Here is a 114,277-nt window from a genome sequence, read left to right as displayed (position 1 = left end):
TTGTTATGTTTTTTCCTAAAATTATCTTTGTCAATTTTATTTTTTAAATATTAAGCTGATTAAGAATTGCAATTACAAGTAAATACAACTTTTTCCTCACAAAACACTATGGATTGATACAGTTTTTCCTCACATGGTTTTTTTCCAGTTTCTTTTGTGTTTTCTTTTTTTGTGATATTTTTTTCCAAAATTATCTTCGTCGATTTTATTTTTTTTAATATTGAGTTGGTTAAAATTTAACTTTGTAATAAAGCTTAATCATGTGGGGAAAACATTGTAGCTTTGCTCATAAAACATTGTGGATTACTACAGTCTCTCCACATGGTTTTTTTTGTTATAATTTTTTTCAAATTATCTTTTTCAATTTTATTTTTTTAATATTGAGTTGTTTATAAATTACAATTACAAGTCATTACAAATAAGGTTAAATCATGTAGGGAAGCACTGTAACTTTCATCACAAAACACTATGAATTGCTACAGTGTTTCCAACATGATTTTTTTTCCTTTTTTTGGTGTTTTTTTTGTTTTTTTTTTTCTAAAATTGTCTATGTCGTTTTTTTTTTAATATTGAGCTGATTAAGAATTTAGCTTTGTAATTTATTTTTTTTTAAAACACTGTGAATTGTTGCAGTGTTTTCCCATGTGATTTTTTTATGATTTTTTCCAAAATTATCTTTGTCGATTTTTTTTTAATATTGAGTTGGTTAAGAATTATAACTACAATAAAGCTAAATCATACGAGGAAAGCGTTGTAGTTTTTCTCACAAAACACTGTGGATTGCTACAATGGTTTTTATTTTATTTATTGGGAAAAGCGCTATAGTTTTCCTCACAAAACATTGTCAATTGCTGCAACGTTTTTTCTCATGGGTTTTTTTCCTTCCAAAATTATTTTTATTGGTTTTTTTTTAATATTAAGTTAGTAGAGAATTTAGCTTTGTAATTTTTTTTTCTTTTTATTAACTAAAAAGCTAAATCATATGGCAAAAATATTGTATATTTCTTCACAAAACACTATAGACTGCTACAAATTATTTTGTTCAGTCTCTAAGTTTTTGATCACCAACACAACTTTTTTTTTTTGTCATGAAATATTTGTTGCATCATACCTTTAATTTATATTATTTATCTAGCGCTGGTTCACAATTATAACACTATCAAGTGCATTTATTTTATAAGCTTGCGACAACGCGCGGACATATCATCTTGTATTATATTATATAGCATCATAAAAATAAATGGATCCAGCGTAAACTCTTCATTGTAAAAAAAAATAAAGTAGGCATGGCACGTGGGGAATGCCTCTTTCTTCATTGGCCAAGCATGCAAGACCACCTAGGCACATTGGCACACGTTCATGGCTTGTTTTGTTCTTTATTTTTTTCATTTTGAATTTTTTTCTAAATTGTTATTCCAGTCCATCAAAATAGATCGGTGGAGAATTATTTTGAGAATTATTTTATTAAATATCATTGAATTTTAAATATTTTTTTTACTAGAATTATAGTTTTTTTAATTATATAATAAATTCTTTTTTTTTTACAACTCTTCATAATATTTTTATTTTTTTAATCACTAGTTTTTTCCGGATATTGTTTGATTAAACAATGCTTGGCTTTTTTAAAAATTTTATTCAAGAAGCCCTCGATTGTTAGCAAACATCTACTTGCTCTATTGAAACCCGTTGAGATGAAAAATATGAACCACGTAACACACAATTTTGAGTGCGATGCTTAACCTTTCGATTAAAAAAAAAACAATTTAATTTTTTTCTTAAAAAAACAAAGTGAGAGCCACATGGCTCTCTCGCTAAAAGTCCAAGATCATATATAGACCCGAGGGGGGGGGGGATAGAAATTATTTACATCGATTTTTGATCTAGGGTAAATTTACAAAATTATCTACATCGATTTTTTTTTAATTTTGTAAAAAAAAATATGGTTTTTTTTAATGATTTGACTGATAAAATATTTATGTATTCCGTTGCAGAAAGAATAGAACCTCTATAATACATGGTAACCAGTCACTCTTCTCTCTAATCACTACCATAGTTGTCTTAAAGCTACACACAAAAATGGCTCAACAGCTGTGTAGTCTTTTTCCTACTGTTTTTTTTTTTAAAAAAAAAAAACGACAAAACATGTTCCATAATTAGTCGAGGGAGTGTTTGGAAACACGGGTCAACCCACGTTCCGTGTTTCCAAAAAAATTATTATTTTTTATTATGTTTTAGATCATTTTAATACGTTGATCTAAAATATAATTTTTAAAAAATAAAAAAATATTATTTTAATATATTTTAACATAAAAAACATTTTAAAAAACAACAATAACTAAATTTCTAAAGAAAACCTTGCTTTTAGCATGTAACGGTGTAACTCTATAATTTTTGCACTGCAAGCCCACCTTAAAGAGATACGAGGAGTTTTGCCCATATTTCCCTGTGCTGCAATTTTATGGACCTCTTCGTAGCTGACTGGACTTTCTTGTTTTTATTTTGGGTGGTTATTGGTACATGGTAAAGTAAACTCAGTAAGAAAGGTTTGATTCCCTTGACTCGCCATTTGCTCTTTTATATTTTTTTGTTGAAGTAAAATCTACTTTTTGCGTGTATTTTCTTCGTTTTCCTTCGAGTAAATTCTTGTCGCTCGGTTTCTATTTAATTCTTCTTCCGAGTCTCTAGCAAAAAACTTGTAGGAAAAAAAAACACAAACTCTGAATAATAATTGGTATGGCAAAAACAATCTATCACTTATCTTTTATGGGATACAATAGCTCAATTTTCTATCGCTTGGCGCTCTACTACATTTCTTTATAAATGAGAGAGCCAAAGCCCCGCCATTAAAATATCCTTCTTGATCTTGTAAAGTTTCCAGACAATGAATACTTTAATTGTAGTTTTTATTGTAATTTTTTCCTCTGTTTGACAACTTTAATTTTGTTAACTATTTGCAAGTGATTATATTCATATGATCCACGAGTTAATTAATTTTTATATTGATATAATGTAAGTTAACATAATTAATTATCCTTCTTATCTCTCATTTTATTTAAAATCACCTTTAATATTAAAATATAACAGCACATCTATCATATTTGCTGATAAACCAGATACTTGGCTGAATAAAATTAAAGATCAGAATCTCAATTATACGAACTCGAAAATATGCTATCCCTTTTTAATTTATATCAAGACTTTGTGCATATTTACACAGTATTCAGATTATTCTTGCATGTAATTTAGCTTCTTCTTTTTTTACCTGTAGGGCCTCGATCTAGCCTCCATGCATCCAATTCGTGTTTATCAAGAAATCAACAGAAATAGAGCACAAATTCGTTGAAAACTCCACAAAGCAAAGATGTCTTAAATTGCTTATGTTATAATATTCTATCATTTTTTTTTTAATTATATCGTATTGGAACTGATTTACATCTATTTTAACTAATTTTTTAAAATTTTAAATAAATAACCAGATAAACTTTTAGTAATCTTAAAATTTATAATACTTAAACTAATAATTTCAAAAAAAAAACTTAAAATCTAAACTATATTGTGTATAGAGTATAACTTTATCGAAAGCTTAAAAAAAAAAAAAGCTCTCTCAATTCACATCTCGAGGCATCTCTTTTCATGTGCATGCGATTTGTTAATCTCTGCTCATATATGAATCGAGCATTCCTGACCTTCTTCGTTAGGCATGTGAATTATCTTTTCTCGTTGACCATTCAATTAAAATTTGCATTCCTATCCAACAAGAAATTATATATTAAGGAGAATGAATAAAAAAAATACTTTTAAATGAACAGACATGACCATTCAACTCCCTGCTATCAGTCTGAAAACATGGGGGCCATAGTTTGACACCACAGATGATGGCCAATGACCGTGCCTAGTTGCATCCAGAACCACTTCACTCTGGATGAGGTCACTCGCACAGTATAAAAGCTCCGAAATTTACCTTAAAGAGACAAATATGGTGAATGTAGAGGTGGAGGGGCACAGTTCTTGGGCCTTTCTCGAAAAAACCGGGAGAAAGCAGGATGCTCTCTAGCTTCACGTATTCCGATGCTTATTTGCCTCGTCAGGAAAAAAAAAAAAAACGAGATTTGATGGCATTTCTGTTATTTTTCTAAATATACGGGATGGTCGCTTCGAGACTCGAAGCCCAAGGTTCGTGGATGAAGATCGACACAGGGATTCGAGAGGTTGCTTCTTTTTTGTAGTGTTTTAAAATAAAAAACAGGGTGGATCAATGTGGAGAATTTTCGCCGCAAGGGCCTTTCGTTGTGTTTACGTGAAAGATACTTGTACGGGCACTCTATGGAATCGTAGCCTTTTCATCTAGACATACAGGTTGGCAGTGTAATTTATGGACCTGCTGAGTTATTGTAGGAAACACCCATTTTGTCCTCGATCATAGCGTTGAGGCATAGCCCCGTTGAGTTTTGCTTTAGCCTTCTTCGGTGAACTATTTCTTCGTATCGCATGGATTTATCACGATTTTGGTGAACTATTTCCACTGTGTGTGTGGATATGATAGTGCTTGACAGCTCACTAAGGATTCCTACAGGATTTTTCTCACTGGAAGAGTGTAAAACCCTGTTCGCATGCAGTGAGTTTCCCGTGATTTCCCTGTTCACATCATTTTCGGTGATTTTGAACTTTTTTTTAAGGAGTGATTTTTCGACTGGAAATTAATTATCTAATTAAAAACTTAGCTGAATTGGAATTTCAAGTCATCAAATAAAGGCCCGTGAATCCACGAAGCTACACCTGAAATCCACGGTGAGTGATTGACAGGTCATGCTGCAGGACAAAAACTTTTACTCACAACCCTCGAACATGCAATATTATTAAGTAATCTGACGGTTTGAATCATTTATAGATAATTACCTAGCTGTGCACCCGCCATACGAAGAAGACACGTAAGGATTTTAATGCAATGGTGGAAGGGTATTTTTTTCTTCTTTTTTTTTTGTCACTGGAAATGTCGGGCGTGTTATCAGAAGAGCACAAGCTTCTTCCACGCACTATCACGCGCATTGTACATTTTTGTTGCTTTTTATTTTTAAATTATATTTTATATTTATATAAATACTGGATTATCTTTTAGTTAATTTGATTATAATAATAAAATTGGTATGATAAAATAAATAAATAAAACCTTAGATGCTAATTTTAAATTTTTTGCTTTGAATGATATTTGGTCATTTTAATGTGCATCTCAAACATAAAAAGACTTGTTTATTTTTGATCAATTTAATAATAAATAATGGATTTTGTATAAATACCTCTTAATTCCCCCTAAAAGTCAATTAAGTTCAATTATTTTTTTACATGAAGGATAAGAATAATAATGATTTTTGAGCTTGGATGGATAATATTTTACAAAAGGGAATTAATTTATTTTAATGGCCTAACATTAACATCGATGACAACATTCATTTTGAACTTCTAAGAAACCTTGAATTTTTTTTTCAAGTTAATTTTGGTGTTTTTTATTATTTTGATATAAAAAATAATTGTTTTAAAAAAAAATATTAATTTAATATATATTTTAAGCAAAATATACTTCAAAGATAAACAACTAAAAAAAATAAATTCAAAACACAATATCAGACAGTACAAAACAGTACACTAGACTGCCGAATGCCTTTCCTGCTACAATCAAATCATGCCTCGTTGTTTCTCTCTTAATCTGTAAACAGTTAAAATATACTGTTTTGAACATGTCGCTTGTCAGCTCATGGACGCGGCCAGAAACCTCTTGATAATACGTACGCAAACAAAATATGCATAGCTGAGAGAGAAAACAATCTGCACCTTGAACGAGAGATAGCCTGCAACGAGGAGCGTCCAAAAAGGATGTACACACTACACAGGACCCGCTGACATATTCTTGGCTAAATTGTTGTTATTCTTTCTGGGACAAAAAAATGCTATTAATCCGACATTTAAGCTCGTGTATTTGAGTTTGAATCGTGATTTAACTCGAAAAAGTTCCCTCAAGGCATTGGCTCCACCTCCTAATATATTTAATTAATGGTTGTTGTCTGTGAACCTGTAATCTTAAGTTAGTTTTTGTGTTTACAGTGAAACAAACATAATAAAGTATTTGGTAAGAAATCAAATTGTGTTTTATGTTGCGGAGCCCGTTAAAAAATTAAGTTTGAACATAATTTTTATATTTTTTTTTAACTGATGGTGTGTTTGAGATTGTGGTAATGGTGGCGGTTCAAAGTGTTTTTCGCTTAGAAATACATCAAGATGATGTCTTTTTATTTTTTAAAAATCGTTTTTGACATTAGCGCATCAAAATGATATGAAAATATATAAAAAATTATTTTATGCAAAAAAAATTTTGAATTTTGAGGGAACGCGACGGTTCCCAAACACTCTTAGTTTCGTAAAAATTCCTACCTTGTTTGTTTTTGCGTTTCAAAAGCGCTTTTGAAAAAATTTAAATTTTTTATTTTTTATTTGCTTCAAATTAATATTTTTTGTGTTTTCAGATCATTTTAATGTATTAATATCAAGAATATTTTTTAAAAATAAAAAATATTATTTTAATGCAATTTCAAGTAAAAAACACCTTAAAAAACAACCGCAACCACACTCCTAAATATTTTATACATGTATTTTTGCTACACATAAACTTCAACCATAATTTTTACCAAACACATATCTAAATTCAACTAACCATAATTAACCATACTTTTTTAAAATTTATTTTTTTCAAACTATAACCACAAAAACTATCTAAAAAAACAAAAATACTCATAATGTTTAAAGACCACCAAGAAATATATAATCAGTAAAGGACTATATTGCCGGCCCAATTTGATTGAGCATGGAAGATTTGCGTAGCCTCACCCCCGCAATGAACCCACCATGAGACAGTTTGTATTCCGTGACTTTTCTTGAACCGGAGAAGAAAAATATATGTTCGTTTTAAGAGGCTGAAAAGAATTGTAGGAATTAGTAACCCAAATTTAAACCTGGATTATATCACTAATTGGACCGTTCAAATTAATCGATCCATTTAAATCCGATTTACTTTACTCGATTCATTTGAAAGACAAAAAAAAAAAAAAAAAACCCTTTTCATAGGAACGTTGTCGTTTAATTAAACTCAAACTCCAAAGACACTTTTTACCGTCAAGTCGTCCTCTACTAACTACTTGTCTCGTTCGTCCTCCGGAGTAATTGCTTTAGTTAGCAACTTAGCATCTCTTTTCAAGGAAGTTTTACTTTTCTTCTTGTTGGAATTTGCTCTCCTACACAAAAGAAGCAAAACTCCATAGCTAAGGACCTCGGGCAACTGACAGAGAGGACAACATGCTTGACTTTAAGGTACAAAAGGCGATTTCTCTATTTAATTTAAATTTCTTGATAGCTCCATTTTCTTGACGGTCCTGCTCCGTTAGAAGCAAATCATGTTTATATTTTATATAAAGGATTTTTGTCTATTTAATTTAAATTTCTCGATAGCTCCATTTTCTTGACGATACTGCTCCGTTAGAAGCAAATCATGTTTATATAAAGGATATTTGAGAGTTAAGTGGTCAATTTTTTTAATTTTTTTATTTAAAAATATATTAGGATAATATTTATATTTTTTAAAAATATTTTTGATATTAATATAAAAATATTAAAAAATAAATTTAAAATAAAAAAACAAATGTATGTAAAACATCATTTGGACTCGCTTCCAAACCGTGTCTTAATTTTAACAATAACTGCCAAACTTTTCTTGACGATTCTGCTCCATTAGAAGCAAAATATGTTTATTTAAGGGGTATTTGAGATTGAGATGAGTGTTGTTTTTTAAAGTGTTGTTTTTAGAAATATATTAAAATAATATTTTTTAAAATTTATTTTTAATATTAACTCATCAAAATAAATAATAATATATTTTTATAAACCACAATTGAATTGCTTTTCCAAACCGAGGCTTAATTTTAAATAATGACTTCCATTTTATTTTTTTTCGCTTCCAAAAATATATGTCCATGTTTATTCTTGATCAGCTAGAACAGTTCTCTTTTCCAGCGTCTCCCACTAGTTTTATTTTGTAATTTATAAGAGCCGACAAGAGAGTCTAATCTCTCCCCCTGGATATTCACTAGCTGTTGTCTTGACCGCTAATGATTCATTGCCGAGCAGGTATTCGCGGCAGTGTGAATTGAAAAATACTGGAACCAAGGAGAGATTGAACATTTTTCAATTGTGTTCGATCCAACGTAATTCAGTGGGTTGACTCGAAGACTCGAGGGTTGAGTCGATAACCCGGCGACCCTAAACCTTCGCCAAGTGTGGTTGGTGGGCCGGGCATCGCAATTATGGTGAAAAGGCTGAATAACGGGTGGAAGATTAAATTAAATATTTATGATAGTTGAAAAGTCAAACACACGCCACAGAAAATCAGAAATCTCGTATTTTCGGTTTTATACTTTTATTTCTAAATTGATCCACGCTCCTTCACACATTCGCGTATTTTTCTCTTTTCAGTCTGCTTCTTAATTTTAAAATTCATAAAATCGCATCTCTTTTCTTCTTCTTCTTTTTTAAATGATATTCCAACTTTAAGAACTAAACAGTACATGGATTAAGGGTAATAATATATCAACCATCTTTGTTAAGTAATAAGAGTTTGGGATTAAGGGGTTTGTTTTCCCTGTGATCTCAAGTTCGAGCCATGTGATCGCTAATATGATGGTCACTTGAGACTTACATGGTCGTTAACTTCAGGATTCATGAGATTAGTTGAGGTGCACGTAAACTGATCTGAACATCCACGTTAATAAAAAAAAATATATATATATATATATCTAAAATGAAAGGGAAATAAAAAACGAGATCGATCGAATTCAATTTCTGAATATTGGTTGAATTTGATGTTTGAAACACCATCAATAATACAAAATCTTAAAATTATAGCTACTGAGAGCTTGACCCCACGTTGCTAATTCGTGACCTCTTATCTAAGCTACTGGTTATGCGGGAAATAAAATCATTACACGGTGACCGAAAACCAAACCATCGCATAAGAACCAATCCAAGTCTCACGGGACGTGGGCCATCACGATCCCTGAGGTGGGGCCCACGGGAGTTTAGTCAGCCAAATCTTTCTTTCCCTTAGTTTGGAACTTGCAGAAAGCTTCACATATTTTTCCATGACAACGACAACGACGATGGAAGTATATATCAGCGTGGGACCACATTAATTAGCTCTCACGCTCGAGGATTTACGAATAAAAATATCTCATTTAATTCTTCAATGAAAACTTATTTCATCGGCAACCCCACGTTAACTGTTCCACATGATAGCGAGGGTTTATTGAGTATCTTATTTGTTTTTGTATTTTAAAAATATATTTTTAAAAAAATTAAATTTTGTATTATTAATATATTGATTTTAAAAATAAAATTTTAAGAATATTATTTAAATATATATTAAAAAAACAGTTTAAAAAAACAATCATTACCCCGTTAACAAGCAAGCTCAAATCGGCCAATGAACAAATATTCCTCTCGCCAATAATATCAAGTGGATATGAATTTTGGCCGACCTCCGGTTCAAACCCGCTTCACCATATCCTGTATTTTCTAGCTTTCGATCTTTATTCTCTGATGATGAAATAGTTTTTTCATGTACATCGATCAATTCCACTTATCGAGGCGACCTCTCTGGTACCTTCTTCTAAAAATATTGCCGATAATGCTAGAATTGTTGACTTTTCTCTTTTCAATTTTTACCCTTTTTTCACCAATAATATTAAAGACCAAAACTTAATTTCCAATAAACTTGAGGACATGAATGAAAAAAAAAGTCATATGTTTTGTATCCATATAAATTATATATATCACGGTAAATCACCATTTGTTTTCCGTATTAGTTTTTTCATATTAGGGTATTAGTAACGTTGAGTGGAGATATTTTAGGCCACGTATAACATAACATATATTCGTGAGAAAAAAGGGGAAAGCAGTGTTGTCTTAAGAAAAGCAGCTAAACTCACTTTTGCACGAAGCTGCTTTTGCTCAATCAACACACCATAGGCTTCCTTTAGGGCCGTGTTTGTACTATAATAGAGTTTAATAAATTTTAAATTTTATTTGTTTTAATTTTTTTTATATATTTTTATATCATTTTGATGTACTGATATATATCTAATGTATTTTTAAGTGAAAATTAATTAATTATTTTTTGTTTTAAATTAATTTTTTAATATTTTTTTATTATCTTGATATACTGATATAAAAATATATTATTTTAATATATTAAAAAAACAATTTAAAAAATAATATATAAATATTAGTCGTAACCAAATTATTGGATGACAATGTGGTCCTGTTTGAAATGGTATCCCACCAAAATGTTGAACTCTGTCCGCATCCATGTATATCATCCTTCTATTTCTGTCCAATCAGAAGCCCGTTCCAAGTTTTTATACACAATACAAATATACTGTAAATAATATTGCAGTAGGGGAGTGTTATGGCGTAATAAGTCAAATACCAGTGGTGGAAAAGCAAGAATTTCTTCCGATTTACATTCAAAATTTCATAATTATTAAACTACACAGACAGCCTGTGTAATTAATATACATGAATGGTTTCGCTGGTGGTCGCTAGCTTACTCAGTTGGAAAATTTATTTAAAACTTTTTGCAGCGGCTTGAGTTCAATTATTTTCATGCCTGGGATCGATGAATTACACAATGATTAAAGGAAGAGAAAGGGTGAGAGAGAATTACACCAATGGTTAAAAAAAAAAAACTTTATTCTAACTAATATATATTTTCACAATATGACTGCCTATTTGTTCGATTAATTACTAGCTAGGTTCAGCCTGAAATCATAAGATTTCTAGGGGTTTGATAATAGATTTCCTCGTTCCAAAGATAATTAATGTTTTTTGGCGTTGAATGAAATATTTTAGGCCGTAATTATTTCGAAGAATATAAGGGTTTGTTAAGTTACAAAGAATAATTTTCCATACTTCTCTTTTGTTTTTTTGTTTGGAATGAAGAAAATGTGTTTTTTTTTTTTACGTAGTTGAGTCTGTGCCCTAAGTTTTTTTTTAATTTCTTTTAAATATAATTGTATCGCATGAATGTATTTTTTTAATTGATAAAAAACATACTAGGCAGCAAATCAAGCGGCAATTCTATATGTGTTTAGAGATGTTGTAGTTATTGTTTTTTAAAGTGTTTTTTATTCTAATATATTTTAAAATAATATATTTTTTATTTTTTAAAATTATTTTTGATATTAATATATTAAAATATATAAAAAACATTAAAAAAATAAAAAAATAACTTTTTAAAAACACTTTCAAAACATAATTCAAATCACGATAGGTATGATTTTCCTCGTAGATGCATCTTTATACAAAAAGCAACATAAATACAAACGTTATCGTAACTTTCTTGCCGCTCTCTCTCTCTCTCTCTCTTATCGCGATAACTCTGGCTGCTGCTGAAAAGCAAATTTGAACATAATTACAGCCGAGTTATATTCCCTTTCCCTTATCTGCATGAAAAATACAAAAAATAAAATAAAATAGATTCCATTAAAATCTTATTATCGTTTATTAAATGATCGGTGAAGGGACTGGATTCGCATAAACCATAGACGACAGTACTTTTCAGCATAAATTTTCTTGCCTTGTCATGCATTGATTGCATCCCCTGAATCCTTATCAATCACCTGGACTCTGGATGCTTTTTTTTGGCAGGGATCTCTCGCTGCTTGCTATGTGTTCCTTCAACAACGTTTGTCAAGGTGTCCGTGTACATGGATTTTGCCTCCCTTATTGTTTATGCGATCTGGGTTATGTATTGATGATATCTTCCCTTTAATCTCTGAAGAAAGAGCTAAAGAATGCTTTTGCCTGGAACCTCCTCGAGAAAAATCTGAAAGTTAAACAGTTGGGATGTTCTTTTGAGAAGCCCATCCTTCTTATTCAAATCCTGTGGATTTTTAATTCGACGTGGATTCAAATCCATCCTTCAATCTTTTATAACAGATGGGATTTCAATTTTTTTTTTACTGATGAAAAAAATTATTTATTTTAGTGTTTTTAAATTATCTTGATGAATTGATATTAAAAATAATTTTAAAATAAAAAAAATCGACTAAAAACACGCCAGACGTGAACGTGCAATGTAATGGTGCATTTGCAACCATTCAATATTGCCAGTGTACACGTGGAAGAATCTGGATTCCATATATTCTTTTCCAAAATGGAAAAGGAAATAAAGGATTGGCCCATAGCCCAGATTTTTACTGTGACAGCATATTAAACACGATCCCTTGAATTCTCATCAAAAGGTAGACAGAAGAGTAGGTTTTAATAGGAATACTGAAGACAAAGAAAGACTGTCATCTGCAAAATCTAACATGACAGATGTGTCCCACTCCATTGCCTGCACATAACTTGCATCCAGGCTTTAGACCTAAGGCGTCGATCCTCCTCCTTAAATCGTGTATAAAGATCAAGTCCCAGGCCTAAAATAGGTGCTCATGCATGTGTACGTGGCATATGCATCATACGATATGATCTAGTGGTATACTTCTGCACCCGTGCTCCCCGTATCAGAGTGGTTTTCTTTCAAAAAAAAAAAAAAAAAAGAATGTACATGCTCTTCTAATAAATTTCTCGATATAAAATTTTTGTGAATCACATATCAAAATATTTATAGACATGTTTAAGTGATTAAATTAATATTTGATTAATAAATAACTAAAATTAAAATATTTAATCTCGCAACATAAATAATATATTTAGTTGTGTTTAACAACTATATTTTTTATAATATTAATTTTATTTAGTCTTTTTAGTCTAAAATAGTGAGATTGCATTCTTTTAGTCTTTAGTTAAATTAGAAAAATATATATATAATTGATAATAAAGGATGTAATTGTATTTTTTTAAAAAATTAAGGGCAAGAAAAGCATTGAAAAAAAAACAAATAATAACTATAATGTTGTGGATTAACACGTTAAATCTGCAATTCACCAATGTATTTGTTTTGTTATTTTTTTTTAAACCAACAAAAAAACCAAAAAAAAAACTCTACACAAGGGCCTTTTCCATTATAGCGCGCGTTCCTAGGCATGTCTTTTTCTTTTTTAAAAGGAAAGATCACATGCTGTATGTTTTATTTGTTTTTTTTTTTCATGTCATCCGCTTTTCATTGGTTGCTAGAAAACCAGAGGTTTGTTTTTTTTTATTAAAAACTTATTTTCAACTTATTTTTTTTATTTATAATGCCTCGTTAATCCTATTTATGACTACAAAAAAATTCAAAAAATAGCTCAAAAAAATAAAATTAACTTAAACCATAATTATTTTTTGCGGTTAAATCTACCTCCTCGAGCAAGGAGAAAGAAAAAAAAACTGGATGAAACTCTCCATATGAAATGGAATCCATTAATACAAAAATCAACTATTTTTTATAGTCGAAATCATTGATAACGATAGATTTGTTTCTTTACATTGTAATCCGGTGAGCCCCTCTCTTTACTTAAAAAAAATTTTAAAAATAAAGAAAATAAAGTTGGAATTTTTTTTAAATAAAAAAAATAAAGTTTGATACTACAATTGAATTTTAGAATACTAAAGGGACCTATTACTTGTAACTAGAAAAAATAGGAGATTGAAATGAACTTTTCAAATTAAAATGTGATTTATTTTACCTGTTCTTTGTGCTTTAATCATCTATTTTTTAATTCAATCCTCTTTTTAAATAAATACACAAATGAGTGCTAATTTTAACTTAACCATGCAAAAAACAATTTCTATAAGCAAATTGATTTTTTTTTTTTTAAAGTGTTTTGCAGGAAAATAATAATAAAAAGCTACAGTGGTTTCCCATTTATAATATATGCGCTGAACACGCAGTTAAAAGCAAGAATCAGCGTTTTCTTGTCAAGTATGGTTTACATCGCAATCTCTAACAGGTCATTACTATTTGTTTGGATATTTTTCTTTTTCGCATTTTGAATAAGATAATAATTTTGAATAATTTATACAGCTTTTTTAAAAAGAAATTTTGAACGAGGACTCTGAATCCGAGCACTTAAACTCCCTGAGCATTAATTTAGTGTCCTAACCATTTTAAAATTGAATCGTTTTAGGTCTCTGGGCAGACCTTAGACTGAATTAAAGCTGAGTATATGATAATTTAATCACCCTCTTCAATTTCTACAGAAACTAAAAAACAAAAATATAATATAATAATCAACCACTCCTTCCATTGAAAAACAAAAGAACCAACCCTCTAATCCTATATTCATGTGTTCAACACAACTTTTGATGACAAAAATCTGGGTGCCGTGTACAAAGACAAAAAATTAGCTTTCTCTCTCTCTCTCTCTCTCTCTCTCTCTCTCTCTCCTTTCTTTCACTTTCTTTCTGTGTTTTTTTCTTTTAGGGTTTTCCCTTGCATTATTTTTTATGGGATATTTGGCATTGAGTTTTAATTTTTTAATAATAAAATATTATTTTAATATATTTCAAAAAACAAACAATTAAAAAAACAAAATACACTCTTCTCTTCTACTCCCAGAACCCGCCCTGAGCTCCGTGGTTGTAACTTGTAGGAAAATCATTACAGTGCTCGGTAACTTTTCTCGGCAGTAATAAAAGTGTATTTTTTTTTTAATCCAGTAAACATTCTAATTGACTTGAGCGCCCGCTGGATGCAATCTTTGATGCCGTTGCAAAAGACGCCACGTGCTATGGTGTCCACTGCTTTTTAATTTATTTATTTTCGGGTTTAACGAGGTACAGTAATCTCATAAATTTGTTATGGCCTTTCTTTTTCTCTACCTGTCTTTGGGATATTGAAGCAGAAAGGATCAGCCAATAAGAAAGAAGCAGCAGAGCATCAAAAATTCAATCTTGTAAATATACCCCACAAGGAAGGGTACTTATTATCTGACCCAAAATCTCAAGAAACCCAATCCTGCTCACAGTATCAACGGGACCCACTCTATTTTTTTCTTGCCTGCTGTATCAGCCAATTAAACGATGCTTTATATGGAAATAAGTGCAGATATTAGCCAATTGATTACTCTTAGTCTTTAATTAAGCAGTAAACAAAGTTTAAGCTTATAGAGATAGAGTATGGTGTGATATAGGGAGGGACACACAAGGTTGTTTTTGTCAAGTTGGTTGTGCTCGTTGGTAAGGAAAGCCAATGCACGCTTTTGTCTATATATATATATATATATTTTTTTTTTTTGTTTATTACCTGTCTAATGTGATAATATTTTGTAATATCTGTCCCGAAAGCAAAGCAAGGAAGGTGGAGAGAATCTAGAAATGCTCTTCATTTCTCTTAATTGCTTTCCTTAAAAACCCATAAAATTACTGAAAAAACAAAACAAGAAGTACTTCTTACTGGTGGTATATTATTATTATAAATGGAAAATAATAGAAATTTTTTGTGAGAGAGAGAAAAGGGTAGAGAAAAAGCAGAGAATAAAAAGAGACCGGATGTTGACAAATTTCATGTCACTGTTCTTAGAAGGTCGTTTGTTTGTGTAAAGATTTCTTATCTGGGATCTCTCTCTCTCTCCCCCTCCCTCTCTCTATACCTTTCTCTCTATAGCATAAATAAAAATACAATCTCTCTCTCACTAAAAATAAAAACTCAATTCTATTCTTTTTTGTTTTAGTTGTTGAGAGAGAGAGTGGCCCAGTAGATCGAAATCTTCCATCTTTTTTCAGTTCGGAGAAGATCTAAGCTTCTTTAATGGAGTTGCAATAATACCCACTTTCTTATTTGTCGTGTTATTGTGACTTTTTATTTCTTTTTTATTTTTAAGCTTATTCTTTTGGGTATGTGTTTTGATAGTGTCAGTCTCCTGGACTCTTTGAATTTTGTCTATGATGTCGAGTTAACCGTTGAATGATTGAATCCATGGGGGGTTTTTGAGCAGATGAAAAAATAGGATGTGGGTCTGAGGTAATATTTTTTTTTTTCATTTTTTTCAGTATAATTTGATTTATGGGTTTTTCTTCTTCAGTGATTTGGTTAACTGGGTTGTAATTCATTTCATGATTTAGTTTATAAGTAGTTTTGATTTTGATAAGTTGTTCGGATTATGACTTCCGTAATTTGTTTTTCCATTTGCTTTATTGTGTTTGTGTTTGTATGTTTATCTGAATTTTGGGTTTAATTATTTATTTTGAGTTTCTAGTGTTTCTGGATTGCTTTGATGGGCTAGTTTAGAATTTTGTATGATGGATTCTGTTGCTGTTATTTGCTAATATGCAATGTTAGTTTAGGTTGTATTAGTGAGGGATCTGGTGTATTACTTTTGGTCATTTTTACTGTATACCTAGGCCATCTCTATTGATCCTTGAATCGAAATGAATCAGACCCTAGAATTTGCCTAACTGTTATCCTCTTCCTGGGGATTTAAGCATGTGAGCAATTTAATCAGTCATGGGGCAACCATTGCATATTCATTGATATAGTACAATTTCAGTTAAATATTGTTGTTTTGTAGCTTGTTAGAAATCTTTCCTTTATTTTTTTCCTTATCTAAGCAGTCTCTTAATTTATTTTTATTTTCCTTTTATATGATAGTTTGGAATTGGGGGAAGATATTAATTTTCTAGAGATTGTAAGCCGTAAAAGTTTTATTCTGTCAAATACTATTTAGAAATTCATCTGTAGTTTCTACTGCATCTTAGTAAATGTGGTCACCCATTTTCTTATGTTAAATATGTTAATGGTCATTTGAGACAAATATTCCTCCGTTTAGGAAATAACTTTCTTGATGGCTGTAGTATGCAGACTTTTTGAACTCATCGCCCTTCCTTAACTGCAGTTTTTGATGCCTAATAACTGGCATAGCTTACTGCTTTTTGAAAAGAACCTTGGTTTTCTTTCTTATTGCTGATCAGAACAAGATTTAACTTGATTAAGCAGTGTGGTTATTGATCTATGCCTTTCTGTCTAGATATGTTGATGTCACAGTATTTATATTAATGGTGCAATGACAATGGATGTGAAATGCTTGTATTTGTGAATGAGCCAAGCATGTAACTGCATGTTGCGTATATGAATCTTTTAATTTTTGGATTGGTTGTGACATTACTGTTGAATTTGTGAAACCTTGTCATTATTCACGATGATTGTCGAAGGTTGACCCTTTGTCAATGAAAAACATTTGTTTTGCTACCATGAAAAATTTGTAGAGAAAACCTGTGATCTTTCTAGTTAAAGTTCTTATATCTGCTGCTAAACTAAATAATAGTTCTGCTTGATGGTTATGTATCTCACATTGGCTACATATCTTTGACTGATTGCCAGGAATGGGAACAAAAGTGCAGTGTGAAAGTTACTTCCCAGGATATTTCCCAATGAGGGATCTTAATGAGGATTCTAACAGTTGTAGCTGGCCTCTCTTTTATGGAGATAAAACCTTTACAAATGGGCAGTATTACAATGATTACTTGCCAAGGGTCGTTGCAGATGCCTATCCAGCGAATGATAAGGATGTAGTAAAGCGGACAATGCTTAAGCATGAGGCCATATTTAGGAAACAGGTGTGTCTCATTTTAAGTCAGAGTGATGTGTACAGTATCTATTTATTTGCTACAAACCTAAAAGTTTCTTTCTTTCTTCTGTTATCCAGCTCGAAGATCTTCACCGTCTATACAGAATACAAAGGGACCTAATGGATGAAATTAAAAGGAAAGAACTACTTAAAAACCGGATACCTGTTGAGACATCATTTTCATCAAGCCCCTTAGCTTCTCAGGTTACATCTGAAGATGCTCAGAAATGGCATATCCTTAGTTTCCCAATGGCAAATTCAATATGTGCTAGACCATCTGTGTTGGGTGTTGAAGACATTCATTCTCCTTTGAGCTCTATGAAAGGAAGCAGTGCACAAGCGAGTCCCTTGCCATCCCAAAATGGTGGTGCTTCAAAAGATGTGGAGATTCTGGAGTCCAGGCCATCAAAGTTGAGAAGAAGAATGTTTGATCTTCAGCTTCCAGCTGATGAGTACATAGACACAGAAGAAGAGGAAAAATTAAGGGATGAAAATGTATCTGGAATTTCAAGTTATCTGCCCAGCAGGAATCATAAAATTGCACCTCAGAATGAAATAATTCTTTTTCTTGGCAATGGTGGGAAGAATAATTCACAAGTAGATGCATCAAGATCTGAATCATGTTTAAGGAGCCCAATTAATGTGGGTGACCTGAACAAGCCTGTTGAGGTTGAAGAGGCAAATGCTTCTGCACATGTTGATCCTCTAGGCTGCGCCTCCTCCCAAGCAGGGAGCCAAGGGCATGAACTGGCTTCCAAGCCAAAACAAGAGCTTCTAGGTTTCCCCAAGGAAATTTCAGCAAATTTCCATTACAGGGGTGACAATGAGACTCTCAATATCCCACATATGCAAAATAATGCCAATGGAAAATGCTGGTTTCCTTGTGCACTCGACTCAGGTGAGGTTTCCTCATAAAATTACAATTTAGTTCTTTGGTTTCATTCAAAATTTTCACCACACCAACTTTTATTATTGTAATTAGTTTTTATTTGTTTATGGTGGAGCTAGTGAATCTCATGCACAGATATTTAGTAAGTTTTTGCTGTTGTTTTGCATGTAAAGTTGGCTTAACTTGTACCAAATAAAAAGGCGGCATGATGATAGAGAACTTAGATTTAGTTCTAGTGACTGAAGGATTTTTTTCTTAGTGTGGAATGTATAATTGAATAAGCACACAGCAGCAAAGAAAGCATGTCATATTGTCATGAATTAATTTACCATGTGAAAAATGGTTTTACTCATTGGCAAGTTGATTTGGCGCACTTAAGCTCGCTGGGGTTTATTTTCTTTTAAAATTTAGCATTTTTGGCAAGTTCTTGCAGTTGTTCCCTTTGGTTCTTTTGATTTCAATGCCACTGTCTCCTATTGCAGGACATAGCAAAAACAACTTGAAGTCTGTTTCTCCAGATCTTCAACCAGAAAAACCTACCTCTTCACAGCCAATACAAGTTCTGTTCAGTAAAACTCGTGAACCTCCAACCTTCTTTCTAGCTGATCAAGGCAAGATTGATCAGTTGAGACAGAGAACAGCTTGCGGTTTAGAACTCTCTGAAAGAAATCATGAGATTGCCAATAGTAACTATTCAGAGTCAGTTATTGCTTCTCATAGACCGAGTCCATATCCAATTGGTCCTCCCTCTGATGTGGGCAAGCCTTGGTGTCAGTCTGTTTCCTCTTGGGAAATGCCTGCTGTTAGCTTAAGCCAGAAATCAATGTCAGTTCAAATGCACCCATATTTGAATTCATCAGCAACTTTGAGTAGGAGCTCGCAGTCGTCAACTCAGAGCCATGGGTATTTTGGAGACCAACGGAATTATAACAGCAATTCTACATCTAACCCAAGCTTTGCGAGTGAAATGCCCAACCGAAATGGATTCTACCATGGGTCCTCATCAGGGTCCAAGGAACCATCAGTTCGTCTTGCTTCGGGAAACTATGACTATTGGAACTGTGCAAGTACTAATAATGGAGCATCTGAGCACTTCATCAATCACAGTTCAGCAAAGTTCAATAAGAGTCCAAATTGTATGGACTTGAAGTCTGCTAGAGATGTGAACTTGAATGCATTGGACAGCTCATCTAACAAGGTGGGCATTGAGGTCATAGTTTTAGATAGAAAGCATGAGGATCATCTTGCAGCATTGCCTTGGCTTAAAGCTAAGCCTGCTTGTAAGTATGAGGGCACTGTGGGGATGGATTTGAATGCAGGGGAATCAACTTTCTTACAATCTTCACTGAATCAGTTATCAGATAAAAGTGAAATCGGAAAGGGTCCTAATCAAATAGCAGCTTCGAACATGAAATCGACTAAATGTTCTAATGTCGTTGAGACCAGTTGTATCCAGGGTAGTGACTCAAGTTGCAGAAAAATTCTTGGCTTTCCAATTTTTGAAAAGCCTCGTATTCCTAAGACTGAGTTTTCTTCCTTCCCCTCTTCTTCCTTGGCCCTTCCTCAGTTATCGGAAGAAGTGGAAGATAGCAAGAAAAATATGGTGCTTGATATAAACTTACCTTGTGATCCAGCTGTACCTGACTTGGCTCAACAGACTGCAGAAGAAGTTGCCGTTGTTGCAAAAGAAGCAGATACAAAAGTTGCCAATTTCAGATTTCATATTGATTTGAACTCTTGTATCAGTGATGATGAAACTTCTATGCTGTCTTCTGTTCCAGGCTCCAGTGCAAAGGTGGTTGCAGGAATAGATTTGGAAGCCCCTGCAGTTCCCGAGAGTGAGGAGAATACCTTTTCCAGAGAAGAAAAGGCACATGAACTGCCTTTACAGTCAACAGAGCACAAAGCTGAAAGCTTGACGGATGAACTTATCAGAATAGCAGCCGATGCGATAGTGGCCATTTCATCATCAGGTTACCAGAATCATTTGGATGATGCCACTTGCAACCCACCTGAAGTTTCTATGACAGATCCTCTTCATTGGTTTGTGGAGATAGTTTCATCTTGTGGAGAGGATCTAGAGAGCAAATTTGATGCAGTTTTGAGAGCCAAAGATGGTGAAGATAATATGGAGACATCATGGGAATTTATTGATTACTTTGAGTCGATGACTTTGAGATTGATGGAGACCAAGGAAGAAGATTACATGCCCAAGCCTTTGGTTCCAGAAAACCTGAAACTGGAAGATACAGGAACCACCACTGTACCAACACGAAGCCGAAGGGGGCAGGGAAGAAGAGGAAGGCAGCGGAGGGACTTCCAGAGGGACATTCTTCCTGGCCTTGGTTCACTATCAAGACACGAGGTAACAGAAGATCTTCAAACATTTGGAGGGATGATGAGAGCAACTGGTCATCCATGGCATTCAGGATTAACAAGAAGGAACTCCACTAGAAATGGTTGTGCAAGGGGGAGACGACGCACACAGGTTAGCCCCATGCCTCTGGTGGCAGCAAGCCCACCTTGCACTCCACTAGTTCAGCAGCTTCATAATATTGAAGTGGGACTGGAGGATAGAAACCTAACAGGGTGGGGGAAGACAACCAGACGCCCCCGCCGGCAGAGATGCCCTGCAGGTAATCCTCCATCTCACCCTTTAACCTAATTATGGGAAGAGACTTCCATTTGTCAATTCAGAGTTTATAGAGGGAAGCAGGAAGTTTGTTTCTATGGCGCCGGTGATTGAGTTGTGATCCACTGGGGGTTCCTTGTACATTTAGCCCATAATCTGGGTCCCCTTGTTCTGCCTTTGGGTGGTAACCAACTTTGTATTATTCATAAATAATGTTGCATGATTTCTTCCAGGATATATACCAAGCATTGCTTCAGTTGTGTATGCGCATTGACTTATTGGACAGTACTTGGATTCTAGAAGTGAATAATCATCAGGATCCTGTTTAGGTTGTTAGGCTTTTAGCTGCTTCAAATTGGCCTTGGTTCAAGGGGCATCCTTCCCACATAAAACATATTGGCCATTGACTTTTGCTTTTGTAGATGCCAAGGACAGGTTTAAGTTTTGCGGTTCCTAGGATGAGATAAATCAAATTAATGAAAAATAGTAGTATATAATCGAGTTAGCATTAGAAAGCTTTTATGGAATTGGATGCAAAAAAAAAAGAAAAGAAAAAGGGCACCGATTAAACATGAGCGAACGTAGCCATGAAATGATAAATTGCCTCGGGAATGTTCATATTCTTGGAAATACCTCGAAATAGTTGCTTCCATGTAATTGGAGGGGAAGGGTATCCTTTTAAGAGAGGTTTTCATGCATAAAGGGATACAATTTCTCAAAAACTATGCTTCCATGAAGCACCGTGCTATTATTGGTTAAGCAGCTAGCAGCACACTCTACAACAATACAAATTGCAACAACCCGTTCAGAATGAATCGAGAACGCCGAGAGACACTTTCAGGCCAATATTGGCTACTGAATTGAGTGGCCTGGATTTATTAATGGCGGTGGGGTGCATGTCTAAGGCCGTGCACGAATAGGAAGCAAAAGGGCAAAAGCATCCTTAGATCTTGGGTTGTTGGCTTGTCCGTTAAGAATTTCTCTCAGCTCGATCGGCTGATATTCTGATCCAAAGAAAAAACAGTAGAAGTGAAAAACTAGGTATTTTCTCTTAACAAACTCTTGCAAGACCCTTCATCATCAAATCATGGTGACCATTTCAGTTCTTATTTATTTGCTTTTCAACTTTATTGAGATGAATAACGATGCTGCTTCTCTTCTTCAATCACAAGTAATCCCAATATCTGTCGTTTTCTTTTTTTGGGTTTTGATAGGGGAGAAAATCTACTTCATCGTACAAACCAAGTCTATAAAAATTATATCAAGCTTTTACAAATGAGAAAAAAAAATTAAAAAAAATGAAAAGATCCTTTGGGAGGAGTATTGGACATAGCATTTTGACTTCATGAATTCCAGGGATTCTTCTTTTTTTTTGTTTACCTAGGTCAGATCCACTTGAAACTATTGAAAACATTTTCATTATTAATTTAAGTACTCAGTTTTATGTTCTTGTGAGAGATATATTTATAATAAATCTTATATTAAAAAAAGCAACTCCTGACATATCTAATAATTTATTAAAAAAACAAGTTTCCGGGTTACTAAATAATTGCCCACCACCCCTGTAGCGCCCGGTAAGAGGAAGAGATAGAGAGAAAACAGACGCGCAAGGGATACGCGCGTGGGGGACATAGTGGGAGGGAGAAAGAGGAGATCGAAGCAGCAGCAGGTTGTTTGTTGATAATATGATGTCGGTGTTGTCCGAAAGGAATGATAATCTGTTTACGGGGAAAAAAATCTTTGTGGTGTGGTCATAGTCAAAGTTACTTAAATTTATGAGATTAGATACTCTCTTCACCAATCATATTCTACCAAAGGTCCAAAACTCCCTCTCACCTCTTCTATCTACCTTTTATTTATTTATATGCAAATAATAATATAATGCTATATTATTCGCCATACGACTAATCTTACCAATCGCCATGCAAAAAAGCAACACCTTTTTAAATATTGCCTTGCTACTCCAACTCATCTGTCCTTTCCCTTTCCCTTTCTCTTTATATATATATATATATATATATTCACTTTGTTTTATTTGACGAGAGAGAGACTCTCTGCGAGTCGCTTATTGCATTCATGCCCCTTGTGCTTTTGTTTTTCTATTCTTTGCTCCCCCTTTCTTCCTCTTATTTATTCATGGAGTTCCATGCAATGAAATTCTCTTCACTCGTGTCCTTTTTTATTGAAATTAAGATTCTATTTCCGGCCCTTTATCATCGTCCCCCTTTCCTTTCACTAGTACAGGCACAAGAACATCTGGACAATTTAAATATGATCCATGTTGATCTTGGTCTTTTGAGCATCTACTACCAATTTCATTTTTTGACCATATATTTCCCCATTTTCATCTCAAAATTCACAATAATTTCGTTGTTTTTATATATATATAAAAATGTTGGGGTCTTCCTGGGAGCATGAGTGTAGATGGCGTGGGTTTTCTAAGGGCTACAGACGTCACCCGATGTAGCACAACGAAACTCCTAGCCGAGCAAGCAGTGTCATGCACAGCTACGTGGAACCTCGCTGTCCTGAAGTTTTTTAGCAGCAACAACTTCTTCAGACAAGGACTTTGCATCGCCTTCAATGGTAGTTCTGGAAAAGTGATCATTTTTCAAGGCAAATTGAATTGCTTCCCTCGTTTTTAGAGCTTCATACTTAAGAGGATCGAGACCATTATTGCTCAAGCCAGCCCAGCTGTCATGTCAGTGTTAGCACGTATTTCTACCTGCTTAAAAACGGATCCAAACATCTTCACCGGGGAATAAAATGATCCATCAAATAATTATAAAATATACTAAAACTACCACGTAGAACAATGTAGAAATCTACGATTATTTTTTTTTTTTCGTACTTTCATCCTCAATTTTTGACGTAAGTGATTAACAAGTTAGAATGGTTTGATTCTAATAGTCAACACTTCCATTTTTTTTACTTCATGGTTCACTCTTTTTTTGTTTTTTGGTAGGCTTTATGTGGACCACAATTTCTTTTTATTTTTTCAACATTCGGTAAAGAGTTCAAAATATTTTCACATAATTTTAAGTTCATTAAATGATACCTTGACCCATTTTTTTTCTTATTCTTTTCTTTTAATTTTTAATAGTGCTGGAGAATATTATGTTATCATACAATTTAATAATAAGAGAGTTTATAATTATATGTGCATGTATTTTTTTTTATGTTTTTTATTATTTTTTTTCAATTTCATCTTTAAAGTTCGGGTTTTTATTAATTTTTTTTAACTTTATCCTTCAATATTTGATTAATTTTTTAATTAGTGTTCATGATTTGTTTCAGTTTGTTTGGTAATAAGGTTATCCCAATCTCGAATAAAATCTCAGCATTTTGTTAGCGCTCCATTTTATAAGCATTTATTTTTATTATCATATAATTAGATAAAAAATATTTTAAAAAATAAAGTTATTAAATCGAGTTGAGCCTATGACTTGAGTTGTGGGTTAATCTGAATTAGCCCTGGACGATTTAATATACTACCATCTCAATATTTTTTTAAAAATGCTATCTTATTTTTTTTAAAAAAAACCAAAATAAGTTTTAATTGGTTATTCAGTGACATTTTTACTTGTGTCTTTAGATTTTTTTATTATTTTTTTTAATTTTTTTTAGATTTATCAAGTTGATTGTATCATTTCAAAATAATTCTTATATATTTTATTTTATTTTGAACGGAGCGCATAAAGTAACCTGGTTTAACCTAATTCTGTTTGTAAATTTATGAAGCTCAAAACCGTTTAGACTTAATAAATTGCCAGCTCAATAACTAACCCAACCTCATGGTGGCTACTCTTATCGAACACGAGTTTTGCCTAACTACGGTTCGGGCTTATCCAATGCAACATCTAATCCATGATTTAGGCAGTCCTCTGCATAAAACAAAACAAGACTTCCAATCGGGTCAAAACCTCAAATGGTGCAGCCACAATGGCTCAATATTTCACATTGTTATTGATCGGTCCCTTTCAGTTAGCTGGCGAAGCCCACAAACCGCAAGACAACCCAAACCTAATGCCCGTGTTCAGTTCTTACTATACTAACCAGGGACTAGGTCAGCTTCAGCCAGGCCCAATCCAAACTCATAGCAGTAATCGTTAGCCCAGTTTCATTCACTGATTTGACTGACAATACAAGGCAAAAGAAATGAACAAAAATGGCGGGGAACAACCACCTCAACTTATATTATATTATATTTATGTATACACAAAAATGGTAAAACTAATCTCTCAATTACACAAAAACATCTGCAAAAAACCTTTCTACTTTGGATGGATAAATCACAGCTGTGCAACCCATCAACTGCCTTTAGACTACCCACCTCAGGCTCATGTACACCACCAAAATATGCCTTTGCCCCCAATACTCCACAACTTTTTCTACAGTCTCTGCGACAACATCAATACTCTCATGGAAATGCACGCTTACCTCGTTGTTCAGGGCCTCACTCGTGATCTTTCATGCAGCACCAAATTGGTTAGCTTGTATGGTTCTTTTGGCCGTCTTGATCTTGCACGCTTGGTGTTTGATACAATACCTCACCCGGACTTTCTTTCGTGGAAAGTGATCATCAGATGGTATTTTTTGAACAGTGAGTTTCGAGATATTGTTGGGTTTTATAATCGTATGCGAGTGTGCTTAAAAGAGTGTGATAATGTTGTTTTCTCCCATGTTTTAAAGGCATGTAGCGAATCGCGAAATTTTGATGAAGGGAGGAAAGTGCACTGTCAAATTGTCAAGTTTGGGAATCCTGATAGTTTTGTGTTCACTGGTCTTGTGGATATGTATGCCAAGTGTGGGGAAATTGAGTGTTCTCGTTCTGTGTTTGATGAAAATCTTGATAGGAATGTGTTTTCTTGGAGCTCCATGATTGCTGGCTATGTACAGAATAATCTTGCTCAAGATGGGTTAGTTTTGTTTAATAGAATGAGAGAGGAGTTGATCGAGGCTAATCAAATTACACTAGGGATCTTAGTTCATGCATGTAAAAAGCTCGGAGCTTTGCATCAAGGGAAGTGGCTTCATGGATACTTGATTAAATGTGGTATTGAACTTGGTTCTTACTTGGTGACAGCTCTTCTAGACTTGTATGCAAAGTGTGGAGTCGTTAGAGATGCTAGGTCTGTGTTTGATGAGCTGCATGGTATTGATATTGTCTCGTGGACTGCTATGATCGTTGGGTACACCCAGAATGGCTGTCCTGAGGAGGCTTTGAAGTTGTTTTTGCAGAAGGAACAGGTTGCTGTCTTGCCTAATGACGTTACCATCGCAAGTGTGTTTTCATCATGTTCACAGCTGCTGAACTTGAATCTAGGAAGATCAATTCATGGTCTGAGCATTAAGCTCGGGTCACGGGATTCTATTGTCACGAACTCTTTGGTGGATTTTTATGCTAAATGCCAAATGAATAGAGATGCTCGTTATGTATTTGAGACAATTTCAGATAGAGATGTGGTTGCCTGGAATTCCATTATTTCTGCGTTTTCTCAGAATGGTTCTGCATATGAAGCCCTTGAATTGTTTCACCAAATGAGAATGGGATCCGTCTTGCCTGATGCAGTCACCTTAGTGAGTGTCTTGTCAGCTTGTGCTTCCCTTAATGCTCTCCAAGTCGGTTCTTCTTTTCATGCTTACGCGGTAAAGAGAGGTCTTTTATCCTCTAATGTCTATGTTGGCACTGCGCTTTTGACCTTTTATGCCAAATGTGGGGATGCTGAATCTGCTCGTGTTATTTTTGATGGTATGGACCAGAAGAGCACTGTCACATGGAGTGCAATGATTAGTGGCTATGGAATTCAGGGTAATGGTCGTGGATCCCTTTCAATTTTTGGTGATATGTTGAAGGCAGAATTGAAACCCAATGAAGAGATCTTCACGTCCATTTTATCTGCCTGTAGCCATACAGGGATGATTGGGGAAGGGTGGAGGCTTTTCACTATGATATGTCAGGACTACAACCTAGTGCCTTCAACGAAGCATTATACATGTATGGTTGACCTATTAGCTCGTGCTGGAAGGCTTAAGGAGGCCTTGGACTTCATTCAGAAAATGCCAGTTAAACCAGATGTTAGCTTGTTTGGTGCATTTCTCCACGGTTGCGGACTCCATTCAAGGTTTGATCTTGGAGAGTTGGCAATCAAGAGGATGCTAGAGCTCCATCCTGGTGAAGCTTGTTACTATGTGCTAATGTGCAATCTGTATGCTTCGGATGCAAGCTGGAGCAAGGTTAAGCAGGTAAGAGAGTTGATGAAACAGAGAGGGTTGATGAAAACTCCAGGTTGTAGCCTGATGGAGATGGATGTTGATCATGACTTCTCCTTTTCTAGAGCTGCTTCTCTTGCATAGTTCATGCATCGATGCCATGATGTACTTGGAATTGCACAGGAAAAAATAGAGCTTTGTCATCTTAAAGATGATTGAAGTTGGTCATCGGGGAAGTGCTTGACGATGAGATCTATGTTGATGGTTTCTTGTATCTTGAGCAATGAGCTGGAACTGCATGATGGATGTCACAGAAAAGCTTTCTGTGGTCTAGTCGTTTTATTGATGTGATGTTTTACTTCTTCCAGTTCTTCAAACAAGGCCATCGAGAATCTTGTTCGGTTATCTTTTCTGTAAGATACACGAGAGGAAACAAATAGACAACAACCAAACCGAGGGGCCAAGTCTCCTTGGATGTGCCTAACATATTTGGTAAGAGCTTCGCAATTTAAATTACACAGATTTTCTTTTGATGAACGTAATCAAAATTTTATAAACACAGTTTTACTATATAGCTGGTTTTCTTGGTCAATCATTGGTTGCTGTCGTTATTTCTTACCTTGATCCACAATATTAAGATCATCTTTTACAGCATGACCCACATTTGACTAGTACAATTTATTTATTTCTTGTGGGAGGTCACCATGGAAGTGAGGTGATTAGTTATTGAGTGTGATTTACTAAGCCCATTTAATTCCTGCAAGAGCAATTTATTACTGTGATCATATTTTTTAACTTAATTTATTTCTTGCACAATTTCACAATTTGTTTCGATTATATTTCAACGCATTGCCAGAAAGGCAATAAAATTCTGCAAGTGAGAAACAAATAAAGGTGGTGACTAAGAGTCTGAACTAAACGCTTATAAAATTGATTCTGTTTTCATTTTATTTATCTTTTGCAATTCAGAAGTCTTATAGAGAGAAGTAAATTGCAAAACGCACGTGCAGAGATTTTTCAAGAGTACATTTTTACATTTTCATAATCTCACTAGTGTTGTCATCATAGAAGATACTCTTTCGGGGTGACTTTCATCTCAAGGAAAATAAAATTTACTGCAGGTATAGGGAGATCAAATTCAAACCATTCCTTACGATGTATTAAGATACTCGTGGAGAATGGAGATTATATTATCATGATTGCCATCTTCTGCATTTGGATGAAAGACCGTCTACCAGATTACATGGTGACTTGAGACCACTTTCTAGTTAAACCTGCTCGTGGGGAACAAAAGATTCCATGGTTAGTTCTTATGGATTGTTTCTGATTACTCTCTGGGACTTTTTTTTTTCCTCAATGGCATCGATGATCAATACCACCTACTTCAGGTTGTCACTCTGTGATCTAGATAGAAACTTCTGGAAACTAAAGTAACAGTAATTCCAATGTGTAAATGCATCGTATTTCAGGACATTTGTTGTTAAATTTCACCATTTGAAATAAAATTTCCTCTGGAGAATACACTGATATATCATTCATAAGTTAATTTCTCTGTCATATCCTGACTTGTGCTCCAGGGTGAATCTAAAAATTATATATATTTCCAATGATGTCGATATCTGGATTCTCCAGTTAAGTTAAATTGCATTGTATCCAGGAACCTTCTTCAGGTCTAAACGCTCCATAATTCCTCTGGTTTTCTCACGGCAGCCCAGTTTCCAATTTCTGCGTGGATATTAGATAACAAGGTGTAATGCCCACCCCGGTGTTTCGTGCTCTCATCTTCAAGAGATCCTTTTCAATTCTTGGGATCGGGTCCATCCTCTGGTGAATTCGACACCCATTAAGCAAATTACCCAAACACTAGAATCTGCAGGGAATGGCATTGAGCTGATTATTCTCTAGGCTCCACTGATATCACCAGGGTGACTCAAAAGGTCAACTGTACAGGCAAAGTGTTCCGAGTCGGGTTCAATGCCAAAATCCTTCATTAAGTCACAATAGAACTTTCCTTGCTCCACAGATCCTGAATGACAACATGCTGATAGGATATTCATGAAGGTAATATGATTTGGTTTTATTCCCAATTCTACCATTTGATTGAAGATGGTGATTGCAGCATCAGTACAACCATGCATTTCATGTCCAGAAATCATGGTGCTCCATGACACAACGCTCTTTTCTGACATGCTACGAAAAACTCCTTAGGCAGTTTGAAGATCTCCACTCTTTGCGTACGTATCAGTTAGAGCAGTTTCAATATAAAGATCCTTTTCTACACCATACATAATGAGTTTGTGGTGAAGCCATTTTCCCTTTTCGAGATGCACCGTGTCCTCGCAAAGCTTGAATTGCACTTAAAGAAGACCATATCAGTCATCTCAAGACAATCTAAGTACTTTTGATCAACCAGATGAATTGCCTCTAGTGAATTCCCGCTCTGAGCGAACCGGAAATCATAGAGTCCCATGCATATTAGAGCATTCTTGACAATCATAGAGTAGCTTGAATTGCACTACTCTCTTATTTGATATCAGTAAATATCAGGCATGCTAAATCCGAAGAACCACATCTCGAGTACATGCATATTAGAGCATTCCTGACAATCATGGAGTAGCTTGGATTGCACTACTCTTATATTTGATATCAGTAAATATCAGGCATGCTAAATCCGAAGAACCACATCTCGAGTACATGCATATTAGAGCATTCCTGACAATCATAGAGTAGCTTGGATTGCACTACTCTTTTATTTGATATCAGTAAATATCAGGCATGCTAAATCCGAAGAACCACATCTCGAGTACATGCATATTAGAGCATTCTTGACAAACTCGCCCAAAAAGCACTGTTTGATGGCATAACCATGTATCTGATGCCCAAGCTGTAATAAACCCACATTTCCACAAGCTGACACTGCACTTGACAGGCTAAAAGTGTCCAGTATTAGTCCTTGCCTCTGCATCTGCACAAATAATACCAATGCCTCCTCAAACAACTCTTGCCAAGCAAGAGAGAGTTACATGGCATGCATTTCTCTCTCTAATTATGTGAGGAACTTTTTTGCAATACCCTAGTTTACCACATCCAGCATGTAATTCAATCAACACTGGCACTAGACAATTTTCTTGGAATGACATTTCTCTCTTTAGTGCATACTTATGAACGGCTTTCCCTACCCTAAGCCAACTCAATCCAGCACAAGAATTGGAACACCCATTATGGCAACCCCATTCGGCTCCACTTTCAACTCTAGCATCTTCACAAAAATCTCAAATGCTTCCTTAAACCAACCGCTTCGATTATAACAGTAAATCATGGATGCCCATGAGATAAAAGTTCTGATGGCCATATTTACAAAAATCCTCTCAGCACTTACCAAATCATCACATGAACTATACGTTTCAACCAGGGAGATGCACAACGCCTTTCAAGTGTCAGTTCTCCTGCCTTATCAACATAGCTAGAAATAATCCAATTCCATGAAACCGAGTCTCTTACCGGAATATTATCAAACACCTTCCTTGCATTAGTTATGCAACCTAATTCTCCATATAAACCAAGAAGTGAAGTCTCAATGATAGGATCATTATCAAGCCCATATTTAATTATCCTCCCATGAACTTTTGCACCAATAGCCATATCCCCAAAACCAGCTCAAGCTCTCAAAACTGATGGAAATACGAAGTTAGTAATTTGGGCTTCATTGTATAGCATCTTGTAATAGAGTGAAATGGCTTCTAAAGAGCTTGAGACCAAACATGGCATTTTCTAAGGACACCCGCATTAAAGAATCAGGGTTTTGGTAGGTTTCAAAGACAAGTGTTGAGGATTCAATGGAACCCATTTGAGCATAGCACTCAATTAGTTTGGTGGAGGCTTGTGTGGCGTTGAAGAGATTAGTGACTAAAAGGTGGGCATGGAACTGGATTAATTGTCTTAAAGTTTTGCAGGACCTGAACAAGGGCCTGTAGCGTGTCATTCTGCTTCTCTGCTTCTTTGTTAACAAGCAAAAAACGTCCATTAAATCATTGGAAAAAGAGAGCAGAAAAAAGATTGGTTGAGCGAAAAGTAAAATGAGAAACCACGATATTGCACTAATAACTTCGATTCGGGCCATTCAGGGATATCCAAATCCAACCTCCCCAGCTTATGCAAGTTCCGGAAACAGGAAATGCCTGTTCCACCTCGGAGGGAAGCGTCTGAGATTTCATGAATGAAACTATTTTTGTTCAGGAGTTAAGCAGCAGCAAAAGCCAAAGAGTTCAGGCAGACGAAAACTTGATCATAATAAATATTTTGGGAGTTAATCTAGCTTGGTCCCTGAAGCTTATTAAAACTAACTAATTACTCTAAATAATTAAATAATCCCTTGCCAGCATAGCATTTGTTTTTTTATTGAAAAAATGCCTTGTTTTCCAATCAAAATTTCCCAACTTGGTTTTTTCTTCTTTTCTTCGATTTTCCAAAAAAGAAAAATAATTGAATGTGTTATCAAACGTTATGGAGGGATTAAAAGGATGTTTAGAAATGTAATAATAATTGTTTTTTAAAGTGTTTTTTTATTTAGAAATATATTAAAATAATATATTTTTTATTTTTTAACAATTATTTTTTATATTAGCATATTAAAATAATTTAAAAATATATATATAAAAAAAAATATTAATTAAAAACATAGTTTCTGAAACTGTGAGATTAGTTAATTAGTTTATTTAAACTACAAGGACTACGTTATAATTGAATTATTTTGGTTCTGAACAAAGCGAAACATAAATACAACATTGATTGATGTTTCAATGTCTACAGAGAATTGGAACCTCAACGAACAGGAATCGTGCAATGATTTCCAAAGATAGTTGGAAAGTAATTATATTGTGATTTACATGAATAATAGCCATGTACATAGTTTTTATGCCACGTTGCTAACACATATGATCTAAATCAAATCACAACTGAAATTTCCAGAAAAACAAGAGGAAGAAAGCGCCTTCAAATCATACAGAGCTGGGATAATTCTACAAGCTTTTCAGCTCCAAATCTTTAAGATCTCACGCGGACCAGAAGGCAGCCCTCTCTTGCTTAAGCATCAGCACCACCACCGCTATCGTCATCTGGTGGATCCATTGGCACTTCATGCCGAGGCCTATTGTACTTTTCACGCAGCTGTTTGATTGGGATAAAATCCCCTGCTGCATCCATCCCATAGAATAGAAATGATGTATAGGGATGATCAAACCTTCCCTGCACATTGATCATATGCCTAAATACAGTCGAGCCAAAAAAAGCTAGGGGCATGCTTCATTTTTTCAGAAAAAAAAAAAACTCAACTTACCATATCTGGTTTCTCAGGAGCAACCAAATTTTCCTCGGGAACTGCAGAAAGGAACACCAATCTCATGTTCATGAAGGCATCGACATGAGTATTAAGAATGACCACATAACATCAAGCAAACAATCTGTGATAATGCACAAAAAGGAAAGCAAACAAAATGCAGATTACCATATGCCACCAGTAGATTGGGATCCTCATGTACATCAACCAAAACCTGAAAAGCATGTAAGAACTTGATCGTGAATGCTCTGCATTATAACATGGCGGCTAGTGTACCAAAATAGATGCACCGATAAGATGAACACTAATCAACACCAACTCCTTTTCTTATGACATTCATCTCAAATTGGACAAGAAGACAAATCATTGTATTATAACAGAGTATGGCTGCGACCCCAAGAAACCTATTGTTCAAGATCTATACTGCACAATTATTTTTCAACCAAAGTTAAAAAAAATAAAAAATTCTTATTCAATAAAATCAACTAAATGTGTCTACTTATCATGTTATGATCTCCAAAGATAGCAGCACCGAAGCATTTGAAATGAATTTGGTCCATGGAAACTCCATTACATAGGCCAACCAAGCCTCTAGGCTCTAACCTCAACTCTTTTAGCTCAAAAGAGAAGAGATTCCATGGTATGAAGGAGGCTGGGGGGAAACCATGCTCCTTGAAACTTCACTCCAAAAACGAAGTGTTGGATTATCCTCTTCCACATTTTAAAAAAGAAGGGCGAGGGGTACAAAGTTAAGCTTAATTAAACCTGATAAAATGGCTGACTAGAACCACGAGCTAACTTTTCAACCTGTGCTGTTTCCATCCATGAACTTGACTCACAGCATATTGGATCCATTCCACAAACCACAGCTTGATAGCCTAAGTTCATAATATACCTTTCAGTAGCAATAAGATAATTTAGATAGGCAAATAAGTGCAAAATGTAAAAGCAACCAGTAGAGTTAGGATTCTTCCATGAGGAAATTCTGCTGGCACATAGCAAAGGAGAACACATCTATGGAAATTATAGTTATTTGACCAATATGGAAATTAGGAACTACTAAATATTAGAGAAAGAAAAGCCAGCAAGCAGCTTTGGAAGTTTGTTACAGGGCCAAGATCCAGACTCTCACGAGTCATGGAAACATAAACATCAGTGAAGTATGAATTGTTAACACATTGCAACAGGATAAACAACTCCTAATTTTTAGTACTTGCACTTTAATTCTTCTTATCTACATTTGTTGAGAGACTCTATAAGGCTGTAGAATTCATGGGCTTTTTACAGAGTCCAGAATCATAACATTCGGTTCTTCAGATATGCTCTCATGGCATGAATACATATCAATGGATTCTTTTTCTACATATTTAATTCAACGGCACCTCATACAGGAACTGAAAACAAATGAAAGATTGAAATGGGCATGCAGAAGCCGTGCTTACATACCAAAAGTTTTGTGCTTCACTTTCTGCCCTAAACGAAATGCATACTGTGCATTTTCATATACCAGAGCTTTTGCAGATGCAGCCAAAGATTCTGCTTCCAGTTCTGAAATTTGATCTCGTAATTCAGCTGCCACTGCATAATTCTCGTTCTCAATTGCATTCTGGAGGTCTGCACTGCAAGTAAAGAAGCAGAAACAGTTTACAGCACATTCTAGTTGAGCCAGTAAAATGCAACATAAGAAATCCAAAAAAAAAAAAGGGAAAGAAAAGAAAAGCCTGAAGGAAAATGTTAATCATTAGATATATTACACCTTTTCTAATATTATCTAATATAATTTTTTGGATTTGAGCCCAAGCAGAATAACATGGAAAAATTGTTGGACTCACCGCAGTCGTATGATACTTATAGCCTTATCTTGAGCTTCACTCTTTGAAGATGATCCTCTCTTCGCTTCCTGCTGCCTAATGACCTCACCTTCAACCTTTCAAGAAGCGAACTCATTCAGCATGCTGCAAATTCATTTGATAACTCTATTTACCAGCTAGCTTATTCTCCATGGACACTGATATTTATTGGTGTTAGGAAAAAGCATGCACAATTTCAGTGTAAGAAAATATAATCCAAAAGTCCCAGCAATGACTGAATAATATAAGATAAAATAAAAGTTGTATAAAACAAGAAGATTTTCTGCGAAAATTAACTAAGAACACAATTGAAAATCAATTATAATAGGCCTGGAGATGGAATGTAACCTCTGTAAGCTTGTTTCTAAGTTGTTGTGCAATGTCATACTGCTCCACATTCAAAGCATACTGCAAATTTCACAACATCCATCCAAAAAAAGCTTGTGAGCATTAAAAAACACCCAGAAACCAGGGGATAGAACAAAATGCTCCACTCTTTTATGAAAAATAAAAAATCTAAACAAAAAGACTGCCAGCAAACCTGAACTCGAGTGCCCAAATCTAACTGGAAAAAGAAAATCAGTATATCTTCATTCGCACTCTCACTACGTTCAGAGCTTGCGTCCAGCTCCTGCTCACCCCCTTTGTTGAACAGCCATCCTGCTTCAACCCTTAAATTTCTTCGTTTTAATGTGTTAGGGTTACCCATAAAGTGTAAACCTTGAAGGCAGTGACGCAAAGGGCATTGGCTATCAAACCCAGAAACGGCATGAGTTTTCCTCAGTAGGTTGGAATGCCTCCTCCACTGCGGTATGATCAATCCATAAACTCCACCGTTTACTGAAGCTGCTAGACAAGTTAACGACGCACCTTGCACCATTTTTTTGGCCAGGTAAAGAAATCCCTTATAGAGCGTAAACTAACCGTCCTCTATTTGCATCTGCGGTTCATTGAACAAAAATAATAACGGTTCTGGTTGGAGGAAAAAACTCACCGGAAAGACGCAGGGGAAGAAAATGGGCCAGTTTCCGCAAAGACCTGACCTCTCAAAAAATTCAGCAAGTGAAGATAGTGTGTGCTCCTCTGCGTCGAGGTATGCAGACGCGTGTAACGCTTGTGGTGGGGGCTTAATGTGTATATAATTAAATATCAGGATTATATTTCATATCTCATGCTTATATATATATATATATATATATATAATTTCACGGTTTTATATTACTTTGAAAACAATTTAGGTAACACGAATGGTGAAGATTTGTAAATATGTAGAATGGATGGTACAGTGGTACTCTTTTTTTTTTTCTTTTTTTTTTGTAAGCGAAAAACAAAATAATAGCACATAAATGAGCTAGCCAGAAATGAGAAATTTTTTAACACACTTCCACAAATTTGGCCTCTTCTCACTTCTTGATATTTCTAAACGTGTTTCCATAGTTTTACTGGGAAACGATTCAAAAAGTTGACGCCATTTTACCAACTCGATAAAGGGCCATTCTTGGGTTTTGAAGATGATGCTTTGATGAAAAAAAAAACAAATTTAGGACTTTTGACTTCTTTACTCTATTTTATACTCTCATTTCATCAAAATAATAACAGCAATAATTCAGATCATTTCTAATATAATTCAATTTTTCACAAGTTATTTATGAAGAATAGCTTTGAATTCTGGCTTCAAATCAAGTTATTCTTCAAAAACCATGCCAAGCATGCTCTACTTTACCTCTGAAAATACAACCACCTTACATTTTATTGATAATCTTCCAAAGATAAGACAGCGCACGAACTATCTTTTATTTCCATCTTCAAAAACAATCATTGCTCAACAAATAAAATAAACAAATGAGATGCTATTATACAAGTTTCAACACCAGTTGCAACCCCAACTTTTTTTTCTTAAAAAAAAAACCCATACAATTTGTACATAGATAAGCATCAAATGCACCTTCAAAGGAGCACGATGGGAAGAGAATTGAAGAACCACATCCTGAATTGCAAAATCACGTGATGAAACTGTATCTCTAACACCTACGGTCGATGATACACATATTTTGTTCTAGGATCCACAATAAGACCCTTTCCTCCATTCACTTCTAAATCATGCCTGCATCCACCACATCATGTTAGTCAGGTTATTATAAGAAACTTCCCTTGTCCATTCCATCCTTGCCACTGTAGACCAAGATGAGGATATACAATTCGGGGATCACAAATAGATGGCAAGGTATTTGAGCACAATTTAAGGAAACCCACTAAAGTTATGCTTGCAATTTCTTTGCATTTTGGGGGCAGTAGGTAAGCATCTACAGCACCAAAATGCTAAAAGCTAAAACATAAATAACCAGGTGAATAGACAAATTTCATTCCGATATATTTACCATAACTCCGATTGACGATCAAAGATAGATGAATAGAACTGTAAAAGAAGCAGAAAACTCAACTGGAAAACAAAGTCAGGGATGGTCAACTGCTCACGAGGAACATATCTGAACAGCTGCAGAAGCCGATCCACGTATACCACTTTCTTCCAGGTCTAGAGGTCAAGTTCAAGCAGTAAACTTACAAAATAGATTCAAATTTTACTAGAGAAAAACTCAAATAAAAATACATACCACATTATCAACAAATACTTGCAGAGCGAAAATTGTGGTCTTCAGGTGAAAATTCGGGTGAAGAACATATATTGCCTACACATTGGATGAGGAGCTCAAATGTACGAACATAAATATATACATTTAAGAAGTTAGATTACGTGTGCATTGCATACATGCAGATTTCGCTGGTGTTTCCGACCAAGTATTTGCTGTAATCTTCGCATCCATCCCATGTTTGGTTGACTGTTGGTCAAAGTGGCAATTAAAATGAGGAAAGCTGATAAGTTTCAGGAAAATGAACTTCGCATAAAAATCATAGAAACTCAAATAAAGAACTTGAAAATCCTGATCTTTCCAAATCCCAAGCACATCTACGTGAGTAAAGGGCTGGTGACAAACAGTTACCATCATCCCCCAGGGGGGGGGGTGTAATGCTAAAGAATTCAGAACAAATGAGGGAAAAAAAAATTCAGAATTGAGTAGAAATATCACTGCCAGAAGTTTCAATACTCACAATTGCAAAGAGGCTGCAGAGTGAAAATACACAATCGTATAAGGCTTCTGTATCAAGGGCTCAAATTCCTGAAATTTAACGACCAAGATAACATTAGTTCTAAACCAACAACCAGATAAATGAAACTTATTAAAGGATCAGAACAAGGATATCTGGAGAGGATGATCCAGGATCAAGAAGCTAATAAATGAGAATAATAAGCTAGATAAACAAATTACCTTAATCACATGAAGCACAAATCGCTCTAGATCAAGACATCGTAGCAAAAAATGCGCTCCCACAACAACCATCACAGGATGGCCCTCGCTATCTACCCCACCACGGTAACTAAAGTAGCAAGAAAATATCAAACTAAGTTTTAGGCAATCCAAGATTACTAAGCATTAATGAAAGTGACAAATACTGTACAATGAAGGAAACACAATTCGCACAAAAGGTTACATGGCCAGGTGGACAAATTCATGGTGAGAAGATCTGCAACAATATAATTAATAGACACAACCAATGAACGCCACACCAATTGTGTTGGTTCAACTGGAATAAAATTATGCAATGGAGAATCAGACTTTTAAACAAATGACCTTCAGAGAAAAGAATTACAATCTAAAGCACATGCAAATAAAGATATATAAATGCTTACACAATTTTCATTTCTGCAATTTCAGAAAGATTAAGAGAATTTGCTTTAGCTAGGTATCTTGAATGAAGAGAATATTCTTCAGCAGCAGACAATGGAGGGCCTCCAAGATCGCCGAATCCAAGCATTTTGGCACAATTCCATCCACTCTGTGCTTGTGCACTCTTTTCCCATTGCTCCTTACGTCTCTGATCTGGATCCTTAATCAAGGACATGAAGGCAGGATCCAAATACGAATCCAAGTACGATGAATTCCTGTAAAATGGAGCAACATTGATCAAATGAGCGTGTCTGTGAGTGACATTTTCAAAGAACCACCACTTGAGATTACTCTTCATGAATGAGTATATTCTTTTTGAGAGGATCCTGAGAATTAGCCATTATTCTTTCATTCCCAATTAAACACAAATATTCAAAATTTACAAATAATAAGAAATAAAGTGTAGTGATCTAAACTGAAAAGCGACCATCTTAAACAAGAAAAAGAAGACAACACAGACAAGAATGTTTAATTTTGTATTGCAATTAAGTCAACTAACCTTCGTACCAAGCCAACATCACTGACAGGAAGGTCAGCAGGGGGTTGGGGAGGTCTCGGAATATTTTTCTTGGGCAAAGGCTTTATTCTGATTTTGCGTTCATCTATTATCGTCTCACCATTCTCGTCCCCAACATCAGCAGGAAGTTTTGAGATGGCCACCTCTTCTTCATGTTTATCTCGAGGAAAGTACAGTGGAAGTAATCTACAATGGAAAATGGAAAAGGGAATAATGACCACATCTGATGGAATCCTTACAAAATAGTGGATGGAATGGAAAAAAAATAACTGATGTGAAATGTCACGATTGAGGCATGGTCATTTTGTTTAAAGAAATGACAGAATGTCCATCTTGCACTAGCTAGTTTCGGCTAAGGCTCATTCAGTTGGATTGGACGCTTTTTGCATCTCTAAGGCAACAGAATGGAACTACAATATACAAGTACCTTTTATATATTTCAGTATCAGTTGATGTGGTAGTACAAAAAACAACAGCTGTAATCTTATCTTTCTGCTTCTCAAGAAAACGCCGGACAGTCCCTGAACAAAACCAAACACAATCAATTAGATGACAGCAAATCACATAAGAAACATTTAGCTATCCAAACACAGACATCATCAGAAATAAAAATTCCTCACTTATAGCCACATGAGCAGCTGGTTCACGTGGATAGTTTTTAGACTCTGTATATATGCACCCCATAGCGATGCTGCATTGTATTTCAAGTAAAAATTAGCTCCATGTTTTTGAAAATCAAAGGAGCACAATAAATGAACAAAATACCAGAAAATAATGGAGGAACAACCTTTGAAGCCCATTCTCAATGAGAAGCTCAAGGCAAGAGCGATAGCAGTGACTCAAAGCGTTCTCTGCAGCAGTATGATATTTCACTGCATACTTAGGACCAACAGTATGGATAATTCTCCTAGCATAATATTAAGTAAAACATTAGCCCGAGAAAAAAAAAAGAATTAAAGCTACCAGAAAGAAAACCTGATGTAATGCAACAAATAATTTGAGACAAATTGCACCTAGCAAACAAAACATCGAGGACAAAAAAGGGAAAGTAAATTAAGGAAAATATAAGTTGATGTGCAAGGAGTGAAATATGTAAGGTATGGAAGACATGAGTCATCGAGCATGGCTTTTGAAGGATGAACACAAGATTAGACAGACAAGAATCAAGTCATCAAGCATGGATTTTTTGTGATATAATGCAAAAACAAATTAATGCTTCATTATCAACAAGTAGAACATGCCAGCATCCATACCTAACTGGAAGGTCATATCCATTAGTAACTTTTGCCATCCCTGTCCGACATCCACCCTGACACGCAAATGCATATCAAGTTAGTCCCACACTCGTATTTTCTTATCTCCATAAAAATCACCTAACAATCAAACAAGCTAACTTTAGCAACTACAAAAGCTTTGAACATGTCTAAATTCGTCTCAGAATATGAATAACAGATTTTGTGCAGCGAAATTCGCATCACTTTTATCAACTATCTCCGCATGATAAAACAGTACATATATATATGGTACATGAATCGTTAAAAATCCCCGTAAATAATGCTAAAAAATGAAATATAACCTCCATATCAAAGGAAAATATTCAAATATTAGCAGCCAGCAAACAATCGATAGCATACCAGTGTCATGCATTCTTCTGCAAGACCAGGTCCAGCTGCTGCATGCAGACCAGGACTGCTGTGTGCCTCATCCAGATTCTATAAACCATCAATTAGAATCATATTAGAGATAATATAAGTGAGTTGCTGGTTCCTTTTATTGGTGTTCATATCCGTGAAAAAACTTAATGCAATTAAGAAAAAAAAGATTTGAAATGCTACAGCAATGCAATTTACTAAGGATCTTCACACTAGAGCACACGAATTAGCGATGGATGCACTGAGATGAGATGATGAGTTGGCTTGGTGCTCACCTTGAGTTGAGAGACAACCAACTATTCTTGACATCGTCAGCAGAAGATATAGCTCATATATCAAGTGTGTCCACAGAGGACAAGGATAAAACAATCATGGTACTTTAATGTCTCATATTATATCAGGTTCAATAAAAGCTTTAAAGATTTTCCATGGTCCAAAATGGGAAAGTTCACATTCCTTAAAGTCTGAATATGAGCCCAACAACCCAAGCACAGAACAAAAACTTTCAGATTGCAGGTTCTAAGATTCAGATTTTATTGTAGAATACGTGGAAACCATTGGTTTATAGTCTCATGTTATATTAGGGTTCACCGAAAACCAAACTCCACTACCATATAGCTATCCAGACCAGTTGCAAAAGTAGCAAAAGGTTTCTTCAAATGTTTCACTTTCTAACTACAGATGTCAAATCTAGATAACCATAGATCACTTTGGCACAAAAGGTAAAAAGGCAACAATCATCTGTTCCAAAGATAGCACTGCTCAAGCAGTTCAACCAAAAAAAGGGGAGTACGCAACACTCACCTCATTTGTAGAATTCACAACAGCATCCACCTCAAGATTCCAAGGGTGTCCCCTCCATAAATATATCTTCGAGTTGATCTCATGATCAACTGGAAACCTAGATACCATCCCATAACTACTACTTTCCCCCTCAGGATGAGCCGTTAAAGGATCAGGGAAATATGAATTTGTAAATGAAGGGTCTTCGTTATCATAACTGAACGAAGATCTACTCTCTGCATCACTCCATCGTGGAACTTGATCCAAAGTCACAACTGAATCCCCGTTATCAGTAGGCGACCCACCTCGGGTTGTTACAGCTGTAGGCACACGCTGGTACATTTTCTGTAGCAACCAATTAAAATTTCAGCTCCTGAAGTTGTTGGGATGATTAACCCAACAACCACCCACTTGAAATTTTTTAACACAAAATCACACTAATCAAATAATTTTCCTGAAACAGAAAAACACCATATCAAACTCAAAATCCAAATCATCACATGTACAGATAAATGAAAATAAGATCACAATTCCTATCAAAACTAGCAAAATACCACATTTTTCTTTACATTTTAACTCCTTAAAATTCCTTATAAAATTTGCATTAAAAATTGAATAAGAAAATCGCATAACGTAACCTAGTGACCCAATTCCACAATTCATGGTAATATTACTCATAGGTAACAAAACAGCAGAAAATCCCCAACCTCTATCCATCCAATTCAACTACTTGGCTTAATTAAGACAATTAATAGCAACAGACAGCATTGAAGCTGAAAGAAAAAACAAAGACATTCAATGTCACCTCCAAGTCAAGTTTTGTGCTTTGAAAACCTAATTTTTAAATTTCGCGACAGAAATTAATCGACTCGTGAAAGAAAATATGAAAGGAAATGAATCCGAGAGAAGATATATTCACGTACCTTTTAGGGTAGGGATTGGAAAAGGTTTTTAATATTTTATTTATTGGGTTAATTAATCATCTGGTGTGGTATGGTGTGGTGTTGTTTTGTTTTATGATTAATGATTGCTGGTTCTATCAGCTCTGCAGACGGCAAGCTCATCTGACCATTTGTCTTTTTGTGGGGAGCTTCACGTCAAATTTCAAATGTATCAAAATCACCCCTTCATCTTTCTCTCGATGACATTTAAGGGTTTCTATAAGTGTATTAGTAATTGTAATTTAAAGTAATTTTTTTAAAAATATATATTAAAATAATATTATTTTTATTTTATAAAAATCATTTTTAATATTAGTTTATCAAAACAATTAAAAAATAAATTAATTGATTAAAACTTTAAAAAAACACGGTTCGAATACTATTATTTATTATTAACTACATACTGTACTTGGTTTTGCCAATAAAATTTGGCTAAAATGATATAAGAGATAATTGAAAAGTTATGGCCAATAAGATATATAATCTTTCTTTTTAATAGTGAGAATATTGATGGGCCACATCCAAACTAATAAATTTATAAAAAATATGTGGTTTTGGATTTGAAGTACATGTATATATTTTGGTGGAAAGTATTTTTTTTATTTAAAAATATATAAAAAAAATTTAACTTCAGTATGTCAAAATTATTAATTTAATATTTTTTAAAATAAAATTCACTTTTAAAGCACATTAAAAAACAAAAACATCAAACTTTCAAACACTTTAAACATTATAAATAATAAGAAAAGGATTTATTCACCATATCTTGTATTTTCTTTTTCTTTATATAAGAGTTGAAAATGGGAAAATGCCTTTTTATTTAGAAATGAAAAAACATGACCAGAACATTCATTGGTACAGGTGTTTTCAAAGTTAGGAAGGGTTTTACTGTGTCCATTACGGAAAGAGATAGTTCCTGTCTTTTCTTTTCTTTTTTTATTTTTTTTTATAAAAGATAACTTCTGTCTTTAGTAATTTGTAATAAAAATTGGGAAATTTTCCAAAAGCTTTTACAAATGGACGTTTTTCCCCGAAGAAAGTAGCAATCCAACGTCAGATCAGAAGGGCGAAAAGAACACTGCATGCGTGCTCTTTCAAAATTATTTCATCGAATACACTGGAAATATTACATAAAAAGTCACTGTTTTTTGGGAGTAATCCAAAACCTGCTATATTACATCTAACCATACATGCTTGGAAAAATAACTAGAACAAGACAAGACTCAAGAAAGCATTCACTAGAATTGATGGCTTCATCTATTTCATTCCTGCCTTCTGCTTTAGCATAGCGATGAAGTTTTCTCTATCCTCTGGTGACATGCCTTCTGCTGAACAATCTCCAACGCCCCATTCTGCCCCACGTATGCAATATTTGTCTTGAATTTCTTGCCGGTTTCTGAACATTACATAACATAATAACATGTAAAATCAGTAGCCCGTGATAAATTCATGTTTAATGTAGAGTATTGATATATGCATATTGATCTGCTAAAATGCGATGGCCTAACAGGTTTTAAACCTACTGCCGCTTTGCTTCCCGACTCATTTGTCATAAATATTCACTTCTAAATACCAATACTAGTAGTGTGAATGGAGCAGTTCCTCTTTTTCTTTTTTTCATCATCTTCTTTCCACTGAAGTAGAATGAAGATTGCGGAGAAGGGCCTTTCTTTACACGTGAAAGTCCAATACCCAGAGGTCCTGTAAAAGCATTAGCCTCGCTAGTAAAAGGGCATGGCATGAAACATGTAGCTCTCAAGCTCATGCAGAGCTCATCCACTTTTAGCCCCATTAGAAATTTTGAAGCACGGCATATCAATATGCATGAAACCAAATTTAAAACTAGTTTTGAATTACTTTTCTTTGTTCAGCTTGGATCGCTCAAGTAGCTCCTTGAGAATGGGAGATGATTTGAATTTCTCATCAGCTTCTGCGTACTTCTTCTGGTTTTCTTCTGCAAAAGAATGACAGTTCATTAAAAAACTTAAAAATGGTTGCCAAGTCAAAGCATTAAAAATTTGGAAGTTGAAATATAATTATTACAAGAGAACAAACCATTGAAACGGTTAAGAAAGTCAATTTGAGGTAACTGGGGACCAGGAATTGATTCTAATCCAGAAAATCCCGACATAATTCCAGCTTTAGCTGCAAAACCCAGAAGCACAGATGATCAAACATGCTCTTGCTTGGCAGTTATTCTTCACAAAGTCCCATAATAAATGCCAAAAAGTTTCAAAATCCTTCAACAAACTAATGCACTGATGGAGATGTGATGCAATGACAATTGCAATCATAAGAAACAAGAGGGGCAAATCGCTATAAATATGGGGCCAAATTATAAGTATTCCAAAATTTAATGGGGTCAATTGCCCACCTTCTCCACGCTGTAGCTTTGCTCCTGGGTCGATTAATATATATTCTCTCTAACCAAATAGTTTGTGTTCAACTCTTGGCATTGGGATTCCCCACCTTCATATATATTTTATTTAGCACAACTTTGCAAACAAACTTAACCTTCGTTAAGAGACATAAATCAATGAAATGTCTAATCCTTGGCATACTCTAATCAATTTAATCACCATATACAAAACCTTTGGTGAAAACTGTCGGAAAGAAGAAAGAAAAGGGGGAAAGAGGATCCCAGAATAGAAGAGTAAAAGCATACAAAGAACCGCCAAAAAACCATCAAAATCTATGATGGACTCCATAAAGTAACCTCCTCTTTTCTAACCAACAAAATTGCATTTCATTTTGAGGAATTTGTTAGTTCCCCGGCAGGCCTAGGCAACTTCCTTAAAATGATTTCTTGAAATATACATGACTAGCAAAAGCAAGCAGGGTTTCCATGTAATTTGTTCAAGCCCAATTCTTTCAACAATCAATCAAATGTTGCATGTCATCGTGAAGAAAAATTTGCAAGCATATACAAGGGTCAGAATACTGCTAGCTAGAGAAAACATAAAACACCGGGAACAGAATAGAATAGATTTAAAAAATTACCTGGAGTTGCTGAGAGAAGCAAAGCAACTGAAACAACCAAAGGAAGAGACTTGTGAGTCACTTGGCAAGATGGTAAAGAAGCAAACCAGGATAAATTCTTCGGCGTTTCATTGAACCCGAGTCTTGTTTCTATTCTCTTTCGATGGTTGATCTTGGGGTTCTCACAGACGATGAATTTGGTAGATGAAATCTGAAAGAGAGGTTGGGAGAGGGTCTTCATTCTCTCCTCACTTGAGCTTTGAGGGATAGATAAGGCTTTATAACTTGTTAGAGGAGAGGGAGCGGAAGGAAACAAACGGTCGATATTAACCAAACTGAAATTCAATAAGAAAGCTTTCGTGTCAGGGACTCGTTGATTCAACGTGTGGGGCAAAACCGCGACACGAGGGATCCAGTTTAGTGTGTGTGAACGGTAATTCATTCTCTTTTACCCAATTAGAATGTGACATATCAGATGATGATGTGGTAGGTCTTCGCGTCAAATTCAAGTTTTCCCTTCGTGATTTTCTACGAGCTAGTTCATTTCACGAAATTGTTTCGCTGGGATTACGATTTACGAAGGCGTGCGCGCTTTTTTTGAATTATTTTTTTTTTAAATTGTTGATATTTAAAATAAATTTTAAAAAATAAAAAAATATATTATTTTAATATATTTTCAAAAAATAAAAACTTCAATAAACAATTTCTATCACTCCCAGACAAGCCCTTAAGCATACACAAAAACGCTGCCTGAATAGTTTATACGCTAAGCAATCTCCTCCAACGGTTTCATTGTAGCTTTGCTAATTTGCCCTGCCTAGAATTTTAAGTATATTGGATCTCTAAGTACTAATTTCAATTATTATTTTTTTTGTTGGCAACATTCACAGAAACAAAGAAAGAAGCAGTAAAAAACTTGTAACAAGCCAAAAAGGCAAACTAGCCAAGCTGGGTGACAAAATGCGATTACCACAGAGCAACTCTCATCTGTTGAAAACATAGCCAGAAAAACTACAGAACGAAAAAGGTCTGAATGATGGCGCTTGGTAATTTAAGCTGCTGTAAGACTATCAATTATTTTTCTGTGTTTCTATTTAGCTGCAAGTGGAGTCATCCGCAAAACACTTTTCTTCAAGATGCATAACCCAGCCACTTAGAAAAATCAACAAACTTCCATCCTAGAGTATCCAAACTCATCCTTCAAGCATAGCCTTAGCAGCATCAATCAGAATTGGCCTAAAGTCTTCCGAAGCTCGACCCAGCACGGTGTATCCTTCCTTGTCTTCCACATCCACATCTGCTCCATGTCGAATTAGAAGGAGAGCCACCTACAAACCAACCAAACACAGATTTTAATAGGCTTTCAAATAATAACAAAAAATTACAAGACAATTTAAGACTGTCTAGTTCAGTCAACTCTCATCAATTGATTGCTCATGAGTCCATATTAGGCAACAAGAAACTTGGCCAAGTCAAGTTTGCAAATAGTCAACATAAGCACAAAGCATACGGTAAGATAACCTGCCACTAAGATGACAACAAGAAGATAGTTGAAACGTAGAAATCCACAGGAATCAGGCATCGCAGATGTATAATCGGGTAAGATAATCAATGCCTGATTTAGATTCAAGTTTATTGAACCATGCATAATCTATTTCACGGGTAAATGAAGTCTATTGATATCACCTACAAAATATTGTCATGGTTTGCTGGACTGGCTCAAGGAGACATTAGAAACCAAAGTAACTGACAGTATCACATTAATGGATTCACTGGCCAAACCAATCTCAACTTTCATTTAATTTGCTCCATTATGAAGGACAAGGTTGCCCGCAGACCTTTTTCGGTGAAAAGAAAATGATTAAATAAAAAGACAGAAAAAAAATTCTGATCTTTAGGCAGGAAAATCTAGTAAACATAGAGAACAGACAATAAAATGGAAAGGATCAATAAAAAAATTAAAACGGTTTAACAAAAAGTTCCATCTCCCTAACCTGTATTTTATGTGATATTTCATCCAGCTTACAATCTACCACCAAACCTTACAAGATACAAATTAATACAATAATGAAGGTATAGACATAGCAGGGGCCCGGAATGCTTAATAGCACTGGTTGAGATTAGGGATAGAGGGAGCCAAACAAGATATGTACAAATCACATGGCAGGTGAAGAACGAAATAAGTTTTATAGGTAGTAACCAGATCGTTAAGGAAAGTTCATCATACAATGTAAGCATCTCTTTCTCAAGTAATTCTGATCAAACTTACCTCTTTGTTATTGCAAATAATTGCACTCATGAGAGGAGTTTGATCAGCTTTATCAACAGCATCAACCTCTGCTCCTTCCTCGATTAAGAGTTCACACAACTCTGAGTTCCCTGTACTTGCTGCTCGATGCAACGGAGTACAACCAACCTAAAATGCATCATGCACAGCACATGAGTTACAAGAGAGTCCGTTGCTTTTGAACCGACCCATCAGCACATAACGTGCACATGTACTGCTAGTAATATTATAATATAAGTTTAAAGAATAGATGCATGAAGTTACAAGCCTTGTCTTTGATATTGATCTTTGCACCATGCGAGATCAAAAGTTGAGCAATCTTCAACCATCCCTTGCTAGCAGCATAGTGAAGAGCAGCGCGCCCGCCATCATTTTTCAAATTAACATCAGCTCCTAAAAGGTAACATTCCCATTGTTATTGAAATGCGAAAAACTATTTCAGAGACACGGAAACAGTTCCTGCTCAATACATTGACAACTTGATACTACCTTTGCTTAACAGAATTTCAACAATCTCAACATTTCCGATGCTAGCAGCAGAATGAAGTGGGGCCCAACCTTCCTCATCTTTACCATTTACCACTGCGCTACTTGATTGATCAATATCTGATAGTATTTTCACCACCTAATTCCAACACCACCGCAATAACCCCAAAAATAAAACTCAAATTCACTGCCAACTAAATCGCAAACTATCAACCAAAAAAAAAATATTTTACCTCAGGGTGTCCAGAAGAGGCGGCGACATGGAGGACAGAGCGCCCGTCGTCGTTTTGGAGAGAGAGGGCTTTGGAGAGGCGTTCTGGTGGAAGCGATTTGAATGTCGAAGAATCGCCTGTCTCTGCTGCCTTGAAAAGGTCTTTGTCTTTGATTTGGCTTGGAGGATCGATGTCCATGTCCATGTCCATTAATTTTATTTTTTTTATGGGGGATTGGAGCTTTTTTATGGGGATTTTAAGGGTTTTTGGGTCGTCTTCTTTTGGGGTGTGGTGCTTAAACTGTAAACAGACGTAGGAGAGATTATAGATGTGCAATGAGCGACGCGTCAGTGGACCGAAAGAGAAGGCCTGTCCAAATTCGTGATTGGATAATCGTACATATTTTTACTCTGTTTGTTTACAGGAAAATTATTTTTTTTAAAAAAATAAATCCTAGAAAATATAAATTCCTGAAAAATAAATTATTTTTTAATATTTAATAATATTATGAAAAATAAATTAAAAAACACTTTTTTTTAGTTATATTATGAAAAATAAACTTGAAAATAATTTATTAATGAATCAATTTTTTTACCAGCTTTCTGGATGGTTACCAAACATGAAAAAAAAAGAAAAATGAATTTCAGGAATTTGATTTTCTTGAAACAAACAAGGCATAAATGGATAAAGGAAAAAACACAGCAAAAAAAAATGAATAAATTACTGATTTATTATCTCCATTTTTATTTCAATTCTAAGGACAAACCAATAAAGATGCAACTTGAAACCTGTACCTTACTTTCTTTTTTTCTTTCTCGTCCTTGTAAAACCATTACTGAAACAGTTAAAAGGTATGAGGTTGGTTTAATTGTTTAAATTAACAGTTAAGAAGATGAATATGTTATATGAATCATTTAGAGCATCTATAATAATGCCATTTAGAAGAGGTAAATTGGTTATATGATTTTTTGAATAATATAAATATAATTTTTTATTTATTTATATGCGCTTCAGTTGTAAGAGACCAGAGCTAAATATATTTTAATATACTTAAATACATAACTTGGTTAAGTTGACATGTTTAAAAACAATATAGATTATTATTAATCAATTCAATATTAATAGATGAAATTAAAAAAAAAATTGAGTTAATCCGGGTGAACTCGCCAAACTCATGACATGAATTATAAAATTAAAATAATCTCATAAAAAACAAATACAAAAACATAGATTTAAAAAAAAAATAATAAAAAAAACTGTCAAAGAACCATCTCAACCCAAAAGCTTAAACTGTTAGGTGAGATTCCAGGATATGATTTATATTATTCTCTAACACACCCCCTCAAGTGAAAGCCCTTTGGGTTTGAAACTTGCACAGACCTACTTTACCTTGTGTTTAATTTTTATCAAATAAATAGGGATGATGAGATTCGAACTCGTAATCGCTTGGTCATCAAGGCTCTGATACCATGTCAAAAAACCATTTCAACCCAAAAGCTTAAGCTGTTAGGTAAGGCTCCAAGATATGATTTATATTATTCTCTAACAAAAACAGTAATGAATATTATTTTAGTATTTTTACTGTATATGTAGGGATGACTTTTTTGTAAGAGAAATGAAAAAATAGTATTTTATTTAGGATTTATGTGAGCAAAAATATTTTTCTTCTTGTCTATGTATTTTTAAAGTAAAAATATAAAAGAAATAAAGGCCTAAGTATATAGGCTTCTATCAGGCCCATTTTCGTGAGATTTTTTTAACAAGTTAATGGTTTTTTTATTAGTTATTTGAGTTTTTTTTTAATATAAAAATTTATTTTATTTTATTTTTTAATATTTGATTAATGATAAATAGTTTTTTTATTTTTTATCATATTAATATAAAAGTTTTTTTGCTCATTTTTTTTATTTTTTGATTTTTTTTTAATTTTATCATTTAATACGAGGTTTTTTTTATTTTTCTTAGTTTGTTTTTATTATTTTTTTTAATTCTATCATTTCATATAGTTTTTATTTAATTTTATTATTTAGTATTATGTTGATTTTTTTAAAAAAACCTATCCAGTGAATAATGTCATTTCTATATAATTTAATTTAAAATCCAGGCTAAACAAATAATCATATTAGAATATTTTAAGTTTGAACAATTATACTAATTTTGATAAAAAAAAAATTACAATAATCTAAATATTATTTTTCATGTAATTTTTTTTTTCCGAGCGGCTGTCGATAAACTATAACCGAGCTCCAATTGGTTCTATTTCCTTGTTTCATAAGCCCTTAATAATAACAAGAAAAACTCTTCCCCTCTAGTTCACGACACCAACGACCCGTTAGTCTCGATGAAGGTAAAGGTAGCTCAAATTATTTGAGCTACCTTTTCCAGAACATAAAAGGTAGCTCAAATAAAAAGAGACTTATATTGCATTTTCAGTTTTTTTCTTGGATCAATAGTGACAATATTTTCCTACCATAAATTAAAAAAGTAGCCATTTTAAACATGAAACAAAATTCAAAAACTCGAACTACTAAAGGCAACATTATTTTGCAATAATTATTTATTTATTTATTACCATAAGTGTTCGGGTCAGCTTGCGCGCACCTTAACTAATCTCACGGGCCCTGAAATTAACGACTATGTAAACTTCCAGTAGCCATCATATTAACAACAACAGGGCTCAAACCTAAGATCACATGAGAAACAAACTCCTTAATTCCAAACTCTTACACTGGATTACCTGCTAGATGATTAAAGATAATAAGATTCTTAATTGAAAATTTAATTAACATGTCAACCTTATATTTTAAGTTATTATATGAAATCTCAATAATAATCTTATATTATTCAATTTTTACATACCAATATAACTCTCTTGCTAGTGGAGTTATAGGCACATTCAAACTTGTATAATATGCTAAGAATACACTCACTTGCTGATCAAAATAAACATTAAAAAATAAGTGCAGCTTTAACTGCCGACGTGTAGCTGATCTTTGGTTGACTGTAAAATGCGGCATGCATTGGAGACAGATCTAGATTACTTTTTATCCAGTAAAAGAAAATAGGTCATTAGAGTTTTAACAGCAGTGTCCGAACATTTGTTGGATCATCCACACCCCTCCGTTATCAAGCTTGCTAGCTGCTTTGCAACTTTTATCTGCGGTGAGGATGCAACACGAGACAGTATATCATGATTATCTCAACTTCATTTCTCCTGAACAGACGAACAAGCATGTTAGATGTTGACATATAATTCATAGATTATGAAGAACAAGGGATAAATATGCAGAATTAATGAATGATTCAGAAAAGCAGATGAAGTCATCTCCACAGGGTGCCCCAAAGGGGTGACCTGAGAACACAGAGTGCTTTGTCCATCTTGTAGCTTACAGCTAGAAAACCAACCCCCTGTGTTCTCTGGAGCCACTCCTCTGGGGTGTACCGGCTGTCGTATGAAACTGAGACTCGATAAATCAATATTATTGAAGACTGGTAATGAACTAAACCGATCATGAAGGTTCAATAGCAGTGGCCATCTTATTGGGCTGAAGATCTCGAGTCAATATTTAATCATGTGGTCATTCTAACGACATCACAGGATGTTGTCATCCTTGCAATATTCAGGGGGTGTATGCGTAGTTACTGTTGTAAATAATAAAGAATATTTCAAAAGGTTTGGAAAAATATATTTACTTCCCGTGAATATATATATATATATATATATATATATATATATATATATATTCATTCTATCCCCCGTTAAAAAATTAAAATTTTCATCTAGAGTTTATATATTAAGCCTTTTATCTCATATTAAAAAAAATAAAATTTTTATATAATATTTATATAATAAACTTTAATATAAGATAATAAACAACAAGAAAATGATAGTTGTCTCACACGAATAAGGTTGGGCCGAGAAAAAAAAAAATTCTGATTGCTTCCAACGAGACAATGCTTGTACTTTTTGAACATTTTGTCTCTAACAATAATTTATCTTTACCCCTTAAACTGAAACCATTATTTTTTTAAATATTTAGAATTAATTTTATATTAGATATAAAATTCTAACAACTTTTTTATTTTAAAACTTTTTTAATAGCTCCAGCTTTTTAATTCTCTAATAATTTTTTTATTTTATGAATTGTTGTAACAATTTTTTAGTTTTCTAATTTATTTAATGTGTTAGCAAAGTTGCTGGTATTTTTTTTTGATCTTGATTTAATTATTTCTGTTATTTTTATTTTTTAAAAAAACCTATTGAATCTTAAAAAGTAGCATGTGTTGAGAAAATATTTTTAAATATAATATTTATACACGGTCTCGGGTTTTATTTTGTTTTTGTTATTTATCGTATTTTAGTTACAAAAGTTCTATCTCTGAAAGTTGGATTCAAAAGGCATCTTCAATTTAATGAAAAATATTGATAAAGTGACAAGCTCGAATAAGAGACCCTGAACCAAATTATAACATTGAAAAAACTAAACTACACTAAACTGAAAGAGAAACAAAGAGACCAGGAAAACACCTGGGATTTTGGAGGTTATTTTGGGTTTCTAACTTTTTCCATTTATAAACCCGTTCAAAATAAAATACTTTACAATTAGATCCCTAATGTTTCACACACTTGTCAATTAGATACTTTCACTAATATACGTCAATATCTCTCACCTAATGTGCATACTCTATGCATTAAAACAGGATCATGGCGAAGAAGACTTGATGGGAAATTTAACAAACTTGGATAGAAGAACCTTATTGAGAAATCTATAAAAAGTTTGGTACTCATTTGAGAATTAAGTAATACAATAGGGGCTAAAAATTATTAGGGGCCCCTGATCTCCCGAGACGGAGACACTTCACTCACCATCACAGATTCACATTATCACTTGCAATATACGCCACAAACGTGTTGCCGACACAATATCGACTTGGCTCTCGCTGTTGCTCGAGGAACCAAGAAGTAAACACGCCCCCAACGCTGAAAGGGTACATAGGATGCCAAGAAACTCGCTCACTGATTAGATTAGATTGGCCCTACATCCTTTACCACCACAATCAATGTCATTATATCTGAACTACCCATTGTCCCTCCGCAGTATCATCACACTAATAAATAAATCCAATCCCTGCTACTCTACAGTCTATCCAGTTATCCAAACAAGAAAATTATCTGCAATCCTCTCTTGATTCTCGCTGCTGTTTCCTAGCTAATTGCGACAATATCCATGGATTTACTTCCCAAGGACAAACGAACTGGGCATGACCGTCAACCCACTACGTCTGAGCTTCTCTCAAGTGCCAAGCTAGTGGCTGGGGCAGCTCAATCCTCGTTCGGCAGCGAAGGAGACAAAATAGACAGGGCCAAAGTTGCTGGTGCTGCAGAAGATCTTCTTGAAGCTGCCTCTAAGTACGGAAAGCTGGATCAAGAGAAAGGCATGGGCCAGCTATTAGAAAAGGCTGAGACTTATCTCCACCAGTACCATTCTAATACCCTGCCCACCGCCACCCCGGGCACTACTGGTTCCGGCGACACAGCCCCTGTTGACAAAAAGGAATCGTCAGCCCCGCCTTCAACTCGTGTTGACGATGACCAGTCTGGAAGTGGGCTCGGGGGAGCTTTCAAGATGGCTCAAGGATTCTTCAAGTAGACTATATATCTTGGAATTAAGTCTGTGCGAATAAATTAATGTGCTTAGTCCTACGCCGCTTTTAAATTTCAATCCTAATCCTCTATGTGTGTTATATGTACTGATGTGTTTGATGTACTTGTGGAGCTTGATTGTGTATTACTTCTTGTATGCTGTCACTCTTTAATTTAATATTCTAGTTTTATATATCTGGTTTTTGTTCGGAAATTTTCATTTCTTCATCACAGCTAATTTCTCGGCGAACTTGACGCTGTTTGGTAATAAACCTCACCAGCACCCACGTATATCAGTGTTTGGTAACAGAAAAAAAGTAATTTTTCTTGATATGAGTGCTGCCGTGCCACATGTTTGGAGAAGCAGTATTTTACTGTTTCTCGATGTGATTTTTTAATGAATAGTGGAGCCAGACTCTACTGCTGCATTGTTTAAGTTTTTCTTAAAAAAATCAGTACAGTTAATTGATTTCACTCGAACTGTTTACATGAACGTGAATAATAATTTTTTTTTATTTTTAAAAAAATTAGTTTAAAGTGAATTAAATTTATTTGTACTGTAATCTCAATTTTATACCTGATAATATTTTAACGAATTTTATTGCACGCTCAAAAAATCATCAAAACTATAGTTCTTGTCGAATGAATTTTGTACGTAATGAAATTGTAATTTTTTTTAAAAAAATTGAGTTTTACTCGAAAAACTATTATTTAATATTATTTAATAACACTACATAAATTAGAAGGATATCGCATGATGACGTAGCATTTGTGGAATTTGATCGCAATTCCAATTATGTTCTTGCCGGGTCCCACCCAGTTAAAAAAAATTCAGTTTTTGTTTTTATTTTAATTGTGTTTTATTCAAAAAATTAGAAGGATATCGCTTGATGACGTAACAAAAAATTCAGTTTTTGTTGTTGCGTGTTTAAAAAACCATGAAAAATATAGTCATTGTTGGATAGATTTCGTATGTGATGACATTGCATGTAGTTTAATGGAATAATAAACAAATTTTGATATCAATATTATTTATTTCATGATGTAATAATAGTAGTTAAATCTACAATATTTAAATTAAAAATATTTTTAAATTATTTTATAACCTCAATTTAAAAAACATTTTTTTAACAAAACATATTAAACTATTTTTTATTCAACCTCAATTTCAACCACAGTTTTAACTAAACATATATTTTTCCAAATCAACCTTAATTAAAAATATTTTTTATAAAATATTTTTTTTAAAATCATAACAACAGCCAAGATATATCACATTTAGAGATGAAAACGCATGATAGGGTCCCTGATGGGTGTTGACTGGGTCAGAGTCAGCTATTTGTTGTGATCGACTCCTTAGTCCTCTCTCCTCTCCGATCCAAAAATAAAATAAATTTACTGCGCAATGAATCACGAGTCAGTCCCTGACCTTCAGTCTTTATAAAAAATTGACTCAATTTAGTCGTCACAACTAACCCATCATCTCTGCTGTTAAGATCCTGTATGAGGCGTTAAGAACCCACTTTATATCGTGGTGTCAAAAACAAATGTATCCATCATTATTGTGTTAAACAACAAACGACTACAAACGGCTTTCTGCTGCTCTCCACAATCAATCGTTTCTGCTTTCTCCTCCTTTTGATATTGTTTGTTTTCTTCTCTCTTCGTATCAATAACTCGTAACTAAAAAGATTCATGGAGCTTATTCACCTTTTTCTATGAAGAATCTAAAGCTATTAAGAGTGAATTGAGTTTTTGAACTTCAAAGGAGTGCATTTAGGGGGCAAATGGAAGGTTCTAGAAATTAATTAATAAAATTCTTAGTTTATAGTTGATATTAGTTTAATATATTCGTGTGTGTTACGGATCGAATTAAAACTTTTTAAAAATGTTTAGACCATATATAATTATTTGACATTGTAATGAAACATGACCCAAAAAGAAATTTTTTTATTTTTTATTTAACCCGAGTTTAAAATTAAATTGTGTTGAAATTTATCTGTTATTATCCCATTAACTTGTCATGTCTGAAAATAACTTGATTAACTGGAAAAAAAAATATGAGGATGAAATCATAACTTGCAAACTTTCAAACTAGAAGAAAAATGCATGATATATTTTGAATTTACGATAAATTTTGAAATTTTGATGGGCTTTACCTTTTCATTTCCTCTCAATAGAAATTCAATTGTTTGTTATTGGTACTGGGTTTATTTATAGGACTTATTTTGGATTGAATTAGTTGGTTTTATAATATGTGAATCATTCATTTTTTATTATTTGAATCAGTTGCGCGCCTTGGTTTTGATGTAATGGCTGGACTAGTTGGTTGCTAATTGTAATGAATAATGATGCCTAAATTATTATTTTTTTACTAAAAAACAGTAATAAAGCCTAAATTATTTTTTCTATCTTTTAAAAAATTTAATCTAAATAATGCATTACAAAATGGAGAAAGCATGTTACCATGGTGAGATTTTATTTAGATAGATTAATCAATGGCTTACACGAGAGAAGTTAAACCCAATAAGAATTATAAACGGTGATCACATTCTCCGGATAAAAGATCATCGATGCATTTATTCAAAATAATCCTTTCTTATATTCTAGATGACAGGAAGCGGAGCGCCAGTCAACAGACGTAATTTCTAAATCAGATGGCCTAACCTCCGAAACTTTTGGGTAGGAAACGACGCAGTTTGATTTTGTTACTTTTTTTTTTTTCCATTTTCTTATAACGTTAGCCGAGGACAAGGAGCAGCGGCAACGGAAAGCCAACAAGTGAAGGGGGAAGAGAGAGGGGGGGAGATAATTTTCTTCCTCTCTGGATCTCTTGCGCACTCGTAATTCCTCCAAATTGCAATTGCTAAAAGGTAATTTCGCTTATATCCCCCCATATTTTTGCAATTCATCACAATTAAATGACGCAGTACCCAATTTCTATTGAAAATTTCCAGATTTTTGTCAATTTTATTAAATCCTTGCATTTATACTCATTGTCATTTTGAAGTTTTTTAATGAATGCTTAATATTGCAGTTGTGTGCGTAAATCTATGTCAGGGATTTTGTTTTTTCATGCTGATAATTTCTCTTTACATGATCTTATGGAAATTATAAGTAATTTGATCAATGTAAACTAATTGGATATAAGCTCTTATTTAGATTGGAATGATTTCAAATAATTTAAATGTTTTTTCCCTCTCGTATTCAAATCGGACTTGGTTACTTAAACTGCAGGCAAAGTAATAACAAGCAAGGTAGGTGAATTCTGCAGAAATTATATATGCTGTGAGTTTGAAGAATCTTTTGTAAAGATAGAAGCTTTGTGTCATTTTTGCCTTGAATTTGGTCAAGAGTTTAACTTTTATTTGTTCATCTTAATGAAAGCACGTGGACAAATGCATTCCTGATCTTATATCTTGCTAAAACGTTTTTTTTTTTTTCATTTTCAGATTTCATTTTTGGAACGAAACGGTGTTGATTAATGTCTGAAGAGAAAAATTTTAACATTCTGGATTATGACTCTGTTTTTCTCACAGGATAAATGGCTTGATCTCAGCAGTTTTAGCGGTTACTGCCATTTATTTATTTTTGGTCCAGGATGATGTGGAAGTTTGCGTCGAATGCCCTCACTTCCATTGGACTGAAGAAAAGCTCAAGAGAGGCAAATCGAGCTAATTTAGAGTTTTCAGATGATGAGGTGTGTTCGAATGTTAGTGGGGAAGAAGGACTTGAATGCCCGATATGCTGGGAATCTTTCAACATTGTTGAGAATGTACCTTATGTCTTATGGTGTGGTCATTCCCTCTGTGAAAACTGTGTCTTGGGGCTTCAGTGTGCTGTGTTGGGATTCTCTATGCAAAAAATAAGGATTCCATTCTTTGTTTCCTGCCCCTGGTGTCAGTTGTTGTCATTCCGACTAGTCTATCAGGGGAGTCTGAAGTTCCCTCGCAAGAATTTCTTTCTCCTCTGGATGGTTCAAAAATTGAACGGTGACAGGGTGAAGTTTAGTTCCTCCCTGTGCACTAATGACAATCAACCAATTTGGTCCCCGAAAGGAAAAATAATTTTTGGACATCAATTTAGCAACAGTAGCCTCAGTAGGGCTCCATATAATCAGGGACAGAGTCAGTTGGGCTTTAATGGAGATGGTGGTAGCAGAAGTGGAGAGAGGAATCACTCTTCTCTTCACAAATCTCTGGATTATTTTCTTGACTTCACAACGAAGTTTCCGCTGGTCATCATATTTCTACTAATTGTTCTTTTTGTGGTACCTATCAGTGCTGTCATTGTACTTCTTTACTTGTTAGTGACAGTTCTTTTTGCACTACCATCTTTCCTGGTATTGTACTTTGCATACCCCACTTTGGCTAGGCTGGTGAAAGAGATAGCCTCTTGAGATGTTTTGTTGGCTTCTCATTTCAGACAATCTAAGAAATTTTGCAGCCCTGACATTTCTCAGTATTCACTTCACTGGCATTTCGATAGTAGTTCAATTTATCAGCTTGTCTGTTTCTAAAATTTCACTTCATTTCCTTTTATTTTAAACTGACGACTCCATTTCCTGATTATTTGACCATTGGATGTTCAGGAACTTTTACATTTTTAGAGAGTTTATGTGATAGAGTGAAGATTTCAAAGAGGCCACAGTGACTGGACTTGTTTGCCTGACTGGGTTTTAAATATCCGAGTTGCAGTTGATGTTCAAATCCTGTTGTTTGCCCCGAGTGGTGTTGTATGTCTTGATCCAGCTCTACTTCTTTCACAGATCTCTTTCACTGTCTGGCTGGTTGTCGAAAACATTAGAATTTCCATAAATGCTTGGCAGAAGCCTGATTATGGCTGGCTTAATCAAAAAGTTGTTAAGATGTCGTAGTTGTTCCTTATTCACTCCGAGAGTGGTTCATTTGTTCTTAGAACGATTATTGAGGGAATTTAGGATATAATTTTGATCTTTTAATGGTCCAAATATACTGGAGTGGATTTGGGAAAAATGCACTATTTTGGCATTTGTATTTCTAAATTGCATTTTTTTGCCTTCTACTTGGACTCGCATGAAATCTTGATTTGCATCCTGAGAACGTTTTGATTTTTCTCATCACACTGTTCCATTTTTGCCTACCTTTCGCATGTCTGTCAAGTACAATGGTGGCATGCTGGCCAATAAAAATTTTTGGCTGGTTGTGACCACTTCTTAGTTATGTCTGTTATTCGTTAACCCATAGTGCAGGGAAATTCTTTGTAGAGATGCTTTCAGAATTTGAGGCATGAATTAGGTGCCACTATAATATCTGCTTCCTTCCCTTTATAAACCGAGGGCAGCCAATAAATTAGAGGGGATATTGCTCACTAAACCCTCCCGTATTCCCTGGTTCTTTGCTGTTGTTGCTTCAGTTTGTGAAGAAGAACCGAAGAAGGGTTCTTCCCCCCACCCATTGGTATACTGAATCTCTAACAATTACAATGTTGTGTCCTGTAATCTTTATGAAAGTTACAAATGACTTGCTTTAAGTGTTTCCTTTTTTGCTGGTTTATTATTTTCAGCAGTCTTCTTCAATTAATAAAAGAAAAAATGGATAAAGAAAGCGTTGTGTATCAGTTGGTAGCTGCAAACTACTTGTCAGTTCAACCAAGGTTTTGTTGTAAACTAATTGGAGTTGGCTACAGTATTACTTCTATCCACCCTGTCTGTTTGGAATTAGATTTCTTTGCTACAATAACACTTATTAATTTTTTGATCTGACTCAGCATTAAATTACTGTCCTCCTTCATCTATCTGGTTCTCGGTAGTTTGTTTTATCTCCCTAAAAATTAAACAAGAAAGCCATGTCAAAGTTTCAATTTTCGGTGCAATTTTTTTACACTTGAAATTCTGTAATTGGGTTGTATTTCTTGCTCATGTTCCTTGATCATTCTCGCTTGCGGGGACAAGGAGTAGAAAAAGGTAAGAAAAGAGAGGAAGGAGGATGGTCTAGATAATTGGTTGGCTTATCAGTTCATGAGTTCTGTTTTGCTTCAAGTATGTATGAAATTTCAGGGAAGTATATACTCGGTAGAAGTTGATCGAGGATTATGCTTCCCCTGCAGCTTTAATATTACTGCTTCCTGCTTTCTCCATGAAAAATAAGCATCATAAAAGAAAGAACAGTGCTCTATTGATCACTATAATACCAGCAGTATTAGTCTGCACATATCCTTGTGAATTTGTTCGTATACATTTTGTAGCAACAGAAGATTGGTGCTCTTTTCTGGAACAGGTAACTTTTTATAACTGGTGGATTTAAAAGCAGAAACATGTCCGAGGAAGCTTTCCTGTTTTTCTGATTGTATTTGCCTTTTCTTTTGCCTTGAACTCTTCATTTCTTTGCCTTTCTGCTGCCTTTGCTTTTGCTCCTCCTGCAATCTGATCAATATCAACAATATCATCATGAAATTGTTTCAAGGCTCTTGACCGTATTCGCTCCAGGTCACTCTGCAGATCCAATAAATACTTATCAGCTCCTGAGAAAAAGTTGAGTTGGATTACAAAAATGTAAATGAAGCAAACCTCTGTTTTTCGAAGTCTTTTTCTGGCCTTTTCTTTCTTCTTGTTCTCCCAGGAAAGTATTGTGGCATTCATCTGCTCGTACCTGACAATTCTTTGTATTAGTGGAAGAACAATATCACATTGTGTTTGCTTGTAAATGAAAAATCAAAGCAAATCCTTGCAAATCTTGGATGATGTTATTTCCATGTACTTGGCATGTGTAATTTTTGTAGGGACGACTGTTTTGGTTTTGCTTGTAATTGATTTTATGGTTTAGTAAAGCACTCTCCATATGAATTGAATACCTCTTTTGGATCTTAGACAATTCAGCTCTCTCCCAAGCATCTGCATCTGTCCCGTCTTCTATTGCAGGTCTTGTCGGTGGGATTGCAGGCTTGCTTGTGGGAGGCAGTTCAGGCTTTGGCACTGTAATTTTTGGTTTTATAGGAAGCACGTCAGTCATAGGCTCCGCACTTTCATTGGACGTTGGGGTTTTCTTCATTGATGGAGCAGGCTTGTCAGTAGGTGTTAAGGTCCTTTTAACCCATGGGGCAGCAGCGCTAGTTGTTTTTTCTTTGGTAGCTGTTTCTGGCACCTCCGTATCTTGGCTTTTCGAACCTTTACCTGATTAGACCTAGTTAATTAATGCTTGTTCAATAAAGTACAATTGGGAGACTAGTTTATTCAAATTGTTTTACCTGAAAATTGTTTAGATATCCTACCAGATTCTGAGATTAAACCTGCCAATCCTTCCCTTTTTCTGTCAGCCTGGGTCATTGAAGTCTCAGGTCCCTTGCTGATCTTTTTCTGTTCCGGGATGCTCGATGCGTTCAACGATGTTATGGCATTAGCCGCCGCTGCCACAGCAACTGCCTGCTCTGTTCTATTGGAATCATAATCTTGATTCGTTTGTCCAGAAAATTGTCTCCGGAACCAGTTCTGAGGTCTCTTGTTTTCTGCAAAATCCATCAATGAGATTCATTAGTCTTCTCATCTATATATTTTACTACCTTCAACTGTCAACTCATGGATTTTTTCTTCCGTTGGTAATTATCTGCAGTACGGACATTTGAGTAACTCTATTTTTCATGAGCATGTAAAATACAAAAAACACATCAAGCTTTTTAGTTCGGTAATGGAAGTTTAAAGGAAATTCATAAAAATCTTACGAGTATTGTCTTTGAAGGATGGAGTCTTAAGGGATGGAATTCTTCTTTGTCTGGCGCTTCGAGGCTCTTCTGGTTTTTCCTGTCCAGAAAATCTCACCCTGACAGAAATGGTCAGTCATGATGCGGTCCTTGAGAGAATTTAATGTTAATGAGAGTCGTGCGTTTACCTGACTTGCTTTAGCATATTCTCCATTGCTCGAGGAAATTGCTGTTCTGAAATCTCAAGTTCCTGGACATTGTGCAGGATTCATCTTTTCTGCGTTTATTTGAAGGTGAAGCTTTTAGGAAAGGAGGCAATTTGTTATAGTTAGGCGTGGCGTAGGCTGTGACTATGTTGTAGGAGTCAAGTAAAGTTTGGATATATGCTTTGCCTGGTTTGGATTTGTCAAGGAAAGAATAGTCTTGATGCTTAACTTTTCATTAAACATGTTACATAATAATAAAAATCTCCATTACATTCTAACAACCTTTCTGCAGGTTTCTTTCTGCTGAAGAAGTGGATAAGAATCTTGATGGGAAACTTCAAATTAGGGATTGAAAAAAGGTGTCTTTTTGCTCTCCATAAATTTCTTTTGGCACAAAAAGGAACATTTTGGAAGAACAATCATACAACCCCCGAAGTCAACTTATGAGTTCTGAATCTAGTGTAAGAGAAACTGGTGATTCTTGATTTAATCCTCAAGGCAGCTTCAAGAACTTTTTTACCACGTATTACAAAGTTAAATTGTGAACTTTGAGTTCTCTGAACAGAATCAAGTCTTCCTTCACCTAAAAGGTGCAGCACCTTGAGACGTAGCCTGCACAACTTGGGTTCGGCTTTCACAATCATCTGACCCCTTGAGGCAGTGCATAATTAACAAAACACTAAAGATGCCACTAATTTTACACCCATCAAACATTATTTATTAGAATAGTTTTTTTTTTTTTCAATTTAACTCTTAAGAATTCAATCTTTTTATTTCTATTTAGTTTTTTTTATTTTATTTTTTAATATTAAATTGTTTTGAAAATTATGCTATGTAATTATTTTCAATTTTTTTTTGTTGGGTCGGTCTTATGGATTTAGTTATTTTTCTTAATTTCAACCCTCAACATTAGATCTGTTAAAAATATGAGCTCCATAATTTTTTTCAACTTGCTTTCTATAAATTTATCTCAATTTTATGATCTAAAACAAGAGTTTAACAAGTTAACTTAGATTAACTAAGGTCAATTTTTTTAACCGTCTTTTCTAATTGATTTTCTTTTTCGATTTTATTTTTCAATATTAAATTGAATAGAAATCAAACTCGTAATGTTTTTTATTTGTTTCTATGAGATTACCTACCTATGAGAGTAGTTTGACCCAAAATTATTTTTATTTTATTTTTTGTTATAGAATTAGGTAAACCTAGTTAAGCTTGGTTAATTAGCATGACTTTTGTATTTTGAGTTATAATTAAAAAATTCCTCATAAATAATTTACGATAAAAATAAATTAAAATGACTTGAAGTTAACAATATGCTTAGTAAAAATTACTCAAAATTACTTTTAAAAAATATACAATGTAAGTGAGAATCCATAAGTTAAAAATTAAAAATTTTAATTTTTGACTAAATTAATATTTTAACTCACTTTAATAACAACCCTTTTGTCACGACCCGAATCCCGGATCCATGACCGGCACATAGGCAAGGTTCCCCTCTAAGGTTCCATACCTATGCGAACCCAAACTTACATATAAGCTCATCCTTTAAATAACTCAATCAGAGTTCAACGCAGTACTAATAACAAAATAAACTTCATAATATAATTTAATTGTCTTAATACAAAAGTTCATAGTTTTGGAGCACTAACCAGACATAAAAGGAAGGTACAAATTACAACCAAAAAGCAGGTTCGAAAGGTTCAACAAAAATAACCCGTTAACAAGTTATAAGCCTGAAAAGATAAATAATGAGAAGGTGAGTTCAACAACTCAGTGAGTAGATAACATTTAATACACACACACGAGGTAATACAACAATGAGAAATATATATATACAAGTATGGCTGGGTTCTTATAGGAAGGTTTCTCAAATATGCCATAACAAGAATATCATCAGGTAAAGCTCGTCAGAAAATCAAAATGCAATGAGCTCTCCGTATTGTGGGATGATCAGTCCACACAGGTTGGTGACTCCCCCGACCAACTAGGGTTCAGATACGATGTGCACAAAGACTAACACTACCCTGTTAGCATGGGTATTCTGATTGACATACCATAAGTTCATAATCATAATCAAACAGACATATTCATATCTCAAGGCTCAACTCATGACATCAATCAAATGAGGAACTCTCAATTCAGAAGTCAATTCAAAATATATACTGGTTCATATCAAGAATTCAGATTCAACAATTGATCATGCTTTATCATAACAAGGATAATAATCAACATATATATTATCAAGAAGCATGATCCAATTCATATTAACAAATCAAATATTTATAATATTTCTCATGCATATGGAAAATTATCCACTCACCTGACTCGAAAGCAAACAGAAGTCAAAAACAGACACCGAAGAAAATCCTACTGACATCCCGCCGGTAGAATATCAGGATTATCTGAATACAAAGGAGACATATTCAAGAACGACTCAAAAGAACATTTAACCTATATAATACACTTAACTAAGGGTGTATTCCGTAACCCCATATTCAAGAACGACTCGAAAGAACATTTAACCTGTATAATACACTTAACTAAGGGTGTATTCCGTAACCCTATACGTTTTTGAACTAACTAGTCAATTTTCTCAAAAACACAAAATTTAATGGTTTTCCCGAAATCTAATCCATAATAAAACAAATAATAAAATTGGTAATAATTCACTAAATAACCCTCAATTATTCATCAAACCAATCTGCAAAAGCTAATATTACAGCTAGGGACTAATCTGGAATTTATCATATTTTTAAGGGTCAAATTGTAATTTTTGTCATATTGAAGGACCAAACTAAAAATATCATAAATACATGACTATACTGAAATTCTGATCATAATTAATTCTCAATTCTGTCCAGAATATCTCATTATGCTCCAGGGACCATTTTGGAATTTTACCAAATTTTTAGGGTCAAATTGTAATTTTGTCAAATTGAAGGACCAAATTGAAAGTGTTGTAAATTCATAACTATACTGTAATTCTGCCCATAATTCATCTTTTATTCTGTCCAGAATCTCGGAATATGCTCCAGGGACCAATCTGTAATTTTCCAAAATGTGGGGACTAAACTGTAATTTTCACAAATTGAGGGACCAAATTGAATTTTCGTCATCTTCTACCTCAAACCCAGAATTTTCACATATTACCTACTGTTCTTTCCAGATTTCTAACTCAAAATTCACCATTTACACAAATCATAACTCAAAATCATCATCTTTACCTAAAATCTCTCAAAATGAACTAAACAATCCATTACCCACAACAATCAACCCTATAACATTCAAATTAATTCATCAATAAACCCAAAACACAAATTTTTAAAACCCTAACATTCATCAAAACCGAAATTTAAAGTTCAAGAAAACATATTATACACATTTATACATAATCTTACCTTAAAACTTATTTTCTCCAACTCCTTTCTATTTCCCTTATCTTTCCCTCTTTTCTCTTCTTCTTCTTCCCCTTTTCTTCTCTTCTCCAGTAAGTATTTTCACTCTTAATTTAAGATCTCTCTCCTTTTTTTTTTATACTTATTATGTTTATTCAATTACCACACTACCCCTCATTCATTTATACCCACTCTTTAAATCTCCAAGGGCTTTTGCCTTTTCCTATCCCTTTAATTCAAAAAATTACATCTTTGACTTAAATTTAAATTAAAAAATTATTTTTAACTAAAAATATTCATGATTTTTCTTTGAATCAAAAAATAATTTAAATCAACTCGTACATAAATTAAATGATTTGAAATGTAGGGTGTAAGTTAAGTGGGCACACATAACTATTTTTTTTATTTTAAAAATGGATTATAAACAAGAAATAAATAATGAGTACAACGTTACCCAACCTATTTAGATGCAACCTAACCCACCTATTTGCCATCTCTAGTGGCACATACTAATTAGATAATTTTTAACTTTTCTGTATTTGAGAATGCTATAACGATTTCAAAAAAAAGATAGCAGCTCGCAATGGTGACTCAGTTAGACTTGCAAGGAAATTTAGGAGATTTTGGGATTTAACAACGCTATAACTGAAATTACAGTAAGCATCAATTTCTTCCTTGGCGGTCAGCCAGCCAGGGCTCAAATGCGGAAGCGAAGGTTGATATCAAATTCAGGCAAAACTTTCCTTTCTAAATCTGTTTTTTTATTTCTAATAAACTTGCAAGTTCTAACAAATTGGTATGAAAAGAAAAGGAAAAGGAAAACATAAACTATTGAAATCATCTTAACTGAAGAGAAAAAACACGAGAAAAGTAAACTTCTATGCGCATGCAGGAGCTTTGAAGTCTCTAATAGTAACATAAACTATTGAATCAGGGGCGACTCTGATCGGGGAAGAAGAATCAACAATCATTGGACTCAGTGAAGGAATGTCTTGAGAACTTGTAAGCTGCAAAGGAGTTCCATTCAGCAGTACCACATCACTCTGGATGTTGCCATCTTTTGGGGTCAAATGATACTCTTCTCTTTGATTTGAACCATTAACAGTCATTCTGTAATTATGTGGGTACTTGTTTTCGTCATTGGTGACAGAAACATCAATGGAAGTGGAGTTTGACATGTTAATGATAAGCATTGTGATGCCAGGCTGCAAATTAGTAGAACTATAATTAATGCCTCATGGTGAAAAGGAGAATTGCAATGACACAGATTTTGTAGCTTTACATTTACCTTCTGCTTTGAACAATGAGTGTATGTTCTCAAATATGGGGAGCCAAAATGATTGGTAGCGAGCACAGTCTTTCCCATTAAGCGATGCCACAGAAGTGCACTAATACAAGGTAATAAAATAAATACACCAGTAATTAAGTAAATAAAATAAGAAGGAATTCATACAGAATGAAGACTATTCTTGTCAAGAAGAGAGTAACACGCACCCATAATAGTCTGGATTTGGGATGAAGGATGTAGTGTTAAGCAGACCATAGTTTCCTCCAATGAGGGTCTGTCTGCAGTAGACCTTATGATTGAAGGTTGCTGTCATGCCTAGTTGATCCAGGTACCTGTTCCATAACAATCACGTAAATTACGAGTAAAATCCATGCAATTCTCAGGAGGTAAGATAAAAATAAGTGGAGTCTCCTTGCCAAAATCCATTAACAAAAGTATGCGAGACATCCTTGCCACCACTGTTATAAGCACCACCAGATTCCCCAACCCATGGTCCTGCCCACGGACCAAATTCCTTGACAACATTTTCAAGGTCTTTGAATGTTTCTGCTATTTCATCCAGGAAATATGGATCCTGAATCTTGTTGATCAGGGTTTTATCGACACCTGCGTACTTGGTTGTTAGTTAACCATATCGGTACTAGACGCATTAACTCGGTTTTGTTAATATATAAAGATAAAAAAAAAAAAAAAGGAATGGGGGAGGAAGGAGAAAGAGAGTGAACTAATAATACATGCCTGCACCAAGATTGTATATATGGTGGGTTACTCCATCGACAGCATGTGGTCCTGAGACCTCAAGGAAGGTTTTAAACCATTCAGTGTCGTAAAAACCAGCAGGGCCCAACACCCTAGGCTGTGTCTCGCGATCTGGGTACAGCTCCTTCACTATTTCTTTAAGTTGAATAATATCTTTAGCATACTGGTCAGCCTCCAGTCTTGCAGATACCCCAGATGCACACAACTCATTTCCTGACAGATAATCAGGACATGGAATTAGTTGCGTAATAAGACACGGTAGAAAACACAAGAAGTTATGCTACTGCATTCAAGCAAAGCATGGTCTTAATTACCTAATTCATAGGAATCAATCTTGTATCCCTTTGATGCAGTATATTTCATGAAATCTCGGGCATTTTTTGAGTTCCATTCACCAACCCAAAGTGTAGAATTGTCAGATTTCCTCTTCCCAATAAGGGCATTTAAGCCAAATGTGATTTTAGCACTGCCAGAAAACACAAAAATCGTGGGAGTTTTAGCTGCGGCAATTTATTAAATCATATTTCGGGGAGAGTAACTTGGTGTGAAATGCATGCGGTACACGTACTTTGTTTGCTTAAACAAGTCATTGAGCTGATCCCATCTATCCATGGGCAGAGAACCTTTGCTGAATCCAAATAAACCATCATCTTGTTTCTTGAAATGAGGGAATTTTTTAATGAAGTCACCGACTTGATAAACCAACTGATCTTGCAATGAGCCTCCAAGTCTGATTCTCAGAGGATCAAATGCTGAAATCGTAATGAACAATCAGGACCTTTGAAGCTAAGAGAGTTGGTCAATGCAAAGGAGTAGAAGGGCGAAGACACCAAGAACAGGATTTCTGCAATTTCTAGATGCTTGTAGGAGCGGATATATATATTTTTTGGATGTAGGATAATAAGCCAATGATTACAACCATGATTTCTAACCTGCAATTTCTAAATTCTTGCAGGAGAAGGATCACATATTGTTTTAAAGCTAAACAGAAGTAGTCACCAGATCATCTTGAAAAGGCAAAACGCTGACATGGATTAGTACATTATGCAGAAGCATTCCTCTTAATGTGGCCAATCAGGACCTCTGACACTTGAAATATTAAAGAAAACATGTTGATTAAAGGCCAAAGACAACATTTGAACATTGCAATTCCGAAAGACATAGAAGCAGGATATATATATCAATATATTCTGCAAACCCAGCATTGAGACCTGATAACTCCAAACATGATTTCCAAACAGCAATTATACATCTATAATCACGAATCCTTTTAAACCTGATAGAAGTTAAAAGAAAAACGAATTTGTAATTACCAAATCATCCAGAGTTTAATTTGGCTACGTTTTATTGAGTGCCATGCAAAAAATATAAAAATGTCTACCAACTTCTGGAAATAAATATCAGCAATCCACTTCAACTTTTCTTTTTTTAAAAAAAAATTATTCAATGCTATTGTAAATATGACAGCAAGAGTAACAGTTTTGTCTTGGAAATAAATCATCCACACCGAAAAGCATTAAACATATACATGAGAATACTTCAATAGTTTTGTCCAATCAAAACTTACCCTTGATAGCATTAGCCAGAATCTTGTTGTTCAAATCCTGCAAATATGGCAAAGCCCCTAAAGTCTTAGCATCCCGATCAATAAGAGTATTCGGCGGCAAAGAAATTTACAAAAAAAAGAAGAAGAAGAAGACAAACCAGATTGAGGAGGCCAGCCTTCCCCCATGGGCACTGATTGTAATCGCACTTTTCACTAGGCCACCAATCTAAAGTTGCACATATAAAATTATCATCGGTTTTCGCTATGGAAGTTACCCCTTGAACAAAAACCTTCACATCATCTGCTGCACATAAAGAAGAGAAGCACAGCGATGCAAGAATCCAAGACACAGCAAGTCTTAGGCCAGCCATTCTGGTAGAGCTTTGATTCGAGATAACAATGATAGAGGAGACATCTTTATAGATAGATATAGTAATTGATTTTGTGACAGATTGAATTCTGTTAGGATGTTGATAATAACAAATCTGTACTGTTATAATTGTCCACGACTTCTTGATTCACCATAACTCTGTTTTCTACTAACTTATCTCAACTGATCTAGCCTAAGCTGGAGCCCCCACCCCCAAAAAAAACATATTTTCCATTTATAAAAAAAAGGTTCCTACTTTATAGCATGCGAAAAAAGAAAGATAAGAGAGAGGATAATCTCTTGTTTGCATAATTTTCTTGTATTTCATTTTACAAGGATGTAAGATTCTCATTGTTATATAATCAAAATTCTATTCCCATTCAATTCATAATTCCAGAGCAAACCAATTTATTCACGCGGTAGGTGGGTAGCTTTTAAAATCTGTTTTTATTTGGTTCTTTTATAATTAAAATAAAGATTTTCACGAACGCCTGTGATTTAATTATATTTTTTTTATTGAACGAATTATTTTTTTCTTATTCGTGCTTTTTTTTCCAAAATATTTTCTTATTGGTAGCATGTTTTTTAAACTAAAAGTGAAGGCAGTAAAAATATTTGTTTTTGTAAGAATCTCAATAATTTAAAATAAGTGGGAAAACATATATCCCTTCAATCTAAGCTATTTTTTTCCCCCAATAAGAACATGTTTTTTTAGAAGCAATGCTTTTTAAATAAAAAATTTATGATCTCAAAAGCAAGTTTCAATAAATTAAAAAAACATTGCAAACAATAACTAGATATTGTGTACGCAATTAAAAGGGGAAAATAAAAGTTAATCTAAGAAAATTTTGTAAAAAAATTATAATAAAAAAATGTAAAATTTATTTTTATTGAAAATTTATGCTCACAAATATTTAAAAAAAATAGCATATTAGGTTCATATAATAATGAACTAAATGATTGTTAATATTATAAAAAAAAATATTATAATCTTATTTAAAAAAAAACAAAGACAAGATTGAATGATCTTGAATGGAATAATAGTTTAAATATTATAAAAAAAAATTATGTGAATGGGAGAATGAAAAAAAAAACGTTTTCTTTAAATGTATTGTATAATTATTATTAAAAGGTTTTTTCTTTAATTTAGGTTACCGAGCGAGAGAAGCCCAATCCAAGAATCGCTCCCTTTGGAGATGGAGGAGGCTGGGTTTGGGTCCAACGACTAATATTCTATCTGCTTGTAGTTAACAATTCAGGCATAGCATCTGAAGGTTTGAGGCCCGAATAGGCGGATTGCCTGTGCATACAATATGGAGCAGAAGAATGGGCAGTCTCCTTGCAGGGGCGAAGAAAATAATCAGAGAATGCCTAGTCCAAACAGTTCTTCTGAAGAAGCCGTAGAGAGCATTTACTAGGCGCTTGCCCGAGTCAAGGCCCAAAGGCTGATGCTGCCGCTGAGAGACTGGTGCAGTTAGAACTTCGCAGAGTGGTTAACTTCTATACTTTGAATCCTCACATTTGTACGCGGCATCAGGGAAACATGGCTAGTTGATGAGAAATAGAGGGGTAGACAAGGCGCCAGGTTGCAGTTCAATCAAGATCTATGGCATGGTTCATGAGTGCATTGCATGACGAGAGAACCACGCGAATACATGGAAGAAGTTGGATCGGCTTTGGAGAAGATTAACAGGCAGTTGAATTATTTGTAGTTGACGAGGCGTAACTTTCAGCGTCATCTTCTTTAAGGCTGTTAAGCTCTTGATTGCACTGATACTATCGTGAACTGGTCAGATGTGTTCAAGGGCCTGAGGTTCATACCGATCAAGCATTTCACAAAACTAACTTGCAAGATCATTGTGAAACTCATCATGTTACATTCAGTGAGCCACTAGCTTTACAACCCAATATAGATTATGTTTTTCCCGATCTAGATGGCATTGATTTCAAGGTTGATGCGTGCATGCCAGATAGAGATCTCGTCTTAGGATTTTGTATTTAAATGCAGTCGTTTGGTTGATTTGACAGCGTCTTGACAGCATTCAGATCGAGGGTGTGACGGCAGCGCTCAGTATATAGCACGGAAGAAAACGGAGAACATGATAATAGATTAATAGTTCAAGAAAAATGACAGCATTAATTTCCTCGGAATCTTGTGGCACATCCAGATACTGATAGACCAAGCTTCTCTTGCAGCTTGTAATTGCGGATAGTTTTTAAATAATTTTTCATGTTAAAATATATGCTAATAATATTTTTTTTACTTTTTAAAAATTATTTTTGACATCAGCATATCAAAACAATCCAAAACATACAAACCATATTAAATTTTAATAAATTTTTTTTTTTAATTTTTTGGAAACGCAGCCGGGTTGCCAAACGTTCCCTTAATCCACACTAGTTACATGGGGAGATTTGACCCATTTTGGGCTCTACTTTAACTTTTCTTGTATACCTTATAAACACTGAGATCATTAATGGGAAAGTTCGAACTAGAGAGCAACTAAATTTTCCCATTTCATTACAGAAACATAAATAAAGCCTTGTGAAGTCAAAAATATTATAGTATTCAAAAATAAAGAAAGGTTGATGCTTACACTAAACTACAAACTCGGTATCAGACACTTCAAGGACTTTGTGAACACCTATTGGGTTTACACCTGGCTTGAATGCATTTCCTTCGATATACCTGCAGAAAACATTCAATTAGCTGTAGATCACCAAGATGCACCATAAGGAATTATCACATTCCCAAGCCCAAGGGGAAGAAAGGAACTCACAATTCTTTCAAATATGGATGCTTATAGAAGGCGTCAGGAATTCTCCCATTAAAATTGTTGTGATCTAAGTACCTGGACCATGATGAAGACAGTGTACAGATAATTCGCTAACAATTGTATCCAATAATTTCACCAGTTCAAAGGAAAGAGGAAGGGTAGAGGAGGGGAATAGGAGTGGTAAAGGGAAGAGTTAACATTTCACCAAATGCCAGCAGAGCAGTGCATTCAGTGTAATGATGTTGAAACAGCACAGAAATTCTTGGAGAGCAGATAAGCTTATGTGGCCACACAATCATCTAAAGAACGCATATGAATGCCAAAAAGGGAGCGGCAAAATGTTTAAAGTCTCCTCAGATGAAGAAAATTGGCAGGAATTCTCAAATTTTAGGGAACAGTTCTGTGTGATAAAGATATCTCAACATCAATACCATCTGTGAGTGTGTCAAAACACTTGTGTAAAGGTGGCCAATATTAAATTGTTTGCAAGAGAATGATTGAATAATTTATGGCAACATAAAATATAAGAGAAACCTATATCCAGATAATGCGCATTCTTAGGCATTTTTTTCTTCATGAAAATGCTTCTAGAAGTCGCATGAGGGATCATGAAAATGCTAGTCTAAGTTGACATATTTTTGCAATTCAATCCACCATGGTGTGCATTGCTTTTGACAAGAACCTGATTATAACTTTGACCCAATGAAAGGCATTATCAACACTGGAAAAATGTAGCAGCCATAAATTTTTGAAGAAGAATCTTACAAGTAAGTCAATCTAGGCATATGAGCAAGCCCAACAGGTATTATTCCAGTCATTCTATTGTGTGATAGGTGCCTGAAACCAATAAAGCAGCCAATTACAATCATGGTAAAGCAATGGAATCTAGCTGCCTAAAGAAAGAAAGAACAAAAATGAAGAGAACTTACAAGATCTCCAAGCTGGTCAGGTTTGAAAGTTGTGCAGGGACTCCTCCAGTAAGATAATTATCATTTAAATAACTACATTTCAAGGTCAGAAATAGAATTACTCACAAAAGCTTCGCTGTAAAATATCAGTGGAATAAGTGTGAATTTATGGAATCACATAAACTTACAGGTTGCGAAGAGCAGGGAAGCAACCATCAAGACGTATTAGTTCCCTTATAGTACCCACCAAATGATTGTTGCCAACATCACTAAACATGAATTATTACAATTAGATTGCCGAAACTATAGTCCTAACAGTTAAAATACGACAAAGACGTGCTGAGAAGAGGATGGACTCATACAGGTGCCGAAGATTTTTCAGTGTCCCCAGCTCTGCAGGAATTCGCCCAGAAAAGCGATTCTCATGTAGATAAAGATACCGAAGCTCAGGAAGAATTGCAAGCTCCTTGGGGATTTCTCCTTTGAAAGCATTGAAACTCAGATAACTGTAAAAAAGATTAATGGAATGAATTCCAGGAAGAAAAAAAAAAAAAAGAATCCTTGACAACATCAAATTATACATTGTAGAAAATAAGATCACTCACAGATGAGTTAAACTCTTCAGTTCACCAATTTCGGGAGGAATAACATCTTGTAGTTTATTCCACCTCAAATTACTGACACAGCAACAACAGAACACCAGCATAATGGATCACAATTTGCAACAACTAAACCAAATTACTTCAAAGCTTAAGGATTCAGCACAAAGTAGACTAAAAATAAGAAAAAGCAATGAGCTGTTACAGTATCTTAAGACGCTTCAATCGGCCAATTTGTGGAGGAATGGGCCCTGTGAGCTTGTTATTGTGAAGATCCCTGTTATGTATAAAAAATACCCCATATAGAAAAATAAAAAAAAAATTCCAATACATAAACTCTATCAAATCAAGAACCCGCCAGTCTTCATTTAAAATAGCAAAATTTTACTTTTAGTCCATAAATTTAAAACAGCAGCAGCAATAAATCAACAAAATTCAAAAACACTAAAACCCAAATCTTACAGTCTAGTAAGATCCAGCAAATTCGTTACAGCAGTAGGAAATGGCCCCACAATAGATACCGCGTATACTTCCCTGCAACCAATAAAAGACGACATATTTTCAATCTTTCTCAAAACCCTATTAACATATTTGCAAAAAAAAATATGCCAAAAAAAAAACTATCAGAAATTACAATTCGGTGACGACTCTATAATCTCCTACAGTAGAGCATGTGACACCAGACCACGGCGGATGGTCACCGTCACCACAAGGATCGTCGCCGACCCAAGCGTATACCACTCTCCAGCCTAGAGATGCCTTTATTTCATTCAATGCCTTCACTACAAAAGCAAAAATACACTAAAAACCATCAATTCAAAGAGTTATTTGGTCTGTAGATCGAATCTAAAAGAGAGATCTGAAGATATACCGTCGCGTTTAAGGGTTTTGGCAAGAGCAAGATGGAAAAGAAGAGGGAAAATGAGAATGAGAGGGAGGGAGAGTGATGGACGCGCCATTTTTAGGAAGCGGAGATCCGGGATTCTGGAAATCCAAGTATGATGAAGATAACTGTCAAAATGATGTGAGAAGAAATGGAAGTGAAAGATCTGAATTTCTTTGTTTTTATACTTACTGTAGTAATAATAGTAATATATTATTACTTGTTATTGCATAATTATCGCTCAGAGTTCAGACTCGGTGTGCTTGGTTCTTCACTCAGCTTCGGCAAACGCGGAATGGGAGGCCCGTCTCGTCGGTGCTTTTTTTTTTTTATTATTATTATTATTAATTATTTTATTTATTTAGGTTAAAACGTAAAGGTATATATACTCCGTGAAGTTTGACCTGATAATATTTAAGCCCTTCTTTTCAATTTTTGGGTTTACACCTCCTAAACTCTTAATTAGCTCGTGATTCACTGTATCTATTAATATGGGTTTCAATCTAGTTCAATATATATATATATATATATATATATATATATATATATATATAGGTGTTCAAACCAGCTTGTCCGCACCTCGACTAATATCACGGACCTTGAAGTTAACGATCATGTAGGCCTCCAATAACCCTGAGATTTGTGAGACTGAACTAGTGAACTCTAGGAAACGAACCTAGAGCCTGATCGGTTGAACTACATTCCTTAGGGTTCTAGAAATACATTCTTATAATCATGTGAGGTGTATTTTTACACAATGGAGTTAAGTTTTCTTAAGTTTTCTAGTTCAAATCTTCCTAATGAGTGAATATATTTGTATAACCCTGATAAATTTATCTTAATAAATCTTGTAATTGATAATTTTTATACATGATTTCACAAAGAGAGAAAAATTGAGAAGGCTCCGAATCAAATAAAAGTAAGGATCGAGAGTGTAATGCAAAAATTTAGAAAATAAGGGGTCTAGTTCAAAGAGGGTTAAAGTCTGTGATGGCTTTAGTGGTTGTAATATGAAAAAAAAAGTTTCAAAATTGCACCTGTGAAGAGAAATTGAATTAAAAAAGTAGTGTGGTGATATATATGATTAAATAAAAATCATTTAAAAGATATCAGTAACAGACTCAAAAAGACATTTATGAAAAAAGAGCTTGTTTATTTATATATAGTCAATATAGCAGATTCTTTCAAGACCATGTATGTTTTTTTAGTAAGGATAGAACACGGTATTAAATAAAAATAAAAAATATTAAAATAAATGCTTATTGATTGTTACCATATAAGTAATATAATATAATTTCACTGTAAATAAATTTCTTTAAAACAACAATTTCGACATTAAATTCAATAGTTAGGACTTAGGAGTGTGTTTTATTTTTTGAACTCATAGATAAATTAGTCAATACAAGTCTACTGGATTCATGGCATATTGATAATTGCATGAAGGATGTCACGCACTCTCTCCTAGAAACATTAAGGGAGCATGCACGGGGGTCCAAAATTCATTGGGCCACAGCAGTGCTTTTGAAAACCAAACGGTTTCTGGGCTGCGGCTGGGAAAAAACAGCCACAGGCGGTGTCCAAGACGACGGCGTATCCTCGTCTTGTGGTTGTTGTTCGGGAATGTTTTATTTCCGGTGTTCATATTTATTTGTGTCATTGAAAACACTAAAAATAAAACTCAGCCATTCAGTTGTTTGTTTCTTTTTTTCTTTCATAAAGTAAAGATTGTGGATAGGTTGTGAAATATAAATGGTAAGTAACAAAAAAAACTTCAAAAAAATCACGAGTTACCCAATGATCATAATTTTAATATGAGATTCAATGATGAGTCTCATGATGTTCTTGATTTTTTTTTAATTAATATTTAACGTGTAAAACTTTTTAAAAACTAGACAATTGGTTTTCAAAAGTGGTAAAATGATATTGGTTTTACTTTTAAAATTCGAAATAAATCATTTTTTCTGTTTTTATTTAAAAATAAAAGATAAAAATGGCAAGTGACATGTTATGGAACTCAAGATCCATTAATAAAATTCCACGAAGGTATTTTCTAGTGCTATATATGAGTTTTAGTAAAGTATTTATATGAGTATTTGTTCAACAATCGAATATTTAATAGATAAAGGTATTTTTTTTCTATGATAAGGATATTTTCTAGTCTCCGATACTTTTTTTTTTTTATGATATTGAAGCTAACTTTTACATCAATTTGATATATTTTAAAAAGTTTAATAGATTTTTTAAATACTAATTTCAAAATTTAAATTTAAAAAATCAATAAAGTTTAACCAGAACTGTCCACCTATCAACTAAATATTAATGAAACATTAAATATTAGTCAAGTGAAACATTAATTAATTTAACCAAAACTGTCCACGTATCAACTAAATATCAGTCAGTATCACTTAATTGCAAGCTGACATTATTATGTTTATTTAAAGAAAAAATTGTCTATGGAAAGTGTATTTGATTTTCAAGGTTTTTGGGTCGCCCATTAAAGACTCGGAACTTCTATTTGAATTCAGAAATTTTACTGGCACCGTTGTCTATTTACTGCTTCTTTTTTGTCCAACAAATGCCAACTCATGTAGGGTATTTGATATTGCGTTTTTTATCATGTTGGGATGTGTTTTAAAAATTTATTTATTTTGAAAAAAATATTTGTTTAGTACTTTTTTATATAATTTTAATATATATATATATAACTGGCCGAGGAGCATTGCCCAATTAGAGTGCTATCTAGATCTGGATAGCTATAGCTCATCGGTGATTTGCGTAGTCATCCAAAAACAGGTGAAAACTGACCATGAATACATCAATGACAAATCTGGGAGAGGGAGGGAGGGAGGGAGGGAGGGAGGGAGAGGAAAGGCAACAGCGTAAACAAAATGAACACAGCAAAACTTGACATTTTATCAAAATATGATCTTAGATTAATCAACTTACTTAACTATGCACCATCGATATTAATTAGGATGATGGTCGTAGACCTACAATGCTCTAGGAGAAGACAAATTTTCTCTTGGCCTCTATATATTTCTTGATTGACATTTTCTTGTACAGCTGCAAATTAATGCAGATCATGGGTTTCTTTTGAAGTCCACCAGCTCCACCAAAATTCATCCACAGCTAAAACGTACGGTCATGACAAGTAGACCATTTCCATGCTTGTATAAGATGCTTAATCCCGGTCCCAAAAATCGTTTGCCCTCTCTCACGTTACACATTACAAGCTAGTCATCATCTCATAAAACACAACCTAGCTAATTAATAATAAAAGACAAGCGTGAAAATAGCAGTAAATTCATGATATATATTAATTGTCTCCTCGGACCTTGCTATGTAACAGACCCGAAAGCCGGCAAAGATATATAGCTGATCCTTTTCTGCATGCATAGTAGCTAGTCACTGTATATCCATTAACATATCAACTCTCCTTCCAAGAATTCCATCGATCGATCGGATGCTCGAGAAATAATTAAGGCAGGCATGAGAAGGGGCATAACGTAGAGACCAAGAAAGACCGGAAGAAATGCAATGAAAAGATCATTTATAATTCAAGGAAGAGGAAGATATTGGCCAAATATAGGAAGAAGTTGGCCATATATATTTAGTAGCAAGTGCTAATAATGAAGAGAAAGGGATGGTATTGACAGTTCTGGTTAAAATATATAGTTACGGCGATGAAAATCAAGAACTCTGATCAATTATGAAGAGGGTTAGGCCCAGAAGGTACTAGCCTCTTCTCTACACCGTATATTGGATCAATCTCGCTAGGTGGTGGTGGTGGTGGCGGCGGCCCGAGATGTAGCCCCCCTTTCATTCTTTGAAACTGATTGCACCAATAACTTGAAGTACTTTTACGAGGGAAAGAACTAGGAGAATAGCGTTGAATCTTGAAGCTGTCGCGGTGGTTTCTTGAAGAGGTATCAAGTGAAGCATAGTTAGGGATTCTAGTGGCTGTTGATATGACAAAGAAGAGGAGTAGCGTCAAGATTAGAAGGCGGTACTGACTAGAAAAGGAAATTGTTGAAGAAAGAGGGTTCTTCATGGTTGGAAGGGAGATAGAGATCGAGGTCAAAAGGAGATGGCGAATGTTGAAGAGATGGCTTGGAGAGAAATGAGAAAGGGAAGGAGGGTGGGGATAGAAGAGAAGGGGTTTTAATGCCAAGCATGAGACACATGAACAAATATAATTTCGCCGAAGAACAAAGGGGGCCACTTTTGTCGACGGCATTACCTTTCTCATCAAATTGGTCACGAATATATGTATGTGAAAATATTGTAGGGTATAGAGCCCAGAAATTCACTTAATTGATTGTAGGGATGATCAAAGACAGGGGGGAGGGGGATGTAAATGGAATAAGAGTTCGAATATATTTTAAATTGATGTCAAATATATTAAATTCATTTGAATAATTGGGTGTTAACTATTTTTTTTCTTTATTTCTTTTTAAGTGAATTTGACTAATCTAATTTGATGATTAATTATTTAATAAACAAATACTAAAAGACATGGTGAAAAAATTGTTTACCATGCCACTCAACACGGAAACACAAATCATTGTAATTGCCACCCTTTTTTTTCCATTCATGTTTTTTTTTAAATTACGCCATTTTAAGATCAATTTGATGGCCAATTTAAACAAATTTATTGAAGAATTCAAAAATGAAGGATTAAGATGAAAAAAATAGAGAAAAGGGTGGCAATTTAAAATTAGGGTGAAAAGTTCACTTTCATCCTTTTTCTTTTTAAATGATAACTTTTCAATTCCTCAATATTTCAAGAATTTAATTATATCCAAAACTTTATTTATTTTTATTTTCTTTAGCTCTTGGTTTGAGAGCAAAAACATTTTAGTTGATATTAATTTTGACCATAAAAATATTGATTTTAGTGTTAATTTGTTTCACCAAAATATTCTTTGTTATTTTTACTGTCTGAAATACTAGATTTGAGCTTTATATTTTTTTGAGTAAAAATTAAATTAAAAATCAAAATTTTTTAACACGAGTATAAACTCATGGCATAAGTTTTCAGCAACTCTCTAATGACTTTGAAACTTGATTTACAAACAACACATTATTTACCCTTTGATAAAAAAATATAAAATCAAAGAGGCAACACAAGTTTGCGTGCGCACTCGGACTTTTTTATTCTTTATTTTATTTTTCTACATTTTACACTTTAATCCATTACTAAAAGATAATTTGGTATTTTTTTTATTGGATATCATTGAATTTTTTTTCCCCATGAAATAATAGCATTTTTATATATATTAACAAATGCTCTCTTTAAACAGCCCTTTGTGTTGTTTGATTAAATACCATTTAATCTTTTTTTTTCTTTTTTCATGAAATTTTATTGTATTATTTATTATAACATTAACCAACATTCTATTTTTGCTGAGATCCGCAATAATTTTAGTTCAATTCTTGATACCCAAACAAATACACTGTTAATAACTACACTTTATATATATATACGCCAACTAGCTAATAATATAGTTATCATGCCTGACAAGTTAACTCGGGATCTAAACAATCCATGCAGTTGGCCTAGAAAGACTTTCGCGATCCATTAAGTCAATCCAAGACCAAGGTGGTCCGCCTCAGCCCGACAAAAAACTGTTTTAATTATTTTTTATATAAATAAAAAAACAAAAAGCTAAACAACGAATACCTAGCCTCGCATTTTTAACTAACCAAAAAATTAATCTACAAACACCCAGCCTCGCATATTTTTTTAGAGTTTGAACAATTTTTTTGTGAGTGAGCTAAGATAATAGTTTAAGATCCAGAAACAAATTATCATTGAAGGCAAAAGGTCCAGAAAGCATAGTTTTGTTGTTTTACATGCAAAAACAAAATATTTAAATGATTTATTTTACTCGACCCAACCTTATACATGTAAGCTTACCACCATTTCAATTTAGTTACTAGTTATATCAAAACTTATTATATAAATAATAAAAAAAAGTTTTATTTTTTTAATGTGGGATTAAAAATACAATAGTATATATATATATATATATATATATATATATATATATTCACAAGAAGAAAATTGTGTTTTTTTAACATGTAATAAGAAATCTTTTTGATTTAAATACTTAAACTTAAAAGAAGAAGATAATATATTTTCAATATAGAATAAAAAACTTTTTGAAATAATCTCTTAAACTTTATTATTTACAATATATAACTTATGAATTATTTTTTAATTTTTATTAAAATCTTAAATATTTGTTTTAAAATTTTATTGAATTGACTCAAGATTTGTTTTCTAACCATATAAAATATGGGATCGGGTTTAATAAATATGGCTAATAGTACTCTATTTTGCTGCAGGATCGCTTTGAGACCTCTCATTGCATTATGTTGAAATTGTAGCTTGAAATATAATACACAAGTTTTTTTCATGATGAACGAATTAAATTGGGGTGAATTGCAATATTAAAAAAAAATCGGGGGAAAGTTAAAACTCCTGTTGACCGATAATCCAATACAGGATTTCACAGTATCATATATTATGATTTTTCTTAACTCTGGCAGCATTTTTGTCTGTGTTTCCCTTTTCAAGTATCGACAAATTACTCGACGGAAGCTACACCTCTCTCCACCTTAATTTGTTTTTAAAAATAACTCATGTTTATTTTTGAATTTTAAAAACGCTCATAAATTTTTTTTTATTTTTTTTTATTTTTTAATTATTTTGATATGTTATATAAAAAAAAAAATTTTAATATATTTTTTTTAAAAAAACTTTAAATTTTTTTTTGCTCCGATATAAAACAGGCTGTTAGTTGCGAGGGCCGGGGACAAGGTGTGTGTAAATCTAAGAACCACGTATGTCCTCAACCGTTTGATTTGATAATCATTCAATTTCCGTGATTATATATATATATGGAGAGAGAGAGAGAGGGAGAGAGAGAGAGAGGGGTCACATGGATCCGGAACTCAAACTTTATGCACATTAACTGGGAGTGCCATTAGAGAAGAAGAGGTGGAGACCGTAGCTGAGAGTACAAATTCTTTGCAGTCTAATTCCAATCTCTTCACGGACGGGCATTGCAGATAATGCCATGGTCTTCGGATCTACAGAACAACAAGGACATTGTAATTTATATATGACGGTTGATGAGATCACGAGGAATGTGGCCTTATTGCCTGCCATCTTGAGAGGGCTAGCTCTTGGATGCTTGCTTCTGTTTTTTATTTCAAGATCCTGCCATGGCCTTCTGAGGTTCTTACGTTTCTAAAAGATCCAGATACCATCCATTCTCTTTATTCCTTCGATGTGCGAAGCGTGCTCACTGTCGTCTTGATATTGATAGAACTCCAAAAGTCTGTTAGGCCCCCCAGTACTCTTAGCTTCTTTCCTTTTCTCTTTCTAGACTTTTGAGAGTTTGTCTTTTTATATCTTTATTTTTAAATATTATTAATGACTTTATATATATATATATATCTGTAAATATGACTTATTTGATCTATTTTTTTATTTAAATTTAAATTTTTTAAATTATAAAAATATATTAAAAATAAATTCTTTATATATATATATTTTTAAATAAAAATATTGACGGGAAACAAAATAATATATTTAAAATTATAATAACAGTGGCGGTTAAAAATGTTTTTAATTTAAAAATATATTAAAATTATTTTTTTTTATTTTTTAAAAGTTATTTTTAATAGAATCATATCTAAATAATTTAAAAATATAGTTTTTTTTATTTTAAATAATTTTTTTTAAATTTAAAAAATCATAATTTAAACCGAATTTCCAAATTCATGCACTTAAAAACGGGAACTCGATTATTACTATTTTTGTTTAACAAAACATATAAAATAAGATAGTTGCCTTCCATCTAATCTCCAAAATAAAGAAAAAAAGCGAACCCCCTCCCTCCACTTTTCCAGATCTCAACAACATTAATCAAAGTCACCTTCTTGCTTCTGCCTTGCCTTCATTATTACGAACAAAAGATGAAGCTCCCTATCCTCCTCCTCCTCCTCCTCCTCTCCCTCATCACTCAAACTTCCCTCTCCAAAGTCACCATCTCCGTGACTCCAACAACCCTCCAGAAATCCGGTGACACAGTAACCATTTCCTGGTCCAACGTTGATTCACCTTCCAAACTCGACTGGCTCGGGCTCTATTCACCTCCTGACTCACCTCACGACCACTTCATTGGCTACAAGTTCCTTTCTTCCTCTCCTTCATGGCAATCCGGGTCGGGTTCCATTTCCTTGCCCATCACCAACCTCCGCTCCAATTACTCTTTCCGGATCTTCCACTGGACCGAATCCGAAATCAACCCCAAACGCCATGACCATGATCACAACCCCCTCCCTGGGACGGCCCATTTTCTGGCGGAGTCGGATGTTGTCGGGTTCGAGTCGGGTCATGGGCCAGAGCAGATCCATTTGGCATATACGGATGATGAGGACGAGATGAGGGTGATGTTTGTGGTGGGTGATGGAGAGGAGAGGAGTGTGAAGTGGGGAGAGAGGGACGGGGAGTGGAGTCACGTGAGTGGGGCACGTGTGGTGAGGTACGAAAGGGAGGATATGTGTGATGCTCCGGCAAATGGGAGTATTGGGTGGAGAGATCCGGGTTGGATCCATGATGGGGTAATGAAGGATTTGAAGAAAGGTGTTAGGTATTATTATCAGGTAATCTAATTTTTAATTGATGTTTAATCTCTTTTTTTCTTTATAATTTATAATTCAGGCATGAGAAATATCCTTTTTTTTTTTTGTTTTTTCTCATTTCCATTATTTTAGTCCATAATTTAGCTTGGAAGAGTTCAATTTTGTTTTGCTGCACGGTTTAGTGGTTGCTTTTCTGGAGCTGCCTTGGTTTTGCAGCATGTTAGAATTTCTTTTTCTATTTTCAAAATCACATACATCCATGCCTTTAGGGATGAAAGCTAGATGGAAAAAGGCAAAGTTTTCTGCTGCATGTGCCAGGCTCATGCTTTTCACGAGATTGATAATTGAGTGAAAGATTGATTATTGGAATTTGGTTGCTTTTCTAATGTGCATTTTCCTCTTCTTCCGCTTGCTATTTAATTGTAGATTGCATTCTACTACGAATATCATTCTTTAAACTACATGTTATTGGCTTGACAAGTTGTTTCAATCGCACTTCATTTTCCTTGTTTTGCGCCGACTGCCAAACAACATAACGTTTTGAGAAACATTCTGACATCAGTTATCAAATCTGGAGTCAATCATAGTTTACATGGTCATCCACAGTGTAAAATTCTGCTTTCGCTGGCTCTTTTCATATGACCAGCTGCACTTTGATCTGTATTCACCTGATTTCTCTTTGTCATGTACATGAGTGGATAAATCGGGTAGTATTATCTGCTTCTTACCCAGATGACACACTTCTAACTTCACTGCAGCAACAACTGTAGTTGATGAATTTCAATTAGCTAGCTTGCCCACCATCTGAGTTGGAAAATCTTGATAACAGGTTGGAAGCGACTCTAAGGGTTGGAGCACAACTAGGAGCTTTGTCTCTCGGAATGGAGACTCGGATGAAACAATAGCCTTCCTGTTTGGGGACATGGGAACTTCAACACCATATGCTACCTTTATCCGTACACAAGATGAAAGCATATCAACCATGAAGTGGATCCTCCGAGACATAGAAGCTATTGGTGACAAGCATGCTTTTGTTTCTCATATAGGAGATATCAGCTATGCAAGAGGGTACTCATGGTTGTGGGACCATTTTTTTACCCAAGTGGAACCTGTTGCTTCCAAAGTGCCATACCATGTGTGCATTGGTAATCATGAGTACGATTGGCCCTTACAGCCCTGGAAACCAGATTGGGCCAATGCAGTTTACGGAACTGATGGTGGTGGTGAATGTGGGGTTCCTTACAGCCTTAAATTTAACATGCCAGGGAACTCTTCAGACTCAACTGGGACCCGTGCTCCTGCAACCCGAAACCTTTACTACTCTTTTGACACAGGGGCTGTACATTTTGTGTACATATCAACTGAGACCAATTTTGTTGCTGGGAGCAGCCAATATAACTTTATAAAGCAAGATCTGGAATCAGTTGACCGGAGCAAGACTCCTTTTGTGGTAGTCCAAGGGCACAGACCAATGTATACTACTAGCAATGAAAACAGGGATGCCCCAATGAGGAACAAAATGCTTGAGCACTTGGAACCTTTGTTTACGAAATACAATGTTACCCTTGCACTGTGGGGTCATGTGCATAGATACGAAAGGTTTTGTCCAGTGAATAACTTCATCTGCGGAAGCACTTGGAAGGGATTTCCAGTCCATGCTGTGATTGGCATGGCAGGACAAGACTGGCAGCCCATCTGGGAGCCAAGATCAGACCACCCAAATGATCCAATTTTTCCACAGCCAGCCAGGTCTATGTTCCGTGGGGGGGAGTTCGGGTACACCAAATTGGTTGCCACAAAGGAGAAGCTAACACTTACTTATGTAGGTAACCATGATGGAAAGATGCACGATATGGTTGAGTTTTTGGCATCTGGAGAAGTTCTCAGTGGTGATGACAGCATTAGTGTGGATGCTGGAGCCAGGATTGGGGTGGTTGATTCTACGTTCTCATGGTATGTCAAGGGGGCAAGTGTTCTTGTCCTTGGGGCTTTTGTGGGCTATATTCTTGGCTACGCATCCCATTCCAGGAAGCAAAATGGTAACAAGGCCAGCTGGACTCCTGTGAAAAGTGAGGATATATGAAAGATTACGAGGAAATTATGATGCTGGGCTATACTTGCAGGACATGGTTCCTCGTATTTTTGGAGCTTGTGTGCAATGGGTCGTTAAAGTTTCTGGTGCGCTAAAATGAAGCCCTCTCTAATTGTTTTCTGAGAAGATGAAGCCTCCTACTACTTTTGTCTAATAAGGTTTGCAAAAAAAACTACCTCATCGTACTTGTATACTGTAAATACTAAATACTAAATCTTTGTTCTGTATTTTGTGAGAATAAAAGCATTAAAAAGGATTGTATGATAGCATACGCTTTTGTAGCAACATGTTTTGATGGAGCAAAAACTAATCTGTTTGTAAAGTCGATTGCGTTGTGTTTATAAATTGCATTCCCTTTTAGGTTAGGTAACACAATGGGCTCTACCGGCCGTGCTTTCTAACACGTATTCTGAATTTCACAGCTAATCGCTACAGAGCTGACATAATTTCATGGGAAGTTTTGCTGTTCTATTTTCGGGTCAGAAGAAGATCAGTAACCCCATTTCTCCTACCTATGAGTTTGTGAAGTAGATCATATGGATAAATTATATGCCGAAGAAACAAAGAATAGAACTTTTTATTAACAATATCTTGAAAGAGACGCTCTCTTTAAATACAACTGGGATTTCAAGATGTCAAATGAATGCCGTTGCAACAGCTAAAACAGCAGTTATGCTGAAGGTGATACAGGCTGCCCAGTGTTTCACTTCCCAAGCAAATGACGTGTACGTTGATTAGCTCCTTTCACTCGAGAGTTCAGCTCATCCACATCATCACCAAGGTGATCAAGGGCCTTATTTTGCCTGCGTTAGTGACATTGGTTAGATCAACTAGTAGCTTTGCTCACATAAAATTTTGCTTTTCAAGGTTGATAATGAGAAATATTCTTGGAAGAGAAGCAAAAAATGTTGATAATGAACTTTTAATGCCCCAAAACATTTTACTTTTTCAATTACGAGTGACATCAAACTGACCTGTCAAGTTCACTTCCCATATCAACTGCCGTGCCTTTTAAATCACCCAAGATGTTGCTTAAATCTGAAAGCGCATCATCTTGCTTTGCCTTCTCTACCTGGTATCAGCACACCCATATATGCATAAATCTCAACATTACACCACACTTTTATTCTCCCAAGTTCTAATCACCAGTGAAGTACACTAACCTCAACTTCCTGCAGGGCATTTGTTGGTTCAGGAGGAGGTGTTGTAATAGCTGAACGTCCTTTAGGAGCTAATCCCAGCTATTCTCTTTCTCCTTTGCTGTATTGGTTTACTTTGGATGGTTTATCTGTAGCCAGTAAAGCAGATCATAGAAGAACATAAGCTTATGTTCAAGGCAACGATTTTTATAAAATGAAACAAACCAGTGATGATGGAAACCTGCTGTGATCAAAGGTTCTGTTATGTCCCGGGTCTTCTTTGGCTTCCAAGGCTTAGAGAAGATGCCCCCGAGATTGTTTAAGAGCTTCTCTCCCTGACAATAGCAGTATAAAATCATTAGAAGTTATCCCTGACAGTAATAATATGTCTGTGGAAGGAATCCCAGTAACAAGACCCAAAGGAATCAAAGGGAAAAAAAGGTATTTTTAAAACAATCAGATATGCTCTTCGAGGGTAATCAGTATGCTCTTCGAGGGTAATCAGTATGCTCTTCGAGGGTAATCCATTATAAGGTAATGTGTATGTTTTGAACGTTCAAGCAAAATAAAAAGTTCCCTTCTTTAGCAACTACATTTTTTTTTCCCTGTTGAGGGTTCTCTTGCCAGGCAGACAGTTGAAATAAAATGACATTATCCTTATAGAATTTTAATACTAAGCCTTAGGTACGCAGCATAGCATCATGGTTTGCTTTCTTTCTAAATAAATTCTCACATCTCAGAGAGAAAACAGAGACTTCAACCAAGTTATTGAATCGAACTGATGCCAACATAAATTTTCTCTCATAATAGCATGGACCAAACGCCAAGCATATCTGGTTAGGGGCATAGAAAAAGTGTTGCATTCCAAGACTGTGTTTTTCCTTTCAAGCATATGCTCAATAATTGCATGGAGATTTGTTTGGAAAAATCCTTGGTGGTGTTATCAAATTCAACCGAAACAGATTTATCTTCGTAGAGGCATATAGGAAAAGGCCCTGTTGATGACTTAAACATACAAATTGCTCAACCTAACATGATGCACTACGGATTGCTATTGCAGCGAGTCAGAGAACATGGAAATTTGTTGAGTGCTGATCCCTAGGCTGATGGATTTATTTATATTCAAAGAGCAAAATCAGCCAAAATGAACCAAGCCTGAACTCTGAAGATAATAAAGACTAGAATTTCAGTATTATCATCATCTTCTCACCATTCTTTTTAATAGAACAAAAATCGGTTTTCCGCCTCGAGCAATGCGTACGGAAAATGATTTCATAACAACACATTGAGCTTACCTTACTGAGATCCTTATCCATATCAACAGCCATGTTATGGGTCCTGGTGATTTGTTCACCCTGAGCATGCAGCATATCTACTATCTAGAGTCCTTGTAGCATCTTGTTTGATGTCCTCAGCAATCCTGAGGCAGTTATTAACACTGTTTGTTGTCTCCTCAGCCTTGTAGGCAGCGTATTTCTCCAGTTCTTGAACGCTTTGGTTTTCTAGCCCTCCCGAGTCACGGAAATCATTCTTGTATCTGTCTTTATCATCGAAAGCATTATCGAGAACATTAAGCATGGACTCGGAAGAAGCTCGTTTTCCGAGATGAAGTGTTTGCTTGGCATTGGATTCATCATCTGAATCAAAAGGGTTAGAGGTAGAAGAGGCTGGAGGGTTCACTGAACTTTGCTTGGTAGCTTTATTATTCGCAGGTGATTTCCCAAATCCAAACATTTTGAGTATGAGCAAAGACTGAACACATCAATTGAAGACTTGCTTGGTTGGGAGTGCAAAACCAGGAAAAGAGAACAATAGAGTCTGCGTGAAACTTCAATTCTGGCACCTAAACATAAACAATGCCAATCAGCTGCAATGACAACTAAGATTTTTCTTCCTTTCCATTTTCTTTCCTTAACGAAATAAATGCTTCATGATGCTAACAGGTGATTTTCCAACCATTTTTATTAAATCTCAAGACGAACACAAACATTAGAAAAATCCAGAAATTAATTACTAACACAACTCCAATTGACACAAGTAGATGAGAAAAACGAGAGAGAACCAGAAACTGTAAGCTGCATTTCGGAAGACATTAAAGTTAAACAAACATGAACGGATCCCAACTGCTCCTTCTGGTTATCTCGGGTCTTGAACAACAGCAAAAAGAGAAGCCAAATTAATGAAACGCACAACGGAATTTGGCCCAGAAGAGTGAAAATTACCGTTCCAACGAATACAAAATAGTAAATTCCTGGTCTTTCCATCTTATCCAGACAATTGAGTCATATTTTCAATAAGAAGATATCACGAAGAAAAGCATAAGAATCAAACAACGAAGGAAAAAGAAATAAAAAAATCTTGTTTTAAAGAAATGCAAGATAAATGGAAATTCAAAACAAAATCACTAGAACTAAAAAAGGGAAAGCAATAAAAGAATGGGTACCTGAGACCCGAATGAAAGAATGAGAGGAGATATTATAATTCTTGGGCGATTGCCAAGAAAGGTTTCACGCAGAAGACCAGTGCCAGAGGATGAGAATCAGAGGGAGGTTTGTTTATTAAACTCCTTCTGATACAAGTAATACAAGGAAGGGAGATAATTTTTTAGCAATATTCTCTGTCTATCTGTCTGTGTTTGAAAAAATCAAGCAGATGGGAGGCGCCGCGAAAAACAAGAAAGGCTCTTCTTTCTCCCTCTCTTATCTGAAATCTCGTCCCCATGGAAATGGAAGAAGAGTACTTATGTTATATAAGTTCCCCTTACGAATTTTCAGACCGTTGCGATTCCTTTGTCCTCTTTCCCTTCTCTATAATTTAATAAAATAATTGACGTTTTCAGTTTTTAAGGAAAGATTATTTAGCTTATTAGTTTGGATGGGTCAAGTTCCATGTTCGCTGCTTCTAGTCAGGCCCAATTATTTTCAAATTTTGTTTCCTACAGGATCAAGCCTAACTGGTTGTTGACTCAAAAAGGGAATATGGGCTCAATTCTTGGTGCTCAACAAGATGGGACCTCAATTGTTTTTGTGTTTTTGCGGCTGTTTTTAAAATTTTTATTTTTAAAAATTAATATTTTTAATATTTTTTTTATCATTATGATATTAAAAATAATTTTTAAAAATAAAAAATATATTATTTTAAAACAATTTCAAATAAAAAATTTAAAAAACGACCGCGAAGTCAAACACACTTATTAATATTAATCTTGCAATGAAGACTGAAGACACTACAAACACTAATTGATGTAGGACAGCTTAATGAATAAATTCCAGGCCAACTGGAATCCTACTTCTACAGGGAAACATAACACAGGAGCAAGCAGCGTGTTCTCCCCTGCTGCTCTTTTCCTTATTTCACATGGATTCCCCCTATTGAAGATTCCCTGCAAACTAATATTATTTGCTTAGAAATCAGAACCTTGAATTACGTCTTTAAAGTAGGACTTCAACTGTTTTGCTATTCAAATATATAAGTACTTTTATTAATAGGATTATGATTTGCAGCTTATAAATACAAGCTGCCCTTCTCGTTGGAGGACACTTTTGATTTCATTGAATAAAAATTGTCATTCAGACACATTAATCTTTTACTCATGGATTCGAGTGTTTTATTTCCTTGTTCGTGGACTCGAACAAAACACAGAAAAGGGACGGTGATCCTTTTTCATTAATAGACTTCCGCTACGTCAGTTGGTATCAGAGCAGGTTTAACTTGTTCAGATGGCAAACACCCGAAACGAAAACGAAGCCCTTGATAATGGCAAACATGAAGAAGGCATGATCACACAAGCTGAATTCAGGATTTTCCAGCAAGAAACCCAGCAAGCATTACAAGCAATTCAAACGACTCTTGCTAGGTTGACAACAGGGAACAACCTACAACAAGGTGAGGCAGGTCGCGAGAATTACAGAGAAAGAACGCGTGAACGCCATCCGATTCCACATAGGCAGTTAGCCTACGAGGATGAACTAAGTGATGATGAGGAATATGTCGAACATATGTTTCGACACAATCGACAGGGACTGCGCAATATGGAAGAGCGAGAACCACAAACATTCCGTATGAAAATGGATTTGCCCAGTTTTAATGGACAGCTGCAAATTGAGGGGTTTCTCGATTGGCTGGCAGTAGTGGAGAGGTTCTTCGATTACATGGAAATCCCTGAAGACAAAAAGGTAAAGTTAGTTGCTTATCGACTAATGGGAGGAGCCTGAGCCTCTGCCTGGTGGGAGCAGCTGCAACTCACGTGGATGCGACAAAGAAAAGGAATGGTACAAACATGGGCAAAAATGAGGTGACTTCTGCGAGCCAGGTACTTACCACCTGATTATGAACAAATACTGTTTCAACAATACCAAGATTGTAGAGAAGGCAACAGAACAGTGCAAGCCTATATTGAAGAATTCCACAGATTATCCTCACGTAATAACCTGTTAGAAACAGATGCACAACAAGTCAGTAGGTTTGTTGGTGGGCTGCGTTTGACCATACAAGATCGTGTTTCCATGCAGACCATTTATTCCTTAAATGAAGCCATTAATCTGGCTACAAAAGCAGAGGCACAACTAGAAAGGTCAAGGGCAAACATTGCGACGAGGAATTCTTTTGATCCCACCCGTGCTGCAGCAGACAAAGGGAAATCACCCATGAATCAACCCCCACCATCCAGTACCATTAAAGGGCCAAGTAGTAGCGGGGCACCAACAAAGACTACAGGGATAGTGCCTCCAGAGGCACCAAGGAATCCTTATGCTCGACCAAATTCAGACAAATGCTACAGATGCGGGCAACCAGGGCATCGGTCAAATCAGTGTCCAAGGCGCAACACAGTAAATCTAATTGAACTAGGGGAAGAAACGTACCTGGCAGCAGAGGAAGAAGAGGATGAAACAACTTACACCTATGACGAGAATGAAATTATCAGAGGGGATGATGGAGAACTACCGTCACGTTCTCTTGTAGTACGCAGACTTTTACTTGCACCAAAACAAACAGATCAGTCACAACGCCACAATATATTTCACACCAGATGTACTGTCAACCAAAAGGTATGTGATGTTATTATTGATAGTGGCAATAGTGAGAACATAGTGTCAAAAAACATGGTGGCCAAGCTAGGATTGAAAACAGAGAAACATCCATCACCGTATAAAATCGGCTGGATCAAGCAGGGAGCAGAAGCAAAAGTTACTAAAATCTGCCGCATTCAGTTCTCCATCGGGAAGAATTATCTAGATGAAATTACTTGTGATGTTGTTGAGATGGATGCCTGCCATATGATTCTAGGCAGGCCATGACAGTTTGACGTGGATGCCACCTATAAAGGACGTGATAATGTGTATGTGTTCATGACAGGAGGACAGAAGGTGGTATTGGGTTCCATACGGGAGGAGTTCTCTGCAGTAAAACCAAAGATTAAAGAGAAGCCAGTGTTGTTGGTAAACGGAAACCAATTTATGGAGGAGGCCAAGGAGTCAAGGGAGATTTTTGCAGTAGTAATTGGCGGAGGAATTGTGGTCGAGCCTCCCAACATCCCATAGGTACTGCAGCCCTTACTAGTAGAATTTCAGGAAATCATACCGTCAGAACTCCCGAATGGGTTACCTCCCATGCACGATATTCAACACTAGATCGATTTAACTCCAGGGGCTAGTCTACCAAATCGACCACACTATCGGAGAAGTCCAAAAGAAAATCAGATCCTGCAAGAACAAGTGGAAGATTTGATCAAAAAGGGGCTGGTTCAGGAAAGTATGAGCCTTTGTGCAGTGCCAGCCTTACTAGTACCAAAGAAAGATGGCAGTTGGCGCATGTGCATAGACAGTCGGGCCATTAACAAAATCACAGTTAAGTATTGATTTCCCATCCCTCGCCTAGAGGATATGCTAGACATGCTGTCAGGGTCCAAAATCTTTTCGAAGATTGACTTAAGGAGTGGATACCATCAAATTCGAATTCAACCCGGGGATGAATGGAAAACTGCTTTTAAAACAAAGGAGGGTTTATACAAATGGTTGGTAATGCCCTTTGGACTAACCAACGCCCCGAGTACCTTCATGCGACTAATGAATCAGGTACTTAAACCCTTCACTGGCAAATTCATGGTGGTGTACTTTGACGATATACTGATTTACAGCCAAAGTGAGTCTGACCACTTTGAACACTTGAGAAAAGTATTGACGGTATTGCAGCAGAATAAGTTGTATGTTAACTTGACGAAGTGCAAATTCATGACCAACAGTTTATTATTTTTGGGTTTTGTTGTGAGTACTGATGGAATTAAGGTTGACGAAGAAAAGATCCGGGCCATCCGGGATTGGCCTACTCCAACGAATGTCAGCGAGGTGCGTAGTTTCCATGGACTCGCAACGTTTTACCTGCGGTTTGTCAGAAATTTTAGCCGGATCGTCGCACCAATCACTGAATGCATGAAAAAGGGAAAATTCCATTGGGGAACCGAAGCAGAACAAAGCTTCGCACTTATTAAAGAAAAGTTGTCTTCTGCTCCAGTTTTAGCACTGCCCGATTTTGATAAATTATTTGAAGTGGAGTATGATGCATCTATTGTAGGCATTGGTGCTGTCCTATCTCAGGAAGGCAGACCCATTGCATTCTATAGCGAAAAACTCAGTGCAACTCGCAAGAAATGGTCCACATATGAACTTGAATTGTATGTTGTGTTTCGGGCTTTAAAGGTGTGGGAGCACTACCTAGTGCAGAGAGAGTTCATCCTATTCAGCGATCATCATGCACTACAATTCATCAACAACAAGAATAGTGTGAATCGAATGCATGCACGTTGGGTGTCCTTTATACAACGGTTCACTTTTTCCTTGAAACATAAGGCCGGGAAACTTAATAAAGTAGCTGATGCTTTGAGCAGAAGAGTAGCATTACTTCTAACCATGCGGGCTGAAATTATTGGTTTTGATTGTCTTAAAGAGCTGTATGCCGAAGATGAAGACTTTGGAAATAGCTGGGCACAATGTCTGCAGGGGTTCCCTCATAAAGGAATGCATATTCAAGAAGGGTATTTATTTCGGGGCAACCAGCTGTGTATTCCTAGGAGTTCATTGCGAGAACAAGTGATATACGAATTGCATGGTGGCGGTTTGGGTGGTCACTTAGGGCGTGATAAAACCGTGGCCCTGGCAGAGGCAAGATATTACTGGCCCCAACTGAAGAGAGACATCGAAAACCATGTCAAACGCTGCCCTACATGCCAAGCAGCCAAAGGGCAATCACATAATACGGGTCTGTACATGCCACTGCCTATTCCAGCAGCCCCTTGGGAAGATCTATCAATGGACTTCATCCTGGGACTTCCACGAACCCAGCGTGGTGTTGATTTTGTCTTTGTAGTAGTAGATAGATACTCTAAAATGGCCCATTTTATCGCATGCAAAAAAACTTCTGATGTCGTGCATGTCGCTAACTTGTTCTTCAAAGAGATCGTTCGCCTACATGGAGTCCCTAAATCAATCACTTCTGACCGAGACACAAAATTTTTAAGTCATTTCTGGAGAACCTTATGGTAGCGATTTAACACATTTCTAAACTTCAGCAGCACCAGCCACCCTCAAAGTGATGGCCAAACAGAAGTGGTGAACTGAACTCTTGGAAATTTAATCCGTTGTCTTTCTGGTGAGAAACCTAAACAATGGGATCTAATGTTGGCACAGGCTGAGTTTGCCTATAACAGCATGATAAACAGGTCCACTGGAAAACCCCCCTTCCAAATTGTCTACTGCCAACCTCCACGACATGCACTAGACTTGGCACCGCTGCCCAAACTTCCTGGTATGAGCATCGCAGCAGAGCATATGGCTGACCGGATCAAAGCTATTCAGGGGGAGGTGCGGACGAACCTAGAAGAATCTAATGCCAGGTACAAGGCCGCAGCAGACCGCAAGCGGCGAGCTAAAGATTTTTAGGTAGGAGATCTCGTGATGGTGTATCTACGCAAAGGGCGAGTGCCAGCAGGGACTTATAACAAGCTGAACGATAAGAAGCATGGTCCTTTCCAGATTCTGCAGAAGATTAACGATAATGCATATGTGGTGGACCTCCCTGCAGCCATGACCATATCTCCCACCTTCAATGTTGCTGATATATTTGAATACCATCCTCCCGATGAATGTCCTTCTCACCTGATCAACTCAAGGGCGAGTTCATTTCAAGCAGGGGAGACTGATGTAGGACAGCTTAATGAATAAATTCCAGGCCAACTGGAATCCTACTTCTACAGGGAAACACAACACAGGAGCAAGCAGCGTGTTCTCCTCTGCTGCTCTTTTCCTTATTTCACATGGATTCCCCCTATTGAAGATTCCCTGCAGACTAATATTATTTACTTAGAAATCAGAACCTTGAATTACGTCTTTAAAGTAGGACTTTAACTGTTTTGCTATTCAAATTTATAAGTACTTTTATTAATAGAATTAGGATTTGCAGCTTATAAATACAAGTTGCCCTTCTCGTTTGAGGACACTTTTGATTTCATTGAATAAAAATTGTCATTCAGACACATTAATCTTTTACTCGTGGATTCGAGTGTTTTATTTCCTTGTTCGTGGACTCGAACAAAACACAGAAAAGGGACGGTGATCCTTTTTCATTAATAGACTTCCGCTACGTCACTAATGTCTTCAGGTACTTCCCTCGTAGAATTTGGCCAACAGCAACCCTGAAAGGGCGGCTATCCTTCTTCTCTGAAGCAGAGCAAAAATATCTTTTTAAAAAAAGACGTCCAGTTTTGGAAATTTGGAACCAGCAGATAGACTATCATCAAACTAGCGGGGAGTTATTTCCAAGTAGTAATGAACAAGTGCCGGAAAACGACAATCAATAATATTTCCCTCGTTTTGAACATGAAGTCATGCTACTGGCACCAAAATAAAACGAAGATAAGAAGACAAAACGCTACTCTCCCTTTCACTCATTTTCTGTTCACTCCATCTAACCAAGAGCAGAGAGCAAAAACAATCAATGGCTACTTTACCATTCTCTGCAGCTCAATCGAGTTCAGTTTCGGGCTTCAACTACAGAGCCAGTCATTCCAATCTTTTCTTTGTTAGAACCCCACGATTTTTCAATCGTTTAAAAAGAAGAAACTTGTCCGTCAAGAACATTACTAGTGACCAAAGGCAAGAATTGAAAGATCCCTCAGTCAATGGAGAAGGTTCTTGTTGTACTACTAATAAATTTCTTCCCTTTCTAGTCTCTTTTGCAGTTTGGCGTTCCCTCGTTCAATAGCGTGTACTGGTATTTTTCATGTGTTTTTGTGTGTTTACAGCTTCTTTAGAGACCCTCGAACCTGATTCTGCATCTATTGCAGCCAGTATTCAATACCATGCAGAATTCACACCATTATTCTCTCCAGAACATTTTGATCTTCCCAAGGCGTTTGTGGCAACTGCAGAAAGCGTTCGCGATTCGCTAATTATAAATTGGAATGCCACATATAAGTACTACGAGAAGATGAATGTAAAGCAGGCTTATTACCTGTCTATGGAGTATCTACAGGTTCAGTACTATCGGTTTTCTGGTGGCTACAACTACTAAAAACCAATTCCTACTGTGCTAGTTCGGTTAGTTCTTGCTGATGATTTGTTATGTACTGTGTTTTTTTATGTCGCAGGGCAGAGCATTGCTAAATGCCATCGGGAACTTGGAGCTTTCAGGAGCTTACGCTGATGCTTTGAGAAAGTTGGGCCACGAGTTAGAGGATGTAGCTGGACAGGTAAGATGTTTTTATGATAAGTTTTGTTCAATCATCATGGCTGATCGCTTCTTTTTTTTGGGTTACAAAGGAGATGTTCGAATCACTCCTTTATGCCTCGTCTCCTGATTTATGAGTGCAATACAAATGATTTGCTTATAGGTAGTAGTAAATTGGATTTTCTTAACTCAAAATAGCGTTGCCTAATTGTGCATCCAACTCCTACAACAGTCTGACTTTCTTTCCGTAAAATGACTGGCTTCGAAACAGTTTTTACATGGAATGAATTAAATTATCTACTAAATCTTATGCTATTGTTTCGGGATTTGGAACACACACTCATTGATAACTTTGCCAAGCTTTATATGTTTTTCTCTATCAGGCATTCCTATAAATACATTTACTGAACATAGCAACATTGTGTATGAGCATTCTGAAATCTTTCTGTTAAATTTACGAATGTCAGGAACCAGATGCTGCACTGGGGAACGGGGGCTTAGGGCGGCTTGCTTCCTGCTTTCTGGATTCGTTAGCAACACTGAATTATCCTGCTTGGGGGTATGGACTCAGGTACAAATATGGCTTGTTCAAACAGCTCATCACAAAAGATGGGCAGGAGGAAGTTGCAGAAAATTGGCTTGAGGTATTATTCATTTGAGTTTAGTATTGTTGAAACTTTATTATCATTTTTTTTTTTCTGTATAGCCCCCTAAATCTCGTTTGAAGGTTTATTGACATAAATTTCAAAGCTGATTGCTTTTATTCATACTGCATAATTTATATGTTCCTCTATTTGTTTAATAATTGAAGCATCTCTTGGCAGATGGGCAATCCATGGGAAATTGTAAGAAATGATGTCTCCTATTCTGTTAAATTCTATGGAGAAGTTATTTCCAAGCCTGATGGAAGTAAAGAATGGATTGGAGGAGAAAACATCACAGCTGTTGCGTATGATGTCCCAATTCCTGGATATAAAACTAAAACCACAATAAACCTTAGATTGTGGTCCACTAAAGTTGCACCGAATGAATTTGATTTACGTGCTTATAATGCTGGAGATCATGCCAAGGCGTGTGCAGCTCTAAAGAATGCCGAAAAGGTCTGTGAAGTAACAATCATATAGCAGTTAATTTCATGAATCTGTTTATGATCAACAAACTAAGACACTGAAATTTTAAGATCCACTTGGGCACTATATGGCAAATTATATGTGAAAGTGTGTTTCTGTCCAGATTTGTTGACAGCACCTCAGTACATATCTATAGGGATTAGAAACGGTTTATTAGTGTTTCTAATACCAAAGCTGATGGTTTATTGTGATCAGATTTGCTACATATTATACCCCGGAGATGAATCAACTGAGGGCAAGATTCTACGGTTGAAGCAACAATATACACTATGCTCTGCATCTCTCCAAGATATCATTGCTCACTTTGAAAGGAGATCAGGGAAGCCTGTAAATTGGGAAAATTTTCCAGATAAGGTTGCAGTGCAAATGAATGACACTCATCCAACACTTTGCATTCCGGAGCTGATAAGAATTTTGATAGATTTGAAGGGTTTGAGCTGGAAGGAATCATGGTATATTACTCAGAGGTACTTCTCTACTTGGGCTTTGCACTTCTGTGGCAACCAGTAGGGCGGTAATTAAACTATGCTTGTTCCACAACGTATGAATGTGTGTCTGCTGCACATCTACTTGCACTAATTAATTTATAGTTGATCTATACAAAGATCACCGTTCCTATAATAATTTTGTTACACATCGATTGGCTATATGTTGGCTTCTAGTTGTGGTTGCTAACAATCCCCAGGATTCTGTGATTTATGCAGAACTGTTGCATACACAAATCACACAGTTTTGCCTGAGGCTCTGGAGAAATGGAGCTTAGACCTTTTGCAGAAACTTCTGCCACGACATGTTGAGATCATTAGGATGATTGATGAAGAGGTAAGATTAGGATGATTGATGAAGAGATAAGATTAAAGAGGTGGGATGATTTTTACAGACATCGATTATTTAGACTTTTTTCTCTTCAATTCTGTTGTCACTTGTCATCTATTCCTTCTGTTATCCAGCTGATTCATACCATAATTGCGGAGTATGGCACAGGGGATCTCGACTTGTTGCAGCATAAGCTAAAGCAAATGAGAATTCTTGATAATATTGAGTTGCCTGACTCAGTTCTAGAACTGTTAGTTAAACAAGAAGAAAGTTCTTCTGTTGACTCCATTAAGGAAGTTAAAGTCTCAGATGCAGAAACTGAATCTACTGATGAAGAACAGTCTGAAGAACAGGACACTGATGCGAAAGATGTGGTGACATTTGATCCAGATCCAAATCTGCCAAAGATGGTCCGCATGGCTAATCTATGTGTTGTCGGTGGGTATGCTGTAAATGGAGTTGCTGAGATTCACAGTGAAATAGTAAAAAATGAAGTATTTAATGAGTTCTATAAGGCAAGTAAATTAGTATTCTGTTCTGCTTCTCATATCACTTTCTGATCATGAAATTGCATGAATATTCTTGAGGATAAAAGTAAATTATGAGATCTTGTATTTCTTCAGGACTACTGTGCATTGAATTTTCTTCAGGATAGAAGTAATTTCAGTATCCATTACTTTTTGGCAGTTGTGGCCTGAGAAATTTCAGAATAAAACAAATGGGGTGACACCAAGAAGATGGATTCGTTTTTGCAATCCAGATCTCAGTAAAATCATAACCAAGTGGACTGGAACAGATGATTGGGTCTTAAACACTGAGAAACTGTCGACACTTGCAGAGGTAAATTATTATTTGTTACATTACAACCTACTGGTTGCCCTGTGCTCAACTTAGATCTCTGGTAACATTTCAATTGGAACTTCACTCGAATTGTTTTCTGACGCCCATATTTTGATGTGCCACTCTTGCATGTGTGCGAGTCTTTCCTTTTTTATTTCAGGACAACAGTAAATTTGACCTCATCAGCTTCATACATATTAGATTTTGACAGACAAATGCAAGTTTTTCGCAGTTTTCTGATAATGAGGACCTCCAATCTGAGTGGAGGGAAGCCAAAAAAAGAAACAAGATCAAGGTTGCCGACTTCCTTAAAGAAAAGACTGGATATATTGTCAATCCTGACGCAATGTTTGATGTACAGGTTATTTCCTGCCTACCCTTTCCTTCATCTGTTTCTGTTTTATCTGATCATACAACTCTATAGAAGTCATTTCGGTCTTTAGTCCTGGTGCTTGATATCTGGTTTCTGGTACTTAAAAGCTCCGAGTAAAACATTGACACTTTAAATTGAATAGTTGGCGATGATGATGATCAATGGCGACAATCATTTCTTGAATTGTACTGGTCTCACTTTTGTTGATACAAGTGATGTTGAGCAAAAAATAAAATACATCTTAAAGGATAACTTCTTAGTCTTTATTTTATTTACAAATGAAAAGTATCTGGAGTCTATAAGTAATATAATAATATTCTAATTCTCAGGTAAAGCGCATCCACGAATACAAGCGGCAGTTACTGAATATAATGGGAATTGTGTATCGCTATAAGAAAATGAAAGAAATGAGTCCTGAGGAAAGAAAGGCGAGGTATGTTCCTAGGGTATGTATATTTGGAGGCAAAGCATTTGCTACATATGTCCAAGCCAAGAGGATTGTGAAATTTATCACAGATGTGGGAACTACTGTTAATCATGATGCAGACATAGGCGACCTTTTGAAGGTATAGCTTGGCTAAGTGATCATGGATACTCATCAATTATGTCCAAATGCTGATGGCTGAAAATCCTGTGCTTCTTCTCATATTTGCGTTCTTGCTTGTCACCCATATTTTAGGTTGTCTTTGTACCTGATTACAATGTCAGTGTGGCAGAGGTACTGATTCCAGGAAGCGAGCTTTCGCAGCACATCAGGTATTCATGTTACTTCAGAATTACAGGGTTTCCTTTCTTTTCTTCCTTACAATTCAGATGAATAAGATGTGTTCAATATCCTTGGCACCTTCTACCGCAAATCTGACAAAAGAAGCATGTGAATTACTGCAAAAACTGCCACCCAAATTACATCAAGATTGCTAATTATTGTTAGTAGTTCTCCAGGATGTTGGCTCCATTATTAATTCAAGATTTTAGTTGTTGATTCAAATGTATCTTATTATTTGATTGCTCAGCACGGCTGGAATGGAGGCCAGTGGAACCAGCAATATGAAGTTTGCAATGAATGGCTGCATCCTTATTGGCACCTTAGATGGAGCTAATGTTGAAATAAGGCAAGAGGTTGGCGAAGATAATTTTTTCCTCTTTGGTGCAGAGGCACACGAAATTGCAGGCCTAAGAAAGGAAAGGGCTGAGGGAAAAGTAGGCCTGCTGTACAAGACTACACTCTTTTTTTACTTTCCCAAACATTCTCTTCTGATTTCCAGAACTTCTCATGACATTTGACCAAAACTCCGCTACCAACTCCCTGTTTTAAAGTAAACCGAGGCCAAAAAAAAGAAAGTTAGTCTATCATTACCCAAGTCACTTTATCTATCTCATCTTGTTTGCAGTTTATCCCTGATCCGAGGTTCGAAGAAGTAAAGGCGTTTGTCAGAAATGGTGTTTTTGGCCATTACAACTATGAAGAACTCATGGGATCCTTGGAAGGAAATGAAGGTTATGGCCGAGCTGATTATTTCCTTGTTGGCAAGGATTTCCCTAGTTATGTGGAGTGCCAGGAGAAGGTTGACGAGGCATATAAAGATCAGAAAGTAAGTAGTATTTGCTAGACACGCGCGCGCACACGCACATATTGCAGACATAGCATACACCTTTTCTTTGTCCCTTCATATGCTGCGCTGATAGATCAGTGTTCAAATAATTTAGAAATCTGAAGAGTGAAATCTATATGACTAATCATCTTTGAACTTCAATGAAACATACATGTACAATGTATATGAATATCCTGCATGTATGTGCTCCCTTGCATATGTAACCCTGTAAAATATGTGGCTGGAGGTAATTTGTTCCACAGGTAAAATCATTTTTACATTTATGCCTAAAGTTTATATTTATAGATGTATGGAATTATTATATATAGAAGCATGCCTAGTGGATTGATTACAGTGCTAGATGTGTGCTGATAAACTCAATGATAACTGGGGCAGAGATGGACAAAAATGTCGATTTTGAATACGGCTGGCTCATACAAGTTCAGCAGTGACAGAACGATTCACGAATATGCAAGAGACATATGGAGGATCCAACCTGTTCTATTGCCTTGAATTGATTATATCTGCAGGGCGGGGGGTGGGAACTATATTGGTGTAAATCCCACATTTGATGTACTGTTATTACATACGATTCATGAACATGCGAGAGACATATGCATGGAGTTCGATCTTCCAAAATCTAGAAAGTGAAGATTGCAATAGAAAAGATCTCTTACAAAGGTTTTACTACAAAAATTATCCTTGCAATTCTGGGTATGTGGACGACTACAATCCTCTATCTTGATGTCCATCATATTAAATAAACATCTGGCTAACGAGTCTTCTTGATCACTGCCTTTTCTGGTTCTTTATGCAAACAATATTGATACAGAGCAGAATTTCCTTGAAGAAATACCACTCGATCCAAATCAGGACAGGAAACCGTAGCAGCAGCCAGCAACAGAAGCCCATGAAGTAGAGCTTAATATAACAGCAAGGATGGCTTCTGTCGCGTGCCTGAGGTTAAAAATAAATTTTAAAAACTAAAAAAAATTATTTTGATACAGCACGGCAACCAATGACAATTAGCAACAACAACGGCTTCTCGTGTCTTCTCTAGCGTGCATGTTACTCTTCAAAACGAATGAACTGCGATCAATAACTACAAGACGGGGCACAGTTTTGCAGGCGCTAGATAATGGTGAGGACATGGTTGGGATTGATGGCATTATCGTAAATTAAAAATATATCAGACAACACCCCAAACTGCACAATCAGGGATTGGGTTGGATGGTTGCCCCTGGGAGGACGACGATGGAGTTTTTGGGGTTTGGTATGCCTCCTTCATTTATTTGTTGCCTTCCTAGAAACGTAGGGAAGAAGAGATACAAATGAAGCAAGTGCTTTTAGAAAAAGAAGCAGGCAGCAATCCCAGATATGATGCTTGTTTCCAGAATTGTACTCTTGCATCTGCCATTATTGGAGACGCTAGTAATGATTGTAAGGTTGAAGGTGATGGCATTATCGTAAATAAAGCAAGTGCTTTTAGAAAAAGAAGCAGGCAGCAATCCCAGATATGATGCTTGTTTCCAGAATTGTATGCATCTGCCATTATTGGAGACGCTAGTAATGATTGTAAGGTTGAAGGTGATGGCATTATCGTAAATAAATCAAGTCATTCTTGTTAGTTTTAGGGTGACGTGTGATTTTGGAATTAAATGTAATAATGTCAAGCCAATAGTACCACTCTCCGACACATAGGTTATTTCCGCGCCTGGCTGTGGCACTACTGGCATGTAACAAAATTATTTTGAAGGTGAAAAATTAATATTTAAATTATATTTTTTATTTTGACATTGTAGAAACAAGGATGCTATAAAATATTTTAATCTAATTTATTATTTATATAAACAGTTAATTGTTTTGTTAATCACCTTGTTAAAAGGTTTAATAGTAACTTTTTTTATAACCGATGTAAAGAAATTATGGTTAAATAATAGTAATCAAGACTATTACTTATTTTTCTCATACTTAGAGTTAGTTAACCAAATTATTTTTATGTATGTTTTTGTATAATAAAATGAACCTATATAATTTATGTGCTTGTTTGGGATATTGCATTAAAAAATATTTTTTTATTTATAAAAATATTAAAATAATATTTTTTAATATTTTTAAAATTTATTTTTGACATCATTATGTCAAAATAATTCAAAAAAACTAAAAAAAATTTAAATTTTAAGCAAACGATGTTTATATATATATATGAAACCAGTTTAATTAGTTGGTATTACAGATCTCACCGAATTGATCAGTGCAACAATTCAGTTAGTGTAACTAGTTTTCTTTACACAAACAAAAATATGTGTACCAGGTTCTCCAAATAATTTTGTTTTTTTCAAAACAAACAATTCCTATAATGAGTGGAGCATTTGTACTGCAAAAAAATTGATGGAATCTCCTCCAAAATTCTTTCCTGAGTTCCTAACCGGGAAAAAAAAAACATAGAAAAAAATCGTGGGGCCCTGTTTGAAGTGAATTGAAAATAGCCTGACAATATCCCAAGGACAACTAATTAATTACTTCAGAATAATTCACTTTCCAAAAGTTACTTTCAAGCTTTCCTTCTCATTCACAAGGCCACCCATTGACATGAATCTCTACAACTGACCTCTACGGGCAAGAGTAAGGCCATGTTTGTTTCCCGGAATTCATTTTCCGGGAAATCACTTTTCAAACTTTCCTGTGTTTGTTTGCCATTAGGAAAGTTGGTCAACGGAAAACACTTTCCGGTCAACGGAAAACACTTTCTGGTCAACGGAAACACTTTTCGGTCAACGGAAAACACTTTCCGGTCAAAGAAAAATTTGGTTTGATTTCTAGGAAAGTGTTTTCCTTTTTGGCTGTGTTTGTTTTCCGGAAAGTGGTTTCCGGGAAACCACTTTCCAAACTTTCCTGTGTTTGTTTGCCATTGGAAAAGTTGGTCAACGGAAAACACTTTCCAGTCAAAGGAAAATTTGGCTTGGTTTTCAGGAAAGTGTTTTCCTGAAAAATTTGGGCGGAAAACACTTTCCGGAAGTTGTGAAAAATTTAGAAATGTCATTATTTGCTGATTATATCAAATTTGATCCTCAAACTTTTGATTGCTATATATAATTTGTTTTGAATATTTATTTTTCAATTTCATCTCTTAAAATTTAATTTTTATATTAATTTTGGTCCTTATTTTTATAATTGCTATTTGTTTTTTCCTTATCATTTTTTTATTGAAATTTTTTATCTATCAAATTTGGTCCTCATTCTTTTGATTTTTACTTATTTTATTTGAAATAATTTATGAAATGTTAATTATTATTATTTTAATTTCTTCACCTTTTATTTTTTTTAATTTTTTAGATTTGATCTCTATTATTTTGATTATTATTTATTTTATTTGAGATAATTTATGAAATTATATTTTTTTTCAATTTCATTCTCATTCAACTTTTTAATTTGTAAGATTTGTTCCTTATTATTTTAATAAACTTGAAAAAATAAAACATTAATAAGTTATTTTCCAGCTCATTTTCCATAACATAACCAAACACTGGAAAGTGTTTTCCAACTTATTTTCCATTACACTACCAAACATCGGAAAATACTTTCCCGGAATTCACTTTCCCGGAATTCACTTTCCCCGGAATTCACTTTCCAAAAGAAAACTACTTTCCTGCAAACAAACGGGGCCTAAGCTATATCATGAGATCGAAAAAAAGTTTCGACTTTTCAACAAACACCGCTTTCTAATAGATAAAAAAGGGGATTTCTTGGTTTAATTGCTTGCTTGCTTGATGTTAGAGACCTCATCTCTCGTCAAGTTAGGCGTGTCCCCATTATTACTTGCCCTATTTATATATATTTAGAGTAATGCGATATTGTGTGTTGTGGTGGTTTTTTAAAATATTTTTTATTTAAAAATTTATTAAAATAATATATATTTTTATTTTTTAAAATTTATTTTTAATATTATAACATCAAAATAATATAAAAATATTAAAAAATATTAATTTTAAATAAAATAAAACTTAAATTTTAAATTTTTAAAAAATAATTTTGAAACTTAAAAAACAAACATTGCCATCTTTTTACAGTCCAGCGAAGGTGAAGTCATGGTAAATTGAAGGGTGACAGAACACAGCAGCTTTGAAGAGACTGCATGAGAATATTCATAATTAGCCTAGTAACTGCATGTTGCGTTTAAAAACTAATTAACCATCCAGGTTGTGGGCTTGTAGCAAGGTAGGTGGGTAGGTAGGTATTCTATAAACCACTTTTATGCAAACGCGATTCCTGATGATTAATCCCAACACAAGATAATTCCAACTAGCTTTTTCAACTATATATATGAATGGAAGTTGGCTAGGTCGCCAAAGAAGGCACCTCCCCTCGATATTTTTATGATCGAGAAGTTCGCCTTTTCACCTCTCTAGCCATTGCATTCTTATCTCGAGGAATAGAGAGATCGGAGAGTCTTAAATTTCCCTATGTTGTTTATTAATTCAGCTGCGAAGCTTATAGATACCTTGAGCTGCTAGCTCAACCTCGATATTTTGCAAATAAAATGCTTGAAACTCTTTTTGAACCACTGAGTATGCAATATTTGTCCCTAGCTACAGAACATTATAGAAAGTTTCCTGCTTTCCAGCTTCTCGACATTAACTTAGCCTGATCATCATGCGTAATTGCGTATAGACTCGGACAATAAAAGTAAAATTCTTATGCATGCTTAAATACATCCCGATCGAAGGGATTTGACCTCATGATGGCTTCATTTTTAGTACATAAAGATTAATCTGAGAATACCACTTTTATCATGTGTGAAACCCGGCAAAAAAGAAGATAGCTAACCTCCAATTTCCGTAGTTTCAAGGATGCTTTAGTCCATGATCCTTCTATCATTCATGCTAGTGCGAGTGGTTGAGATTCGGCCAAACAAAAACCTTTGTGTTGTTATAGCAAACGTCACTTTCGTCTTGCCAGGTCTATAGCTCTCTACATCAGAGGGTTGTCCAAGAATCATGTCCTCACCACCACTAACTGTAATGATGATATTTCATGTACTAGCAAGATAAATATTTTTTGATGAGAATTTCATCAAAGATTCAATGCTTCTGCTTGTGCCATAATTTCGCAGGGCCCATATCTTCCATCTTATTTCTGCCGACTGTTTAGTCGGTGTCGGCGGGAAGTTCACGACCGTTCGATCTTAATCTCGTCCCGATTAATTACAGCTATACATGTAATATGTTGCTGTTAAGTGATTTGAAATGTATAAATATATAGAAATAGGAACATACAGGGAAAGCATTAATCTATTGGTTGCAGGATTAAAGTTTGTCTTTCCCGTAATCAATTCAATGGAAGTGATGAACCGAACACTCAGGAAAACCAGAGGCCATCACCATATTCGAATATGCGCTTGCCTACTTGGTCTTGCCTGCGATTCCTTTCATTAATGGGCCTAATTGGCTCAGGCTTAGTTGGGCCCAAAGAGAGACTTGTCGAGAACCACCACGCCTCTATTTCCATTTTCTTGTTACTTTTTTCCTTATTCTACTATTTATTTTTTTTCAAACGGGACAAAAGCACTGTCTCTGGCACCTTTTCTACTATCAATTTTTTTTTTTAGGAATTATAAAACTCACTAAAAAAAGAGAGAGTAAGAATAAGCCCCTACTACAAAGTATAACGAAAGAAGATCGTTCAGGGAAAAAAAATCACAAAGGATCCATTTACAGAGAGGGCTAATTAAACAACTAAGTATATATATTAGCAGAAAGCATGTAATTAAATAAGTAGGAGTATTTAGGAACGCAGTGGACTTAAAAATATCTCTAGCTACGAAGAGAACATGCATCAATATGATCAATAAATTGTTCCACTTGAGTTCGTGCTCTAAGGGTTATGACAGGGATTTATTTCCTTTCCCAGTACACAGATTCGACTCTTTATATGCATATATGTTATCCTCGCAGTATTTTACCTATCTATTGAATTTGCAGGATGTTCAGAGGGTCCGGAGATTAGTCATGGTGCACGTAAGCTGGCCCGGACACCCGATTATATAAAAAAATAATAATAATAATAATAAATTGTCACTTTCTTTCTCTTCATTTTCGTTCATTTAGCAGTGGTGTCATAGTTTACCGTACATGCTTCTTTGTATACATGTTTGTCGCTCCATACACACTTTAGATTCGTGTCCTTCTAATTATTTAAAAAAATATTAAAGAGTTTGTGTTTGTCTTGTATGTGATGTAAAATTAAATAGATTTTGCATAGTTACAAGAGATCAGGCAAAGGAAAAAAGTACTGCATGGTCGGTTTTTATTAAATAATGCATGAAACAAGTAGTAGTAAATAATGTATTATATATCATAAATCTTCACGTGGTTAGTACCATGTAACCTGTCCATGGAATCAAATCCCATTCATATTTAGAATGGAAGTGTTTAAGAAATTAAGGAAAAGACTTTACTACCCATTAGAGAGAAATTGTTTTCATAGTTCAATCTATTTTTCAAATTGTTTATTTATTAAAAAAAACATCAAATTAATATTTTTAAGTGTTTTTTTATATTTGTATACCAATGTTAAAAATTAAAAAAAATAAAAATATTATTTTAATATATTTTTAATTAAAAATAATTTTTATAAACATGCACTATATAACTTAAGTTTTGTGGACTTTTCTACGAATAAAAAAAGTTTGGATTCTTTCCCCAGAGTTTGAGCTTCGTAAAACCGGGCTTAATTTTGTCCTCATGGGATTTTTAGTCGAATGAAATCCAAACACCGTCATGCAATTGACAAAGCACATGTATAATTAATGGCATCGCTGTTCAATTTACAATCCGGCATCATCCGGAAGAATTTAACCTCAGGCATATTGCACAAAGAAATCTGTTCGGCCCACATGATTTGTTTTATTTTACAAGTCTTTAACACAGCAACAAATTATAAAATCTCAGAATACCAGCATGGAAGAAAAAAAGGCAAGAATATGTCGCATGTAGCATGTAAATGAGTCGTGAATGCTTATGATTATGAGGCCAATCCAGATCTCAAGCACATGTGTGTAATGTATCTAAACGACCAATAACAGAGCATTCAAATGTTTATTTCACTTATTATAACCTATAGTTGGTGACATATCTAGGTTCCCGTATACATATGATCGTAGCTATTCTTGAAAAGATTCAAACTTTGGCCTTAGTGTCTTTCCAGATAAATGGTAGTGTGATATGGGCACAATATTCTTTACGAGGGAGTGTGGGGTATCTTATCTATGTTTTTTTACCATAAAAATACCATCCAACTATTAAAATTTCGAGAATTCTTAATGAAGGACGTCCTTATCTATGTTCTTCATCCTTATTTTTATCCAAATTATACTATTTTTCTTTAAAGAATGACGTTATTTAATGTTTTGTATTAAATATTCTGATAGATTGATATAAAATAATAATTTGAGTACAAAATTAATAATGATATTCAAATTCCTTGATTGGGACACACCGAGGAAGCTGCAATTAGCTTAAGCCGCTTCCTTAATGGTAATTGAGGTGGGGGGTGGCTACCCGTATTCGGAACCAAAAATTATATATACAGTGTTGGGTATGTTGTTTTCAATTATTAAATGATTGATGAGATATGATTGTGACAACGTCATGTTTTTAATATCATATAGTATAGCGTGTGTGTGTGTGTGTGTAATAAAAAAATAATAATAGAATCGGTGGAACCAAAACATGTGGCGCTCGCTGAGGGTCCAGACTGTATGCTGAAGACGAAACCGGAACGAATTGAAACGACCTTTCAAGATTCATGCGGGTGTTCTAAATTTCAATTAGTACCGTTGATTTGTTGTTAATGCTCTATTACTTTCCCACACACAGACACACACAGAAAGTGCTTTATTAGTTTACAAATTAAGCTGACGGTGGCAAAATAAATCAAAACTATATATAAATTTAAAAATTGTTATATTATTCAAGATCGACGCAACTCGACTCAGGTTATTGGCCTTGTTGCTAAATTCCTAACACAAAAGCTTCGTTATTGGAATAATCAAAACTTTTTTTTTTTTTTTTACAGTCTGTGTGTAATACAGGAGGGCCATCTAATTAACCCCTCCAATTAATGCCTCCGGATTATTAATCTAATTAGCTAAGATATCAAAAATAGCTAGGCCATGCGAGCGTGCATATAAATACCTGCTAAGTGTATAGATAGACAGATATGTATGTCCAACCAAAAAGGAGGCTGAATATTTTTCCGGTAGACTGGCAGGGCATTAAGGTTAGAAGATCCCATGAAATGACCATATATGCTGGCCTTTTCATGATTCTTACACGTTTATACACACTAACAGGCCCCACATCTGGGGGGCATGATCAGCGTGGAGATTCTACAGCTTTAGATGCATGATTGATCAGCTGGTGATCGGTGGAGCGATTTTGCTATCGTGTAAAATGCCAAGGCCATGTATCGCGCATTCGCAACTAATTAAGTAATTAGAAATGAAAGAGATCGATCTTTCATGAAGTTCGGTGAAAGTGACGGGGATTGCTTAAAGATCAAGTTAGCTTATTAACAAAACAGATTCCCATATCCGCCCCCACCCCTAGCTACTCGCTGTCGACTCTCTTAAAAATAGTTTGGCGTTTCTTTTAACCTAAAGAGAAGGCCAATTATGCATCACAACCAGATAAAACAACTTCTCCCACGTACATTACCTTAATATCTACATCTGGCCTACGCTGCATTTTTCCTTCTCTCTCTTTTCTAATCGGCTTGCCGAGCTAAATATGCCGGAAACTCGATCCCTCCTCTCCAAATGTCCGTGTAACAAAGTTTTAGGGTTTGTCTTAACTGGTGTTTGTTATCACTGTTTTTAAAGAGTTTGAATTTTTGTTTAAATTATTTTATTTGTGTTTTTAAATTGTTTTGATGTGATGATATTAAAAAAAAATTAAAAAAATTAAAAAATATATTTTATATATTTTCAAGTAAAATATACAAAAATTAACTATTATTATAATTTCAACCGCGCTTTTAATTAACATGTTATATATATTATATATCTATTCACTGGAGAGTTCGTGGTCCTTATCTCTTGAAAGTTGTTACTTAAATTAACAAAATTTATTATTCGTTGCAAATAATCAATTAATTCACGATATTTAAGAGCAAGGTGTACTGTCACTTTTCTTGGAAATAAATTAATATAATTATTAACTTGCTTCTATAGTGAAGACAAGTCGGGCATGCGAAGTATTACATTTACTGAACATATACAACAAAGAGTCAATTCATGTTATCGTCATGTGAAAGCGCCTTCAGAGAAGATAGTTTGCTTAATAATTAGGAAGTCCTACTGGAGATTAATTTGACAATATAATAAATGATAGAGATTTATAGAATATTGATTTATTTGCCTTGGAAGAAGTGATGCTATTAAATATTCCTCAGTATGATTGCTCGGTTTGGTTGAAGGATTTAATATAAACCTTTTAAAATTCCACCATACATAAGCTCTGTTTTGAAGTGTTGTTGTGATTAAATTTTAAAATATTTTTTAAAAAATATTTTTAATATTAAAGAATTAAAATAATTTAAAAGTACATAAAAATATAAATTTAAAATTAAAAAAAAATAAAAATATTTTTCAAATTCAAAAACAAACCAGGCATAAATCACATGATAAAGATAACCTTCCTTCCAATACCATAATTCAGAAGACCTTCCTTCTATCCTTCTCTCATCGCAAATTAACATCCGACTCTAAGAGCTCCATATATTGAATTTTTTATTTGATAACAACGTACATTATCCTCTCCGAAGTCCTGAATACTCAATCGTAACTCATGGGGTTTTTTTTTTTTTTTACAAGAACAGGATGAAAAACCCTCGAAATCTCCCATGTGTTTCAATTTTACGAATAATTAAGGGGACCACAATCCATGCAACCAATAAAATTACTAATAAATTCTTAGCCCTCAATTAAATTTAGAATATATTATAATAACCCTTATGAGATACCATGAAATTATAATAACGATCCCAAAAGTTTAAAAATATTACAAATTCCCCCATTGTATTCGAAATTCCCTTAACGTTTTTTAAATATCAAGGCATTTTGGATTTAGAAGGAAAGTTTTGTTATATCTATGAGGTTTCTGTCAAATACTTAAGGGGGAATTTTGTAATTAAAATATTAATTTAAAAAGCTAAAATTAAAAGAATATAGCATTTTAACTCGAAGGGAGTCCAACTAATGCAACTAAAAGAGGCTTAGTTAGCAAATTGTCACTTGATTTTGCTCACAAAAGCTATTAGTATTCGACCAATCAAACAAGTAAACAGGCTCACCCCAGTAAGGTAACATGGCAAATATTTTTCCTAAGGTTTAGGCAACTATGGTACTTACAATCGACAATATTCATTATTGGGACGCAACCTTTAATTTGAAAGGAATAATCCCATTGTCAAATGCTTTCAAGAAGGCTAAGATAGGGCTATCCATTTCAAGCTCACAACCAAACGTGAAATGATCATTGTCATCATAACTGATCATTATCTGATAAAATCCGAGCAACTATTTTTCGTTTTATGTATTTAAAAGATATTGCGCATTATTTAATAAGCTCAAATTAATGAATCCCAAAACTTAGTTTTGTTATCAACATCAATCGTTGTATTGGTGGGCCAAGGCCTAAAAATCAAATTATTGACATGTCCGACTTTTTTTTTCACACTAGAGGATCTTTTTTTGAAAAAAAAAAAAAAAACAGATAATCAATGACATTGATATATAATGTAGCACAATTAAGCATCGTTGTTCCATGGCCATTCCCTTGCTTGAACTATGTAGATTGTTATCTTAGTTTCTTTCGTCTTCTTTCCTATTTAGGTTTGGTCGAAACTCTCCTCTCAAAACGTCCTAACCTTTTTTTTAAGCATTGAACCTGATTAAATTGACGGTTAAGATCAAACTTAGCTTGTCTGGATATATATATCGTTAGGAAGACCTCAAATATTCAAAGTTCCTTGTAAAAGAGAGACATGAGTAGAGAGTTTCATGATCAGATTATGTTAATGGAAAATCACGCAGCGTAAGGTAAGGTGTAGCATACAGAACTTCCTAGACCACTTTTTTCATGGATAAAGCTCTTGTCTGAACAACTCTCACGAATCATGAAAAGTATCACTCCTAGTACGTATATGTATATTTATGTCAATGATTTATGAAATTTAGTATTTATGGCTGGTTCCTAATTTCCTAACTCGAATAAAATGATGTGGTTCTTATGAAACAAGCTGGTCCAGCCCGGAAACATTATCTTTGAATTTTATTTTTATTTTTTGGCCAAGTTTCAAAGTGGAGTCGGTCAAATATGCGTTGTTTTCCACTTTTCTTCCTTCTCAAGGCTTTAGATTCCTTTAAATAAAACTACGAAGGCCAGTGCGATTCCTATAAACCGAACAAGTTATCTCAGCGCAATAATATCATCTTTTAGAACCTAGCTACCACTAATTTCTTTGTCTGTTCAGTTAGTCAGCGTTAGAGATCAGAACCCACCACAGCGTACCAAACTCGATCGTCAAGGGAGCCCCCTCTTTCTTTCCCTCTCACAGTCAAATTACCCTGAGACAAATTAGGGAAAGGAGAAAAAAGGTGAAATTAATTAATTAAACAAGTTAAAAAAACTAGCTAGCAAATAGGCAAGCTGTTCCATTCCATGTGCATATAGATGCTGTGGGATATTTAGGCAGATCTTAAAACAACAAAATACAAATGTTGTTAAAGCTTCATCGAATTAGGAGACAAGGAGGGAGTGAAAGAGATACCAACGCAATGAACCAGCACCCATGTCACGAAGAGAAGAAAGGAAAAAAACAGGGCGCTACGCTCTTGTCGGAAAGTAACTGATCAATCCTGTACTGCTACTACGATGGAGTACCAGTACTATTTATTCATGCGCGTGAGGGACCCACCTCCCCTAATAGCGCCCTCCCGTAGTATTTTCGCTGCTGACGCCCCTCCTAATTTTCCCATCTCTTTATCTTATCTCTTTCTTTCTCCCTCTTTGAATCTTTTCGGTGAAAAAAAAAAGATTTATATATTTTGACGGGACAGAAAGTTTTCTTTCTTCGAACCCTTAAAAGAGAGTTCAAAAACTACGCGTCTTTCCCAACACAACGAACTTCCTTTCTTATCACACTTCCCCCCAAAACCCTAATTCTCTCTCCCTCTCTAAAAACCTCACTCGCTCTCCCTCCTTTTCCTCCTATCTTTTTAGCCTCTTCACTCTCTCCTTTTTATCACTTGAATCAACTCTTCAATTCTCTTCCAGAATTCATTTCTTTTTTCAATAGATCTCTGCAGATCATTCAATGGACGATCGAGATAATCTTGATCCAGGGACCGAGTTCACCAGCGAGTCAAGCTGGACACTCGGTCATGACTCAGATAGTGTCAATTATTTCTTCTCCAACGATCGAGAGAACTCCATACTCAGCGAATTCGGATGGAATCTTCAATCGGACGAACCATCCCGGATTAAGGACCTCGATCGGATAGAAGCAGAAGAGAGGTCCGATTCGGCAGGAAACCTAGAGATTCAGCGATCATCAGCAGCTGGTCCGGCAAGGTCTAGTGGTAGAGGCAGTCGTGACGTTTCGACTACGAACTATCCATCAGTATCATCGAGCTCCAGCGAGGATCCACCCGAGAAGTCTACGGACTCCGGCGGGAAACCGCCTGAGATACCGTGAGTTCAATTGTTTGGATATCTAATAGCCATGAAAATCTTGGTTAATAGTGTAAATAACTCGAATTTCAAGGGGAGAAACGATAGATAGATTTTGCACCTAAAATAGTGAGGGATAAAATCAGAAAAAGAATCGAATTGTCCTCCTAGTTGCAAACTTTATTTTTTTGCTTGCAAGAGTGCGTGTGCGAGATTTGCGCGTTCGTACGGTATAGAAACTGTCAAAATAAAAAAGGAGATGTGATTTAGTTCATGCGAGTTGTTATGAGGCAGTTTCGTAATTTGAGAGAAGTGTGGGGTTAGATGAGGTAATTAAATGGAATAAAGTTCAAATGAGAAGCACAAGTGAGAGAAGCCATGAACACCGCCGTTATTGCGGCGGGAATGCCGTGCTCTCTAACTTTTAACACTGCACGTACATTTGAAGAATAATTTTTTCAGCATTTATATATAGGGATTATCTTTCTTGTTAACGTAAAACACTATCAAAGAGATAGAGAATATAGGGAAAAGGTTGCTTCTGTTGATTTACTTGGTCATTACTTTTTGTTTGAAACAAGTTAGATAGAGATTCTCTAAATTTATTTTATTCTACTTTTTCCAAAACAGAAATCGTCGATCTGCTGCTTGTTTTATGCTCTATATTCATCCCCCTTAAGATAGTGGAGGTGTAGATTATAATAATTTCGAATGCGAAACGTGTCTGCCAAGTTGCATTACGCATTTGCTCTCCTGATGAATTAGTATATATTGATGCTTCGTTTTTGCTTTGTTATTTTCAGGCTACTATGTTGACGTTTCTCATTCTTTACTGATACTATAATGCATATAGTGGATGGAGTTCATGACTTGAATTTTTTTTCTTAATTTATCATAATTGTATTCGTCATGCATGATCCTAAACCATATACGATCGATTATGCTGCACACCTAGCTCTTCTATCATTCTCCAGCTAGTAAT

The 114,277-nt window shown here is 35.1% G+C and overlaps 14 protein-coding genes, 1 long non-coding RNA gene and 3 pseudogenes across 40 annotated transcripts in view; 7 read left to right on the top strand and 11 right to left on the bottom strand.

Annotated features, from left to right (window-relative positions):
* The first annotated feature begins 15,529 nt into the window (after positions 1–15,529).
* Positions 15,530–21,373, top strand: LOC7481549 (uncharacterized). The gene is made up of 4 exons (XM_024610403.2): positions 15,530–15,985; positions 17,342–17,577; positions 17,667–18,486; positions 18,960–21,373. The coding sequence occupies exons 2-4, from the start codon at positions 17,344–17,346 to the stop codon at positions 21,140–21,142; spliced, it is 3,237 nt and encodes a 1,078-aa protein (XP_024466171.2). The 5' UTR covers positions 15,530–15,985; positions 17,342–17,343; the 3' UTR covers positions 21,143–21,373.
* Positions 21,374–25,250: 3,877 nt separating this feature from the next.
* Positions 25,251–29,412, top strand: LOC7492901 (pentatricopeptide repeat-containing protein At2g03380, mitochondrial). 2 transcript variants are annotated; one of them, XM_024609430.2, is made up of 3 exons: positions 25,251–27,814; positions 28,444–28,624; positions 28,980–29,412. In XM_024609430.2, exon 1 carries the CDS (start codon positions 25,268–25,270, stop codon positions 27,464–27,466), a length of 2,199 nt encoding a protein of 732 aa, XP_024465198.2. In that variant the 5' UTR covers positions 25,251–25,267; the 3' UTR covers positions 27,467–27,814; positions 28,444–28,624; positions 28,980–29,412. The 2 variants fall into 2 exon arrangements, with proteins under 2 accessions (XP_024465198.2, XP_002316102.4); XM_002316066.4 differs by lacking the exon at positions 28,980–29,412 and having other exon boundaries at positions 28,444–28,868.
* Positions 28,746–29,819, bottom strand: LOC112328786 (putative pentatricopeptide repeat-containing protein At1g69350, mitochondrial; annotated as a pseudogene).
* On the bottom strand, positions 28,746–31,442 carry LOC112328785 (putative pentatricopeptide repeat-containing protein At1g69350, mitochondrial; annotated as a pseudogene).
* A 718-nt stretch (positions 31,443–32,160) lies between these two features.
* LOC7492899 (clp protease adapter protein ClpF, chloroplastic) lies at positions 32,161–35,662 on the bottom strand. Of its 4 annotated transcripts, XM_052456806.1 has the most exons (9): positions 35,502–35,662; positions 35,049–35,447; positions 34,856–34,915; positions 34,490–34,584; positions 34,104–34,276; positions 33,423–33,535; positions 32,826–32,871; positions 32,658–32,718; positions 32,161–32,566 (listed from the first exon to the last, which is right to left on the bottom strand). In XM_052456806.1, exons 2-9 carry the CDS (start codon positions 35,385–35,387, stop codon positions 32,374–32,376), a joined length of 1,080 nt encoding a protein of 359 aa, XP_052312766.1. In that variant the 5' UTR covers positions 35,388–35,447; positions 35,502–35,662; the 3' UTR covers positions 32,161–32,373. The 4 variants fall into 4 exon arrangements, with proteins under 4 accessions (XP_052312766.1, XP_052312765.1, XP_052312767.1 ...); XM_052456805.1 differs by having other exon boundaries at positions 35,049–35,646; XM_052456807.1 differs by having other exon boundaries at positions 32,658–32,698; positions 35,049–35,644.
* Positions 35,663–36,233: 571 nt separating this feature from the next.
* LOC7492897 (uncharacterized) lies at positions 36,234–42,365 on the bottom strand. Of its 3 annotated transcripts, none has more exons than XM_024610422.2 (15): positions 42,168–42,365; positions 41,266–41,589; positions 40,444–40,521; positions 40,063–40,118; positions 39,597–39,716; positions 39,430–39,500; positions 39,237–39,330; positions 38,792–38,995; positions 38,256–38,507; positions 37,834–37,942; positions 37,616–37,683; positions 37,275–37,344; positions 37,120–37,194; positions 36,949–37,040; positions 36,234–36,611 (listed from the first exon to the last, which is right to left on the bottom strand). In XM_024610422.2, exons 2-15 carry the CDS (start codon positions 41,584–41,586, stop codon positions 36,536–36,538), a joined length of 1,686 nt encoding a protein of 561 aa, XP_024466190.2. In that variant the 5' UTR covers positions 41,587–41,589; positions 42,168–42,365; the 3' UTR covers positions 36,234–36,535. The 3 variants fall into 3 exon arrangements, with proteins under 3 accessions (XP_024466190.2, XP_002315014.3, XP_024466189.2); XM_002314978.4 differs by having other exon boundaries at positions 41,266–41,698; positions 42,168–42,364; XM_024610421.2 differs by having other exon boundaries at positions 41,266–41,698; positions 42,050–42,171.
* An 881-nt stretch (positions 42,366–43,246) lies between these two features.
* LOC7492896 (uncharacterized) lies at positions 43,247–45,473 on the bottom strand. Its single transcript, XM_002314977.4, has 4 exons — positions 45,186–45,473; positions 44,241–44,330; positions 44,043–44,139; positions 43,247–43,581 (listed from the first exon to the last, which is right to left on the bottom strand). Exons 1-4 carry the CDS (start codon positions 45,403–45,405, stop codon positions 43,443–43,445), a joined length of 546 nt encoding a protein of 181 aa, XP_002315013.1. The 5' UTR covers positions 45,406–45,473; the 3' UTR covers positions 43,247–43,442.
* A 592-nt stretch (positions 45,474–46,065) lies between these two features.
* LOC7481548 (uncharacterized) lies at positions 46,066–48,485 on the bottom strand. Its single transcript, XM_024611222.1, has 5 exons — positions 48,171–48,485; positions 47,941–48,076; positions 47,720–47,844; positions 47,434–47,580; positions 46,066–46,492 (listed from the first exon to the last, which is right to left on the bottom strand). The coding sequence occupies exons 1-5, from the start codon at positions 48,357–48,359 to the stop codon at positions 46,358–46,360; spliced, it is 732 nt and encodes a 243-aa protein (XP_024466990.1). The 5' UTR covers positions 48,360–48,485; the 3' UTR covers positions 46,066–46,357.
* A 2,487-nt stretch (positions 48,486–50,972) lies between these two features.
* LOC112328760 (uncharacterized) lies at positions 50,973–51,657 on the bottom strand. The gene is made up of 2 exons (XR_002983908.2): positions 51,502–51,657; positions 50,973–51,363 (listed from the first exon to the last, which is right to left on the bottom strand). It is a non-coding gene; the product is annotated as an uncharacterized LOC112328760 (long non-coding RNA).
* A 1,110-nt stretch (positions 51,658–52,767) lies between these two features.
* Positions 52,768–53,986, top strand: LOC7481547 (nodulin-related protein 2). Its single transcript, XM_002316065.4, has one exon. The coding sequence runs from the start codon at positions 53,378–53,380 to the stop codon at positions 53,798–53,800; it is 423 nt and encodes a 140-aa protein (XP_002316101.3). The 5' UTR covers positions 52,768–53,377; the 3' UTR covers positions 53,801–53,986.
* Positions 53,987–56,291: 2,305 nt separating this feature from the next.
* Positions 56,292–58,296, top strand: LOC7492895 (uncharacterized). 3 transcript variants are annotated; one of them, XM_002316064.4, is made up of 2 exons: positions 56,292–56,666; positions 57,333–58,296. In XM_002316064.4, exon 2 carries the CDS (start codon positions 57,395–57,397, stop codon positions 58,190–58,192), a length of 798 nt encoding a protein of 265 aa, XP_002316100.2. In that variant the 5' UTR covers positions 56,292–56,666; positions 57,333–57,394; the 3' UTR covers positions 58,193–58,296. The 3 variants fall into 3 exon arrangements, with proteins under 3 accessions (XP_002316100.2, XP_024467108.1, XP_052312764.1); XM_024611340.2 differs by having other exon boundaries at positions 57,246–58,296; XM_052456804.1 differs by lacking the exon at positions 56,292–56,666 and adding an exon at positions 57,067–57,081 and having other exon boundaries at positions 57,246–58,296.
* Positions 58,297–59,926: 1,630 nt separating this feature from the next.
* On the bottom strand, positions 59,927–65,206 carry LOC7492894 (remorin 1.4). Of its 5 annotated transcripts, XM_052456800.1 has the most exons (8): positions 65,075–65,206; positions 63,997–64,078; positions 63,326–63,409; positions 61,656–61,744; positions 61,489–61,586; positions 61,018–61,275; positions 60,625–60,943; positions 59,927–60,422 (listed from the first exon to the last, which is right to left on the bottom strand). In XM_052456800.1, the coding sequence occupies exons 4-8, from the start codon at positions 61,679–61,681 to the stop codon at positions 60,074–60,076; spliced, it is 1,050 nt and encodes a 349-aa protein (XP_052312760.1). In that variant the 5' UTR covers positions 61,682–61,744; positions 63,326–63,409; positions 63,997–64,078; positions 65,075–65,206; the 3' UTR covers positions 59,927–60,073. The 5 variants fall into 5 exon arrangements, with proteins under 5 accessions (XP_052312760.1, XP_052312761.1, XP_024467106.1 ...); XM_052456801.1 differs by lacking the exon at positions 63,997–64,078 and having other exon boundaries at positions 65,075–65,193; XM_024611338.2 differs by lacking the exons at positions 63,326–63,409; positions 63,997–64,078; positions 65,075–65,206 and having other exon boundaries at positions 59,927–60,265; positions 60,341–60,422; positions 61,656–62,361.
* Positions 65,207–65,810: 604 nt separating this feature from the next.
* On the bottom strand, positions 65,811–69,337 carry LOC7492893 (heparanase-like protein 2). The gene is made up of 9 exons (XM_024609606.2): positions 68,823–69,337; positions 68,686–68,722; positions 67,687–67,870; positions 67,433–67,584; positions 67,098–67,331; positions 66,776–66,965; positions 66,566–66,691; positions 66,360–66,459; positions 65,811–66,276 (listed from the first exon to the last, which is right to left on the bottom strand). The coding sequence occupies exons 1-9, from the start codon at positions 69,033–69,035 to the stop codon at positions 65,950–65,952; spliced, it is 1,563 nt and encodes a 520-aa protein (XP_024465374.1). The 5' UTR covers positions 69,036–69,337; the 3' UTR covers positions 65,811–65,949.
* Positions 69,338–71,527: 2,190 nt separating this feature from the next.
* On the bottom strand, positions 71,528–74,538 carry LOC7492892 (probable leucine-rich repeat receptor-like protein kinase At1g35710). 4 transcript variants are annotated; one of them, XM_024609626.2, is made up of 12 exons: positions 74,394–74,538; positions 74,190–74,302; positions 73,953–74,100; positions 73,781–73,852; positions 73,524–73,595; positions 73,325–73,396; positions 73,082–73,225; positions 72,908–72,988; positions 72,741–72,812; positions 72,577–72,648; positions 71,815–71,886; positions 71,528–71,723 (listed from the first exon to the last, which is right to left on the bottom strand). In XM_024609626.2, the coding sequence occupies exons 2-12, from the start codon at positions 74,275–74,277 to the stop codon at positions 71,633–71,635; spliced, it is 984 nt and encodes a 327-aa protein (XP_024465394.1). In that variant the 5' UTR covers positions 74,278–74,302; positions 74,394–74,538; the 3' UTR covers positions 71,528–71,632. The 4 variants fall into 4 exon arrangements, with proteins under 4 accessions (XP_024465394.1, XP_024465395.1, XP_024465392.1 ...); XM_024609627.2 differs by having other exon boundaries at positions 74,422–74,525; XM_024609624.2 differs by having other exon boundaries at positions 74,190–74,310; positions 74,394–74,519.
* A 7,515-nt stretch (positions 74,539–82,053) lies between these two features.
* On the top strand, positions 82,054–85,273 carry LOC7492891 (probable inactive purple acid phosphatase 2). Its single transcript, XM_002316063.4, has 2 exons — positions 82,054–82,880; positions 83,689–85,273. The coding sequence occupies exons 1-2, from the start codon at positions 82,191–82,193 to the stop codon at positions 84,940–84,942; spliced, it is 1,944 nt and encodes a 647-aa protein (XP_002316099.4). The 5' UTR covers positions 82,054–82,190; the 3' UTR covers positions 84,943–85,273.
* A 235-nt stretch (positions 85,274–85,508) lies between these two features.
* Positions 85,509–88,887, bottom strand: LOC7481601 (putative SNAP25 homologous protein SNAP30; annotated as a pseudogene).
* Positions 88,888–94,985: 6,098 nt separating this feature from the next.
* Positions 94,986–101,353, top strand: LOC7481544 (alpha-1,4 glucan phosphorylase L-2 isozyme, chloroplastic/amyloplastic). Its single transcript, XM_024609408.2, has 15 exons — positions 94,986–95,271; positions 95,386–95,615; positions 95,731–95,832; positions 96,278–96,454; positions 96,635–96,910; positions 97,136–97,407; positions 97,645–97,762; positions 97,891–98,271; positions 98,444–98,596; positions 98,829–98,957; positions 99,299–99,535; positions 99,649–99,725; positions 99,983–100,169; positions 100,361–100,561; positions 100,958–101,353. The coding sequence occupies exons 1-15, from the start codon at positions 95,079–95,081 to the stop codon at positions 101,072–101,074; spliced, it is 2,850 nt and encodes a 949-aa protein (XP_024465176.1). The 5' UTR covers positions 94,986–95,078; the 3' UTR covers positions 101,075–101,353.
* Positions 101,354–112,622: 11,269 nt separating this feature from the next.
* LOC7492890 (probable WRKY transcription factor 57) overlaps positions 112,623–114,277 on the top strand; it is a 9,604-nt gene continuing 7,949 nt past the window's right edge. For 9 of the 11 annotated variants that reach the window (XR_008060442.1, XR_008060441.1, XR_008060438.1 and 6 more), the window contains exon 1: positions 112,624–113,316. Coding sequence is in view for 2 of the 11 variants with exons in the window: in XM_024611133.2 (XP_024466901.1) it covers positions 112,940–113,316 (377 nt within the window). In the remaining 9 variants the exon portion in view is untranslated. Of the gene's footprint in view, positions 113,317–114,277 lie in introns of all 11 variants that reach the window. The other 2 variants (XR_008060440.1, XM_052456799.1) reach the window with 1 other exon arrangement.

This window comes from Populus trichocarpa, chromosome 10 (genome assembly GCF_000002775.5).
Source record: "Populus trichocarpa isolate Nisqually-1 chromosome 10, P.trichocarpa_v4.1, whole genome shotgun sequence".
NCBI lineage: Eukaryota > Viridiplantae > Streptophyta > Magnoliopsida > Malpighiales > Salicaceae > Populus > Populus trichocarpa.
The sequence above is the reverse complement of the archived record's forward strand: the minus strand, read 5'-3'. Positions and strand labels throughout refer to the sequence as shown.

Excerpts from the sequence above, each read along its gene's own strand:
- LOC7481549 (XM_024610403.2), top strand. The coding sequence starts at position 17,344 with ATGGGAACAAAAGTGCAGTGTGAAAGTTACTTCCCAGGATATTTCCCA. Across the intron at positions 17,578-17,666 it reads AGGCCATATTTAGGAAACAG|CTCGAAGATCTTCACCGTCT; the intron begins GTGTGTCTCATT and ends TCTGTTATCCAG. Across the intron at positions 18,487-18,959 it reads TCCTTGTGCACTCGACTCAG|GACATAGCAAAAACAACTTG; the intron begins GTGAGGTTTCCT and ends CTCCTATTGCAG.
- LOC7492901 (XM_024609430.2), top strand. The coding sequence starts at position 25,268 with ATGAACAAAAATGGCGGGGAACAACCACCTCAACTTATATTATATTAT.
- LOC7492899 (XM_052456806.1), bottom strand. The coding sequence starts at position 35,387 with ATGGTGCAAGGTGCGTCGTTAACTTGTCTAGCAGCTTCAGTAAACGGT. Across the intron at positions 34,585-34,855 it reads TTAGAAACAAGCTTACAGAG|GTTGAAGGTGAGGTCATTAG; the intron begins GTTACATTCCAT and ends GCTTCTTGAAAG. Across the intron at positions 34,277-34,489 it reads ATAAGTATCATACGACTGCG|TGCAGACCTCCAGAATGCAA; the intron begins GTGAGTCCAACA and ends CTTTACTTGCAG.
- LOC7492897 (XM_024610422.2), bottom strand. The coding sequence starts at position 41,586 with ATGTACCAGCGTGTGCCTACAGCTGTAACAACCCGAGGTGGGTCGCCT. Across the intron at positions 38,508-38,791 it reads GATGTTGGCTTGGTACGAAG|GAATTCATCGTACTTGGATT; the intron begins GTTAGTTGACTT and ends TCCATTTTACAG. Across the intron at positions 37,041-37,119 it reads AAGTATTTGTTGATAATGTG|ACCTGGAAGAAAGTGGTATA; the intron begins GTATGTATTTTT and ends CTTGACCTCTAG.
- LOC7492896 (XM_002314977.4), bottom strand. The coding sequence starts at position 45,405 with ATGAAGACCCTCTCCCAACCTCTCTTTCAGATTTCATCTACCAAATTC. Across the intron at positions 44,331-45,185 it reads GCTTCTCTCAGCAACTCCAG|CTAAAGCTGGAATTATGTCG; the intron begins GTAATTTTTTAA and ends TGGGTTTTGCAG. Across the intron at positions 43,582-44,042 it reads TCCAAGCTGAACAAAGAAAA|AAACCGGCAAGAAATTCAAG; the intron begins GTAATTCAAAAC and ends TGTAATGTTCAG.
- LOC7481548 (XM_024611222.1), bottom strand. The coding sequence starts at position 48,359 with ATGGACATGGACATGGACATCGATCCTCCAAGCCAAATCAAAGACAAA. Across the intron at positions 48,077-48,170 it reads CCTCTTCTGGACACCCTGAG|GTGGTGAAAATACTATCAGA; the intron begins GTAAAATATTTT and ends TGTTGGAATTAG. Across the intron at positions 47,581-47,719 it reads AGATCAATATCAAAGACAAG|GTTGGTTGTACTCCGTTGCA; the intron begins GCTTGTAACTTC and ends GATGCATTTTAG.
- LOC7481547 (XM_002316065.4), top strand. The coding sequence starts at position 53,378 with ATGGATTTACTTCCCAAGGACAAACGAACTGGGCATGACCGTCAACCC.
- LOC7492895 (XM_002316064.4), top strand. The coding sequence starts at position 57,395 with ATGATGTGGAAGTTTGCGTCGAATGCCCTCACTTCCATTGGACTGAAG.
- LOC7492894 (XM_052456800.1), bottom strand. The coding sequence starts at position 61,681 with ATGGAGAATATGCTAAAGCAAGTCAG. Across the intron at positions 61,276-61,488 it reads ATCCTTCAAAGACAATACTC|AAAACAAGAGACCTCAGAAC; the intron begins GTAAGATTTTTA and ends TGGATTTTGCAG. Across the intron at positions 60,944-61,017 it reads GATATCTAAACAATTTTCAG|GTAAAGGTTCGAAAAGCCAA; the intron begins GTAAAACAATTT and ends AGGTCTAATCAG.
- LOC7492893 (XM_024609606.2), bottom strand. The coding sequence starts at position 69,035 with ATGGCTGGCCTAAGACTTGCTGTGTCTTGGATTCTTGCATCGCTGTGC. Across the intron at positions 68,723-68,822 it reads AGGCTGGCCTCCTCAATCTG|GATTTGAACAACAAGATTCT; the intron begins GTTTGTCTTCTT and ends CCATATTTGCAG. Across the intron at positions 66,277-66,359 it reads CTCATTGTTCAAAGCAGAAG|CCTGGCATCACAATGCTTAT; the intron begins GTAAATGTAAAG and ends ACTAATTTGCAG.
- LOC7492892 (XM_024609626.2), bottom strand. The coding sequence starts at position 74,277 with ATGGCGCGTCCATCACTCTCCCTCCCTCTCATTCTCATTTTCCCTCTT. Across the intron at positions 72,649-72,740 it reads CTGACCAGCTTGGAGATCTT|GCACCTATCACACAATAGAA; the intron begins GTAAGTTCTCTT and ends TATTGGTTTCAG. Across the intron at positions 71,887-72,576 it reads ATGCCTAGATTGACTTACTT|GTACTTAGATCACAACAATT; the intron begins GTAAGATTCTTC and ends ATCATGGTCCAG.
- LOC7492891 (XM_002316063.4), top strand. The coding sequence starts at position 82,191 with ATGAAGCTCCCTATCCTCCTCCTCCTCCTCCTCCTCTCCCTCATCACT. Across the intron at positions 82,881-83,688 it reads GTGTTAGGTATTATTATCAG|GTTGGAAGCGACTCTAAGGG; the intron begins GTAATCTAATTT and ends TCTTGATAACAG.
- LOC7481544 (XM_024609408.2), top strand. The coding sequence starts at position 95,079 with ATGGCTACTTTACCATTCTCTGCAGCTCAATCGAGTTCAGTTTCGGGC. Across the intron at positions 95,833-96,277 it reads TAGAGGATGTAGCTGGACAG|GAACCAGATGCTGCACTGGG; the intron begins GTAAGATGTTTT and ends TACGAATGTCAG. Across the intron at positions 98,958-99,298 it reads ACGCAATGTTTGATGTACAG|GTAAAGCGCATCCACGAATA; the intron begins GTTATTTCCTGC and ends TCTAATTCTCAG.